The 144,179-nt window shown below is 37.8% G+C and overlaps 6 protein-coding genes across 7 annotated transcripts; 3 read left to right on the top strand and 3 right to left on the bottom strand.

Annotated features, from left to right (window-relative positions):
- Positions 1 to 54: 54 nt before the first annotated feature.
- On the top strand, positions 55 to 15,530 carry tshz3a (teashirt zinc finger homeobox 3a). Its single transcript, XM_007250524.4, has 2 exons — positions 55 to 505; positions 11,606 to 15,530. Exons 1-2 carry the CDS (start codon positions 466 to 468, stop codon positions 14,749 to 14,751), a joined length of 3,186 nt encoding a protein of 1,061 aa, XP_007250586.3. The 5' UTR covers positions 55 to 465; the 3' UTR covers positions 14,752 to 15,530.
- A 21,406-nt stretch (positions 15,531 to 36,936) lies between these two features.
- Positions 36,937 to 45,765, bottom strand: uri1 (URI1 prefoldin like chaperone). Its single transcript, XM_007250523.4, has 11 exons — positions 45,357 to 45,765; positions 43,136 to 43,170; positions 42,548 to 42,626; positions 42,250 to 42,385; positions 41,432 to 41,523; positions 41,256 to 41,316; positions 40,927 to 41,134; positions 39,704 to 39,962; positions 39,271 to 39,422; positions 38,271 to 38,511; positions 36,937 to 37,758 (listed from the first exon to the last, which is right to left on the bottom strand). Exons 1-11 carry the CDS (start codon positions 45,426 to 45,428, stop codon positions 37,576 to 37,578), a joined length of 1,518 nt encoding a protein of 505 aa, XP_007250585.3. The 5' UTR covers positions 45,429 to 45,765; the 3' UTR covers positions 36,937 to 37,575.
- Positions 45,766 to 46,417: 652 nt separating this feature from the next.
- pdf (peptide deformylase, mitochondrial) lies at positions 46,418 to 47,637 on the top strand. Its single transcript, XM_007250520.4, has 3 exons — positions 46,418 to 46,530; positions 46,721 to 47,346; positions 47,439 to 47,637. The coding sequence occupies exons 2-3, from the start codon at positions 46,752 to 46,754 to the stop codon at positions 47,594 to 47,596; spliced, it is 753 nt and encodes a 250-aa protein (XP_007250582.1). The 5' UTR covers positions 46,418 to 46,530; positions 46,721 to 46,751; the 3' UTR covers positions 47,597 to 47,637.
- A 479-nt stretch (positions 47,638 to 48,116) lies between these two features.
- Positions 48,117 to 52,561, bottom strand: spata2l (spermatogenesis associated 2-like). Its single transcript, XM_007250519.4, has 3 exons — positions 52,427 to 52,561; positions 50,785 to 51,124; positions 48,117 to 50,221 (listed from the first exon to the last, which is right to left on the bottom strand). The coding sequence occupies exons 2-3, from the start codon at positions 51,121 to 51,123 to the stop codon at positions 48,737 to 48,739; spliced, it is 1,824 nt and encodes a 607-aa protein (XP_007250581.3). The 5' UTR covers position 51,124; positions 52,427 to 52,561; the 3' UTR covers positions 48,117 to 48,736.
- Positions 52,562 to 54,717: 2,156 nt separating this feature from the next.
- si:dkey-238o13.4 (SDR family oxidoreductase) lies at positions 54,718 to 60,042 on the top strand. The gene is made up of 6 exons (XM_007250518.3): positions 54,718 to 54,884; positions 55,716 to 55,823; positions 55,915 to 56,054; positions 57,268 to 57,364; positions 58,003 to 58,127; positions 58,241 to 60,042. The coding sequence occupies exons 1-6, from the start codon at positions 54,800 to 54,802 to the stop codon at positions 58,415 to 58,417; spliced, it is 732 nt and encodes a 243-aa protein (XP_007250580.1). The 5' UTR covers positions 54,718 to 54,799; the 3' UTR covers positions 58,418 to 60,042.
- Positions 60,043 to 64,479: 4,437 nt separating this feature from the next.
- vps9d1 (VPS9 domain containing 1) lies at positions 64,480 to 91,497 on the bottom strand. 2 transcript variants are annotated; one of them, XM_007250516.4, is made up of 16 exons: positions 91,309 to 91,497; positions 90,474 to 90,546; positions 89,800 to 89,982; positions 89,281 to 89,452; positions 86,862 to 86,973; positions 80,878 to 80,940; positions 79,996 to 80,048; positions 79,509 to 79,596; positions 79,319 to 79,404; positions 78,669 to 79,174; positions 76,876 to 77,005; positions 76,117 to 76,322; positions 75,624 to 75,708; positions 70,303 to 70,407; positions 68,454 to 68,570; positions 64,480 to 66,691 (listed from the first exon to the last, which is right to left on the bottom strand). In XM_007250516.4, exons 1-15 carry the CDS (start codon positions 91,405 to 91,407, stop codon positions 68,459 to 68,461), a joined length of 2,073 nt encoding a protein of 690 aa, XP_007250578.3. In that variant the 5' UTR covers positions 91,408 to 91,497; the 3' UTR covers positions 64,480 to 66,691; positions 68,454 to 68,458. The 2 variants fall into 2 exon arrangements, with proteins under 2 accessions (XP_007250578.3, XP_049339481.1); XM_049483524.1 differs by lacking the exon at positions 70,303 to 70,407.
- Between the last annotated feature and the right edge of the window lie 52,682 nt (positions 91,498 to 144,179).

Raw genomic sequence — 144,179 nt, 5'->3', positions numbered from 1 at the left:
CAACCCTAGTCATGTTATAATGGTTTAATTACCCCAGCCTTCAGCTGTTTGTTCACCTCCCTTGTTTTGTTCCCTGGTTCTGAGAGCGGTCTGGTCTGAGGGGAGCTGCTGTGGGAGCGGTGGGAGCAGTGGGAGGTGCTGGGAGTGTCCCACTCTTACCCGTTCAGGCAAATCTCGGCTGCAGACTTATGAGTGACGTGTTGAACCTGAGGCGTGACTGACTGCCCTGCTGTTCGCTTTAGCGGCGGGGCGGACTGACTGACTGACTGAGTCTCTGAACAAAGGACAGCCCGCGCCGAGCGTCGAGTACCTGCTCTGCTGAAGGCGGCAGTCAGTGCAGCGCCTGCCCGGGGAGGAGAGCGGAAGCTGAGCGGAAGATACGTGGCTGGTTCAGGGGGCGAACCTGTCTCTTCTGATTGTGTAAGGGGGTCCGGAGCCTCGCCGCCTCCGCGAGCGGGTTTTAGAATGACCAGGAGGAAGCAGCACGCGCCTAAACGCGCGGCAGGTAAGACATCACCTCAGAGTTTCAGCGTAGCCTAAGGGATGGAGGGGGGGGGAGTATTTCAATTTTTGTGAAAAGTAGCTTATGTGTTTGTTAACTAAACATGTTTAGTTCACCCATAAAGGGCTAAATAAATTCATAAATAAATGTAGGTTACTTTAGGTTTTAGCAGGTGTAAACTGTAGTTATGCAGATTCAGGTTTGTTTACAACACTGTTTATAAAAACAGTTTTGGACCTAAAGTATTTATGTAGTATATTTGTGGGAACATTTGAACTGTTTATAGGCTACTTTGTTAAAAAAAAAAAAAAACATGTACAGTACCTTTTTTCAGGCAGTGTAATCAGAGGTAAAGTTTAATTTAGCAGATTGTACTTTTTTAAATATAAATTGTATAATATATAAAAACGGGAAAAAACGGTGCAAAACTGTCACTGGCATGGTTACCCTTAATATGGACCGTTTATGTCTTAAGTACCGTTAATGAGTGGCAGTTTGTATGTGTAATATATTCCTTTGCAGCTGTTTTCCCCACTTTTTAGGGACAAAGATGCACCTTGAATAATCATGTTGTATCTTCGAGGGTACATCTGCCCTGTTTGCATTTTGGTGAACAAAAATGGTGAACAGAAACATGTACAGTACCTTTAAGCAGGTGTACACTGTAGTCTCTAGATCCAGGCAGATCCAGGTGTGTTTACAACACTGTTAACATCTTTATAATTGTCCTATAATGTTGTGGTATGGTACCACATAGGGCTGCAAACTAATAGTTACGTTAGTAGCTGAATAATCTGTCGATTATTTTTTAGAATAGTCGATTAGTCAACAATTATTCTAGTCATGCCTTACTTACATTTCTGCTTTCTCTCAGCAACCATTAGTTATGGTACATATTTGTGCTACATAGGCAGGTGTAAACAGGGATGTAAAAGGCTTGTTTTACATCCCTGTTTCCAGCCTTATTATTGTCCTATAACATAATGGTACCGTAGGAGTTAAAAAAATCTCTGACTTCATAGCTCTCTATCAGACTAAAAAAAGAGAAAAAAACAGTCAGGACCCTCTGTTTTGATCATATTCTTCATAACCTGGGCTGTCGAGACTAATTCAGACGTAATAACCTCGTTAAAGTCAAATTCAGGCGTTGTACTGCTCAGACAGGGAAACCTGATTTGTCTAGACTAGACATGGATGTAAAGTTTATAAAGAGGTTTGTTATTCCAGAAAAAGTAGTAGAAGCAGAGAACTGTTGGTTTAAAGGAAATTGCTTTTACAGTAGGTTTGTGTGTGTGTCGGTGTGTATGTGTGTGTGCGTGAATGAGTAAGTGAGTGTGTGTAGTGAAGAGGGGGGGTTAATGGAGGGGTATGGCTTGCTCCGTTAGACTGGCCTGTCAGAACAGCTTTGTCTCATGTTGGATTTAATTGTTATCCCCGTGACAGCCTCATCCATCAAAGGCTTTAATGGTCAATCAGAGCGAGGCCATGTGAGTGCTCTCATTCTTTTCCCATACGCTCGCCGGGGCTTTTATTTCATCAGAATGCTTCAGAGGGATCTACACATTTTCATGGATGTGAAACAGTACTGGGACAGAAATAACTTTTTGAGTATTGAATTATTTAGCCCCATGTTTGATTTAAACTGAGATGAGAAATACGCAGTGAAGCTTATGTGTAGTTTTGGGACACTTGCACTTTTGGATATGTCATTACATTTGACTTTATGATAAGTATATGAGGCGTAGTTGTTTATATCTATATCTTCACTGTCACTCAAAACCTCTTATCTTTAAAATCGACCCAACTAATATGTAACAGTCATAAGACTTTCAATGAAACATTTTTGCTGGTTCATTTATCATTACATTTAGACATTGTGAATAGAGCAATTGTTAAATTTACATTATGTCAAAATATAAAATCCTGGAAACAAATGAGGTACGAGATTTTTGTATTTATATATTTATAAAGATATTCTTTCTTGGACATGCACAACCTTCTCTCTCTCTGGCATCACAAGGCTTGTAAAATGAAAAGTAATTTTGCCAGCTTCATTAGTACACCCCTAATTAGCTGTAAACTTGATGGATTCCTGACAGCTGTAATGATTGGAGATGACAAGCTGTGGGCCCTGTCACCAAGTCAAATTAGGTTTCTGCTGCTTTGATGTAATCAAGTTGATATTAGCTGCAACTGCTGGCCTTTACTATTGCTTTAACCTAATTTAGAACTTCAGGTGAAAAATGAGCTTTGGTACCAACTTTGAATGGTACACTTTCAATCCGTTTCACTGCCAATCATTTTAAACATATTTTTTTAAGAATTGTAGGCACCATGTCTATTAATCTGTTCTAAACAAATGTGCTTTGTTCCTTCCTGGTGCTTTGGGTGGTGCCGATTGAGTCAGGCTTGATTAACATGAGTTCATCAGACACAACCACAAGGCTCTTACAGGCCACTCTAACCAAAACACTTCTCAGAAAGTCTAATCCAACTCCCACGTCAGCTTTGGGCTGGATTCCAGGCCTTGCTCTCTGCCTCTGTGGGGGAGATCAGAGGCTGTCAGCTCTGAGGTGTGGAGGAGGTCATCCGGACAGGCAGACATCAGTCATGCGTGAGTGACGCAGAGACTGCTTTTCATGATGGAGGTGATGAAAGGGAGCGAAGCTATCGAGGCCCAGCATTTTTGTAATCACCAACCGTGTCAGCATTACCAGACATGCCTATAATAGTGGTTGTCGGCTCCCACACTGCTGGAGTACCGTTCATTAACACCACAGCATGGATAATCCATCTTAAAGGCAAGATTTATAACTTACAGATAGGGCTGGACTATTTGAATATTAATATTTATCACAATAGAAAATATTTCTTTAACAGAAGTATATTGTTTAATACATTTTATATATTTACATTTATTTCTGTATTAATTAGAACGCGACTGAGACCCGCATTAAGCAACCAACTACATTCTGGTGTTCTGTACTGATGATCTAAGTAACTTATAGACATAATACACATATCACATCAAACAGCAGATGTTCGCTTACTCTGTCTAACCAATATAGTGAAAAAAATAATTATAATCCTTAGGCAAAACTTGCAGAAAATTTCTAATAAATATACTCTTTTTACAGCATCTGCCACCGTTACAGGATGGGATGCTGAATTTAATTCTTAGCCATAACCTAATGGATGTTCTCCCCATACTCCTACAGTGTTGAGTGATGCAGTGGATCTACGCTTCCCCAGAATCTGTAATGAACTTCCTTAATGATCTGGCTTCCCACAGTGATTGACATATGCCTTTTGAGCTCCATCACACAGGTCTAACCCCTGCCATGAGGACTCTGGCACTCTGACTGTGAGTGAACAGCAGGCAGTGAAAAGGTGAATAGACTCTACGTACTCTCACACAGTCTCCAGATGCTCAGTTATGAAACTGAAAGACGTCCAGAACAATGAACGTACATCATGATGAATGGACCTAACAAAAGGGCCCTATGTTACCTGGAGTAGAAAGTCCTCAAATTAATATGCATTTGATTTAAGATGGGTCTTTTCTAGGGATGGACGATGATTAGCTGTGCTAAAATATCTGTGCTTTGTTCAGTTTACTGCATTCATTTTCCCATAGTCCAGGTGTATATAAATGCAATGGATCAAAGTAGGATCAAAGTAACCTAAAGAACCATCTTGAACCAACTTAAATACCTCGTAAAATATGTTTATTTTGTTTTTGCATTGACAGGGTTTATGGTTTTGTAGATTCTTTTGGAAAACGAATTTACAAACATGTACAATACAACTAAGTCTAAAAAGAATGGAGACTAATTAGAGCCATTCCACAATTAAGAGTAAAATAATTTTTATATGACCAGAAAGGGTTCCACTATCACCACAAGTTAAAGTGGATTCAAATATCATCTATCAGGTTACACTTTGTTTTTTTTCCCTATAGTTACCGTTTCAAAGATGTACAGTTTTTTTTAACAACAGAGGGATACATGTAAAAACACAGTTATAGTGATTTAAATAGTAGCCTACATTTTAGTCATTGACCTTATATTGAAAGAACTAATTTTGTAATAGATTCCCTGTAACTGTCTGATCGCTGTGTTTATTGGGGCAAATCAATACTCATTGTCTGAATGCTCATATGAAGCCCTCTGAATGTCGCACAGTTGCGCAAAAGTTCCACCATTGTGGCAGCAGACTGAGATTGACATCTCTTCTCTGTAATGACAATAGAGACATCAATCTTCTTTTTACGGAGAAGAGGAATGCAACTCCTTTCTCCAGAGAGGTGCTTTTTTCGTGTGCGCTCCATTTTGGGAAAGTGAGTCAGTATATCCCTCAGGGGTCCAGAAACTAAACCCTGGTGGAGAAGATCAGCACCACGCCAAACCGTCAATTACCCTTTCAGCAGAGTCGTTAATCATGCCTCCACCCTGTACTTCTGACACTCTGACACTTGTCATCTATCACACATGCTTTCCCAGACTCTCACAGGGCGGAGAGGAAGAAGTACTGTGCCGAAGAGACACAACAGGACATTTTGGAATGAGAGAGAGAGGAAGAGAGAGAGAGAGAGAGAGAGAGAGAGTGCAGGTTATTAAAGATGAAGAGAGAGAGAGATGACACTGAGTAGGGTCTATAGGGAGAGCTGAGCGTTGAAGAAAGTCAGAGCAGTTGTGAAAAATGAGAAGAGCGCTTCAAGATAGTTGTGCCACTAAGGGATTTAAGGCCCTGTTGGACGAGAGATCTTGATTAATTGAGAGTTGAGAGACTGAGAGAGCAAGTGTGTGCTAATTTAAGGTAATGCCACCACATGTCTATTACCACTGCGATAGCAGAACTGTGTATCTTTTAACCCTTTCGCAGTTTACTTCTATCTATCTGTAATGGTCTGTCTGAGTTTTTTTTTTTAGCATCGCTGGAGTTCTGCAGTATTCTGTAACTTTTACATCGGTTAAGGTGGAATTGAAAGCATTTTAGGGATGTGCTGTATTTTGTGGGAAGAAAAGTCTTATGTTATGGTCTAAAGGACCAAAAGCAAAGCAAAGGATTCCTAGTTTGTGTTTGAGTAATTTTAATGTTTTAAAAGTAAATGTGAAGTTTATGTATTTTATTATTAAACACAATTTATTATACACCATATTACAGTACCAGAGCTCAGGTCTGTTTGCTACTTAAAAAAAACTAAAAGTTTCTCAGATCCAGTTAAACTGCTAAATTGTTGAAAGAGTCTGCACATGTGAGTGATGATTAGAAAAGTAATGTTTTAAATGACATTTGTATTTGGACTAGACTACAAAAAAAATAAACTGGGGTGCTGGTTGAGTAACGCTACAAATACAGAGCATTTTTAACGGCACTATCGATAGCTAGGCAGGCTAAAAGCTCATTTGAATACAGAGAACATTTAATTCTAACATTTGACAGGTTTTGTATAGAGTGTGTGTACCAACAGCACAACGCCACATGATCAATACAGTATATTAGAACTACAACTAGCTAGTTGTCTGACAGTTCGACTATAACTCAGCTACTCCATTAATGCAAACAAATGGTTTGTTCTAGTCAAGGCTGTCAATCACTGTAGTGTTCTTAATATATAACATAATATTTTAAAACCGGGACAAATAACTGTTGGAATTAGACACTGGACAGGGAAAGATGGTTTAGAGGAGAAAATTAAATGGAAAATAGGCTGTTTTATCACTGAAACATATAGTGATGGGTGGAACTACACATCATATTGCAACCAGATTGTAACAGGATCTCATTCTAAGTAATCTTGGGGCATTTCTGTTGTTCCATTCATCAATGGAAATGGTAGAGTTTTACCAAAAGTGGAGAAAAATAAAATGAAAAGACAATATGATGCACACATCCTTCCATCTCAGAATGTGTGGTCTGCGGATTTTTTAATATCCTTGTGTAGATGACTGTGTCTGTGTGTGCAGTGGCTCTTGAGATTACTTCCGAGTGCCTGTGTGCGTATGTGTGCACACATGAACATTTGTTCATGCCTGCGCATTCCTGCCCGAGCTCAGAGTGACATGCATCACTCAAGCTTGGCTGGCCTCAGTATGAACCCTCGCATGCTCTCCCACAGCTCTGTGATGGATGCTCCTCTAAAGAAAGAGATTAATGAGAGGTAGGAGGCTTGCAGGCCCATTCATCACAGTGAATATTATTTAGACGGGCCATGTAAGCCTGTAACCTGAGAGTCAGAGACGCAGAGACAGAGCCTTAGATGTGTGCTGTGTGATGGATGGCCTTGCTTTCTCTCCGTTAGTTACTAGACACCAGCTGTCTAGCGGGTGGTCATTGCAGGGTTGTTTCAGGACCCCCACGTTTTACCCTAAACTAACTCATACCGCTGATGGTACAGCAGCACTCAGCCTGGGTGTCAATGTGTGAAATCAATTCAGAGCTGCTAAGAGCTCATTAAGGGAGTGTAACTCGGGGCCAGAGCTCTGCTTGAGGGATGGAGAGAGAGGCTGCTCTGTTTTTATGTTAATTTTTCCACTCCCCACCTCTCACCTTTTCCCTCTGGAGGGGAATTATGATTGAAATCCATCTTGCAGAACTCTTTGTTGCTAGGCCATCATCTCAGCAGCTGCTGGCTTTGACTCCTACAGAATCGCTGCCAGTCACTCTTGGCAGCTGAGGCACATCAGACATACCATCAAGGGGAAAACAAAAATCAAAGGCATGCAGAGTGATAATTAGAGAGATGTGTCCCCTGAAAGGGCATCTTGGGTCAGGATTCAATTTCAGTAAAGAGAGAGAACACTTTGTCTTCTTACATTTTACTGTGAATGGTCAGGATGAAGTGTCCTTCACAGAGCTGGAAAGATAGGATGGGATGAGAGACTTTATATTCACAACAGGGCTGGACGTAGGGGTGGGCGATACAGTCTTAAAGTAATATTACAATATTTCACAGATTTTTTTTGCGATAACTATAATTCAAGCATTCAGTAAAAATTAATTAATGTTTAATATTTTGTTTAATATATTCTAAACAACATCTCCTTAACACAAGTCTTATTTATTATAAAATACATCACAAAATAATAAAAAAAAAATAAAAATGCATGCATATAAACTGCAAACATAAACAATTATATCAAAAATACCTTATCACTGTTATCATGATATTGATTTTTAAAAATCATGATATTATTGTGTCACAATATGTTGTGTATGATACGATATGGCATGTCAGCAGCTGCCCAATATGGCCATTATTTTAGTCACAATATATTACTTAGTTTTGGTCAATATAATCTACTCCTGATTATTAAGGCAAATATTTCCTGTAAAGAGTGATTATAGTGGATGTCTGTATCTATAAACTTAATGGTTACCAAAAATAATTTAAACTGATATGTCTGAAAAATCATATAACCTTTTTATCGCAAAATGCATTTAAACTGTATTACTGTCTAGCACTTATTCCCTATCAATATAGTTTAATTACAATTTACCTTCTGCAAACACTTGGCACATTGTTTTTATTCACACTAAGTAGGATCATGCATAATAATCATACACTATAATACAATTTTTACTTTTTAAATTGTATTAATTAATTAATTAATTAATAGTAAATTTATATTGAAAATAGTCTGTTTTCATTTAGTATTTACTGTGATACTTAAAGGGTATTTTGTATAATTGTTTTTTTTGCAGTTTATATGCATGTACTAAATATTCTGCACTTTAATATTGTGGTAGATTCTTTTGTTACATTATTTTTTCATACAAAAATGAGCCTTGAATAGTAACTGTTATGTACAAAATAGACAAAAGCTTACAGATGTTTTGTTTTTTCTAAACTTGTTATACTGTAAATCTTCATAGCTGTTATATAAATTATAGTCTTGCAATTAATTCTGTTTCGTTTGGTGATTTGTTGTATCATCAAGAACATAAAACCCTTAAATAATGTGATATTATTTAATATAACTGTAAACTAATTTTATGTTATACACTACCACTATGGTCATGATGATTATGATAAATAGCATTAACAGGAAAGAAAAAAATGTTTATTTTTTCTCCCCAAGGCAGGTACACTGTGTGCTGTCATCCAGCGATAACACAAAAGAATTATCAGCATCATACTGACTTAATATTTTACTTGGAAAAATGCCTCTAATAGCGTTGCCTCAGGCACACACAATTTTCCAAGTCATTCCCAATCTATATCACTCATTTTGAGCATTTATTGCACCACGTCAGCCGGGGACATTCTTTTGCCTTTAGAAAGGACAAACCTGGCTAAAGTGGATTCTGATATGACTAAAACTAACTTATCAGGTGTTCTTTAGTTGTTTTTGGGTCTAGAGTAGTCCTATATGGTATTAGGAATGTTTCCATTATAGCTTACTGTGCTCTGTATACGTTGTGAGGTGTTATCTTGTGAGCAAGGTTGAACAACAGTCAGCATGCTCATTGCAAAGTGATGTGAATTGTTGAAATTGAGCGAAGCCTGATAGTGGGTGCAAGATGGATGGGATGCCCAGTTGTGCAGGCATTTTTCCCATGATGCACATCTATATCTGGCCTTACCACCCACAGTAGACAGAACCTTGTTTGATAATGATCATGGCCGGCAGCATCAGGCCAGAATTGTTGATGCACACAGACAAGCGACTGTATCTGAAACCACATACACCTTCAATGCAGAAGGCCCCACACTTATATAAAGTCATGGCACACGATGCTTCCTATACATGTCGGTGTATTATAGTCCCATATTCAGTATTTCATGTAGTAAGGAAGGGAAATATGCTGGTCAGTGAGATGGAGCACGACGCAGGATTAATGGCTTCTATTAAATGTGTACCCTTTGCTTTGTTTATCATGCTAATCTATCTTTCTGTATTTTTTCCCAAAGGATAGACCTTGTAATTGGCCACATAGCAATTAGCCATAACCAAATTCTCCTGTGTACATTTAAGTATGATGCTTTCAGGAGCAGTGTGTGGGGGCTAATGACTTGGCACATGGAGCCAGACATAATAGTTAGATAAATCAAAAGCTGTGGATGCCTGTAAATCCCCCCTCTGGCTTTTCTTCAGAGCTTGACGCACACATCACATTTTATTAACTAAATAAATTACCTTGGTTGTCAATCAAGCCTGAGAGAATAATTGGTTATGGTAGTTGCCTCTTGAGATGGATTATAATTCATTTGAGGTTGCGTTTTGTTGCTAAGCTTGTTTAAGTATTTTAACAGACTCTTGCTTTGGCTGCATGGTTCAGCAGGTTTTCTAATTTTCTGTTTTCTTTGAATGAAACGTTCCCATGCATGGAAGATCACTGTTTAATCATCAGACATTTTTCTCAGTCTTTCTCAGTGTGTACTATCTAGGATTGACACTTTCTCAGTATTGTTTTGCACTTGTGTAATGGAAGAAAAAAATCAGTCCAGTCAGACCTAAAACGTAGAAAATTTTGGTAAAGTTAGCAGGATGAAGTGTATTTGCCCAAGAACCCAAGCAATTTGCTGCTCCGAGCCCTCTGTATGTCACCATAATTGTCTCTGGGATATGAGCGGGCAGGAAAATGATCATGTCATTGTATTTACACCTGGTTCACCCTCTTTACAAGCTGCTTTGGAATCCATGCCAAAGCAGGCAGTTCAAATGACATTTTTTGATCAAGGCTGTCAGGAATGATCAGAGGAGATTGGCAGGTAATGGATACCTAGTGACAATCCAAATCTACAGGGGGAATAAGGCTGGCCTGCACCTGCCAGTTATCCTTTAAAGCCCCCAGCCCTGCAGGCATCCTGGCTGACATCTAGTGAGCTGCTAAATGAGAGAAGCGTAGCCTCATAAGATTGTGTATTATCATTTGAAATGAGAGCTATTTGTGCTTTAACACTCGCTGTCCTGTTAGATCTCGTGTGTACAATCAGAGCAAGAAAAAGAGAGAGAGAGAGAGAGAGAGAGAGGGATTGTGTGGGTGCTTTGATGCATTTGAATTGCTTTTTCGGTTCTGCATTAGGACCCAAATATCTGACACATCCAACACTTTCTATTGGATGATAAAATGACACGCGCAACTTCACCACAGCTGTACACATAAACAAGACTGAATCGAGGGGAACAGAGAAGGGCAAGTTTGGTGTGGCTTTCAAAGGAGCGTTTGTCCCACTTACAGAGTCAGAGTGACAGTGTCGAACTAGTAGGGGACAGGCTGTCAAGAAGGGGGATCGTCAGTCCTAGGGGACGGTTGGTGGATGGGTGCTGCTGAGCTGAGGGCAGCTGGCAGCAAGAGGGGCCACTGTGTCCCCTTGAATCTGTCACATGGAGGTGCTCAGCCAGACACCTTTCTCCCCACACGTCACCTGTCCAAGGTGAATAGTCGTCAGCAGGGATTCGAAGTGACAGGCGGCTTATGCATTGCCATCCTGTGTCTTCCTTCGTAACCTCTCAATGTATCTGTCCACCTTTTTCTTTCAATTCAAATCTCTTCAGTTGTGCACAGGTGTGTTGGGACGTGGACAGGTGGAGATGTAGACTGTGTGGTAGCACCTGCCTGATTTTCACAAAAAATCATGCATTTAAGCACACCTTTTAATCATCTGAAGATGGAGCAGATTATGTTGGCCACACGTTATCCATGCAATAAATTGTCTCCATCATTCTGTTTGATCTTTTATGAACTGAATAAAAAATATCTATTTATAAAACAAAAACACACTGGCTAGTTATGGGTCGATTCACGTCACCTTGCCATGAATATGATGGCCACCCCCTGATGCAACACAACAGTTTACACCCTGCTTATGAATTTTGGTGTGCAGCACATTTTGAATGATCTTGAAAATTTTATAAATCTGTATAAATATAGTGAATAGCAGCTATTGCAATAGCAGCTAATGGGGATCCAAATAAACAATAAACAATAGTGTATTATGAAAATGTCTTTAAATATCATTATATAGTATTTTTATCATATCATCCACCTCTAACTTCAGCTTTTTAAAATGTTATTTAGCCACTTAAGTATTGATGAAAACATATTGTTTAAGACAAACAGTTGACTTGATGTTTTTCTTTTCTCTTTCTTCAGCCTACGATTCAGAGGACCCTAAGGACACTACCATCCGAAATGAAGTCACAGAAGGAGAACATTCAGAATCCAGAGAGAAACCACAGGACAACAACGATTACTACAAGAAAGAGCTTCCCCTCAAAATCCCAAAGGATGAGCTGTGCACCTCTACTGCTAAGCTTTCAGAGAATGACAACAAACCACACATTCCAGAGTCAACTGAACCCATTTCAAACATTGGAAGCACGTCAAGCAAAACTCGAAATGAAGCTATCAAGGACAATCACAGTGGGGGATCTGAGAAGTTGGCGTACAGTTCAGATAGTCTGGAACAGATAAAGGCCATCTATAAAAGTTTTCTCTCTAACTCTTATTGGTCTTCGGTGAGTCTGAATCCTTCTCAGTCATGTGCAGAGAGAACATCTGAGATCAGTAGTAGTAGTAGCAGCTGTAGTAGCAGCAGCAGCACCAATAGCAGCCCTGGGGGTGGGTGCTTTGACTGGCACCAGTCTGCAGTTGCAAAGACTTTGCAACAAGTTTCTGAAAAACAATTTCATCCATCAATGGAGCCGAGTCTTTTTAGCACTGTTCAGCTCTACCGTCAAAGTACTAGGCTTTATGGGTCCATATTTACTGGTGCAAGTAAGTTCCATTGCAAAAGCTGTAGTGCATCTTATGACACACTGGTTGATCTGACAGTTCACATGAACGACACAGGACACTACAGAGATGACAACCATGAGAAGTCTGGAAAAGGTGCCAAGACCTGGTCCAAACCACGGAAGCGTTCTTTACTGGAAATGGAGGGAAAGGAGGATGCCCAGAAGGTCTTACGCTGTATGTACTGTGGGCACTCGTTTGAATCCTTGCAAGACCTCAGTGTGCACATGATCAAGACCAAACACTACCAGAAAGTGCCTCTGAAAGAACCTGGAACAGCCATCAGTGGTAAAATTATCTCCTCTTTTAAAAAACGTGTACCAGTGGAATTAAACCTAAGTAAGCTGAATGCGGCAGAGAAGAAAATATCATCTAAAGGGGTTCAGGGAAATGATAATATTCCTAAGGCTTCTGATAACCATAAGAAGGACAGTCTCACAGACCAAAATGAGATGAGCAGTTCTAGTTTCCACTTGAAATCTCAAATTTTAAAATGTATGGAGTGTGGAAATTCCTATGAATCTTTACAGCAATTAACAGCCCACATGATGTTGACGGGTCATTTCTTCAGAACTGGCAACTCCCTACGGAAGACAGATGAATGTCTTTTAGAACAAATACACCACATGCCTGCTAAAGTTAAAACGATTGAAGAAAAGACAGAAACAGAGACAACACAAGATGCATCTTCTTCATCATCATCTTCAACAACTGGAATCATAAACTCCCATAAAGCATCTAGCCCTTCCCCCATTCAGACCAACATTTCAGATGACATTCAAGGGAAGATCTTAAAAGAAAGCGTATGCAAAGAGCCAGCAATCGAATCAAATGATGCAGACGACAGATATAATATATCTTCAAAATTAGATTATCTTACTGAGGATGATCTGAAAGAGAGTCCGAAAGTTAACCTTGATATCCTTAAGTCTCTGGAGAACACTGTTACATCTGCTATTAACAAAGCACAGAAAGGTACACCAACTTGGGGAGGCTACCAAAGCATCCATGCAGCTTATCAGTTACAGAATACTGTGAGGCCTTGTCTGTATAATTCTGGGAGGATCTCTTCCATAAACCAACTGGGGCATGGTATGGAAATTCAACCATCAGACAGAAGCAGGCTGATGATGTCTCCAAATGCTTTGCAGGAAACTCCTTCACCCACAGTGAACCTGTATGCTATGGAAGAGTTGGTGAAGAAAGTTACAGATAGGGTTGTTGCTGTTGAAGAACAGAAGAAAAACACAGATGAAGTTTCTCTACAGAGGCAGTTTGTAACCTCCCCTTCTATAAGTGTTAACAGTATGAAACAGTCAACGTATAGTTCGCCAACTCAAATTCATAGACATGAAACTCAAGGTAACACAGAGACCAAAGTTGTTGACTCTGAGAATCACAGAGATGAGAAGAGCAGCTCAATAAAATGCTTGGAAGCATTTGCACACACCCCCACCAGTTCCCTATCCTTGTGTGATGATAATGATGATGATGGTTCTGTTATAACAAGCCATCCAGAGGCAAAACAACCTTTCCTTAGTCCTCTAAATGCCCTTCAATCAGTCATGAATCTTCATCTAGGAAAAGCTGCCAAACCTGTGAAGCCAGTACAAGATCCTATAAGCATGCTCCTGAAGATGAGCAACACCATGGCAGAAAGAGCAGCAGTGGCTGCACCTTCAATTCCAACCTCAAAACACGAAACACTAAACCCAGAGTTTCATCAAATCGACAAAGACCAACCAATTGATTTATCCAAAGGCAGAGGAAGGCAGTGTTTAGCAACTGCAACTCTCCCAGGAAAATCACTAAACTCTTCTTTGCCTGCTGTTACTCGGACAGATTTAACCGATATAATGTGCACTCCAGTCAGCCCAGTGCACGAGAATGCCCTGTCAGACATCTCAGACATGTTACGGAATTTGTCAGAGACTCATCCCTTGAAGCCCCAGGCTCCTTCCCTTAAAGTCGAGCGGTCAGAGATTGAAGGTGCACACACCCCAGATGAAGGAGATGATGCATCCATGGTGCACAAGCGCAAGGGCAGGCAGTCACATTGGAATCCCCAGCACTTGCTGATTCTGCAGGCCCAGTTCACATCCTGCCTCAGGCAGACAGCTGATGGGAAGTACGTCATATCAGACTTGAGCCCCCAAGAAAGGACTGTCATCTCGCGTGTTACAGGTCTGTCCATGACAACCATCAGCCATTGGCTAGCTAATGTCAAATATCAGCTGAGACGGACAGGTAGGACCAAGTTTCTGAAAAACGTTGACTCTGGCCAGCCAGTTTTTTTCTGCAGCGAATGTGCCATACAAATCCAAACTCGTTCAACATACCTCTGTCACCTTGAGTCACATCTCGGCTTCAGGATGCGAGACTTGGCAAGGTTTTCCTGTGAAAACCTCAACAACAAGAAGATTCCAAGGCATTCAAAGGACTTATCCCAAAAAAATACTCTCTCCTCACCTGCCAGAGCTCCAGAGCAGTTATACCCAATATGAAGAGTGTCGCGGCAAAGTAATTTAAATAGATTGTGGGTTGTAACAGACAATGGCATGTTTAATAATGTAAAAAATGTAGGACCACAATGGAGGATTCAGAAAATGGAAGGAAACACTCTGTATAATATTCCTTAATTTAACAAAATCTTTACTGTTTTTTTCATTGGCCCATATGGCGATTTTGGGGTTCAAGCATGTTAAAGTATGTACATTTGTAATGGCAGTTGCTGTAGAATTATGTACAGAGCTCATTTTGTTTATTTTTAAATCATTTATGTTTATTTATTTGAGAATTGTGTCAGTTGTTGAATCTATGCATTTATCTGGGTCTGAAACAGTAAGACATAAAGCAGTGTCTCCTGGGGAGCCACCTTCCTGCAGGTTTCAACTCCAACTTAAGACACTTAACACACCTACTTAAGCCAATCAAGGTCTCCTGAAGGCAGTATATAGCAGAATCACGTGTGATGAATCAGTGAGAAGTTAGATCTCCATGAGCAGGTTTAGAGATCACTGGACAAAAATGTTTACATCCAACAACTACTATCTGGTATTGGTGGCCATTGTAAGCGTTTTACAAAACATTTCACACACTACTCTATATCTGTACCTTCATTTCAGTTTCTAACTATAATTTCAGTAATATTTGAAAGAAATACTTTTTTTAAACCTGAATTTTGCTGAATGTATATCCACTAAAAGAACATAGCATGACATTTATTTCTATAATGTAAAGTGTAAAAATTATTCAATTTTAATAAACTTTGATTGCAAAAAGATATGGCTATTGTTTCTGCCGTTTCTGTAATAATATACAGGTTTGTGTAGGATAAACATTTAGGTAAGGATTATCTTAGTGTAAAACAATTATCAGAAATATACATGTTTTATTTGCATTTTTTAAGAAGCTTTTACTAAAATATTCTGTATTTCTATGCAGTTTTTAAAACAAATGATTAGTGATGTTTTCTTTATGATTGAGCCCTTCCAACAAATAACCCCATTTCAGTCATTAAGTATTTTATTTACTATTATTTAATGTTATTTTTTTATTCCAAATAAATAACTAAGAAATGAGAAGTATATGGTTTAAATATGTTATGGTACAGATTTGTTGTATGGGCACAATATAAACAATTTTAATGGTTTATTATCTTGATTGACATTAAATCCCAGTTATTATTATTCTTATTATTCTTATTATTACTACTACTATTATTATTATTATACTTTATTAAGTAATATTTTAGGTTGAGCATCAGTACATTGTTATGGGTAACATATACAGTTTAAAGCATTTCTGAATATAATTATTATTTTTTTTGGTATTGAAAAGTTAATCCATTGGTTCTAGTAATGCTCCAGTTATGATGAAATAAGTGTGTGGGAAGGAGGGAAAAGTGCTCTCTGTCAGAGTCCCATCAGCCTGTGTCACTGCTCTAATGAATATCATCTAAATTGCTTTGTATATTTGAGGAGTTTGGATGTCAATCCAATTTGAGAGCGTGCGCTGACGACAGCGGCTCCAGCTAATGAGAAGAGAGTCTTTGACAGCGTGATAAGCCTCACTCTGATCAGACAAGTTTGAACAAGATTCCTGACAGAAATGCCTATCAAAAAGTTAAAGCTGAAAGGAATGATTGAATTAGGGAAAGAATTGTGCATGTATGACACCTGCTCTTGTCATTTCTTTCCAAGATAAAGTGCAGCATACATCTAAAAAACAAGAAAGAAAGGAAGTGAGAGAGGGGTTTGTGTTATATGCATGCTTGCATGTTACAGGGAGATATATAGAAAAATAGACAATATTGTGCAATTCTATTTTAGGTATTTATAGGTGCACTATATGGATACAAATATTGGGAAGTATCTTCTTATTCATCGTTTCTTCCAAAATCAAATGTATTAAAAAATCCTAAAAGTAGATTTCCTCAAGTTTATTGTGAAAAATGAAACAATATTACATATTAAGTCATTTAACCATTTGCTTCCAGTATCTGGTGTGACTCCTTATGCAGCAATAACGACAACTAAACATTTTGCATAATTTGTAATTAGTCCTGCATATGGCCGTATCCTTCCACAACAGTTCTATTAAATTAAGATCATAACATTGAATTGGCCATTTCAAAACATTAATATTCTTCTTCTTTAGCCATTCTTTGGTACAACAACTGTGTGACCAATGTTTCATCTATTTTTTGGGGATTTGATGAAAAATCATGTTTCTCATAATCACTGCATCAATTTACATTTTCTATAGACATAATCAAATAAATGAATCATACTCCACTTGTTTCTATTGCAGTCCAGCTTCTTAGAAGCAATGCTCACCCTCTCCTTAGTCAGTTCACATTGTGGCTGGAGTTGATATGACATGACAGTGTGTGACAGCTCTGGAGGAGTCATAGGACAGAGAGGAGGTGGCTGCACTGCCCACTGCCTGACTGCCCACTGAGTCCAGATTGAGTCCACTGTGACTGAGTTACTCTCAAACTCTGCAAAGGTTTGCTCAAGCTCAAGAAAAATGTCAAATCTTGAGCAATTTATAAATCTTTGTGTTAAATCCCAAACTTAATGGAATTAAGTCTGTTGTCATTGACCGCTTTTTTATTGGCTGTCTTAACTTGGTTACCTTCTAGTCCTGATATTGTAGGCTGTAAGAGAAAGCATCTCTTTCTGAGCTGCTGACTCTTTGTTGGTTGTGTGCTATACTGTTTGCTGCATATGATTTTCTTTCTGCAGCTAGTTTTCTACAATGAAATAAATCTATATTTTAGGTTAAATCAGAAAAGAAGACCAAAATGAAGACTTGTGCAAAGGAATTAACATAACAAACATCAATTAAAAATAAATTAGCTTACAATTCAAGTATATTTAGGCAAACTAAATATAAGATACATAACTTTTTTAAGGCAAACAATTACCTCAAATTATTTAAATTTATTCAATTATCCAGACATACAAAGCAGGGCAAGTAACCACAACTCAACACTACACTGAAAGCAAACAAGGTTCTAATACGTATTGAAAGGGGGTTCTCTGACTAATACAAGAGAAGATGTGTGAAGAGTTTTTAAGCATCTACAAACCAAAAACATCTACCAAAGAACCCCTTTTATAAAACCATTTACACAAGGGTTTCCACCAGTGCAAAGAACCATCTAAATCAAGGCTTTGCAATAAGGGCCACCAGAGTTTGCTGATTTACCTGCTCAAACAGATCTATTATTCCCGGAAATGAACAGGTGAGATCTATCTATCTACAAGAACAGAGGACAACTGTTGATATATGTATTAGTTTTTTTATGTATTAAATGATTATGTACTGTAGACTAAAACGATAAAATCTGCCTTTCAGTTTGGTCACTATCACATAAAGCTAACCAGCTTAGCTAAGGCTACCTATGGAAGGGTACAACAGTCTCACAACCAGTAAAAACTATTGATGTTTGTATAAAATTTTGACAGTCTTGACAACCATACTACACATTTCTGGCCTTACTTTTTTAAACAAAACAGGTGCACCATTTACTTACAATGCAATAACGTAAAAGCTTGAAAACAGTGCTGAATTGGCAGCAAATGCTGCATATTTGTGTTTGTTCTCATTGGTAAGTCACCAATCAATGCAACCTCGGTTGTCAGGAAGTAACAAAAACAAGATAAATGCGTTCTTAAGAGCATATAAGTCTGTTTAAAAGTGGACTCTTTGTATACAGCCAAGAATTGTTGATAATTTACAGGTTGCAGATGTCAAGGTTCAAAAGGCAAGAGAGACTGACTCAAATCTAAATTACAAGGCAGTGTTGTTGCGTAGGTCTCAAAAGGAAAAACATCATCCTGACTTTGTCAAAGTATGCACTGCTCGATGCTAGATATGAGAATGTTATTAGCTTTTTCCATTTTAGCCCTATAATATAGAAGTCTAGATTACAAAGCATTTAAATTAGACATTGCTGGCTGCCCTTCAGCCTCAGAATCCTGCCTGAATAGTCACAATTTCTAACAATTCAGACACAGACACTGTTGGACTATGTATCAAGTTCAAATGTATATATATTTATATATATGTTGATGAAGGTTCCTTAAAACAATAAGGGAGCATTTCAACATTTTAACCATAGTGTTTCTGCAGCTCCAGTTAAAGCTAGAGAATGTTGATAGCTAACAGATCAACAAAGAAAAAAGCTAATGGAGTTTTATCACAATACCAAGCAGAGACATCAGGGACTACTTTGACGCAGCCAAGTTCCAATTCCCTGTCATTTCCCTGGACAGCTGTCAGGAACATTCTAGTCTGATATCTGACAGATGTGCTAAAGACACTCGTTTCAGGGCACAACTCCATGTATCACTAATTTAATGCTGGATGACATGACCAATTATAGTGAGCTACATGCTGAAATGGCATGTCAAAAGCTGTGTATCAATCCATTAGATCCTGCCGTCCAAGACTTTAGGCTTAAGTAACATGCAGACTGAAAACGCTGAGTGTGTGTAGAGCTTGCGTGGATTGGGTCATTTGGGTTGATTGGGACAGTGGAACCTCTGTAGGCTTTAGCAATTTTAAAGAAAATGTCACTTAATGTCAATACTGCAATGTTCAGGGAAAAAAAGAAATCTGTCATGTTGGTGCCTTTTTATTGGTCCGTTTTTTCTTGTAATTTTTACATAACATAAAAAATAACTAAACACACTGAATTATGAAAAATGTATAGAATTTTTATTCTATATTATTATTATTTTTTTCTTTTGAATATATATAATCATATAAACATCAATTAAATCTTATGCCACTGAAATTCTGCTAGTCTCATATATGTTAAGAATACTGAAAACAGTTTCTTTAGCCAGAACATGAAAATCCATTTCCATGGCAAAAAAAACGTGATGTTAATGTGAACTTTCACACATGCAATCTTCACGCCATTTTGAACATTTTGTTGTTGCACATTTACCACATTCTCAAGAGCAAAAGTAGTAGTACTGAATGAACATCAGATTCCCCTTTTGCTAAAAAGTAACAAACAGAAAAGGAGAGATACAAGGGTTTTGTGTAGCAGCAAGAATATAAAGGTCAAGGGTCCTATATAACTTTTTGTGTTTATATTTTCCACAAAGAAAACTAAAGCTTAATACAATATATCTAGATGCTTAATATTGTTCCATATTTTTATTTGTATTATTAATAAAAAGTATAATTCTAAAATAATAAATACATTTTGCATTAATCCACATAGAGATTCTACTTCTCCTGCATCAGATACCCATTCTAATGTATAAGCTTATGTAAGATTAAATATTACATGACTATCATGATTCATAGTAATATCAAGAATTTTTCAATCAAGTTTTGTTTTCTTCCATTAAAGACTTTTACATTTAGAAAGCACATTTCTAAAAGCTAGATTTTTATGTGGTCCCACGGACAAGGGTGAAAATAGTATCAAAATAATATGAACCTTAAAAATATAACATCAGTACCATGTTTTACCTCAGACTCACACAAATTCCATATACAACAGTACTGAGTGAATATACTAGGCTAACTTGGAGAACCATCCTGATATATACTGATTTCTTTCTTTTTTTTATCCCGATTCTTCCCAATTTAGCTATGCCGATTATCCCAATCATTTAGCTGCTGCACTCCCCCTATCACTAGCAATGCCCAACACTAGGAGGGTAAAGACTAGCACATGCCTCCTCCAATACATGTAAGCTGCGGATGTAGCATTGCCAAGTTCCCTGCATGCTCGGAGTTAAGCTTATCGACTCTGTTTCGAAACATTAGCTAACAGACTTTACAGTATTGATACTCACTAAACATCACCAGTTACTACACTGCTAAACATCATAAAGAATGCAAGGATCAGAGATAACACATACATAAGAGATAACAATTACATGAATTTTGCTAAATGTGGTGTTAACACTTCACTTGCTAACATTTGCTTACCTTTTACTAAGATAGAATTGTTGTCAGTTTCAATTAGCTGCTCTGTTGTCTGCAATTTTTTTTACCGTTCTAGACGTTTCTGTTTTGCATTGCATTGTGGGATAAGTGTCCACACACTCAAAAAAATCAGTAAACTAAGTAAATATCATGATTTTTTGGTAAACTTGGCTATTATATACAACACTGGAAATGATATTTTTTTTACAGTTCACACAGTCTATCAGATTATTAACTTATTAATAATCTTGCTGAAGGTGATATAACTATTGTTGTTTAAGTGATTCACATAGCATCTCACTTATGCTAGTTAGCCATAGCTAAACATATCAGTACTAGGTTGGGAGCTTTCCGAGCCCTAGCTGCCACTAAGTTGGCTGAGATGTCAAGGCTTTTGACATTGTTAAGCAAAAGGATGATCTGACAAGACACCTACTCATGTTCTATCAGAGATCGTGCAGAACGCCATCAGTCTCAAAACTGTCCTTTAGACATCACCGCCTGTCTCTCCGACCGTATGCATAGGTGGCTTTTAAAGCGTGTCCCAGAAATGCATGAGCCTAGCGCTCCTTGCGACCTCCTGGGCCGCTCCCTGCACGCAGAGATGGCAGCGGACACAATTCAGCATGACACTCCTGGTTGGAGCTGCCAAACTGCCACTTCCTGTCCTATTTATTCACACGATGTAGGAGTTGAAATCCAGCGTTTTGAAGATCACGGAACAGACATCTGTCGGCCTGTCCAAACGCACTCTTTGACTTGTCATTACTGTGGTGGAGCGCTGCTCACTCAACATCAGTGCCAGCATTTATCTGCATTAGACATGCCAACAGAGAGAGTGGACACAAGCAACTCTCATTCAGTAGGTAGACTGCAGCAAACAAAACCATCAAGCCTGTGTAAGTAATAATATGCCTAAACAATAAACTGAATATTTTATTCACTAGGTAACTTTATTATAACATTGCCAATGTAGTGCAAATCAATTTATCTACATGTTGTCAGTTTTCACTTTTTAACACAGTTTAAATATGCATTTTTATTTTCATATTTATGTATTAAAATAACTAATAAACTTGATAACGAGGACCGAAAACTATAGAAAGCTATTAGAAATGGCAAGTCTATCTGTATATGTTAACAGCGTTTTATTTTACTCTTAATACACAAATTTAACAAAAGATAAGTACTTATTAAATATGTACATTGTGCAAAATAAAAATGTATATGTATGCATATGTATAGCTTTACTACAGAAAGCCTTTATATTTTTATCAATACTTTTTTTCTTGTGATCATATGTGTGTCTGAGAGAGATTAGGTTGTTAGCAAAGAGTCGTTAGATAAATATGTGTTGGTGAACTGTGGCATTGTGGCTGAAGTGTTTTACACTCCTGACGTTATAATACCCCTCCTCTGTAAATCAGACTTTAAATGACTTTAAATCAGAAACTGGTTTACAGTTCAGAGGAATAACTTTTTTATTTTTAGTCGCAAACATGTCTGGAATTAAAGCTTTCTTTTGAATATATAGGATTTTGGAAACATTGGTTTTCTGAGTGTAATGTTTCAGCAGCTTCTGGGGTTCAGAGATGTGTAAGTTTAACTGATTTATGATCAGCTGTCCCAAAAACTGCAACTAGCTATGTACACACAATGAACAGTAAAACTATTATTCAGTATTGATATGTTGAATAATGTTGGTTATTTGTTAGACAGACAGTACAGCTAAGTTGTAGATAGTCATGGAAACTGTTTCAAACTGTGCTTGTGCTTGTGAAAACAGTGTGGGACAATTGCTGTTAATGAGATAAAGCCCAGTTTTGGACTACATTGCGAGAGATTTGAAAAGGAGAACTAAAAGACAAACAAAGATGTATTCATAATAAACACAGATAAACATCAATAAAATAAAAAATAATTAAGCATTTCTATCTAAAAAACGGTAATGAGAAATGTTTGGTGGACTGGTTCAGTTCCATCAGCACATAGTTCCATTTACTTACTTTTATTTAATTAAGTTTTGTTTAGACATCCTGGATATTGGATGTTAACTGCAAATACTGTATAGATTAGAAAAGGGTTGAGATAGCATACTTACATTCATCAAATCATAATGTAGTGTTTATTTGTATGTCTAACTGTAGCGTTTTTTTTTTTTTTTAACAAAAAATAACTTTAAATTCTGTATATTATATAATCAAACATCATTACTGAACTGATTTAGACTGCAAACAATATTCCACATTGGTTTTCTTTCATATTTTATTTATAATGTATCCTAAAAGTAAAACATCTAAATTTAATTTAAGTTTGGGACAATAAGAATTTATATGAATAACTGTATTGTTTAGTCCTGTAATTTTATTGTTTAGTTCATTATACATCCTATTGTTATCCCAGCTAAAACCTGACCAACCTTCAACACTGAAATGTGGTTTAAAACAAAACATCTGTATGAAGTAAGAGTTTGGGATGATTCAATAAATAAGTTAATTAATAAATAAAAAAATCATAAAACAAAGAGAAACATTTGTCATGCAGTCCTTTTTAACTGTATTGTTAACATCTATTATTTATTGTTTAATTTTATTAATATGTTAATATGTTATTATGTTATGTTATCTATATTATGTTATGTATAAGCAGTACGGATGGAAAATTGAGAAAAAAGTCAAATAAAAATGTAACTACATTACTTTCATATTTTCTTACTGTAAATACACACAGAGTCTCATCTCACTGGTCTCAGACCATTCTTTGCACACCTTCAACATGTCAGGTCAAGGCTGAAGAATGACTGTGAGACATGATAACGTGTTGGCAAGGGGCCTCAGAATACACTCACGTCAAAGAGGTGTGGAATCTTGTCAAAGCTGTGAGCATCAGGGTCCTGGCAGGGTGACTTGTTCCTTTAGATAAAATGGCCCAGTAATGTCAGCAGCTGTGAGGCAGAAGTGTCATCTTTGTGTGGTCTACCTGTAGTGGTTTAAAAACATGGATAACTTTATTAGTGGGTCAATAAAAAACAATGACAGACAATGTATACTGTATATATACACATACATTTGTCTTGTCTATCAATTTTTTCTTCGTAAGACTTAAGGTTTTAAAAGTGGATATATAAATGTAAATAATACTTAATGTAATATTGTCAAAATTGAATTATATTTACATCAGTGGTGTTGCTTAAAAAGTAATTGTATATGCTGGTACTTCCCTGTACTGGAAGGAGCTAAAAAAATATTGTGTATTGTGGTGTGCCTGGCAAATAGACTAGACTCAGCAGTATCGAGTGCTACTAGGCTCTGTGAAATGAGTTAATCACTTCATTCATTTGCGTTTTTCAGATTAACTGCATGTGTTACAGCCTTAACATTCACATCACTACATATATCACAATATATACACAGTCCCAGTTAGTTACCACTAACTGAACAAATAATGGGGCCCAAAAACTGTGAATCACATTTCAGAGTACTGTCATTTGCTGCCACAATGAATAGTGAACAGCTGGAAATCTATAATGAAGCTATTATAAAGACCTGTCTGCCACCAGTTCTGTTACCTTCCATACCTAAGAAATGGTAATTTGAATTTACATGACTCAAATGTGTGATTTAGATACATACATAATTTATGCCATCAACACAATTGCTGTCTTTCACTTTGCTGCTCTTGGCAACAACTGTGTTGATGTGCCACATTTTATTCATGCGCATCCTCACGACACTTTTGAATCATGTAACATTCAAAGCATCATTTTTACAGAGCACATCTTTGTGACGCATTAACTATAAAAGCTAGTACAGATAAATAATAACATGTTTTATTCACAGCACATTATACCAACCAGATTGTTCTGATGTATTTATCAGCTCTACTCCCGAGGAACTTCTTGAAAAGCAATCTAATGAAAGGTCTGATAATGAGTTGGTGAGAGCATGGAAATTTATGCTGTGTACGGATCCCCTTAGGACTAAAAGCAAGATACACTGTTCTCGTGAATATAAATGTATCTCACATGCCTCTAAGTTTGTTCTTTTTTGTAATTCAAAGGAAATCATTCAAATAATAGTTTGTATCTGAACATAAATGCATAGGCTTTTTAAAACACAAATATACCAGCTTTTGAAGGCTCTTCCTTATTTTTTGTAGACACAGTGTAATTCAGTTACATTTAATCTTACGCACACAATGTATGATTTGGCATGCACACTAAGAAAAGTAAGTACAGATTTGTACCTAAAAGAGTACAAACCTTGTCGCTGGGGCTGTACCTTATATTGAGGTACAAAAAAGTACCTTTCACTGAAAGTCCTTTTTGTACCCATATTTTTGTGCCAGTAAAGATTATAAAGATTATAAACATTATCATCACCTAAATATGTGTCAAAGAACTTGATGATCCAAAATTGTCTGGCTTTTAAATAAAAAATGTGAAATTAAAATATATATTGTTTATTAGTGCAGTGATACAGAATGCTGAATGTACCTTTTGGCTGGTTAAATGGTAGAAATCTGTACTTATTGCTGTTTGGAATGACTTTGTACTTCAGAGGGAACAAATCTGACCCTGTAAAGACCAATATTGTACCATTGAGAATTGAGAATGTGAGCCAAATCTGACATGAGCCAAATTGAGATAAATAGCTGACTGGATCAGAACATGTACAAAACGTCAGGCCTTGTGTACATGGTATGTAATGGTTAGTACCTTCCAAAAGCTGTCAAAGAACGAACAAATTGTGAACCAGTGATATAAAGCGGTCAGTGATCTGATCCATGGAGGCCACACCTCACAATTTACAGGACTTCATGGATACTGCTAATGTCCTGGCGCCAGATAGTACAGACAACTGTTTTGTAGAGTTTATGACTCTGTAGATCAGATTTTTCTAGGTATAACAATACAGAGACCAAAACAACTTTAGGTAAATGGGTTTAATTTTATACCTGATCTGTGGAAATATAATTTGCTGTGTTTAAGAGTCAGAACAAGAAACTGACACAAACATTTCTCTGATTGTACAGGCCTATATTTTTGCTTTTTTATTTCTAAATTTTATTTCCATATTTATTTCACATATTAATTAATACTTAACAATGTTCAGTTTTAAACACAGTCGAGTTCCTCTGCATCTATTTCCATATGAGTCCTCAAACGTCAGGAAACTTCTTTGCAATATTCCGTGTGTAGCTATAAAAACTCAATAAGCATATATATCCCCCAATTTACCATCTATCAGTGCCTCCTCTTCTTCATTTTCTTTTTTTTTTTTTACAAGATTTATGAAAATATTCTGGTGTGCTAGGAATGCTGTCAACTCCTTGTCAAGCACTTCACACATTCTCTCTGCTTTTGCATCTTTGTGCTCTAATGTAAAAACTGAGCATCACTGAGCATCTGTTAGTGAGATGCTTTTTAACGTCATATGTGTTACTGATGTCTTAACCTTTTCATATAGATGACAAAACTGACTTATAAAATGCATACATTTACATGATTAGTGTAAAGAAGTAAAGAAATTAGTGTTTGCATAATATAAATAATCAGAGAATCCATACATAGATACACACATTTTGGAAGAACCACAATATTGTTATTTATATAATATAATTCATCCAAAAAGGACCCATAAATTGATATTTACATAATGTAAATAATCTTTTGAAATTTAAATTTAACTTTTGTAAACGCTCAACAAAGAACCCATAAATTGGTATTCATCTAAAATAACATTAATTAGTATTTACATGATGATGATTTGAAAAGAACATGTTAACAGGTATTCATATAAAGTAAAGGTTCTAGGCAAAATATGTAACCTAGTATTAAACCAATGTAAAGATTCTAAAAAAAACTATTACATGTATTTTTACCTGTGTAAAGGTTTGTTAAACCCTTAACAGCTTCTTTAGACTCACAATACTCACTAAATTGTAGTGTATTTTAAATATATTTTAAATATATAATCTGAACATAATCTATCAATATTAGGTCAGTACAACTTCTAAATACAACAGTAATAAATGCATGTACACCACAGGCTGAAAGTTTAGAAACTAGCTCTTGGAAATTAGGAAGTACCCTCTAGAAAGGCAAAAAAAAGAAACAATTGTCCTATTGTCTGCCCTTCTTGTGGGAAAAAAATGATCAAGTTCCCACTAGGATGCCCTTTTTTGCAATAAATTATGATGACGACTGCCCATCGATGATGCCCTGCTGTTCTTAATCTAGAAAACAGTGCCATTATGAAAAAATGTATTTTCTCACCCCTACCTTTCAAAAAGTCCACCACTGATAAAAAACAATGCAAAAAGAAAATCCTGAAACATTTTCAATTAAGTACAAATTTAATTGACATTAAAATTAGTAATATTATTATCAGTAAAACAAATTGGAACAAAACAATTAAGGGTTTACACTATCTTTAAATCATTCGGATTGGTCATTCAGGAGCTTTTTGGTTTAAGATATTTATTTCAATCTTTTTTTCGGTGGTGGGACAGTCACCCCCACATCCCCTTCCCCAGCCACCCTCCGTCACATCAGTCACAACCAATGTTACCACGATAGCAGGATATTGACAGGTGTGACAGGACTTTGATTAGAGCGTCAGCCTCAGGGCTGGGGCTCGTCATCTGTCAGGTGTGAGCTAAGCTCTGCGGGGCTGATGGCACACGCAAACATGGAGGAGAGGTGGGGTGGAGGGGAGGAGAAAGGAATCATTAAATCATTAAACTTCTCTCTGCATCCCTCTGTACTTAAACCACACAAGCCTCTAAACACAGAACGATTCAGTGCTAACAGTCACTGCTCAACTCACATATCCCTGCATCAACTAATTCATCTCTGCTTTACAGTTTACTGTCTGAAAATACCAACTGTCCTGCATAATCATATGCACACTATATATACGGACAATTAATAACTGGTATTCAAATTTTGTAAATGTTCCAGGAAGAACCTATGAATGTAATATGTATTTACAAAACATACAAGTTCTAGGATGAACGCTGGTATTTCTATAAAGTGTACATCCCAAGCAGAACATGTAAAGTGATACTCACAGGACGAACTACAAAAATATATAAACTGATATTCACTTAATTTAATGCTTTAAGTTGGTATTCACATGAAATAAAACACTCTGCTAGCAAAGCCTGCTGTTTTTTTTAAGAAGCTGCCAATCTAATGATTTCGATTTGGACATCATTACCTGAACAGTTTGAGGTCTCCCTCAAGAGGTGTTGTTATGGCCCTAACAGTCCATTAACCTAAACATCTTTAAACATCTGAGGACAGAAAAATCCAACACAACATTAGAAGTCTAGTTCAACTAGGCTAACTAATACTTATTAAGAAGTAAGTATAAGGGTTTCATATTCTGCAAATCACCCACCCTCTGCAGAAGAAGGGACTTGGCACACATACAGTACTTTTCATACTGTGCAGCAGACAGGACATTACAGACGCATGGGTCATCCTGCGAAAATTTGTATGTTAGCTACCTGGGCTGTTAACTGGTACCAGAAAGGCTTACAATAGTTAAAACAAAAAAGTCTTAAATAGTGCTCAGTATTTTACTGGTTTTAAGACCAGGCCCAGATAGGACAGCATCTGGTCAGGACCTGGAAAGCGGCCTGCCTTTTAGTGACCTCTGCTTTACTGTACATCACTGAGGTTCATAAGATAACTGAGATCATCCTAGTGAAATACTGGTGACTTTTACTGGGCAACTGGTTTGGATGTTCTTGAAGGGATACATCCTTTCTGTTTTGGATAACAACAAAAAAAAACAATGGAAGAGGCCAAAATTGTCATCGGCTGCTGAAGTTGGATGAATGAGGCAAAGTTTCAGGTAGTATAATAAAAAAAGGTATTCACCAGATCTAAAGAACATTGAGAAACCTGTTGAAGAATATGTGAAGACAATCCAGTTAGGCATTTGGACAGCAGTGCAGAATATGTGATAAAAAAAAAAAACAACAAAAATATAGACCATAGACCATAGACTATAGACCAGCCGAGAACCTGCTCATTTCAACTCACAGTAAAAAAAAAAAAAAAAAAAAAAAAAAAAAAAAAAATATATATATATATATATATATATATATATATATATATATATATATATAAAGCTCTGGAAAAAATAAAAAAGTAATAGACCACTTAAAAATGGAGGGTTCTACATATTTCCATATATATTATTTTTCATTCTTTTCTCCTACTACTTCTTTATAATAGTATACTATTATTATTTCTATCAAGACGACATAAAAAACAAATAACAGAGGCTCTGGTCACAGTCCTGTTGAAATGAGACAAGAGTAGCAGAGAATTGGGAGAGTGGAATGAAAAAAAGACGTTACCCAGCCTGCAAAACTGTGGAGGGGCTTTGACAGACACATCTCACACAGGCTGACAGCTCTGTCAATAGCCCCAGGATGGCAGGCCTGATTGACAGCAAGCAGGTGGTGGCTGAATGGAGTTGTCAGGCCAACTGTCAATCAGCAGCATTGCCGTGGAAACAGGAGAGGCAGTGCAGCTGTCCAAGGTGATCTGTTGTTTTTCCAAGTCAAAAACATGCGTAGCGGTGCACTGTCAAACAGCCGCAGTCGAGGGGTTGAGGGGGAGGGACAGAACCGGAGCCCATGGAAAAGCCTTGTACTGTGCAGCTGGCAACATTTAGATTTTAGAGAAAACTGAGACAATACAAAACACTAAACACTTACACACAGAGGCAAACAGTACATCTACACAAAACTAGATTGGGCCTTTCTCTGCACAATGTTGGAAATGTTCCTTTGAGATTTTGGTCTGAGCACTTATTAGCAGCACTGTCATGCTGTGAATGTCTTGTTCTGCCAAATCCCAAAGGTGTTCCACTAAATTCAATTCTAGTCACTGGTAAAAAGCACTAAAGAAGATTAAACTCATCGTCATGTTCATAAAATCAGTTTGAGATGGCCATTGCTTGTTGACATGGGACGTTCTACAGTATATGCATTCTTTTGTGTTCTTGCTTGATGTCATCTTCTGCTGCCCAAGCTGTATTCCAATTCTCAAGAACTTAATCAACAATGTGTTGATTGCAAGAATCAGAGATGCATCAGTTAGTGACTTGCTAAGTACAAAAAACAGAAATATTCCATTCTTCAAGTTCTCAGTAGTGTAGTATCAAAGTCCTTAAAGGCAAGTCAGTTCACTCGGCAGTCATTTTCGCAACACAATCAGGTAGTAGTCTAAAACCAGGTCTGTAAACTTTTTATGAGAAGTTTAAAGGTGCTTTGTGCTGCTTCCTCTTGAGAAAGTTAATGTCTGAAACACTTTGCTGTCTAAAATGAAAATGGTGGCACAAACAACAATAGCAGTTGTGTGTGATACATACCCCGTAAAATTGTGCCAGATTAACCTTTTGGAATATTTTGAGTGTAGGTAAATTGATTTGAATTTGAGTTATACTGACTGCAGTGATCCAAGTCATTTGAAATATGGTGACCTTTAGGGGTGCCTTATGTTTGGGCAGCGCAATTGAAATCTTAAAGGTGGAAAACACAGGTGCGCCACTGACTGATTTGAACCATGACAATGCGTCAGATGTTCAATACTATCTTTGCGATGCAGGTGTGCTGCACATGCTTACACAGCAGGAGACGCAGCAGTGCACAAACCAAACCAAACTAAACAGAATAAATAAAATAAAATAACTTCTGCTGTTCCCGTAAACTACCTGCTTCACATTGTGCACGTGCAGGTCAGTTTCCTTTGCTGAGAAGTGCTGTGCTGTTAAAATGTCAATGTGCAGAATGTTATGCCCAAAACACTCTCATGATTAATTAAGAGAATTAGTACATGCCTTTTGCACGTTTCAAGCTATGCAAAGCATATTTTTTGCTTCCTTGCGATACCAATGACACATTGACACCCCTAAATCAAGCTGTGTGGTTGAAGGCTTTCATATAGATCGCTAAAATAGGGCCCTTAGTGTATAATGTGGGGTAGCTGCCTGACCTCAGTGTTGATGATTGTAAGAGCAAGTAAGCCATTTCTCTGCTGTAGAGACCACTACAGTGGTCACTGTATCCAGTTTTTACGCCTGGATTATATTCTTGATGGGAACAGTTAATGTAATTTATAGGTCCCTTAGTGCACCACTTGAAACTGCACTAAAGGTTCAGATTTAGAGACCACTGTTTGAGTAATGTCCACTTAAATAGAGTAATTACAGAGTACTCAGTTGAACTCAGTTCAGTATGTTATTTTACCTCAGATGATTTAAAGCTATTTAAACATACGTTGACTTCCTTAGATTTAGCCTAAGTTCCACTTAAGCAGACTTATAATTCATTTGAAAGCAATCAGAAAATTATATGAGTTGAATTAAATGAATTGTGTTCATCTATTGTGTTAACTCGATTTAGAAAAACTTAATTCAATTATGCGTTACCAATATAAGTTTTTTAGGTTGGTTCTACAATACTCTTTTTTATCGTATGATCTTGTGATGGACATTTCTTGCACTCAGTCATTAAAAAAACTCAGAATGGAAGAGTGAGATACCCAGCCTGTATATAGGCTGCTACGACTTTAAAAGTCATGTAGTGTACCCAAGGATTAAGTAAACTGTATGCTGATATTCTTCATTAGACGTGTTAACCACCTTACTAATGAGTGCATAATTGCCTTTGATGGTTGTTACTTCTAGACGAGTGCCAGATGTTTCAATTATGTGAAAAAATAGCCTTTGTAAAGTGTCATGGCCTGCTACAGACGATAGTATTACCTGAGGAAGGACGTTAGGCACATAAGTCATTTGTTGAGAGAGCGAGAGACAGCACTCCTAAAATGTCTCACACACAGCATGTCATCAGTGCACTGGTCTAAGGAGGCAGTGGACATAAAGCTCACAGGCATGGAGAGGATCATTAGTGTAATCTTCATCGCTTTGACAGCCTCAGACACACATGACCTTCAATACTGCAGGGGAGAATAGAGTCTAAGTGACTCTTGTTGTTGCTGTAAGTCTGACTGGACATTGGCCACCTTTGGTTTGTGGTCTTATGAGGTTGAAATACAAGGAGCTTACCGTTTGCTAAAGATCACTCCACTGACCTGCAAAATATGCATGTGGGGCTTACTGCTTTGAATGTGAATCATTTATACAGGTGTGAGTTTTACTAAGTCGTTCCATAAGGTAAGGTGATCAATATACATACTGTCCCATGACTTTTGGCATGTCAGTGCAGTGTCCTAAGAAAAGTTTACCTAATATCCAGTTGGGTGTAGTCAGTCTTCTGACACATTCTCGGTGCCTGAAGTTTGCTTACTTTTTACTTTAAGAAACAAATCTAATGCTGATAATAAGAAACAACATTTAGCATAGGGCAACTGTAGGACCACTCGAAAGGTTTTGAACCCTTTACTGTTTTTGGGTTTTCTATTGGGTTAAGACCTGGATTTTCTTCTGTGGTCGTTGTCATGTAGCAATACCCACTTAAAGTGAACAGTTACAGTTTAGTTTATATTCTGTTAGTGTACATACTAGTGTTGTAGTAATCAAGTCTGGTCTTGGACTGGACCATATATGAGAGGTTCTGACTTATCTTGATCTTATTTAGACTCATTCTTGTCTCTGTCTCAGGGTGAGTTGGACTTGGATATTGTTGCTGAGATCAGCCCAGTGGTTCTGTCTGAAGTAAAGTAGAAACTGGACTTTTGTTCTTTGATATTTAATGTTATATGTTAAAAAGGATATATGAATAATGATGAATGCAAAATTAGTTACAATTTATTTATGTTTTTCTTTATCTAGTCTTGGTCTCACAGTCTTGACTCAGAATCAACCACTAAAAGTCCTAGTCTTGTCTTGTCCTCAACATATCCTGGTTTTGATTGTGACTCTGACTTAGCTCTAGCGATCTTGACTTCAACACAAGTATATTCAGTTATGGTGAATTTGCATTTAAAATCCAATTCAATTCATTGATCTATCAATAATAAAAAAGGCAATATAGTAACTAGGCAAAATAACCTATTCATTAACACTGACATTAGATCTCTTGGATGTGATCCTGGGATGTCTTTGTGACTGTCCACTATTAGTATTTGCTGAATCTTTTGCAGTGAATTTAGACAAAAGTCCACTCACTGGGAGAGTAATAGCGGTGCTAAATTCCACAGTTGAGTGGTGGGTGCCAAATGATTCATACATATTTTGAAACTTCAACCTGCTGAGTTGTTCCTTAGGAATCTCCATTGGTTAAGGCATGGCATACTTCTATAATTCTGTGTAGGGAAGACAAGTTTCGCTCGTTGTTCAGTCCTGCTGAACTGAACTTTCAGTCCAGCAGCTGACTCAGGTCCTGTCAAAGTCTAAATGCCAATGAAGTGAAGTGCTGATGGATAACTGCAATCAAACAAGCCACCAATACAGGAGAAAACACAGGGATTGATGAAGACAGCACAGCTCCTCAAAGTGCTCAATACTCGTCCAGCTTCTGATGTTACAACTCATAAGGTTGCATTATCTGCAATGTTCTACAGCCATCTACTTCAATTAGTCACTGTTTGCATATCAGACATGGCCAATCATTGTTATGTTAAGTAAACTTAAAAAATAATGCGTTGTTTTAAACCTGTCATTCACTGTTGTATTTCAACCAAACCTGATTCGGCTCTGGAAAAATCAATGATGCAAAAAAGAATTATTTTTTTTTAAGGAGACACTTGAAAAGCTTTAGTCTGAGGTGTGCTTACTGTGTTAAAACAATGCCAGCAAGTACTTTACTGCACAGGAGTGTCTTAAGAAAGACAAAAAAAAAAAAAGACATGCAGTTTATTTACAATATGAAAATGTTAACGTGAACTCTAGCTCCCTCTAGTGACCATAGCTCATCAGTACAAAACACTAAGCAAATGGCTCAGGTTTCCACCATACGCTCATCAGCTGTGGCACTAAAACAGTTGGGCAATATTACGTAGGTGCCAGTTGTTTCACCACAACAAATCTTAACATTTAGGGTATTAACTCCTCTGCAAGACCTCTGAAGGCATCCCATGTATGTCACCAGTTGCTGTCACTAGAGATTTCTGAATCAGGGGGCTAAGCTTTACCTAGGGTATCTTGGAATAAGTCACCCATAAGAAAGAAAGAAAAAAAACAGAATGGTTCACATCTGACCTAATGGTCCTAATCTGGCCCAGACCAGTGACAACATCGGTAACAAATCTGGCAAACAAATTTGGTCTGGCTTACATTTGCGTAACAGGCCCAAACAGCCACAGATATGTTTCACAGAGACTGTAAAAATATACACAGTCTATGGTTTTACACATCTGATTTGAATTCGGGGCAGAATTTGCAGGAATAAAAAAAAAATTTCATTACAATTTGGCCCAGATTTGGTTTAGATCTCATTTTCCTCATTTATCATAGTCATTTTCATATCTGGTACATATATTGCACAGACTATTTTACAGTTAGACCAACACTGGCCCAGCTCCACACCAACTTTTCTGCAAAGCATCTTCAAACCCACAGCTGAAATGGTCCAAAATCTTTAGCCTTGTAATTTGTAAACATGCTCTAAAAGCTACATTTAACATGTATTGGTTTCGTTACCTTCCTAACACAACCAATCACTATACAGTTCACTTACATAGTCTGACTAGACATATGAACAAAAAACAGACAAGATTTGACATACAGTATATGGACTTTATCATTAAAAGCCCACAGCACAACTTTAAAATATTACATTCGTGTGCATTTGATAAATAAGATTATTAGAAACGTGTGTGTGTGTGTGTGTGTTAAACTCGTTTTAGTGTAGTAAGCAATTTGCATCAGTGAGAAAATCATTGCTAATTAATTATTTGTTCAAACTTTTCTTAACGTTTCACTAATTTATTACCTTTGAAAGACAAACATATAAAGCACAGTAATTTTACATAACATTGAAACATAACATTGCAATTTTGTTTTAGTTTGTGTTTAGTTTGATGAACCATTTTCATATTATACAGCTCTAAACAAATTAAGGGACCACTTCTGTTTCTCTAATTTTGCTATTTATTTTAATCAGTGTTCATGCATTTTAGCATGTTCCACCAGTTTGATGGCTTGTGGACATACATCTTTTTCTTGATTATATTCCAGATGTTTTAAATTTGGTAAAATAAAATTAACTCGACATGTTAAAGTGGTCTCTTATTTTTTCCAGGGCTGTATGTTAATTACACTAATTAAGGCAAGCAGAATAAGTTTCATTCTGTAAAAATATTTTTAACTATTTTTCCTAGATCTTCAAACTTTAAAACCAGTCAATTGGACCTGTAACATAACAGGAGGGTAAAAAAAATAATTGAATAAACTGTTTTAAACAGTATATTACACACAGTACTCCTCTAAATAAGTGTTTGTGTTCGTCTGTGTTTTTCTCTTGCCTGCTGTTTTGGCTACAGCTAGCTAGTAATTAGCTAAGCTAACAAGTTAGCACTAACACTATTCAGGTGTTAGCTCAGAAATTTAGCTAGTTAGCTTAGCTAACCACTAAAATCTGTCTGTGTAAAATTGTGCAGCTACACGTGTTGCTTCTTCAACAAATATATCATGTTAAATAAACATAGTTTATAAACACAGCTTACCTGGACAAAAGCTGCTCATTTTCAACACTTTTTGGGTGAACTCTCCCTGTTTCTCCCTCAGTTTGATCTTTCAGCTAAACTAGTGCTAAAGTTATTCATGCACTGTGACCGGAACTATATGCATCATTTATGTGTGGAATTAGAAACCATTACTAAATTAAACATAAATACACTAACAACTAATGTTGTGCATATTTATTAGCAATAAAATTTGTCCCACACCAAAACTAGGTCTTCTAGCTTTATTGGATTATTTACACATTTGTGCTCTATTTTTTTGGGCGAAGGGCAACTGCGTGATTTGGCTGCAGTGTTAAGACTGCTTCAGGCCCGAATATGAAGACCAGCTTTCTATGATCCCTGTATAATCTTATTTTGACTGAAATGTATAAAATAAATGTGTTTGCTTCTGTACTGTAGCTGTATGTGAAATGTGTTGAGTTAAAATGTAGGTTTTTATTAAAACATGTTTAAGTAAGGCTATAGATTTTGAACCATATCCGCTGTGGGTTTAAGGAATTGATGTGAAGCTGGGCTAGTGTTGATGTACCAAATTTGGAACAGATTATGTATATGTGTATATGTGTATGTATATATATATATATATATATATATATATATATATATATATATATATATATATATATATATATATATATAAAATGAGATCCAATCCAAATCTGGGCCAAATGTAATGAAATTCATTGATCTGTGTCAATTCTGGCCCAAATTCAAATCAGATGTGCCAACACATATCTGGCAGTTTGGGCCAATCTTGCAAAAATTAGCTGGGACAAATGTGTGTGTAAGGTTTGTTATAGATGTTCTCACTGGTCTTGGCCAGATTAGGACCATAGTAAATTTGCCATTAGGGTCAAATAGAAGTGGATATGTTGCTGGCCCAAATATGCAGAGCAGATTTGATGTGCAGAAACACAGACAGATCCATAACAGACATAAGACAATCTGTATTGGATCCAGGCCAATTGAGAAATTAGAGTTGACTGTACTGTGGGTTTGTCTGAGGAAATCATCTGCTATCAGGGCATGATATAAATACTAATATATACTAATCTAAAACTTAAATTGATTTTACTAGTGGAAAATCACTCATTTTAATTCAGTTTACAGTCTGAGCCTATTTCTACTGGTGTCACAGTGATGTCCCCAGAATGCTTATATACACTAAATCAAAACATTATACAAATATAATAGACTGAATATTTTATAAACATTTATATGCATCGTTTAGAAAAAGTTCTACTAACCAATAATTGTTAGCTGGTATAGCATTGCTATAATGTTCTCTTTAGTTTTGCTAAATGTAAAATGTATATAAATGTTATCACTTTTTTTTAGAAATGCCAATGTCACAGTCAATGGCTGTTCCTCTGAACTTAAAATAAACACATACATACATAAAAAAAAAAAAACTGACCAATTTTGGTTCAGATTTCACACTGTGTTTGGGAAGATGCAAGAAGAGAATCGGGGCTTCTGTATTTTGTATCAGGGAATATATGGCCTATATCACCAGCTATATCACAACTTTAGAGGACTCCATGCAATCATATTTTCTTGGCAAAATTATTTATTTTCTTTCCAGTTAACAACATTTGAAGGCGGTCACAAAAAGCTGGTCTACATTCAAAAACTGGAGACAGAGCAAAACATGTGGAAAATGAACTAAATAGAAAGAATAAAGAAGGTAAAGCAGAGTGAGAGCTGATGAAATAAACAAAACATCTCAAGGGTGAGGCAGGTCTTCACAGCATCTAGTGAATCAATTAGACCACATAACTTATTTAAAGAAATTGGTAGCATTAGAAATCTAATTTCTATGTTCACTTAAGTGGTCTGCAGGAACACACAAGGCAGATGAGGAATGAGAAGGATGTATGAATAGGTGGACAAGTTGCCACAAACAAAGTGCTAGGACAATATAGCAGAGAAGAGACACTGCGCAAGGTTGTGCTGGGCAACACCTCCCACTGCCATTACCCTTAAAAGACCAAAAAAAGCAAGATATGTTAAGATGCATAGCACACAGAGCAAATTCAGTAGAAACACACTGAACAGACTCAAGAAAGACAGTAAAGCACAGCAGCACAGATAAAGAATGTAGCCTGCAAGTGTTAGCCATACAAAAAACGAGCTTCTTCTATATAAAAAAATGAAAGGAAAGAAACCATTAGACTTTGGGGAACGATGGTCACTTCTGCTGCAGTCGAGCAGCTTTGAATTTCGACACCCTTTTAATGGGCTCCTGGGGCACTTCTGAGCTCACTTCTTCCTGCTTCCTTTCAGGGATGGTGGGCAGGGCTGGAGGGGCGATGGTCAGGTGAGGAATAGATGAGGGCAGTGGATCTTTCTCGACCACTGTGCCTGAAAAAGCCTGAAAAAGCAAGGTATAAAGGTGAGCAGTTATTTTTCCATTAATGAATGGATTCACCCATACAGATGCATGCATACATAGCCTGTTTAATCTCTGTTTTGCTAAAAGAATAGACCCCTCTGGAGCAGATAAACCAGACAAACACTCCCAAACCTAGATGGTGTGCATGGCATTCTGTGTGCTGCTTCTGATGCCCTTAAACAGTTAGTTATACTGCATACCTTTAACATGGTAATTTCACAATAGAAAATAATCACATAACTATTTGTCTATAATAGATACCATAAACTTCAGTGTCCATTATCTGGATGGCCTTCTATGTAGTCTTTTGCATCGATCCACACCTTGCCTATGGTTTGAATAGATGCAGAATGGGAATAACGTCCCACTATACCTTGTAAAATTAACTTGTGGCTACAGTGCCGCAATCAATTGCAAGGTACAACAAAAACAAGCCTGCAACAACAACTTAAGAGATAATGCATTTCAACACACTGACTGGTAATATGTACCTCAAAGCGTCCATTAGGGTAAAGGCTTATGCTAGGGCTGTCCTCTTCGGTAATCCCATCACTGGCATCACTGTGGGTGGCATCGTCGTGGCTTTGTGCACGGCCGAAAAAGGTGCGCCGCTCTTCAAAATCTGCTGTGCTGCTTTCACTAGTGTCACTGCACACACTGTTCTCTCGACTGCGTGACTTTAGAATGGACTTCCTCGGGACAAGCTCGCCATTCAGCACATCCACAAATACCCTGGAAACACACAATTCAAAACATTCACAATGACATACATTGTTCACATTGTTAGCATGCCTTCACCCTGTTCTTCAATGGCCAGAGCCCCAGAAGACCACTGCAGCGCAGGTATTATTAGAGTGGTGGGTCATTCTTAGCAAACAGAATCGTTTATGCATGTTGTTCTGGTACAAGTGAATCAGACAGACAAGTGCAGAAGTTAAAATCAACCATATGTATCCAAAATATCCAGCCAATAAAATCCTGTGGCTGACATCCGGTGAAGGATTACAGGAAGACCAACGGAAACTGTGCAGCAACAGAGGATTTTCTGTCTCTGACTTTAAATCTACATCAGCTAAGAAGAACTATCTAAGAGTGAACAGTGAGTGGGGACAGTGTTTAAAAACAGCAGCATTGCTGTCTGATGCACTCATGCAAGAACCACACACACTAACACACCATCAAAACAGTATTACTGCAATGTTGCAATATTACTGCAAAATGACCCTCCACAAAATAATATCTTCTCTCGAGGTATTGCCCAGTAAAGAACTGGACGAAAGAAGAAATAAATATGCAAAGAAGCTGATAAAATAGATGAAAATGTAGAAACACACACACAAAAAAAAATGTGTGTAGAAAAAAGAAAATTATGTAGGTTTTAGATAGTGTATATAGCCATGGCTAGACAGACAAATAATAGTTCCTGTGCACAATATGTAATATTCAAATAAATGTGCAATGTGAAATACACAAGTGTTCAAAGGCTGCTACCTGTAGATATCAGAAGGACTTGTGATCTTATGATGCTCTTGAATCGAGTGGCTGTTGGTTTTGCCATTTTTCTTTTTACGCTTTCCTTGTTGTTTCTGCTCTTTTCTATCACTGAACTTCAGAGTGGTGTTCTTTCCAGTGTTTATTCGCACCTAAAAAACAAATACCAAACACTGAACATGGTTCTTTTCACAATTTAATTACTTTAATAGTTTAAATGTAAAAAATAAATAAATACAAAAAATACACAATTATAGCTGAACACTTAATATTAACATTACATTAGACATACCATTTAAGCAAAATACTGTTTGGTATAAAATAATCTGTCTTCTTGACTTTTCAGTTCTTTGGCAGCACAAATGTTACAGCCACATTCCTAATTTTAACTATTTAGCAAAACATATTACACCAATTTGTGTGACTGACTTACTTTTTTGGGCTCAACTGTGTGACAGAAGTAGATAGTTGGCAGGCTGCTGCCTTCCTCCTCCTCATCATCATCTTCCTTTGCCTCTTCATCATGCTGTGGCTTGGCGATGCCGTTGACCTGGACTATATGCGAAACAGAAGCCTGGTTCTCACACTGGCTCTGACCATTGACTTGAGCTTCTCTGCCAGCCTCTGCTTCTTTTTCTTCCTCTGATGAAGATGAACTAGTGTCCTCTCCATTAGTGTCTGTGCTGTCCATTCTAACAGAAATACAATAATGGAATTTATTAATTTTACATTATTATATTGTTTCTTTTACTGTGGTAATTGTAATAAATTGCATTCTAAAACTTCCTGGATCAAAAAAACAAAAAAAGCTGAAAACTGTTTTGAATATGGAAGCGATTTTGGACAGAGTTGCTTGTCCGTTTGCACTGACAAGTCTAGCCAGACACAACCAGTCACAATAATACCCGGCACTGTGGTGTCTACTGTAAGTCTTCATGCCTTCTCTGACATATTCTCAGTACACGTGACACTTTGGATTAAGGAAAAGCTGCAAAACTTCATAAAATCAGGCACCGCTTAAACTCTAATATTCACCATAAGAACACTCAGTGTTTAACCTCACTCAAGATAATACACCACGTAAACTTCTACAGGTGTTAGTGTTCCCAAGCTGTTCCTGGACATTTTTACAGGAACTCCCAAGCTACTACTATTTATTAGAATTAAATAACATTTACACTTAATCAAACTATGTGTTAAAGATGTTACTTATATTGTAACAGCTTGCAGAACATTTCAATTTAGCATTTTAATCACAAAATAGGCCAAAAAATGATGGTGCGTCTGCAGAGCAAGCAGCACGAAAATTATTTAGGGCCTTAATCTGGGTCAAAAAAGAGGCCAGGTCAGACTTACCATTAAATATCCATTTAAAATATTTTTTAATAAAATGCTACTATGGTTATCAGTACAGGATCAGTAAGAGCAAAAAAACTGTATATCAAATATCTGAAAGAGAAGGAATTCTGGGAAACCAGAATGTACAATTCAATTCTCCGGTCTCTTAGTTTTAGAAAACAAATAATATTTTCTGTACTTTTGTCTGCAAATGCTTTGGCTGCTAATGCTTTTCCCTCAATGTGGCTAAAATAATCAAAATTTTATTAAAAGACATCATCTTTACCTACAGTTCAGAGATCAATGTATTCCTCTCACCTGTCTCGCTCATCCTGCTCATCCTCCATGCGCTCCAGCTCATCAAGCCGAGCCCACAGTTCCTCCTCAGACAACACTCTTTTACTGCTCTCTCCATCTTCTCCTTCTGCTTCTTCTTCTTCCTCTTCCTCTTCCCTCTCCTCTTCTAACTGCACCACATACTCTTCTTTAGGCTTGGACTTGGGCTTGTGGGCCACACGATGCTTACCTGTCAAACATCACATGTTAAATGCCTTTATAATAACAGTTTCGTGCAGGTTTATGCAATCACTACTGTATGATGCATTATTACACCCTACTTTCTGCACCACCTTATCATTACTAGTTACCTTTGGTTCCAGCTTCCTCTTCTTCCACCTTCTCTTTAATGTCCACAAAATCCCCATTATCCTGTTGTAAAGCAGAAGTTCATAAAGAGAAATTAGAAGATAAGGTTAGCTCATTTGTCTAAGATTTTGTGTGGCTGAATCAGGATGTACTGTGGGGAGAAAAGTGATACACTTACATTAGTCATTTTTTCCAGATCTTCTGTGAAGCCTGCTCTGCTTTGAAAGTTTTTCATGACTTTGTGCAAATCATCAAGTTTATTTTTTACATCTGGAATAAGACACAGGGGTCAATCTTTATAGTTTTTGCATGGAAAGTTTATAAATCACATTTTAAAAACTACTACTACAACAGTTCCCGGTCCCACGTATTTCTATTAGGAATGTGCTTAATGGGAAAACTAACCAAGCTGAGTAGTGTTGGTACAATGCAATGGAAAAGGATCTAGAGAGAAATTATTTATCCATTACGTTTCAAAAAGATCCTCGTCTGTTAGAGACGCACTAAAATTTCATTTTTGTTTGAAACAGAACAAAATGACACATTTAGCTAAAGGCCAAATATCAAACATTAAATGAGCCCCTATTTTACTATTGTCTTTTTGTCACATATTCAGCTAGCTAGCTATTTACCTCAGTTGTGCTATTTAAGTCACATGTGACTAGAATTTTCATACAGATGTTTGGCAAACCAACAAATGCTAAGTTAACTACCTCAGCTAACATTACAACCTTACTATTATTAGAGGAAACATTTCAATAAGATCTTTATTAAGACTTTCCATTCTTTCCATTTTTGGTTGGGAAATATTCTGTGCACTCCTAATGTCTGTAATAGATCTGTAGTAGTAGTATGTAGAAGGTTTTAAAGGTCTAATGAACCTTCAATTAATGGAATGTTTAACATACATTATAGTCGGTTATTTAAGTATCAGAAATGTTTATTATTAATAGTGTACAACAAATGCAAGGCTAACTGAATTCAAATATAACTCACGTTTCTTTCTGTGTTCTACAAGCGTCTCAGCCTGCTTAGCAGAGCACTTTGCAAACCAGTTATCTCCAAGGAGAACTGTGAGCTCATTGGTGTGAACCAGCTTTCCAGGCATGAAAGCCAAAGGGCCAAAAGGTACCTACATTTTTCATGGAGGAAGAGAGAAAAACAAATGAAAGAAAGAAATTACATTCTATATGAATTCTACAGGAGGACACAGACACTCATTTCTAGCACAAGAACGCAAATAATTAAAACAACAATGAAAAGAAATGCATCTCTGATAACACGTGTTCCTTACCATTATATCATAAGATAGCTTATCGGGTAAAGTGACAAGGCGCTCTTGCAAGCTTTCATAGTCTTTCTCCACTTTTTTCCTGGTAGACAAGGGAATAAATAGTCATGAGGTTTGCAATAAAGTCTGGAAGAGAAGAAATATAGACATTCCGACTGTCCCCCACACACCATTTTCTCAAAAATTTCACCATTGGCAATTCCAACTTGTTAGATAAGTATCTCACATTACTCATAATGCAAACAGCACTGGGTGAAAGTTAGAACGTGCTTTAGACAGTTAAATGCGGTTGCAGAAGAACACAAAAAGAAGACCTATCTGCAAGTTAACAGACATCCTTACTGACTAGCTTCAAGCCGAATGTTGAGGGTGGGCCATCCCATCCTCCCAGAGAGAGCACAATTTCCATTTGGAACCATTCAACTCACATACTAAAATTATAATGCCAAAACACTAAACATCTGTACAATGGATCTTATTTGTATACAGTAAACTTTATATATATATTTTTAAATAGCAGTAATTACCTTAACAAGTTGCAAAACAAGAAAATAGACTAACATTTTATGAATCTTCAGTAGGACCACTCACCAATGTGTTATCTGTCCTTTGCAGTCTTTCACCACCTGTTCATAGGAGTCATTTTAGAACATTGCAGAATAATGGACACAATGAAACATATAAAACAAACAATTTCCAACAATAAATCCTTTCCTAAACTAAATATATGGTTCCCTCAAATTAGTAAATTGTTTTCTAAATGCAACTAAAGCATCCACTCTAAACAAAAACAACATTGTGCTAAATCAAGAGAAAGGTCTGTTTATGCCTGCTTCTTTCTGGCAAAACACAGTATATAGAGTATTGTGCAAAAGTTTTAATTAGTGGGAATTACAGTATGAAAAGGCTTCTAATCTGGGCAGTAAGTATTTATTAGCTCAGTAAAAGGCTAGTATTACAATAAATACAAACAACAGGTTTATAGTGTTCATTCAGACATTTTCAGTAAATTTCCTTGTGTAAGTCTAGCCTTATTTATAGTCATAATCAAATCAACACCTGGTTTGGCAAATCAGAGCTTAATGATGTTATTTTAAGTGGACTGCTGATGGAAATTAACACATGCACATGCTGACTGAGGGCATCCACTAGAAATCTGGAACTAAACATTGTTCTTCAGACTAGCTCACAGGATATAATCTAGGATATTCTTGCTACTTTTGATTGCATTTATGATTTTTAAGATAAAATGAACTTGAGTACTCTTTATGAGCCTAAAACAAAACTGTGTGTGTATTACAAACCTTGATCATTTAGGGGCTCTGCGCTAAATACACCTGTAAAGAATACTTACCACTGAAACATACTGGGTCATTTTATTATGAGGATCAAGTATTAATTACAGATTTAGCTAAAATCTATTCAAAAACATACTTTTTAAAATGTTTCTTCTTTGAGGAGAGACAATATTTCAGTGTGTTCTTTTCACTTCAGAATTCATACATTCAAATGAATGTCCATACATCTCAAATAAGCAAATGTGTTTAACATCCTTATATGCCTTTTATTAACTGGCTCTTGAATCTAAATATTTTTTTTTTCATGGCAAAAATAGTTTTGTAAAGTTTTGTAAGTAGAAAGCATCACTACTAGGTAGTTAGCTAGATGGCCATTTTATGTGCCTGCTAAATTGACTTTACTAAGAATAGTTTTAACCCTTGCTAAATGCAAAATTATTTTAGACACATTACTGTTAAATTATTGAGAGTAATGACATATTATTTAGTAGGGGTAGAACAGTTAATGATAACTAACCTTAGCAAATTTAGGCAGCAAATTTAATAGCTTACCTAGATAGGTCTGCCATGTAGCAGGGTTGTAAAAAAATCAGGATTTTATTGAGAATTAGCTCTAAATTCCATTCAATTCTTGAATTGAGGTTGCAAACAGAAAGCAGAATTGCAATTCAGATTTGAATTAGATGAAATAGAACTGGATCGCACAGATTTTAATTATACACAATTAAGGTGTATTTAACATTGAATCTTTACAGTATATGTTACATATGATTACAACATTAATTTAATACAGATATTATTGAATGGATTACAAATTAACATTAAATACATAGTCTATAAAACCAATCATTGCAACTGTAGCTAATAACTTACAAATTAGGATATTTAGGAAATCTGAGGAACTGTTGACTATTAGATGAAACAACATTAGCCATCCTGTAAAGTACACAGTTTCATTTGATTAGTTTGAAATTAATATATTTTATATTAATTATGTAACATTAATGGAATGGATGCTTAAATGTTAGTGTCTGAAAATCCATCTGAAAGAAAATTTTGCTTTATGTTAAAAGTATCACACTCTCATTCATATGTAATGAGAATGAATTGTTCCACTTCTTGCAACTCAAACTCAAATTCAATTTAACATCCTGTAAGGTGGACTCAGTTTATTTTCATTTTCTGAACTAATTTAGATTATAAAACTCTGGATTTTGCACAGCCCTTATATTAATTTAACTGAACCCCAGCTGCCATGCAACACGTGACTGACCCTTTCTAGAAAGCACTAAGGTTACAACACACGGCAGCGAGTCAACTACGGTGTTTTACTTCATTAAACTTCACTATTAGCTAAAAACAGACAAACAGCTGCGGCTGAAGCTAATGAAAGCAAAGTTAGATGTGTGGAATTAACACACAGTAATGTGAACAGTGTAAACAGGATGTTTGCCGAGCTGCAAACAAACACAAACCGAAAGCGTCCACAGACAAGCCAAACCCCCTTTCTTTACCTTTCTGTGCTCCTCTTTCAGCCTCTCTACACCCTGCGGAAGATCATAATTTGCGTTCATATTTCCAGCCATTGCGTCCCGTGGGCCTCCTGTATCTCACACAAGCACAGATTGATTGGGTATATCCACCACCACCACCACCACCTCCTCCACCACACTCAGGGGTTTGAAGTCCTATAGAAATGTTTATGAATGCCAGTGAACGTATTCCTCAGCCCTGGTGTCCTTTTAGTCATCAATGAGGCGATAGAAACGGTCCAAATCGAGATTGAGACCATTTCACACTCGCATCGCACAAAATCTTCCTCTTCCAAAATTATTCCTCTGCTTATGTGCGTGCAATCCCCTCAGCAATGTCCGTCCGTCTGCGCCATGTTCGTCCCCCAACAAAAACACAGCGAAGACACGTGACCCGCCGCGCACCCGATTTGTAGAGGCAAGGCTCGGTCTGCGCATGTCTAAAGAGAACAGCGATCTACAAGTCAAACACATGCCCAGTTTAACACGATGTTTTATTTGAAAATCAAGGATTTCTTTTCTTTTTTCTTTTATTTAAAAAACAATACACTCTTCACACAACTGTAACATTCCCACTATGACTGGAGTGAGCTATTACATGAATACATATGTATACACAAAATACATCTGTGTATAAATTAAGAAATGTTTATGTTAAATAATAATAACGTTAAATAATCCATATGTCTATAGTTTAATAAAATATTTTTATATATATTTCTAAGTAAATAGAACATAAAAAACTATGATTTGGGCAAGGATTGTGAATTAAAGTTTGAACTTAAATAAGCAAACAAGCGTTTAAAGTCCGTATATGTCCTTAAAAACTGTCTCTTGAATAAATGTATAAATCTAATTTATTTTTTACGCCTTCTGTTTTGGAACAAAGCATGTGAAGACAGAAACTCTAAGTCACCACAATAACCTTTCATAATAATGTACTTAAGAACATAATTTAAAAAGCCAAAAATACCCCCATAAAATCAAATCTACATAAAAATAATGATATACTTATGCAAGTGCTATGCAAAATATAATGTGTGTGCTGTTTATTACAGAGATGTTCACAAGTATGTGAACTTTTATTTTGAAAAATCATGTTCCGGATCCCATGAACATGCTAGACCTTGTGAGGGGCGAGTAGGGAATCGTGAAGGTAAGTAGTAGGTTTTGATCGGTTTAAGTACTGCTGAAATTTCAGTGGTCAGACACTGTGTATGAAACAGCACAGCCACGGTTTTGTGCTCTGGTGCGATGCAGGGTTATAGAGGTAGATGTTGCACACCAGCATTGTTCTGTAGTTATTTGTTAATGATAAAAGCTTGCTTGCATTTTTTTATTCACAGGTGAAACAGAGCTGCACTCCTGACCACTGAGATGCTGGTCATAAACAGACATTTGAGGACATTGCTGCCCTGTGTCTTGAGATTTCAGGCAGCAACCAATGATGTTATGATCTTCCCCAGGACTTCCTCCCCATGTCCACTAACATGCCCTGCACTTGTACGCAGACACACCACGAACGAAAAAGCGCGCTCATACCTTCAGTACCTCAAAAGAAAAGTCATAGCCCCACCAAAACCTCCATACAGCCACGTGTGTCAGGTGGGCGACCCTGTGCTGCGCTCCAAGGCTGCAGCAGTGGAGCCCAGCGCTATTGGAGGAGCAGAGGTGCAGCAAGTGATTAAAACCTTGGTGAAGGTCATGCGCAGGCTGGAGTGTGTGGGACTTAGTGCACCCCAGATTGGTGTACCTCTCCAGATCATAGCTCTGGAGTATCCAGAGAAGATGCTGGAGGACAGCCTACCTGCTTCCATCAAGGCCCGTGGCCTGGTCCCAGTTCCCTTAAAGATATTTATTAATCCACAGCTGCGCATCTTAGATGGAGAGATGGTCACCTTCCAGGAAGGCTGTGAAAGCATATCAGGGTTCTCTGCCTCTGTTCCACGATATATTTCTGTGCAGGTCACAGGTAACAACCTTATAATCTTATAGTCTTATAATGTATAGCTTGTGAAGAGTGTATCTATCGTGATAACCATCTATAAACATTTCTTTCCAAAGGACTAAATGAAAAAGCAGAGTCGGTAACCTGGCAAGCAACTGGATGGCCTGCAAGGATACTGCAGCATGAGATGGATCACCTCGGTGGAGTTCTTTACGTTGACCGCATGGACAGTAAAACTTTCATTAATGTGAACTGGGAACAATACAATGAATAGCAGATCTGCTGATTAAAAGTTGGGAGTACACTTGTCTGGAAGCTGCTTTAAGTGACTTATTTCTGATAAAAATGGTCTATATTCATTTAATCACATAAAATATAAATTACATAATACAGTTGCTTTGTGTAATATTTTGGCTAATTTATACAACATTTAACAGAACTTTTAAGAACTATTAATGGTTACATGTGTAAAAAGCCAATGGTTAATGGTATAAATACGATATTGGCTATTTTGAGGACATCCAGTTATATGTTTTGTATACTGTATTTTTTTGTTAAACCTTTATAGCAATGTAAGGCTGTCCGGTAAATGAACTAGTTTCCTGCAAGTGTTAAAAAAACATGTGATAGTGGTTCAACTAGTTTTAAACTGGTCTTAAAACACTCAGCAGTAAATGATGAAAGTAAGATGTGTTAGTATTTGCAATCTACCTGCCTAGAACTTGGTGAAGAAAAAAAGCAAATACTTCTGAACTGTAAATTCTAATGGGTTATCACACACGACAAACATAATATTCCATATCACCTATTTTATTTATTTTAATATTTTTAGTAGCAGCAACAGTTGTGCATTAACCAAAGAGCAGACACCTCATTTTGCAAAAAAGGGTGAAAACAAAATATTATAAAAAGAAAAAAAAAAAGCAATCTGGACAACATTTATATAGGCACTTATATATATGGGCTTATTAAAGAAAAGAAAATCTGTTGACTGTGTGTCAGTAGTCTGATGTCACAACATTCACAACTCGTATAACACAATAGACATCAATGGTAATTTTGTGCTCTTGTTATTCAGTTTTCTATTTGTAGTGATGTTTTTTTTAATAATTATTTGGCAGTAGCAATAGAGTACAAATAATAGGTGTTTTAAATATGACAAAGTGCATTTAATCAGATCATTGGTGTCATGCAAAACCCTTGTACTTACAAAACAGCAACATTACAGGAGACAAAAAATCCTTAACCTTCAATTGAAGTTAATATAAAAAGCATTATATTGGTCCCTTAATCGTGTAATTTTGGCACAAAATGAAAACAACTGCCAGATTAAAAAATGAAACATGGCAAAAAATAGAGATCCAATGTTTTGACGTGACAGCAAAGAAAGTAAACTATAACTGTAACAACATATTTAAACAGCGGAGTGTTCAAATGGCATACCACACTTGCATTCCAAGGGATTCTTAAACCAACATTTTTTGCAATACTGGGCACAGCAGTACTTGCACAGTGTGTGAATTTTATGATATGAACATACAGCGCAAAATGCTTTTAGCCTCTCCATTTCATGTTTTCCCGAGCACTGCATATCACAGGAAATGGAGTGGAAGACTCTGCAAGTAACGCAAACAAAGATGGGCGGTTCTGAGGTACAGCACTCGTGGAAAGTTATGGGCCTAGAAGGTGTGCGCACTTCTTCTTTGCTCACTACCTCCAAATATCCCATCGAATGACCAGATTCTCTGCACCTCTCTACTTCCTTGCACAGGCAGTCATGCACTTTCTCACAGGTATGGCACACTATGTGAGGTTGATCTTCTGCCCTGAGGCATGTGTGCCTCCGTGGTGGGGCAGCCCCATCCCTCTCTTCCTGAGGTGGCTGTACTTTTCCTGTTTTTTGAAGGGTATGTTCCATAAGTTGACAGTACCTCAGACCATCACACTGAAAATCATGGATATTTTGGCAGTTGTGGCACACAAGGAAGACATCAGAGGTGGAACTCTGCATACAGCTATGCATCTTCAGGTTACCTTTGGGGGCTTTTTCCCAGTTTTGTGTGGGTTGTGGTTGCACATCCATTCCGTGTTGCTGTACCTTCCTTAAATCATGCCCTTGTTCACTGCATCTGTTCAACCACTGACATTCCAAGTTATGAATTTGCTTACATTGGACACAATAATAGGCATAATTGTCATACGACTCAAAGCACCTGCATATCTGTGGATCCACTTTTGAAACCTTGACCTGTGCACCACCTGTTAGTGTGGGAACTTGCTTTTCATTGTCATTCTCAGTTTTCAGTGGCTTTGGACTCAACTCTGTCTTCTGCGGAGGACTAATCTGGCAAGTCATCTTTGAGACACAGACAGGCTGTGTCTTACTAGTGTTTTCATCAATCTCTTTCTTTGACTGAGTAGTAGCCCTGAGTGACAGTGGTGTCCCTTTGGGTGGAGTGTAATGACTGTTGGGTGGTGCAGTCATGTGATTAGTCTTCGGCCATTCTCCAGGATCCTGATGGTCATCTGTGTATAAATCGAGCTCTGCGGAGGTATCATGCTCCGAGCTCTGTGGAGCAAGCTGCAGCTTTCTCTTTGCACTCTCCAGTGCAACTTGCAGGCTGTGGCCAAGCTTTCTTTCCCGAATGAGTTGTAGTTCCCATTTCACACCACTACCCAAAGGAACCACAGTGCCGAGCAGCTGACACTCCATGCGAGCAGTGAAGAAAGCACAAGCCAGCTGAAGAAGAGAGTCTGCGTGAACTGGTTTAGAACTTAGCCTCAGCTCCTCCTCTTCAGTGGTGTCTGCAGGCTGGTATCCTAATAATCTGAAGAGTTCTTCAGCTTGCTGTAATGTCAGAGCAGGTTTGACATAGTGGGTGAACATACCTGAAAACATCTGAAGAGAAGGAAATAAGTTACTTTGTGTAATGCAGTTAAATTATGTGCAGACTTAAATATAACAGATACGAAATATTTAAAATAACACTTTGACTTAGTAGTAAAAATAGAGGTTTAATGCCAAGACAGCTCATAGGTTATTTTCCTGGCAGGATTAGTTATTGTTGTGAAACTTGAAAAGATTACCAACTTAAAGCCCTTCTCCGTTTACCCCCAGCATTCGGAAATATAGCCAATGCTCCCAAAAGGCTTACAATGCTATCTTTAGGGGAATTGCAAAGAAATCATTGTTTTTACACCATTATCAAGCTCAAAGTAGCTCTACACTTCAATGGTGGAATTCCAAGAGCCCTGACGTTTAAAACTGAAAACTCTGAAAGTGAAGTGTGGAGCTACTTTGAGCTTGTTAATGATGCACTGTCACTTCTTGTTATTAAACACCTGACACAAACATGATAAGAATCTGATTTAAGAACAACAACTAAAATGTAGTCAGAAGACTTGCTTTTCTATCACATTTTCACTTTCACATCCTCAGATAAAGCCAAAAAATACACATACCTTCACCACCCTATACTCCTTACGCCATGGACACATATAGAGGTTCAGGGCTGCAAGTTCAAGCACTTCAAATGCCTTAGCAAGCCTTTCCAGTCCTGTCTGCCGTGATGTGTTGGGCAACGCTTGGAGGGAGGCTTCCATCACTGACAGTGGGTCTAACCCAAGTGAGGAGTGGATGTCATGGGCAGGCCCTTTGGCAAGAAGACCCTCCACTTCTTTATACAATGCTTCATCTCTGCACACCAGGTTCCAGTTGCCTTGTTGAATTCTTTGTTGAAGGCTGGCCTCATACAGCTCTAGAAGACCACCTTTATTTCTAGCCCTAACTGCAGCACTCATCCTGAAAACACATAGGATACATGATTTTAATTGATAGCTCTTTATATAAAGCAGGGTAAAATACAGGGGAATGGTTGTTAGCTCTGATGAAAATGAATCTAAAATTACTGACTCTGTCAAAGCTGTTGCCAGACTCTTAACCAGAACAAAGAACAGAGAGCTTATTACTCCAGCTACTCTAGCTACACTGCACTGGCTCCCTGAATGTTTTAGAATTTATTCTAATTTTTATTTGTATGTCAGGCTTTACATCGTTTAGAACCATCTTACATTGCTGAGTCTTTATGCCTCCAAACTGTGGAACATTTACCAAATAAGTATTAGAGAAGCAAATTCAGTGTACAATTTAAATGAAACTTAAAACATTCCTTTATAGTCAAGCTTATAGTTAACTGAACACTGTACTGTACATCATTTTGTTAATTTAATTAAATTTTATTGCATTTTTACTCATTTTACTGTTATTAACTAATTCTCCAGATTACTTCCATTTATGACTCCTTTATTTTCTTTATTTTATGAGTTTACCTTCTCTAATCCTTGAATTGAGTGATCTGCTTTTGACCTTGTATCTTTAAATTTTTTGTTTTGTTTTGTACACTCCAGAGTAAACATAAAGGTTGACTGATTTATTAATTTAATTTTTTTTATGATTTGTGTTAAATTGCTGGATTTTGTATGTGCATTCTCTGTTTTACTTTCATTTACTTTAATTTTAACTCTGCACTGTAAAGCACGTTAAATGTAATAATATATAAATATATGACTACACAAATAAAGTGCATTACTATTATTATTAGTAGTAGTAGTAGCAGTAGTAGTAGTAGTAGTAGTGTTGTTAAAGCTGTAAACGCAGAAATTCAGCGTTAGTTTACAGTAAAAACACTGAAGTGAAAAGTCTCTGGGTTTGTCCAGTAGAGATTAAGGTTGGGTTCTCTGACAGACTGAAGTGAAAACGAAAGTCCTTGGTTATACTAAACAGGACGAACACAAGTTTAATAACCTGTTAGCCAACTAAAATACACCTTTTATAGCCAACTCACAACACAACAGCCCATAAATCCGTCCAATAAACCACTATTTAAGTTAGTTTACAGTCAGCTATTCAGCTAGGTTAGCTGTGCTGCTATTTGACTGGCTAATCCAGGCTGTTAGCTAAAAGTACAGGTTAGCTAAGATTAGCTTAACTCTCTGATCGATCTGAAGATTTAAGGAGTAAGAACAGAGATTAAATCGTGTCCCTCAGAGTCAGAGGGTACACAGCGCCTCTATAAGATAGAAATAAAGTGTGAAATGAACTCGCCTGGTCAGCAGACTCCCAGTAAACTGAACTGAAATCAGGAAAAAACTTTTTGGACGCAGCTTCCGCAGCGGACGTCAAACAAGCGGGACGGAGCGTAAAGAGCCGGGGGTGAAACAGCGCCCCCCTCCGACCACACACAGCCTGTGCAGCTCAAACCCGCCCTGAGGGAAACAGAGGCTCTACATTAAAACACACACGAGTATAAAATCATAACATAAAGTTTTATAATAACGTTAAAGGCGGCGTAGAGTTCTGTGCACGCTCCTTGTACTGAACAAAAATGGTCTAAACCTCCATTAAACCAACATTTTCTGTAGGCAAATTGTACACTATATATACAGTACCAGACAAAAGTTAAGACGCTCCTTGTACTGAACAAAAATGGTCTAAACCTCCATTAAACCAACGTTTTCTGTAGGCAAATTGTACACTATATATACAGTACCAGACAAAAGTTAAGACACACCTTAAATTCAGTGTTGTTTCATAATTTAAAAATTATTTTACATTAATACTAACACATTTTAGATCAAAGTAGGCAATTCTTGCTTGGATGACAGCTTGCACATCTTGGCTGGATTTTCTTAGTTAGCTTTATAAGGTAAAGTCACCTGTAATGGCTTGTTAAGAGTTAATTTATTGAATTTCTTGACTCTTAATGTGTTTGAGAGCCTCAATTAAGTTGTGAATAGGTAGAGTTGGTATACAGTGAATGGCCATATTTGAGTAATGTTCTAATCCATATTATGGCAAAAACTACTCAACTAAATAAAGAAAAAAATCAAGATAAGTCAATCTGTAAAGTTTCAAGAACTTTGAAAGTATCCTCAAGTGCAGTCGCAAAGACAGTCAAAAATGTTATGACAAAACTGGATTTAATCAGGATCATCCCAGGAAAGAAAGACCAAGAGTTAACTCTGTTGCACAATATAAGAAGAAGAAAGAAGAAAGAAGTGTAATTAATTGTGATTCATCGCATAATATTGTTGTGATTAATCTGATTTATCAGGAAATTGAAACACATGCAAATAGGGACTATGGCCAGGTTCAAATAAAGTAAAAAGTGAAAAATGCATTACCACTGTGTCTCACTCACTTTTGTTTGCCTCACTGTACACTATATGGGAAAACACACCACTTAATGAATTTCAGTGTTCCATTCAGTTTAACTCTATGTTAATGCCTATGGTTTTAGAAAGGGGTGTCATAAAGATATCCATTCAGTGTTCATGCAGTGTCCAGGTAGAGTATCTGTAGTACTTTACAAGTGTATCTCAAAAAATAATATAAAAATAATATGATTGCATTAATTCAGTTTAAAATGTGAAACTTATATATTATATAAATGTATTACACACATTGTAATCTATTTTAAGCATTTATTTCTTTGATTGTTGATGATTATGGCTTACAGCCAATGAAAACCCAAAAATCAGTTTCTCAGAAAATTTGAATATTATATAAGATCAGTTGGTACTTTTGACAGTGTGGGCAGTGTGCCAAGTCCTGCTAGAAAATTAAACAAAAAACATGAAGTGCTGTAAGATTTTGTGGGAAAACACTGCACTGACTTTGGACTTGATATAACACAGTGAATCAACACCAGCAGATGACATGTCTCTCCAAAACATCACTGATTGTGGAAACTTCACTCTAGACCTCAAGCAGCTTGAACTGTGTGCCTTCCTACTTCCTAGACACTGATTTATGGGTTGTCATTAGCTGTAAGCCATAATCATTAACAATATAATAAATAAATGCTTATGATAGATCACTCTGAGTAGTGCATCTATATAATATATGAGTTTCACAATTACTGAAATAATGTAACTTTTCAATAATATTATATATATATTTTGGGATGCACTAGAATATAGCCTACTTGCTTTCATCCTCTTACATCCATGGAGTGTACACAGTGACATTCCATAAGAGGGCGCCAAAAACACAGAATAGAGGTATTTGAGCTTCTCATGCTCCAAAAAGTATTTATTTATTTATTTATTTATTTATTTATTTATTTATTTATTAGTGATTTTATGCATGGAATAAATGTAAATGGGTAACAGGTCCAAAATTAGAACACAGCTTTTGTTCAGCATTGCATCATAAATGTTTTCTCGTGTTCTTTATGTAGAGATTCCTTATCTCCCTGTGTTTGGGTCAAATTTGAAAGGGGAGTAAAATGTTAATGACAAGCATTTCCAGCCCTCTGTAAAAGGCGTGGCTACAGTGACAGTGACAGATGGGCGGACCTGTGCTCCCTGAGACCAGTTTAAAGGTCCCCCATCAGCTCAGAATGAACACTTCATCTCATTTCATTCAAAAACTCACTGAAGTGTTGTGCTGTGATAGAGCAGTGGGCGTGCTGTGATGGCTAACGGGGACAGGGTGGTTCTTGCTCTTGGAGGGTCTGGAACAGTGGGCTCAGGCCTGGTGAAGGCTTTACTGGACAGAGGTAAGCAGGCAAGGATTATTTCAGAGTGTATATTATGCAATTATAATTCTATTGATGCTTAGAGCAGATTGTTAAAAGTAAAATACTGTTATATACTTGATATGCTCTATTATAGATAAAATTACATGGCATACTATTTTATGTCCTTTTATACATTGTAGTTCAAACCTGCACTTTATCTAAATATAATTGTGTAATGGTTATTAATGATATTACTGATATAAGACAAGTTATTTTTACTTTACATATCTTTAAACATAATATTCTATGATTACTGTTATTATACTGTGATTAGTGTTAATACTATGTCTGCCACGATAATTGCATTATCAATTAATCATGCAGTATATGAACATGACCTTCATCATTTTTTCTTACCCCAATGGCTTTTATGTTTTTTTACACAGCGAATTTGCCAGTGTTAAATCAATACTGTTAGTGTTAAATGAACCCTGTACATGTTGATTTAACACATACAAATATCAAATATGCTGTGTAGCAAGTACAGTCCATTAACATAAATAAGATAATATGTAATCTTTGTTTAAATACAATGAATTTAATCTAGTTTAAGTGTAAAAAACAATATTTCTATTCCAGTGTCTGAAAAGTTTTAACAATATATAAAGGTAATTTGTCTTTAAAAGGGTGTAACTGCATTATTATTATATTATATCATCATCATATCAGTAACATTTTAGTAACATTTTATCAGTTTATTGTGATTATTTCTGGGATTTTATATCGTAAAACTATAATATTGATCATGACAGGTCTATTTAACACTGCTAACACAAACATGTGATGTTAACCTAAGTATTTCTGCTGCAGGGTTTAAAGTTGCTGTGATCTCCAGAGACAGCAGCAAGCTAGAGAAGCTCAAAGCATTTGTTTCACCCGCCACCAAAAGCAACCTGACCACACTGGTGGGGAATGTTGGTACGTCCATTTCATTACCTTTCGTTTCTTACTGTGCTTGTTGTAATTTAAATCTGTTTAAGTTGCATTGTATATGTGTGTTTGTCCGCAGGCTCAGAGGAGGGAGCAGAGGAGGTGAAGCAGGCCCTGCTGCGCTCTGTGGGCAAGATTACAGATGTGGTGTCCTCACTGGGCTTCAGCTGGTGGCAGGGAGGACCACCTCACACTCAGTCTGTCAAAGAGCTCCACTGGGTGAGCTGCTGCATGAGCACTCAGCACTCCAGATAGATACACAAGTATATTTTCATTGTCACATACAGGTCTGGAAAAAAATAAGAGACCACTTAAAAATTACGAGTTTCTTTGATTTTACCTAATTGAAAACCTCTGGAATATAATCAAGATGAATACTAATGATCACAAGCCATCAAACCAAGCTGAACTGCTTGAATTTTTCCAGCAGGAGTGGAATAAAGTTATCCAAAAGCAGTGTGTAAGACTGGTGGAGTAGAACATGCCAAGATGCATGAAAACCGTGATTAAAAACCAGGGTTATTCCACCAAATATTGATTTCTAAACTCTTAAAACTTAATGAATATGAACATGTTTTCTTTGCATTATTTGTGGTCTGAAAGTTCTGCATCTTTTTGGTTGAATTTGACCATTTCTCATTTTCTGCAAATAAATGCTCTAAATGATAATATTGTTATTCAGAATTTGGGAGAAATTAGCCATTTTTCACTTATTGACACATTGATTTTGTTTTTACATTGGTTAAGTTTTTTGTGATAAACAGACCTATAGAAATGCTCCATAATGACTTGGAAAAAAATATTTTACATTCATTTCCACTGAGGATTAAGAAGTATTGTTGGAGATACACGTTTTTCCGTGACAGTAAACTCACACAATAGGCCAATATGCAAATCTTGGGCACATCTGTTAAAAAAAAAGCATGTCAGTTTTTTGTTTTTTTTTACAGCCAACAGCAATTAGACAGAATTTTGACTGTTCATTTATCCTAATGTAACATATTGGGACAAATCAACCATTTTACAACAAGTTAAAACAAATGATGGCACTTTCAAGTATATGTTTACACATTTTTAAATAGACATTGTGCCCTGCACAAGGTGTGCAGACCTTAATTATACATTCTAGAAAATTATTATACACATCTTAATATACTTTGTCATAATCTGTCTTCATGTTAATAGACAATTCCTTTAATTCCCAACCATCTGTGTAAAGACAGCAATTACATGTGCATATGTGAGCAGGTATTTTTGCTTTGCGCAGGGAGAGCTAAAGAGCACTGGCAACTGGCCAAACCTGGGTATTGAACCCACAACCCTGTTATCAAGAACCGGGTGCTCTAACTACAGAGCCACGACTGCAGCGTGTGTATTATTACACTGTGTATATTTCGCTCTATTGACACTTTTCCTGCTCACTGTTCTCCAGGTTATTGAGACCTTGCTGTTCAGCACTTTTGTGTCCTGGAAAGCTTTCTTCCCTCTGGTGAGAGACGACCCCAACAGCACCTACACATTCATTACAGGTGGGTCACATCAGATATATGTCAGTGGATAGAAGTGGAGTACCTCTTCTCTCTGTTGTGCTCATCTCCTTTAATTTAGTGGAGGCTTTCTATTTTTCTATTATTGAGCATTGTTGTGAGGATTTGATTGTATTCATCCCAAAAGTATTAGAGACTTTTGCTGTATCACAGCTGTATGCTGGGAGAGTCTTATAGCCCTAAAAAAATATGCCTGGTATTAGACATGGGTCCATCATGGGTGGGGTTACTGACTTAGGGTACACAGAGAATGGAAAAACCCTATTATAGAGCCTTAAAAGGCCTTTAGGGCAAAATAATATACAAAGTAAGTAGGCAGGATCTAAATGTTTTATATCACTTTGCCTTAATTTGTGAATAACATAATTAAATACTGCAACAAAGAGAAAATAGAAAGTATGTTGTAAAATTGTCCTACTGGGGGAGGAGGTTGTGTTAATGCAGATCTAATCAGACTTTATTCAACAATTTTAGCCTAAGAGACACATTTTGGGCATCCCTGTTTTAGAACATTGTTTTACAAAAAAGCTTTTAACTTTAATTCAAAATTTCAAAAAGATTTATTGGACTACATACATTTATTGACTTAATAAAACTGAAGCAAGCTGTCTGTCCTGCAGGTGGTGCTGGGGAGAAGCTGCTGATGCCAGGCACAGGCTTCTTGACTGTAGGTGCAGCCAGCACGCTTGCATTCTGCCAGGTTCTGAGAGAAGAGTACCCAGAGGTGCCCTGCAAACTAAACCAGGTCTGTTTTACAGTGTCTCAGAGCTTTAATAACTGAGCCTCCAATCTCAATACGCGTTTCTATCCATGTCTCACCGAAAGAGCCCATCTGAAACTTCATCTGTGTCCCCACAGGTGAAGATCAACACAGGCGTGGCCTCTCCAGAGCGTATGGCACCAGGGTTCCTAAATCACGTGGATTTAGGGGAGGCTGTGGCAACCCTGCTGGAGAGGAGAAACACGTCTCACAAAGTGTTCACCATCAACTCCCCGGCTGACCTAAAAACTGTCACCCTGGAGGGCAACCTGTAGGCCAACTTCACCACCAGTACAATGCCATAAAGCCCCCTTCAGACTCTTGGATCTATAGCACAGATTTATAATCTGCATCCACTTTAGCTTCTGTGTGTATGTGTTGTTTTGTGAAGAGAACACACTTTTTGAGCTGCATTTCTGATTATTATTTTGATGCGTTTCCACTGGTTTTAGATTAGATTAATATATATGAAATTATTTTAAACATGAAGATGTCAAAAAGGGTATTTGAATCGATGCCATAGAAGAACCACTTATAGTTCTCTAAAGAAATATTCGATAGATGGTGACTTTTGGATTGTTTTCACACCTATAGTTTGTTTGCTCTTGTCCAAATTTTACCAGCAAATTTTGAGTGTTTCCCTTTGGTTTAAATTAGTTTCTGACAAGCATAAATCCAAATTCACTAAAAATGCATCAGCAAACTATGTAAGAAGTTAAACGTTTTTTTCTGATGATTGGCCAGACCTGTGTGGGATAGGGGTAAAAAGTTCAAAAGTAAAAAGTTAATACAGGAAAAAGATCCTGTGTTCTGGGCTAGTGTAAATCTTTGTGAAGTACACTAGCTGTAGCATGCCAGGTTAAACTTTACTTTACTTTACTGAAAACAGCAGTTTTACACAGTTTAATCTGGTATGGTGTCCAGATAATACCAACAGACACAAACAAGTGCCAAATGTCATCACTGCCTTTGGGCCACGCTATTTTGCACTGAATTATATACTAGTTCAGATAGCTTCTTCCTGTATTTACTTTCTTGACAAAATATCAATATTACAATGTGTCAAATTGTTTTCATTTGCGATGCATTATCAATATATGGTGTAAAATATTCAAATTCTAATCTCCATAAGATTCACCCCATTTTAGGATTCTTGGGTTTTCCTTGAAAGCAAACCAAACCAATGGATTAAAGCTCAAAATATGCAAACATGTTGACTGATTAGAACCAGAGCAAACCATATGTAGGCATGAACAGTTAAAGGTCTTAAATGTTCTTAGAATCAGAGGAACCCTTCAGGAGCCTTTATTTCTTGGAGTGTAACATGTAGGATGAATGCGGGGGCATGTAGGGTGTGCCTGAGTGCAGGTGCACTGGGTCTGGGAAAGAAAAAGAGCAGCCTCAAGAACAGATTTAAGGGTGAGAGATTATGAGATACAGAATGAAACAAAGAGAGTGTGGGTGAGAAAGTGGAAGAGAGGCATGCATGGGAACAGGGGAATGAAAGAAAAAAAATTCTTGGACCATACTCCAGCATTCAGCCATGCCTGTGGGTTGTTGGGAGAGAGGTAGGAAGGGAGGAGGGCTCCAGGCGGCTGCTTTGAGTCCCCCTAGCGTGACTCCCTGCCCTGTTCACAAACATCCCTCGTTTCTCTTCGCTCCCACTCCTGCTTATCTGGCTCCAATTATCCCAGGCCACACTGCCCAAAAATAAACAGCTCTGAGAGAGAGAGAGAGAGAGAGAGAGGCTGGGAGGTCCAGCTATGGCCTGGCATAGGTGATGAGGATAAGGTCACTGAGGGTATCGCTTTCTGTTTGTTTATTGTCGTTGTCTCATTTGCATTTCTGCTTTAGCAACATGAATGTATATTTGTCATGCCAATAAAGACATTTGAATTCATAGGCGTGACTGGTTATTGGTGAAAGAGGTCAGAGAGAGGGAGGGATGCATAGATGGAGGGAGGAGGAGGGTAGGGGCCTGTCAGGAATGCTTATAGTTTTGGGACTACACGTGGCCCAATTGTTCAAAATTTTAATGAACCGTTAGAATGAGTTCCACTTCCAGTTTCATAAGAGAGCAAAGCCAAAATTGTTTAAAGCATATTTGTAAGTTTAGGTTTTTGCCTAAGGAAAAAAAGATCATTAGGAAAAAGAAAAAGAAAAAAAAGATTGGATCTATTACAGAAGCAGCAGAGCACTTACTGGCCGTGTACAAAACTGAGACTGATTAACTGTTTGATTACTTGCTGTGTCATAGGTCAACATCTCAGAAAGCTGTGCTTTTATATTATAATTCCTGTAAACTAAATCCTGATGCCTTTGGCACATGCTTGATGCATAAAGACAGCCTTGCTGGCATGATCTGCTGTCACGCTACACTTGCTATTCAAATAAAAAGCTTGTGTATGCTAACATTTGGAAATCTAGCTAGATAAAAAACTAACTGCATAACAGTTTATATTCAGTAAATGCTACCCAATCAATATATCGATCTACTTCCTTAACAAGTTTACCTTTTCAGGCACATTCTCTACTCCACATATATAAATTACTGTTATATAGTGTGATATTTAAGTTACACACTACTAACATATGCACAAGACCATCCTGGATCATCTGATCATCTGAACCAGTCAGGGCCCAAAATATAGCCTAACTGAATCTCTCAAGCCATCACTGCAGCCTCACAAGGACACAATTGTAAATCAGTTGGGCCCAGAACTACAGCCTATCTGGAGATTACATCAGTAATCTAAATGGGCCCCACAGTGTTAACCCAACCGTGGCCAACAGCTGTAGCCTAACTGAGGCTCACAACTGTAAACCAGCTGGGGTCCACAATTACAAACCAACTTACAGCAGGCCTACATGCTAACCGGATCCCAAGACTATAACCAAATTGGGTTCCACAGCTTTAAACTAACAATGTACTACCTGATAAAAAGCCACACACAAGCCCATGGCCACATTAAACCCATGCAGACCAATTAAAACTGCACATGTAAGATGGGTATTTCCTTTCAATAAGAAAATTAAAAACAAATGAAGGTACAGCATCTCAACGTGCCCTCCAACATGCCCCTATCAGGGTGAATTTTTCTGCTCAGATGCGTGACAACTTGTAATCTTTCGATGTCTAACTTTGGATAACGTCAACAGTTTCTGTCTCCATGCTCTAATTTGTCTCCATAAATTGCTTGTTTGTCCGCAGTATTGGAAACAGACCACCATAACAGATCCCACAGATATGCACAGGCTTACTTACCACATGCATTCTGCAGGCCTGTGGGTGTGTTTAGATATGAGGAGGCTGAGTCACCTGAGTCTGATGAACTGGAAACTATGGTTACTGTGTGCCACAGGAGACAGAGGGTGCGACCTCTACTGTACTCCTCTCCTCTGGATCCCATTAAAACCTGGACGTCTTCCTTCACCTCAAGACATAAGAATTTAAATATTGAAGCAGATTTGAAAACAAAGCGTCAGTCTTGGCAGAGCAACACTCCTCTTTTCGTGAGACACTGAAGAGGCCATGCCAAAAGAGCATCGCTGCTTGTCAACTCTAGAAAACATGCACTAAACATGCATAATGAGCTCATTAGGAGGCCAAAACCATACAGACTGCAAAACTGAGAAATATCTTCATTTACCAGATGCAACTGACAGATATATCGAACCTGATCTATCTAATGATGGGATTAGTCTGTATTATGCGCAAAGGAATACTAATAAGTGTGTGGTGTTATTGGAAACTAATAATGGCCTTTGGCTCACTTAATTTCACACTCAACATATCAGTTCATCAGCCAGCCCTGAGGTCACAGAGACAGTGAGCATAGTCACGCTATATGCCTTATGAACATCAAGACATTAAATTACAAAGTGTTCCATGGAAGAGTGATATTTAATATTTATTCTCTCATTAAAACACATTTTATCTGCAATAAAGATTAAATTACCCACAGTTCTGCTTTAAACCAAGTATGGTCTTTGTCTATTTGGAGCAGAAATGTATTTGTGATTTAACCTCTGATCCTGAACCTTCCCTTTCATCAGGCCTGTTTCCACACCCCAGGTTGCCAGGTATGGAAGACAGTAGGCAGCAAACAGTATACTGACGCCATGACATCCTTCTAAAAGCTCAAAGATCAGAAAAACAGAAAGTGAGCCTAAATACACAGACTAAAAGACGGACCTGTTAATTTTGTCCTGGACAGGTAAGCACTGATCTTTAGATAAGGTTATCTTTCGCTTTAGCAAGGTTATGTGTCATAACCGATAGGTAAAATGCTACATGATGTTACTTTAATAAAATTTTAACATGTTTTTATATCAGTGATACTTATATCAGTAATCAGCATTTTTAAAGGAATGTCTCAACAAATTATTAAATGACACTAGTTAAGACATTATTAAACATTACTACATTTTATTTTCTAAGAATGTTATAAATACTGTTAATTAATAATGAATTGAGACATTAAACATTTTGCAAAGATTAATGTACCCTTATTTTAATGCATTACCTAATTCATTTTTGCATACACATCAGAATACAAAAAAGTTATTTTGCCCTGAACCAATTCTTTAATACTTGAGAATGCATAGAGCTTGCTTAAAGAGCTGAGCATACATACATTACTAAAGGGAAGGTGATGCATGAAAGGCATTTTCAAGGTTTTAACAACGCTGATGGGAAGCAGGCAGGAGCTTTGTTTGATTGGCTGCTCACTCCGGGATGGTGTACAGACTGTCCTGTGCTGATAGCCCCTCCACACAGACATGCTCTAGAGCGCTCATGTAGGGAACAAGACTAGTGGACTGGAAGGGATTTAAAAGGACGCTCCTAGACAAAGAATTGGGCTACTGGAGTTATTCAAGTTCTCAACGGGCGAGAGAGGGGCTATTCTGGGACAGAGGTTATCGGCCCAACCTCCTCCTGATTCACAGTGGCATGTTTCCTCCTCTGGCCCGGAAACTTTTGGAACAATCCAGCCATCTGCCCGTCAAGCCTGCTGGCCACCCTCAGTGCATAAATCTCGCCACTCTCTGAAACAGTAAGCTCTAAAAAAGATATACTAAATAAATAATATGGTGATATATGGATCATTCGCAAAAGTTTGGACATCCATCCAACCAAAGTTTCAGAACTTCATAGGACCTAGTTGTTGAGATTGGTTAGACAACACTATCAATTTCTGTAGGACCTGTAAAAAGCATGTTACTGTAGCTCTTCAAGGCATCATCATTGAAGTTTACTGGAGGGTGAACTCTACAGTAACAACATTTCTCTGGCAATTTAAAATAGTCATTTTAGAGGAGGTTTTGTCAGCGGTTTAAACAAAAAGTCTTTGTTAATGGTACATTTTCCATTATTCCTAACTCTAATTTCTTAAATTTCAATTTTTTTTTGCCATCATGCAGACAATCTTCACATCCTCCAAATTTCATGAAACTACAGCAAAAAAAACCCTCAAAGCTACAGCATGTGTAACTGAAAAGTACAGAGAAACACAGTCAGTCTTTTAGCCTAACAGGCACATGCTAGTGGTTGGTTACCTCAGCTTACTAACTTTGAGTGAGCTTTTTCAGTTTATGGCCCTTTGCCCACTCGTGTCACAGGTTCCCTGGGTCCAGACCAGCAAGACTGTGGGGCCAGAACAGCACATACTTTTCTGGATGAGAACCTGTGCTTTTGCACCGTTCGTGAATGGTGGAAAAGCACCCTCAGGACTCTGGCAGCTGATGGCAAGCTGCATGCCTGCAATCATAGTGGCAGCACTTAGCCTGATGAATTTATTGCAGCATAAGTTCTTTAGAATACATCTCAATATTATTATTATTATTTTTTTTAACATTAATCTTTATAATTAATGGACCAGCTTAAAAGTTGATTAGCAAAAGCGATGTTTTCAAGCTGACCAAGCTAGATAACCAGCATGTCTAAGCAAAACTACACTGGTTGACCAGCATGAAAAAAATGAGCAAATGCAATATACAACTGCTCAACAGTGGGTTACCATCAGACTTACCAGTATAGGATATGTTTCTGTCTGGATGACCAGACTATCAACTAACTTAATCATTAAAGACCAACTGTGCAAGAGCTGGATTTTTCAACAGGGCTGAATTAGTTGCTACTTTTTATTGAAAGGTGGAAGTGTTCAGGATCCACAGCAACTCACCCACAAAGTGTCCGGCCATGTAAAGCTACAGTCCAAAGGCTGAGAGGAATTGTACAATCAATCAGTCCAACACTCCACATTAACGATAATTGATTTAGTATGGAATGTCATAGAAAATAAACTCCTGTTAACAAACAACAGTTCAAGTTAAATGTTATTTAATATCTTTATTATTAGAAAATCCAACACACGCTCTCACTCATCCTCACATTAAAAAGGTCATCAGTAGCAATAAAGCAAACATTCATGCAACATTCCAGACAGCAGCCTCTGTAGTGGTCTAGACGAAATACAACGTCACATTAGTGGATACATAAATAGATACATATTTATATATTTATATACACATACATAGTTCTACAGTATTTTTCTCAATCACTTATTATTGATAGCATTGCCGATGGTACACTAATATTAACATTTCTTTAACATTGAGATTTTTTTCTCCAGCCCATATATTTTTCTATTTAATCTATTTCCTTTCATAAATTAAGAGTAAAACTATATAAACATATTTAAACATCAAATTGCACTGTTATTGTGAGTAAAACCATATAAACATATTTAAACATTAATCTGCACTTAAAAAAAAAAAAAAAAAAAAAAAAACATCTTGAACATATCAGGAAAAAGTGTTATGGTGTCGCCCTTGGGCCAATTAATATTCTCAACCTCTCTGGAGCCTGAATAGCTTTTAACGCTCTTTTTTGTGACTGGCAATGCTGCTTTGCTAAATTTTACATTTTTGAAATAGTAAACAATATTATTAGAAGGTTTGCTTTCATCAAGAATTATGTTTGTAAAAAAGATTGTTGAGTGTGAAGAGCCTTTTACGTTAAGTCAAGCACACACCTCCATTATGAACATGGTTCTTTATGGAAATTCTCTTTATGAATGTTGTTCTACGACACCATTGCCTAAACGTACATTTGGAGCACCTTCAAATATTTTTTTAAAAATGCATAATACAGGTAACGTTCTAAACTGCTTGTTGAACTCATAGATTTCAGTTTAGGATGAAGCATAGGCTGGCACCAATAAGCCTGTCAGGATAATTCAATTATCAACCTTTTGTACAGTAATTTTAAGAAGCGTGCCAATAAAGAAAATAAGAGTCAGTACGTTGATTTAAACTTAGAAGGTTTAATTTTTTTCCCCCAATTGCACATTCTGAATATTCTCAACTATGAACAGTTCATTACTATCTATAATGGTGCAGCTGCCTTACTGTATTATTTTCTAATCATTATATATTACTGGCATAAAATTGTCTTGTACTGTACAATACTGTTTATCACAATTATTTCTGGAACAAGAGATCATCCACACAAAAATAGTTATCATGACAGGCCTAGGCACAAACACACACTTCTCTTGTTCCAACCATCAAGTCTTTCTTCAACCTATGCTTAAGAATGCATTATTGGCTTTAATGAGTCATCAAATCAAATTGTGAGAATGAAAGAAAAAATTGAAGGAGCTCCTTTAGGATCAGATTACTCAATCTTGTAAAAAAGTTTAACAGGGGTTTCCTGAAGTTAGTCCTGGAAACCACACACTCTAGGCATATCTCGTAATTAAGCGTTAACAATGCTCATTAAGTTCTGGCTCAGGTACAAGGAAGTAGGGCAAAGTGAAAACACAAAACAAAGTGCAAAATATGACTTTGGGAAAAAATGTAGTAGAAACAATTATGTAACAATAAAGTCCCAGTCTGTTCTTTGTTCTCTCCATCGCAATACCCATAGTAGATGGTGTTACAGTCTTTAAAGTATATAAGTACATAAAATTGCTGAAAATGATTTTTTAAAATTAAACCTTACTCTCTCTTTGCTCATAATTTATTGACACACTACTCTGCTGCAAATATATTATCCTTCCTGAGAACACATCTAAATGAACCTAGTTTATTTTAAAATGGCATGTATGCAGTGCTTTTGCCCTCCATTCACTCACAGTAAAACATTCAGGACAATGGCATTATAAAGAAATAAAAAAAAAGAGGGGGAACCGAATAAAAATTAGGCACGCCATTTGATTTCACTCCATGTCTCCATTAAATGCGACAACCGCCCTGACCAATTCCCTCATAACATCGATTTCATTCCACTCCACTAACCCGAGCAGTCTTTTTTGCAGTGGTTTGGGACCGAGCTCTCCAACGCAGCAGGACCCGGAGCTCACCAGGCTATGACGGTTTTGGGCCCAGTCAGCTCCAGGGTCACTCTGTGCAACCTCCTCCACAGTCCCAGCTCAACACAAGATGGATGGGCATGCTTTTACAGAACTCTGAAGTAGGTAGTTCCTTGGGCTGAAAGACCAGTAGAGGAGAATGTAGTCTGAAGAACATGCATCTCCATACCACTGTTAAAAAAAAAAACAAAAAAAAAAAAAAAAAAACAGACCAGTCATACAGACAGCTTAAACAGACAATACTTAATCTCACTTAAACTTCACAGAAAGCATTACAAAAAATAAACCTCTATATAAATCCTCATATTTTGCTGTTTTTCATATTGTTTGCCATACTCTGGCAGTTGTAATTTACCTTTTACTAAGATTACATGAAAATTGGACCAAACAAAAACATATTTTTGTAGAAAGTAACTTTAAAAAAGGAGACTGAAGTAAGTTTTCCAACTAAGCTTACACAAGACATGACTAGTTTAATTAAATTAATACATTAATATGAAAATAATTAAATAAGACCTAATAAATAAATAAACAAAAAGTAAAGTCTCATCTATAATTTGTACTAAACTCCATTTATTAACAAACAAAAATAAGCCAAGAACAACTAAGAAGAAAAATGGAGACCACATCTACTTGAAATACATTTATATATATATATATATAAAAAAAAAATATATATATATATATATATATATAAAATAAACAGACTTAAATAGACTTTCACCACTCAAAATTGTGTGCAGGTCTATATTTTGGTTCTTCACCCTTACACCCTCACAAACCCTAAAATAAAACCTTGTGGGACACCAAAAAGACCCCATTTATACCTGGATTATATCTTGATTAAGGACAAGCCTCATAAAAAAAAGACATGTAATCGCACCCAAGACTCATAAGTCACTCCAGAAGGTGGTGTAAAACATCCAATTATGTAATTTTGTATAAATGTGGCTTAAGTGATAAAATAATATTAAGCTATTACCCAATAATAAAATAAATAAAAAAAAAGAAAATGGAGAATAAAACAAACAAACAAAACCCCTAAACTGGCGGCCAATCAAGAACCAGGCCTACAGTCCTACAGTCCTTTCCACAGCAACAGGAAAAGTGGACCATTCAATGTGAGCAGCTCTGTGAGCGAGATGGATAGAGACACTCTGGCTAAACAGTTAGTGTAGGAGAAATGTGGACCAGAGGAGTGTGTCTCACCAGTGGGTATGAAAGTATAAATGACAGCTCTACAGATAGCACTCACTGCAAAGTTAAATGTTTGGATAAAATGGGATAATTGTGTCACAGAGAGTTTTGATAAGGCGGGATGATGGTGTCGGGTAGAATTAGGAGTTCTATACTTTGTTACGATCCCAAGGGAGCCACCATATGACTCCATCCTCTCTGTCTGACCAAAGAGCCCTTTTGTGCTTCTTTTGTCTGAAATGAAATGTCTTTTGAAAGTTGTAAAACTACATGATTAAACTGACAAACAGATGACGTGCTAATGAGAGTACAACAATAAAATGTTAATTCACAGGCATTTACACTTACTAAAACTCTTAATATTTAACATTTCAAGGGACTCCTTGTTTAACTAAAATGAGAATTGCTTTTCTGTTTTAAACACCTAAAACAATTCCTTCAGTAACATATTGTGAAGGTCAAAAGAACTCTGCTCAACAATGGCATTTGGGTGTTTTTTTTGATGATGAGCTGTTAGATAGTCAGCCAGCTAACACTGTAGGCCGCAGAATATCCTCCTGCAGTTACATACTTGGCTTAAAGTTTTCAAATGATCATTACAAGAAAAAAGCATAAATTAGAGAATGACAGAATGAATATAAAAGCGGAAAAATTACACAAAATACGCAAAACTAACAAAATACAGTTTGACCATTGTAAAGAAGCATTGGTGATGTAGCAAGGGCACTGATCTTACCCCCCTCAGGTGAGTTTGGCAGCCTGCTGCAAACCTCCACCCAAGTGAAGTGACTCCACATACGTCAGTGCGCTCTGCATTGAGGTTAGGCAGTACCCCTCCTCTCCAATTAGATACCTGCGAACACAAATACACTCTTTAAAGCTGAATCTCTTAATCATACTAAAAAAGCAGAACATATATAGCTTTAGGTACTGTTAAATGAGTTAAGCATATACCTGAGGACTGTGTAAAAATGTAAAAGTGCATGTAACAATAAAAGAACTCATGAACTACAGACTGCTAAGACTCTAGCGTACGCTTACACTTCAGGGAGTGAGCGGGGGTTACGAGTGAGAGGCAGAAGGGGTGGTAATCAAACAAGCAATTTACCTGGACATGAATGTGTCAATATTACACTCATTCAAAAGAACATGTGTGAACTGTAAAAATCATTACAGCTTAAGTAATTAGGAGACACCACATGGGTAGCTCTCCTGTAGCATGCAGCACGCTCCGAGAAGTTCCAGCTGCTTTATCCTCAGCCCTTTTCCAAACCACAGAGTTACATAAACATCTAGAGGGATTTTATTTGTATTTTTATAGAGGGGAAAAATCCAGACCAGAATATCCCGACATTCCTCCATCACTGCCAATCTAACCAGCCTGTAAAAAAGGGTGGTTTTAACACAGATAAACAGAACTCTAGGCTGTGGTTTCAGTAGACACGCAACAGCACCGTGGCACCCGACATGAGGGGTGAGGTGAAAGATGCATGTACAAGAGCAGCAGAAAAAAAAAATAATAATAACAAAAGGTTAAGACCTATTTCAGTCAGTGACCAAGTATTCATTTCATTCTACCGTCACTTTTGTCACTAAATACAAGATCTAGTTTTTACCGATAATAGTTTTATTTTAGAGCTTGGTAAGCAAACTACTGATGGTAGACTAGATCTATTCCTTTCCTAAAGAATAGCTCTATCTAGCTGATCTGGCAGCAAAGAGTTTAAGATCAAGCAATATCAGGTAAAGTGAACGGTAAAGGAAGGTTTAGAGAACATTCTGCTGGTTGCAGCACAAGAATAACATGCAAGTGAAGGGAATCTGGAGGTCTTGTTTGCTTATACTAAGCAAAAACTAGTTACATAAAAAGGACACCAATAAACGCCATTAAATGAAAATAAATTTAAACTGACAAAGAACCTATGTAGTCTTGACCATTAAAAAAAAATCACATTAAACAAAAAACAACAAAAAAAGTGCAGATTAAATTTTAGAACTGTAAATTTCGGACGAATCACAAACATCCCATCTTGAACAACACAGTCTAAAGCAATTTAAGTAGTATTTTCACTACATATACTTAATTAAATAGTAGAGAAGAGAGTAAAAGTATGCTTCTTTAAAGCACATTCTTTAAGGAAATCATAATTATTTTGCTAGTCCTGCAGTCATTAATTGACTTAGGCTTGTGATTGGTCCATAGCTACTGGTGGACCACAACCAATGAAAGAAATTTAACCCATTACCTCAGGCCCATGTAGATGGGATGCAGTCACACTACATGCGTTGGCACCATGCCACTATAGCACATTATATAGTACTTTCATGTTAGTATAAGTATTAAATTAAATTAAAATCATTGCTGGATGCATGTACATTCCATCATTTCATGCTGTAAAACATTGTTCTCTTTTACAAATGTAAATGCCACTAGAGCCACTTGGAGTTCATAATGTACTACATAATACAGTTATATTCATTAATAATTAGCCTCCCTATTGGTAAATATACTCTTGTTAAACTCGCAAGAGCAGCAGAACACAGGCTAAGGAAAGGTTTGTGGGTGCTACATATCAGAGACCCACCCCTCATGGATGAACTCTTCCAGCGCAGCACACTCAGAGACCAGCTGAGGCTGCTCACTACGGAGGGCCACGTAGGAGAGGATGGGCAACAGGTCATCAGCTCCACTGTGAGAAACAGGAAAAAAAAGAGCAATCAGATAAGTCTTTCCACAGATTTTTTTTTTCCCTCACGTCCAGAAAGGACAACACAGTTCATTTGCATTATTGAGGGTGCATTCATGCATCAGCCTTAATACCGTTTCCTCCGAGACACCAATCTTGGCAAAAAGCACAGACATTCACACGCTACTCACTCGGAGTGAGGGCTGCTTGCGTGAGAAAGCAGTTGGGTGTCCCCTTTCTTGCAGGCCCAAAGGACATTGGATATCTTTCACCGAGGTGAGGGAGCGGCGGACACCGCAACTCACTTCACAGAGTGGAGCCACGGCAAATGCCTAATAGTTCTGGACCTATTAAACTATTACCTTACAGCACTACTACAAGACAAGCAAGCTGCAAACATTCATCTACCTGTTTGGTCTTGCCAGAAGCTTTATTTAAAGAGACAGGTCGTGAACAGAATATGTACAGTAGGCAAAATAAAAAAGCATTTATTCTACAGCTGAAAAGTAGAAACACTTTCACTGTATTTCGAAAGGAAGCCAGTATTTTTAAATTTACACTCCTTATAAAAGGTGTGTGATTTGAGCCAGAGTTAGCTAAAACATGGAATGTGGCTCTATAACTATATACTTGTTAGTATTATAGATGTGTGTAAAATTGGATTTACTTAGTAACCCACAATGCATTTTGAGAACAAGGCCTGGGTGATGAAATATGGTGGTAATAAAGGGTGGTCAACAATATGGAAAAAAAAAGAGTCACTGGACTCTATTGCACACTGTGTAATAGAGGTAATTACTACCTCACTGGTCTTTTTTGCACACTTTTTGCACACTGCATAATTTGCACACTGTCTTGTTATTTATTATTCTTTGTCTGTATTGTGTTGTATTGTCTGTCTGCACTTTTGTACTGTTGCACTATTGTTCTGTCTACACTGTGTTTATGTGCACCATGGTCCCTGGAGGAACGTTGTTTCGTTTCACTGTGTACTCTGTATATAGCTGAAATGACAATAAAAACCACTTTGACTTTGACATGATTCTCTTCAGTTTGCAGTTGTAGTCAGACTGATGTAGCATTTAATTGATTTAAAATGGCGGTTCACCTAGTTGCTACGTCTATAAGCCTACTAGATGTTTTGTATTTGATCGTTACATGCATACTGAAATAATGCTGGATGAGATGGCACGAAAGTGACATAAATGTAGGATTATTCCTGAAGACCTCTGGGGCCACAGTAATACTGTACACAATGGAAGAAATTTTGAAGATGGTATGAAGAAAATGGGTAGGGCACAACCAACCCCAATTTAGACATTAATATTTTAGACATTAAATATTTTACAGATGTGAAACAAGGTCTAAAAGCAGAGTAAAACAAATCTGCAGGTAAAAAGGCAAGATATCAATAATGTCATATAAAGGCCAGGGGACGTGGTTTGGAAAAGAGAGAGAAAGAAGGAAAAAACTAAACCCAAGAGATAATTGTCAGCTCAGATAAAGAGCAATGAGGTCAAGTGACCCCCCCACTTGTCTTTGAAGACCAACAAAAAGAACAGAAAAAATAATGGAAAGCGGAAATAACCGTTGTTCCAAGGGAAACAGTAACAGTGGGTAAATGTGTGTAAGGGCGAGACAAAAAACAATAGAACAGTACAGGCAAAAGAAAGGATTAGAATTGCTGAATTGTAAATGTGCAGGCATGCATGAGCAAATTCATACTCCCCTCACAATCAAACACAAACTAAACTTAAAACAATGAACTGCATATCAACCTATGGATCAAATACCTAGGAAAAGGCCAACAGCCCGCCCTGATATCTAATACCACATCACAATTAAAGATTTTTATAAGCCAAGTTTCAAGGACCAAGCTTGAAAAGCCTCTGATTCAGTGTTTTCATTCAGTCCAAACCATGCTCATTATGGGCCACAGCCGCACACAGCTCCAGGGAATAACAAATATATGACCCAGAATTTTCTTCATCTACTGCTAAATGAAAGACTGATTCCCAGAAATTAAAAAAAGAACTGAACTTCTGAAGATCTGAACTTTTTTAAAGCTTTGATTCGTTGCACAAGAGCTGCCAGCGGCCACTATGCTCTGGAGCACTCCGAAATACACCACTGCCACTTCAGCTGCAACTATGGAGCTCCACAATGCCACGGATGTGCGTCACCAGCATCACACTGTACCACAAGCAGTGATCCGAGCAGACACGGGCACACAGACATGAACCTAATGCCCTGTAAGTAACAAAAAAAATGTCTAAAAATTTTTTTATCAGTGTGGTTTTAGATAGAAACCTGAATATTTCTGTGATGATTCTCCTCATTACATTACAATTAATTTATAGCATTTACCTGACGCTCTTATCCAGAGCGACTAACAAGGTTATTACTGTTACAGAGGTGGGCCAATGTAGTGTTAGGAGTCTTGCCCAAGGGCTCATACTGGTGTAGTGGTGTTATCCACAGCACCACATCAACCACACCTCCTCAGTTTGCAGCTGTCATCAGAATGATGCTGCAACATTTAAATTATTGGTTTAAAGTGACTGTTTAACAAGTTGGTAAACCTGTAAGCAAAACTAAAATGTTTTATTGGACTGTTGCATGCATATTGAAATAATGCTGGATGAGATGGAAGAGGAGTGACATATGTAGGACTAAGATAGAGGACTGGAACAGATAAGTGCAGTCCGAGGACTCCCAGTGTTTAGGGCAGTGATAACACTAGTTTACAAACTTCCTTCACCAAAGTGGTTTTCAATTAACAGGAAGCTCGCGTGAGCTCACACTTTTACTCTCCTCATTACAGTGGTTAGAGAGGTCCTTGAGGAAAACACAAAAATCCCACTGCGGCAGCCGAGCAGACTTTACAATCTAGATGTGATAAAACAGACCGATATATCTCCACCAACATCGAGCAGAGAGCTAAGTTCAGACAGACACCCAAACAAAAACAAACAAAGGGCAATTACATACCGTACAGAGCATTTATAGCAGCAAAAGCCTGCTTGGCACGCTTGTTAACCGTGTTACTCCAGGTAACAAACCCAGCACACGGAAAAATTTTACAGTTAATTTGTAGTATTGAGTTATTTTTTACATTAATATCATTGCAAACAGGGACCAATTTTGTTTGGCAAGCCAAATTTCCAAAGACACACACTTTCAGTGTTTTTGGTTGAATAAGTAAAACGACACAATAATTTATATGGAGCAAAATAATTTATATGACAAATTTATTTTAAGTCATATTGTAGTGTTACCTCTTATGTCAGGCTTTTTTTTAAGCCATAGTAGTGGTAGACTCTCACTGCTCCCCCCTTCTCCCCCAGTGATGTTGTGCATCAAAGATCTGCTATATACAAGCAAATTCCTTATAGGCAAATCTGTTTACTTGACCATCTTTGCAACACTGCTGGTCATCTCTGGCCATATGAGACCAGCATTATTTCAAAAACATTTTAAATCACTGATACAATTTGACTTCATTTTCATGAACAGTTCATAGAAAAAAAAAATTCTATTTCCATTTTCTAATTTGGTATGGCTACCGTATTTGCGAAGAACTCTACAGGTTGAAAAATAGTTACTACCATTCATGGAACATAAAGCCATGCAAACTTGTAACTGAATCTCACATGTAAGAAACATGTACCACAATCTTATATCTGACATTAATACCACATATACTGTCTTTGCTACGGACTACAACCACAGCACAAACACTGAACTGAGAATGTATTACACTATTTTTGTAAGAAGATTTGACTTTTTCCATGCCATAATTGTTCTTACATGCCACTTTAGATGTAGGGGCTGTATAAAAGTTACTGGAAGGAATTATGTCATTATTATTTTTATCATTGTACTGGCTGTAATAGCATTTCACTTCAGTAACACTTCTGTAAACACGCATTAAAACATTTTACATATCAGTAACTAGGACAAAGAGTCATAGCACAACAAAAACAACAACAGGCGCAACCACAACCACATCAGCAACACTTTCTTCCAGTAAATTTTAGACAGGCCCAAACACTGAAGCAGACAACCACAGTGACATCATGTGTTAGAGCTAGGCCTTTGTCAATTAAAAGATACAGCAATGGCCCACCAGCCAACCACTTAACCCGGTGACTGGGATTATATATTTTATTTACCGTATTTTACCTATTTTCATATATATGGCGCACCAGATCATAAGGCGCATTTTAAGTGACAATAGTAAGGAACAAATGTGTTGCACAGTAATCTACACAGATTTATCTCCTGAAAACTGTTTATATCCATTTATTTACAGAAAGCTTAGATTTCCAATATTTTCAATACTACAGTTAGCAGCAGCGCTAGCCATGGTTAACAACAGCGCTAAGCTTAGTAAATGCAAAAGCGCTACACTAAGGAACCCTGAGTGTTCCGGTAAGCCAGAGCGCTATCAGCTTGCAGTTCGTCCCACATAGCTTGTTTTAACACAGTAAACATGCAGACTACAGTCCAATATACTCCCCTCTGAATGGCGAAAAGAGGTAGCACTGCAGTTAGCGGCTAATGCTAATTCTGGTCCAGCCTCAGTGCTGGAGAAAAACTTCACTGAAACTCCCTTATAACACAGTCCTTCAGTGGAGTGGCTTTATTGCTCCTTACAACCTGACTGATAGAATACACACATAGGATGCACCGGTTTATAAGCTGCACTGTCGATTTTTTAAAAATTAAAGGATTTTAAGCATGCCTTACAGTGCGAAATATAGTGTGGAATATTTTTATATTTTTAGACCATTTTATGCCACTTGGTAAACAGAATCTCTCACACACGAAATTCACAGCAATATCATACATAATCTGATTCTCTCTTCTCTCCTATCAGTTAACAGGCTAATTCTAAGACCACTCTTGCAGCACTGTCTCACTTTCGCCTGGCGCCATATCAAGACCCTAGCGTATTCCAGACAGGGCGACCCACTTAGTGGGCTGGCCAGCTTTAAGCGTCCCGCTGGGGTCTGAGGGCCAAGGCGGGCTTCCCGCTGAGCGTTGGCCTTCATGAGGTCTGATGAGGTCTGACAGAGGGCTAGGGGGACAAGCAGGAGGTCACCCTTAATCTCAAACTTCCACACCAAGTAACTTAAATCCATGTGCTTTTTTAACTGCAACCCAAAGACAAAGATGAGCGTTTTTTATTGTGCCAGTGTGCCAAGAAGACTTACATGGCTGCAGTTTTGGGTGACTGATCGTTCCCTTGAAGGAGCCGGTAGTGCTCTGCACAGGCACAGATGAGCCTTAATGTTCTCACTACAAAAAAAAACAAGGGTTTTACACAATTATTCACTAAATCAGCCCTGCACTATAACCAAACCATCCAGCAAACCTAGAAGATGATCCAAATGGGCTAAATACAGTGTTTCTCAGTCCTGGACTTGGAGGGAGGAAACTAGAATCCCCAGAGGAAACCCACACAGTGATGGGGAGACCATGGACCACCCAGATTGAGACTTGAACCTGGGACCCCAGTGCTACAAGGTACAGATGCAATCATGCTGTTTTTGCCTTCACTTCTCCAAACACCTTTATCCATTTAGCTTATTAGCATGTCCTTTTAGAATTGTAGTGGGCATGTTAAAACATTGAATCCTCTAAAATGACCAAGACTGAGAAACGCTTTCTTAGGGCAAATGTATTACTTGTTCTACCAGATCTTACCAATGCATTCCAGTTTTCTTTGTGGACAGTAGTCTCTACATAGCAATTTTAGTTCCTGCACTGCTGACTCGTAGGGGTAGGAACCATGAAGGAGAGCAGAGTCTTTAGGGTACAGTTTGGCTGCAACACCAACATCACCAGGTGATGCATTATGGTAAAGCTGAACGCTGTGCTCAAAAGCCAGCTCTCTCTCTCTGTGCACTCTCCTAAACAGAAGAGAAAGATGGGAAGGGGTTACATATACTTTCAATCAAAAAAGTGCATGTAAGGCTAAATAGAAGCCTAGTGATAAATGTATTAAAATGCCTGCTTATTTGTAGTTCATTCTAAAATAAAATGTTAAAATTATTTTATCTACCAATACAGATATGCAGTGTCTGTGTATGTACTTCTAGGATAAGGGTGACATCTGCTGTCTACACTCGGGAAGACACTTCAGCTTTAGACTCAGATAAACTGTTAACAACTGTGTAATTGTTTTTTTTTAAGTAATATTTCATTTTATATGCCAAATTTATGTCCTTTATTCAGTTCCATTACGGTGTTCAGTTAATTGACTATTATACATAACATCTGGCAGTTTGCTGTGAATCATGGATGCTGTTTTTCAGTCTTTTGGAGTACACCTAACTTGCACTGCTTATTCATTTTATTGCTATGTGCACCTTGACAATAATTATGACCTGAACGCAGTAAAAAAAATCCAGTCTATATACAGAAAGTGTTGAGGTTTAGTATCCCTTACAAAATATGTAATACCTAAATAGTGCCAGAAGAGGGCTCCAGATTGGCGTAAAGAAGACCTCCTCTATGCAGGCCACACAATGGTCTTTAGAACTTGCAGTGTTGAGACATTCAAAGGACAACAGGCACAGAGATAACAGACGATCTAAAACATAATGAAAAGGAGGGAATTAATTAGTATATTCAATATATTTTGAAATAGTCGTTAGATGTTTAGAATAGTTAGATGTTTTTTACATTAATTCAGAAACAGATGCAGAAGAAATTAAAATTAAAGAGAAATGCAAAGACTGAGTGTGAGGAGCAGTAGGGGTGTAAAATATGAGGTTTCTATATGAACATCACTTTATTAAAACTGTAGAGGACATCCAAGAACAAACCAGCAATCACAATGTAGAGTTAAAACTACATAAGACTACTACTGAATGTTAATACAGTAAGCAATTCACTGACACTACCTGGCAGAAATCTTTTGCTGGTGCATGGTGTCAAACCTTAGAAAAACTAAGTATAATATCATATTATGTATGCAAATTTGAGTGTGCACTTGGCCAAATGGCAAATGGTTTCAAAGTTGGAAAGGATTTTTTTTTAATTGAAATGCAGTTGCCATCTCATTATGCAAGAACACAAACTGACAGTGGAGCAGTGTGCCACATCTACTGACAGAGCCAACTTTTTTCTGCTAGTTGTTAGTTAGTTAGCACGTTATATGGTGACCTTTAAATTGCTTTTCAGTATACAGAAAGCGTACAGATGATTTTTTCCCTGAATTTGTCCTTATTTTGTCAATATTCTCAACTGTAGAAAATTGAGGCTGAAAATGCATTGCATTCCATTGTCTTTCCCTTCTTTCTGGGCATCGATTACTATTATTTTCAGATCCTAAGACGGTTGCTTAAACGTGCCAATGAGCCTCATTTATCAAGCATCTAAGATCAACTTTTATCAGCTTTCTAATCGATTTCAGTAAACACTAACTGACCCTGGATCAGCATTTTTGCTTCGAGAAGTTGGGCCAATATTTTGTGAGTCAGTGAATTTATAAAGCTTGCAAAATTGATTCAACAGAGAACTTCTAAAGCAGCATGCATGTCTAAGAACTTGGTGTATCCCTAATTAGGTTAGGTATATGAGTATTTTTGATTAAATTGAAAACTAGTGATGGGACGATCCACTTTTTTCAGCTTTACACTTGCCGATATAAAACTGCCGATACCGATTCAATTACAGATAAAAGGGCTCTTTTAGTTTATTATTTGTACTATTATTAAGGTTACATAATGAGGCTGAAACAGACCACACAGCTCTTTGAAGAGTATACACAAATGCATTTAATGTAAATGTGTTCCAAAGTCATTTTTGAACACATTTTATATAAAAACACAATAGTTTTCTTCCAAATTAAATATAATTTTTTTTATTAAATAAAAAAAGGTTAAATATTTAATATGTTAAATATTAAATACAGGGCTCTAGACTAATTCTTTGCACTGGTTGCGCAAGAGACTTTTATTTTGACACGTAGCAAAGCTCGTAGCTGCTAACCGGCGACGCTAAGGGTATTTCCGAGCTGAATTAATCACAGTTTTTTAATAACAGATTGATTTCTTAGTGCTGGTTAGAGTGGGTAGGATCTGTGGTTTGATATTCGATGTGAATTATGGCTGTTGTTAACTTGAGATAGTTATTATTATCTTCACAATGCCAGAATGCAGCTGCCGGCCCAATGCTAGTTAAGCTTAGAGACTGCAGATGTTAATGTAGATGGCTAACAGCTAACTCTGGTCTTAAGAGTGCTTACTCACCTATAGAATTATGAATATCTTTGACTATTGCTTTAAGGTGTTCCTTGAGAGCTCGTTCCTCGAGGTCCTGAATGTGACAGTCCAAGTCCCCATAGGTTGAGTCACAGGTCACGTCTGAGAGTGTTTCATCAGCACCGAGTCCTGGAGTCCAGTCCAGCTGAGTCAGAAACTGCTCCAGATCCTCAAAAGAGTTTTCTCGATCAGGAGGGGCAGGAGTTGGGGGCTCCTCTGATTCCAACTCGGGTTCTGTGTCAGTGGCATTGAGGTCGTGAAGCAGTGAGAGTGAGATGGATGCATCAGACACACTGTGGACCAGGCCAGATTTTTGCCGTCCCTTAGGGCTGTCTGAGAAAAGCAGGCTCTGGGCACTGCGGGAGGGTTTTAAGGACATAGAGTGACCAGGCACTGGGCTGAGGGGTGCATACTGGCTGACTATGGGATACAGCCTGTTGTACACTTGATACTGGAGCTTTTTCAGCAACTTCATAACTGGATGATCAGGACAGCTGGAGAACAGGGACAAAATATTGAAACTAATCTGCAGCAGAACTATTTGTAGAAACTTTAATTTTAAGAGTGTACTGAATTATTAACTGACTCTTTTGTCTTACTAATCAAATATTATAAAGAATACTGCCGTTTTCTCATACCTCAGGAGATAGGTGACAAGGCCTGAAACCAACGTTGGATCGTTTGGGTTCTTTTTCAGGTTAGTTTTCCAAATTTTAGGCCAATCCTTAAGAATAAAATATAAAAAAGCTTTCAGTACTGTAACGTATTACCATTATCAGGCTAATCTTGATACAAAATTATATTAGAATCATAATCACACAAACTCACGTGATCTTGGTCATATTCCAGTATATTAGCATAGAGAACCCTTTGCTCTTGTTCCTCAGGGGTTATAGTTCCAGTAGATGAAAACCTCCTGTAACAAAACATGAAGATCTGCAATTAGCCATGTTTGTTTTTCAATCTCATTCCAGGAAAGACAAACAATTACAACGGTCCTGTTATGTATTTAAAATAAGAATCATACTGATGACATATGAATGCAGAGGACTACACGATCACTAATATACAATTCAATTGCAAAATATAGAGCAACAGTAAGATAGGTGATATATTGCACTTGTTTAAATGAAATAAAAATAAACTGTCATAATATTAGAAATACACTATAATGTATAAAATCTGAATAAAAGAAAAAATAACTTTTAATTAAATTAAAACAGTGGACAACACTGCTATCTAGCTGCAGGTGCCACCAATCTTTATTCACTTCTAAAATTCCTGAAATTACTACATAATTACATAATTTCCTCACCTGTTTGCTTGTTCTTGCAGTCGGAGTCTCCTCTCTTCCATCTTTCTTTGGAGCTTCAAGCATTTAGGAACACATCTAACAGTTGACAGACTTGTTTTAACATAAAATGAGACAAAAGAACTTTCTTATGTCCTTTGTTCAATATATCAGTCAGAGTTAATAAAATCTTTTAAATTACATGGGTTCTAAAACTGGCTACCACAAAGCAATTTTGTGATAAAAAATTGACACAAATAAAAACAAAGAAATTACTTAGGTCATCATGGCAAGCAATTTGACACTTTTCCAACAAAGTTTTAACTATTTAAGTAACGTCTCATATTTTATATTTTACATATAAAATGTATGATCTGGGCAAAAAAAAGTTTCATCCTCCCTTATAAAGGGAAACTGCCAAATATAATTTTCTTACAAAGCACCTAAGCTCACATTCAGTTGATGGCTAAAAAGAGCAGGATTATGCACTTCTCTGGTTATATAAGGCAATGTTGAAAACTCAAGTCAACATATCTGAGCTGTTGCACAGAAGGTCAAGCAGATGTTTGTATGTGCTTTTGAATAAGGGACTGTTAAGAGCTTTGAAAATGGACTGAAGAATCATAGACTTTCCACTATATGATTTTGAATGCATATGTATATTTATGGACTTTATTTGGATATGAACATGCAATGAGAATATTTGTCTCATTGAGAATGAGAATAACAGCCAATTCTATTTCACCTCTGCAAAAGTTACACTGTGTGACTGAGACACCGAAAAAATATATGCCAACATATTTGACTCCAAAATTTGTAGTTTGAATTAAAGTTTGTTTATGCACTCATGCATTAGGAAAGGATAAAACACACATGCTTAAAATAAAGAAACAACAGAAAGGATACAGCATCTTGTCTGGCTCTGGCAATGATTAGGTTCTCCATCATCTGTCTCTGCAGAGAGAGGGTCTGAATGGTGTGGAAAAAAAAGATAAATTAGACATACAGAGCTTAAGCAACATACATCAAACATTATCTAAAAATGTGCCCATGAATATTAGGGCATATCAAAACTGAGGCAAACACCTTTTTTAATGTGTTCCAACACCCACATAGTAAATTTAAAGTACTGGTTTAATCACTTACGTTTCAACAGCTTTAGCTAAAAATAATATACTTAATTAAAGAAGGCTAATACTCAGCGACTCTTTGAACCTTTAAAACAGCTTGGGCTTTTTTTTGTAATTTAGATGGATCTTTGGTTTTTGCTTTTTATAATTTATTTTTTGTAGCACTGTTCGATGTTGAGCATATAAATAAAGCAATATAAATAAGTAAAAAAAATATATTATTTTGAATGATTTTCCAATAGTAATCTTTTGACACTTAATCTAAATCTAAATATTTATGCATTAACCAGCTAATTTACCCATTGTTTACTTTCACCACAGTCTCCTCTTAATCAGTGCAGGCAGAAGATCAATACCGCTACTATTTAGAGCAGGAGGGGACAAAGTAGCTCGTGTGAGAAAAGCCTTATAATGTGTAAAATCACACTTTACAGTGTGACAAGACAGAGAAAAAAAAAACAGAAAAAAAAACAAATTAAAAACCTACTGTTCATGTGAGAAACTTTTATCAAGAAAAAAAGTCCGTTTATGAGTCTGTCAGACATTACTGATATGATTTATTCATTAACCTAAATTCAACTTAAGTAATATCAACCTAGTCCATTCATTCATGTTTTTTTCTGGTCTTACAGCAAGTCTTCCTGACCAAAATAAAGGTTGGTTAACCAGTATGATGCAATTTATTGATCAGCATGTCAATCAAGAACACCACATTTGCTATCCACTGGCTGGGTGCAACTGGAGTCAGTGTCTACTAAAGTCTGATTTACACATTATTACATCAAACCAAACGGGTGCCATCACACAGATTAGTAGCTATATACGTAGGAGCTAGCAGATAACTACTAAATATATCTCTACCTAGCCATGAACAGGAGTAAGCAGTAACTAAATCAATGGAAAACAATTCATGGCTTATTATGGGATAAACACTTTCTCCATCAGGTGAGGAGAGACAGGCTAATGATAACACAAGACAGCGCAAACATTCTCTCACTCACACACACAAACACACACTCACACTATCATGACCTAACAGGTCCACCACCTTAACCTTTTCAGACCTGAATTATCTCAAGTGACGGAAAACAAAACAATTAATGAAAAACGCTGATTTCTGTCTGTAATGCACAGAAAAGGAGACTAATATTTACTATAAAATATTTTTTTTTATTGCATTGGAAGCCCTAGTGTAATATTTTATATTTTGTGCTGACCTTTTTATTTCATAAACCATCCCTAAACATTAAGAAAAAAAGATTAAAACGTGTTCTAAATCACACTAAATTAGTAAAAAAAAAAAAGAAATAGTTGTTACTTTCCCTCAAAGGCTCTATCTAGTACTTCAGTTTTTCCAGTGTTTTTGCAGTGAATGGCACCAAGCTACTTTCATTACTTTATAAACTTGGTCATTGACTGGTTCATGGTCTATTCTGATGTTCTGATGGAAAACAGCTCCCAAAAGGTGTTATGCGCAACAATCATTTAAAAATAATTATATAAAGAAAATATAGAATAATTATTATTATTATTATTAGTAGTAGTATTATCATTATTATATATATATATATATATATATATATATATATATATATATATATATATATATATATATATATATATATATATATATATGTATATATATATATACATATATATATATATTTATATACACACACACACACATATATATATATACATATATGTCCGTTGTAATGAATGCAGGGTCTGAAAGGGTTAAACTAGAATACCCAGCTTTAGGTGTATCTTGGTTATGTTGTTTCTGCTGGTAGTAGGGGTGGGCGGATTGATTTAAAATATCGATAGTATCGATACTAACGTTGGTATTGGGTATTAGTGATACTTGTATGATGAAATTGATACTTAAGTTTCAGCCTCCCGATTGCAAATGCAGATTACAACCCAAAAGTTTTCTATAAACATTTCTTAGATACTTAATAAAAAAAAAGCATTTGCCTGAAAACTTTGTCCTGTGTTTTATTATCATCATAAACATGATAAACATAATTAAAGGAATCAAATTAAAGGATAATTAAAGGAAAATTTACAAAATAATTAAATAATCATGAAAGTGATTTAGGTTTTCATTCAAATTTGTATATTGATGATGCATTCACTTAATAGATTATGATAAATTGCTCTCCCATACAGAAAAGTAGATGGTAGTAGTAAAATGTATCAGTATTGGTATCGGTATTGACAATACTGGCCCTGTATTTAGTTGGTATTGGATCAATACCAAATTTTGAAGTATCGTACAGCCCTAGCTGGTAGAACAGATAGGCTAATTCATAGGTTCGCGGTTTGCCGCCAAATGGGGCTTTTTTTGAACGTTCAGGGGTGGCAGGTGGTGTTTTATGGGCTACGTTTAAAAATTACCGCGGCCGCCAAAAAAAACACAAAAAAAATGTGTGTTGCCTTGAAGGTTACTCAACACGGTGGGCAAACGTGTACAAATCGACACTAAAATCAATCTTCCTTGTAACCAGAAATCACAAGACGACACCAAAAATGTTAAAATAGGAGAGGAGAGAGTTAAGGAGGGGCAACAACAGAAAAGAGTAAGTAAAAATATATATTTTTTAATAATTATGTTACTATTAAATGTCCTTGAATGGGATATAAAACTGTTAAAAAAAAAACAAAAAAAAACAAAACACTAATGTTACAATAATATTAATGACTGTAAGGTAACTACAATAGCAATACCGATAATAAACAAAAGATAAAATATAAACAAAATATTAAGTCGTGTAAGTTACTCATAGTTGTTAAGCTTCTGAAGGGCGGGTTTTAGGTGGAGTTTGAGCTGAATTTTGTTTTTGTTGGACCTGGCAACCCTCTTTATCTAAGCCATCAAACGGAAACATTCGCTGAGCAGGAGAAGAGCTAGTTTATGTTTTTGTATGTAACGCTACGGCCAACTGTCTAAACACCTCAATGTAACTTGGTTAACCTATATTTCACACAGGTTAACTAACTTACTAACTAACTACAGAGTGAAAACACCACAGCCAAGCCAACTCAACGTCAATTTAAAGCGCAATAAATCAACAAAAATGTCTGAAATGACCACATTTTCCGCGTAACACACACACAAACAAACACATTAAACAATGTTAAAATAAATAATACCTTCAGAAACGTTTTAAGTTTTTTCCAATATGCTCGCAGGTCCAGCGGAGCGTCGCTGCGTCTCCGGAGAACTCGTGGAAACTAGTCGGTGATTTTAGAGATAAAACGATTTTATCCAAGCTGAGCTTAATTAGCCAGATTTATCCATTCCCACAAAGACAAATTAAGCGACATAGCTTACCATTCTGAACCCAGTTCCGTAGCGTTACTTAAAAACTATCGTGTAGAAATTAAAATCTTGCCTACAGAGATCTAAATGACTTCCCCCTCGCCTCAATCTCCCACTGCGCTCCTCCTTAGCTCTAAGTATATCAACTGCTAATCGATGGGAAGGAAACGGCGTCACCTGAGAAGGTTTCGGCAGCCCCCTACTCTACAGAGCCACTGTCCCAATACTCACTCAGCTCCCTACAAAGGAATTGTTTTTGAAGGCCCTATCTGTGCTGCCTAGATGCCATACTTTCATCAACGAGCAAGAGCAAAGCTGTCAGACAGTTTGGGCCTACAACAGGTGAGAACTTCATTCTATAAACTCCCATAATACAAATAAAAATATTGTTATTTAGAGCATTTATTTGCAGAAAATGAGAAATGGCTGAAATAACAAGAAAGATGCAAACCTTTAGACTTCAAATAACGCAAAGAAAACAAGTTCCTATTCATAAAGTTTTAAGAGTTCAGAAATCAATATTTGGTGGAATAATCCTGTTTTTTATCACATTTTTCATGCATCTTGACATGTTCTCCTTCACCAGTCTTAAACACTGCTTTTGGATAACTTTATGCCACTCCTGGTGCAAAAATTTAAGCAGCTCAGCTTGGTTTGATGGCTTGTAATGTGATCATCCACCTTCCTCTTGATTATATTACAGAGGTTTTCAATTTGGGAAAATCAAAGAAACTCATCATTTGTAAGTGGTCTCTTATTCTTTCCCAGAGCTGTACATCTGCTATGTTCTATAGGGTGTCGGAATGGTATCTGTTTATCCCTCTTATCCAACCATAATCAAATTCACTCTGTCCAGATGAAGAATTCATCTAGATAGTTTTTTTTTTTAAATGACAAGCAGAAATGAAATAGGAGTAATGAGTCTATGAGAAGAATTAGTTACTTGGCCACACATACACATATAACCAACTGAATATAGAATCACACATACACAGCAAGAACATTTCCAATTTTAATCTAATGAAGGCATGCTGTTTTTACGGGTATTCATCTTGGTATAGTTGCTTACTGGAAGTTCACTACACAGAAGTAACAGTCCGAAAATTCATTCAATGCATGTCTTGTCAATTATCCACCAAAACAAATCCTAACTGCAAAACTGTTACAAAACAGTCATGGCTCAATAATTACTTTGGGAGAATATGTAAGAGAGGTTAAAAATATTAAAAGCTAATACTAGGAGAACCAAAGAAAATCAACTGCAGCTATCCACATGTTGATGCAAAGGGAGAAGAGCAATGTATGGAAGTTGTTAAAATGCTACAAGCTAATACTACACTAATTTACAAAAGAAAAAAGAACCAACTGGAGGAAGCTGGAGGACTATATTATGGAGGGCTGCAGATATTAAGATAAATGCTAACCTCTCTGATAGGATATTTTTAGCTTGCTAAATGCACACTGTGTTTACTGGACACCAAAAGGACCCAAAGAGGACAGCAACATTTTCACTCAGAAGCAATTAAAAATATAAACCATTATCAAAACAAAAAATGAATATTGATCCTTCTGAGCTTGCTAATTACCAGCCAATATCAAATATCTCCTTTAGTAACATAATCTTAAAGAAATTAGTTTCACAGAAGCTGTGTACCAATCTGCAAAACAATGGTGTCTGTGTAGTGTTTTAGAACCAAACAGTACTGACACAGCACTAACTAGAGCCACAATGTTTGTCACAACTTTGTCACTTAACAGTGGCTGTATCACTATTTTTGAGCTACATGAACTAAGAGCATCCTTCAATAGCAGAGCATAGCATAGACTGCAGGATCCTCCTGAAGAGGCTACTGCTGTTATTGTACTGTATTGTCCCTTATCCCCATCTATACCTAATGCTAGTCATGGCCTAAAGGAGTACTGAGCTGTGGAGCAGTGGAACTATATTCATTGGAATAATGTTAATATATAATATTTTAAAAACGTTTGAATACCCTTGAATTTAGAAGAAACAACAAAAGAGACAATGTCCCACTACTTTTGTCCACACAATGTATATTTGCCAAATAATATTATGTACACTGTCTCAATACTCAATACTTGATACTGTTACTTCTCTGTCCATCAGACTCTCAATCACTGTGGTACTTCATTTGTATGAGCGCAAGCAAGGATTGTGAACTTACCAAAGACTTCTGGAAGATGGGAGAACTAAAATCTGCTGAGCACGCTTAATTTAAAGGCATGAAATTAAAGGTGAGGGCACATTAGTGTCAAGTGCGTTCACAACAAAAATGAAATGGCACACTTTTGGAAATATTTCAAGTGTCAGCACATTTGGAGACCTCTGGGTGAGATCAAAAGGCACTGAGAAGTGAAGGAAAACTGAAGATTTAAATAGTTTTAAAGCATTTTATTTAAAAAGATGTACTTACTAGTGAAGTTTTTTGTATGGCCTGACTGGGTGCCAGCCTTGCCAGACGTGCCTCATAATTTGCCTTCAGTTTCTGGTTCAGACGTGAAGCCTCCTCAATAGGTGTTAACTCCCTGTAAGACATTAAAATAAATACTGTATTACACATTAAAACAGGCTCTTGTTCTATCTAATTGTGATGTTGTTTAATTAAATATCTATTGTATTCTAACAGGACATCAATAGTAGGGATACACCTTATGTCTGGCACCTGAAAATATAAGTGATAATGGCACGACTGAGATAAATGGTATGACTGAAGCTGTACTGTTAAGGGAGTTAGCTAGGTAGTTAAATGTGTGATTAGAACAGCACTGTAGAAATCAATTGATGATTGGAATAGCATTGCTGAGGTAAATGCATTGCGCTTTGGGATATTAAAATATTCAGTGTCCAATAAGCATTTTTAAATGGTAATTTTGTAAACATATAGCTATGTAGCTATTTGTACATCATTATTGTAAGTCGCTTTGGACAAAAGCATCTGCCAAATGTAATGTAATGTAATGTATTTATTTCAATGGAGAAAAAAGTGGCAAATTTCCCCCTTCTCAAATCCAGGCACACAGCACTGCCATTGTAAAGCAACCCTTCAAGAATGCCAAGCACGCTGGTTGAGGAGCCTGCCATGATTTTCTTTTAAAGGAAATAAGGTCAACTGCACTCTCTGGAACTCCTGACCACTCATGAACCTGAACATCTACAGTATACCGCAATTGTACACTTTTAGAAAGTGTAGTGCTATTCTGGGAAAAACAGGATGCCAACATTGAATGACATTTGCAGACATATTGAAGCACATAATGCTCTGAAAACTTTGTTCCCATGTATTTTGTACATATCAGCCCTCACAAACCTGATAGCCATGACCAATCAATTTCTTGGGTCAATGGTCAGAGGAAATATCTGCAGCAAAGCTTAGTTCCATGTTACACACCACAAAATAAAAGAAAAAAAACAAAAAGGCAACATGCGCATGTCAATAATAGAACGTGTCTTAACTACATGCTCTTAGATATATGAGTCTTCCCTTTTTTTTTTTTATAAATGTTTTATGCAAATATGTTAACAGACAGCACACTGATCCATAAATGGACCTTATTCTTCACATGGTTACACTCTTACAAGAATCCAGACACTCTAAGAAAGATTAAATAAGGGTCAAATAAACAAACTAAAATACCCTTAAAACAAGCTAGCTAAAAAGAATAGGACATCTTGGCCTGATTTTCTGCAGAGAGCTGACTTATGAGATTTTAAATGTCAGTTTCTGTTGTTTAACATTCTGGGGTAGGCTAGAGAGATGTAAGGCTATGTAGAATTGAGCTGTGAAGTAGTACTTTGTTGGGATGAGGTGGGGTGTTGATCATCCAACATCCTGTTCTCAATAATCCTCAAATCCTCACAACCCTGTTCCAAATTATAGTAGAAAGCCTTCTCCTGCCAATAGAGACAATAAATCTAACAAAAGAATGCTTGACTTTTTTTTGCAACACCCTTGTCCAAATCATGTACAATATATCAAAATGGTTCTTTATGAAACGTTTTGTTGTGATTAGACAATGCTAGTATTATATTAGTGTAAAAACTGTGATCTTGTGAATGAACAACAATCTTGAGTACACTGCCAAAGTAACAGTAATTAATAAACTGTGTGAATGCCATCAAATGTCATGTGGCACAACCTGTAAACATGGTGGAAAATTCTCAAGTCTTGTTTGGTTTGCTGAAAAGTAGCATTAGCCTGAGGCCACCAAGTTTTAGATAAAAAAAAAAACATCTTAAAGATTCAAAGCCAAACAATCATTTGTGTACTTTAAAGTATAATTATTTTAAGAGTTAATGTATATAAATGACAAGACATTCATTCATCTAGCTCTATCCTCATGATAGAGCTCTAGTACTAATTAACCAGCCGGGTCAGGTGTGTTAAGAGTTGGGAAATCACAACAATGTGCAGACTATGGGGTTCTGAGATATGACCTTGGATTGAACCACTGCTGTAGAAGGTTCTAGACTCTATCTTAAAGTTAGGAAGTTGCTCTTTGACTGACCTTTATCTAAAGTTGCATAATGAGGGCACCCTTTCTTTAGTGCCTGAGAATGAACACACTACACTTAAAGGAAGGAGATCAATAATTCTGGCAAGATCCTTGTAGGTTTGTTTACAGAATTTCCAAAACAAAACATCGCTCTGAGAGGATTCTTAGAACTACTTTGTATGTGTGTACGGATTCAATAAAATACATCACTATCTTTAAGGATGTTATGTTGCTTATGTTGAAGTTAAACAGTTATGGATTGGTCAACAGTTCCATGTAGAGGACTCTGTACCACAAACACTGTTTTGTGGAACAGTTATGAAACTAGGAGTGACTCACCTTTTGCTGTCTTGTGACTCCACAATTTGTAGCTTCTGGAAGACCTCAGGGGGCAGGAAGGGGCATCCTGTCCCTTCACCTTCTGAGAGGACTCTGCGATGTCTAGACAGTTGGAGGAAGGAGCCTGACTTACTTTGGGCCTCTGACTCCATCGCTGATTCATTTGACAGCACTACAAAAAGGATCAGAAAATGCACTTCATTTCTGTTACATAAATGCTCCACAGTATCTACTGTGTGTAAAGTAGGGATACAACAAATACTATTTGGCAACATTACAACAGCAAAAGGGGCAAAACAGCACTTTTAGTGTTCAGTCAAATAAGTAAAAACAATTGTCTTGTAATAAAATGTAGGCTGTTTAATTCATGCAATTAGGAAACAAGTGGCAAAATTAATGAAAACTTGAGAAACCTGTTTAGTATTTAATATTGGGTAGTCGGACAAATATTACATTTTATTCTGTTTCAGTTTTTGCGCATATTTTATATTTTTATTTTTACTGGAAATAAAGGCTCACCTAATTGTGCAGGATTTGGTACAAAAAGAGGAACATTAGAGTAGGTCTGTGTGAGTGAGGACGCAGGAGGGTCAGGATCTGGTGCATCATTTCTTTTTCCTATGCAGGACTTGATCCTTTCTAAACACTGCTCAGCTAGCTTCACCATCTTCTCCACTTCCACTGCTTCCATCTCTCCTTCAGCTGCACAGGAAAGAATGACAGATTTTAGGAATTAGAAAAGACATAGAAAAAACAACATTTTAAATGTACCAACAATTAAGAGTGTCTTTGCCATATTTAGTAGTAGGTAGTGGTGATATAAAGGACTAGTTTCCCAGGCAAGGATGAAGCCTAGTCAGAAACGATATTTTCCTTACAATGGAAAAGCTTCTTTTAATATGTTGTGCAGTCCAAGATCAGGCTTAATTCCTGTCTGTAAAACTTCCCACATAAAGCAGTAAACATATTTACATAACTGTCTGAGACATAAACACATGCAAAGTTTTGTAGCAATCAGGGGTGCTTCATTATTATTTTTGTCCATGAGTGTGAAAACTATTTAACTTAATTTAAACAAATCAAATGAGCAACAACCCAATGGTTGTTTGTTATATATATATATATATATATATATATATATATATATATATATATATATATATATATATATATATATTTTTTTTTTTTTTTACCATTAAAGGCTGCATCCTGAAGTAGGGCATGTGAGATGTAGTTGACACTTCTCAAATACTCACAATATGCATCCTAAAAGAAAAAGATGAAGAAAAAAAAGACACATATTATAGACACAATATAGGCCTGGAATTTTAGGGTTTTCGCACTAAATATGTCATGAAATGTGATCTGATCTTTATTCAAATCAAAAGTACACAAATATAATATACCCAAAACAATAACACAAAAACATAAGCTAATTAGTGTCAAGTGTTAATATACCTACAGTCTTGTTAGACTTGAGATGTGGTCTAGAGCTACTTTGACTGATAAAAACTCTCAAATGCTCCACACAAGAAGTATACATGTATGTGAGCCATGCCTTGGGACTGTGGCTACTCTGCCAAGATGTGGGTGCCCAGTCAAAATGACCCCAACATAGTCTATATTGATATAAATGATACTGTGCCTTCTTATATATAATATGAAAATATATCGATAATTCTCAAAAACTCGATATATCAAAACCCTATTGAAGATCCCAGTCAGACAGTGTCACTGTCATACATCAACGATTAAATGAGTCTTATGATGTTATAGGTATAATCAAATTAACGTCCAGTCTATAGGCTAAACTAAGTTACCATAAAAACCAATGGATAAAACAGCAGCAGTGTAGTAAAGGCTAAAGTCCAGCTTTAGGAGCTGTAGTTAAGTTAGTTAGATTAATTAGTTAACGCTAGTCAGGTTATCTATTCGCTGTGGCCTCGCAGTGTTTATCTCTCTCTCAGAGAGGAGTGGCACCACTGACTGTATAACTAACGGGTCAGTGAGCAGGACTGACCGCTTTACCTTATGTCTGTTACCCGTATCCAGCTGAATGGCCACTTTAACGAGTCGCATGGCGTTCTGGAGGGGTCTCAGGCTGCTGTCATTAGCAGGAGCGGCCATTCTGCCCACTGTAGTAATTTAAACCTGCCTGAATGAAACAACATTGACTCAGCGACCAGAAAACAAACATGGAAGCGAGCAACAACAACCGGAACAAACGCGGAAAAGTCACATTTCAAAATAAAGGTCCTTCGGTCTCGCTAGATTTAACATTGGAAAAAAATCAAATAACAATGACGAATATTAATATATTTAAATATAGTGTTTTATGACCAAGAAGAGTGTAAAGTTTCAAAGTAAAAATTAAATTCCAAATTTAGAGGGGATGCATATTGTTATAATTTTGCTAAACTGTACTGAGTAAAAATTTATATATTTTATATGAATACAGCTCTAGGAGAAAAAAAAGAGACCACTAATTTTTATTTTTTATTTCACCGAATTGAAATCCTCTGGAATATAATCAAGAGGAGAATGGATGATCACAAGCCATCAAATCAAGCTGAACTGCTTAAATTGTGCACCAGGAGTGGCATAAAGTTATCCAAAAGCAGTGTGTAAGTCTGGTGGAGGAGAACATGTCAAGTGCAGGAAAACTGTGATTAAAAACCAGGGTCATTCCACCGAATATTGATTTCTGAACTCTTGAAACTTTACAAATATGAATTTGTTTTATGTACATTATTTGACGTCTGAAAGCTCTGCATCAGCAATTTCTCATTTTCTGCAAATAAATCCTCTAAATGACAATATTTTTATTTGGAATTTGGATGAAATGTTGTCCATAGAATAAAATAACAATGTTCAATTTACTCAAATATATACGTATAAATAGCAAAATCAGAGAAACCGATATACACATACAGTACCAGTCAAAAGTCCCTCTTCTCATTTAATGTGTTTTAATGTGTCTTTAATTTTAATCTGCAATATAGAAAATAAGTAAAACAAAGAAAAACACTGAATGACAAAGGTGTGTCCAAACTTTTGACTGGTTCTGTATGTCCCTGTATCAAAAGGGGTGTTTCCTCATATGTTACCAATAAGGTGATATTAGCGCATACATACATCATATTAATATATGTAGATTTAAGTTTATAGCATGCACACACACAATGTATATTTGTAACCCTAATGGGCCAGACCTCTACGTCAAAATTGTTCAAATTTTGTATTGGTTTCATGTTGTTTGCATTAATCATATGTACATATGTTTTTACTTTATGCGACAATCTTAGATATGTACATAAATTACATTTCCAGAAGTGAACATGCCAATGTGGTGCCTGTGTAGACAGCCAAGCTGGGAATGAGAAGGTTTTGTTTACTGTTTATATTTAGGTCCCACATATGTCAGTGATGTTGGGCCCTATTAGAGTCAGTGATGAATTAGGAGGGGTAAACATGGGCCCCATCTGGGTTGTACACATGGAGTCTAGATGGGACCCATGTTAAATTAAGGTGGGCTATAAGGATAGTCCTGGCTTGGGAAGCCCAACTGGGTCCCAGTAAAACCCCATGTATGAGCCCACTTACTGTAGAGCCCATGCTATACCCATGTAAGCCCCGCACAAGAAGGTTGGCTGGGTATGTTTTACCCCGAGGGAAATGTCAAATTCTAATACTGTTCAGAAGGAAGATAAAGGCTACCAGGAACTGTGAATGATTAAAAACGTAGACTAATATGACCAATTGAGTAATGTGTAACAAATGTAAAATCCACATGACCCCATCTAGATTGTACACTGTACATGGGGCCTAGATAGAACTGATGTAATATCCAGAACCCATGCCCACCTGGCTGTCCCACATTCCACCCATGTGAGCCCCACATGAGCATTTTGGTCTATGGTTGGGATGCAGCAGATTGCAACCTTTCTTCCCCCAAAAGACCTCCTAATGGGGTCAAACTACTTTTATACCAAATACAGGTTGTCCAGAGAGTTTGGCTCTAGAGGTTTTTTTTGTCATGGCAACAATTTTTAGGAACCTGAATATTACATATCAGTAAACATCCCATTAAATAGATATCTACATCAAAGCCAAGCGTAATGAAGAAGATGAAGAGTGGTTGCAGACAGTAGTGGCACTCACGAAACCATGTCTTATGCTTGGTATTTCCTCCTAGAATGAACACAACCTTAACTGCAGTATATCTTTTTTAGAAAGAAACAAAAAAGAAGCAAGTAATACCCTCTTTATAGCCTATTTTGCTGTTAGTTTTTCATATTCATGTATTGTATTTAATGATTTAATCTAGCAGTCTACTAAACCCACAGAGTCCAGTAATTATAATAAACGTGCTGTTGAAAGCCCTTCAGCAAAAAGTCCTGAAAATTATCACTGGGTTTTTAATTGTGATTCTTATGATAGCAGGCCTATTTTTTAATGCATAATTAAAACAAAAAGAAGCAGCGGGGGTCTGCTGGTCTTCAGTCTGTTACTATTGTATTCTGCACTAACGCTCTGGCTGTTTCTTTCACTTTGTGGGGCCTAATGCACATAGTTCAGAATATAGAAGTTAGGCTTATTTATTGATGTATTTTTTAGGCCTCCGCTTATGATGCAACAGTTTGTCATTATTATTCGTTAGGCTTGCATCATGAATTTGCATCAGCAGCTGTGCCATTTCTAATAATGATGTAAAGGTTTCAGCCTAAAGTGAAACATTCTGATATCAATGTCAAGATTCTGCTAATTGTGCTTAGCATTCATTTGTTTTGTAGCATAAAAACAGGCATTACTGTTAAACCTGCCCTCAAATTGTATGTACGTAATAACAAATCAAGTGCTGGGTTTATTATACAGCAGTTTCATCATGTTGTTTCTGACTGATAATTTGTTTTCTAATTGTAAAAATGATGCAATATTGATGTCACTACTGGCAAAGCATGTATGGGGTAATATCAGGGTAATTACAATTTGTTCTTTTTTGTTTTTCAGCTTTTCGCTTCAGAAACACTAAAAATAAATCCATCAGCACAATGATTTAGTACATTTCCCAAACCTTTATTAAAGTGTATAAATCAGCTGAGCATGATTTTAATGACAGTAATGTCAGACCATACGGTTTAGAGATTTATGTATGCAGAACTGCACCTTGTAAAAGGCATGGCAGACTTTGATACTGCAGGCCAAATTTCACAGCTGAAGAAGCTCTCATGTACATGAGCATGATTAACATGTTGAACATGGGTGTTATCCCAAATGCCAGTTTGATTACAATCAGTGGCATATGAAAAGGTCAGGATTGCAAAGACACTGCAAGTGTACATCTGCCATCCTTTATACAGAGCTCCCCGAAATCTGATACAGGACTATAAATAGATTTTAAATATGACATATATTAGAACAGATTCATTCTCTAAAAACTGTAAATTGATTACAGTTACAGATGTAACCGATCTGGGGGTGGGTTTCCCAAAAACGATCAATCTTAGCGAAAAACGAATGACGAATCGTAACGAATGAGGTGAGTGTTTCCCAAAGAGCTTTGCAAAGTGAAAATGAACAAACAAGTTTAAAGAACATCTTTGTTGACTCCTCCCCTGAAACTGTGCGCTCAATCGAACCACAAAAATAGATTCAGCACTGCCAATATGCAATACTTATTCACTATTACACCCTAAAACTTAGAAATGTGTTGTAATCAACAACATTATACATATTCTGAAATTTAAATTTGGGGTGCAATTTTGTTCAGTACCTTTGGTCTTTATTACAAATAATTTGACAGCCCAATGATATGTTAATGCGGTCCTGCAGCCAATGTCCCTACCAGTTTTGAAGGTATTATTCATATTTTTATTAAAGATGTATCAGTTTTCTGAATACCATTGCAATCAGACACTTCCTTCTGGGTGCAGCTATTTTTTGAAGATGAATGTATGATCCACATAAAGTATTATGCATATGCATACAATATATTCTCATACACAGCTCTGGAAAAAAATGAGACCACTTAAAAATGATGAGTTTCTTTGATTTTACCAAATTAAAAATCAAGAAGAAGATGGATGATCACAAGCCATCAAACCAAGCTGAACTGCTTGAATTTTTGCACAAGGAGTGGCATAAAGTTATCCAAAGGCAATGTGTAAGACTAGTGGAGGAGAGCATCCCAATATGCATAAAAACTGTGATTAAAAACAGGGTTATTCCACCAAATATTGATTTCTGAACTATTTTAAAACTTTATAAATATGAACTTGTTTTCTTTGCATTATTTGAGGTCTGAAAGCTCTGTATCTTTTTTTGTTATTTTAGCCATTTCTCTTTTTTTGCAAATAAATGCTCTAAACAACAATATTTTTATTTGGAGTTTAGGCGAAATGTTGTCCGTAGTTTAAAGAATAAAACAACAATGTTTATTTTACTCAAATATGTACCTATAAATAGCAAAATCAGAGAAACTGATTGAGAAACTGAAGTTGTCTCTTATTTTTTTCCAGAGCTGTATATGTATAACATACTTGGTTTTATCTTCAGCATCACTGAAAGAACCATGTAAAGTACTTTTTTAAGAGTGTAGTGAGCAAATTTCCTCACTGCATATTAAAATGAGATGATGAAATTATGCAGACTTGCTGACAGGGCTAGAGGGAGACTGGGGACAGGTTTTGATTTACGTGGAGTGGCGACCTCAGAAATATGAGTGAATTAGACAGAGGGAGGGAGCTCCCGTTAATCTTTCATCAGAAAGGAACTATGCTGAGATTTAACATCCCCTTACACCACGAGCCAATTCAGCCAATTATTTTACCGGAGCTGGCGCTATATCTACTGATCTCAGCAGCGTTTTATATATCAGACAATATAGAGAAAGACGAATTTGGGTACTGTTGGATGTGCTCTTGAACAAGAGTTTGACATTTTAGGATACTGAATTGGCAGCAGAATTTAGGACATATTAGTTAAATGACCCATTTTCTACATTTTATTATATTATTTCCTCCCATTCAGGTCGGTGTATAACTTTTAAATGGTTTTATGTCCCAAAAGGACCATCATTCATTTTACACAACCATTTTCCAAACTCTCTTTATCTCTTACATTTAATCAGGCTACTTTTTGTTACTGTGCCTTTGATTCAACCACTTAACATACATCCTGGTGCACTGTTCCAACAAAGACAATGCTTATCCATATACTGCTGTTTTGTAGCTTAATAAATATGAATGAGAATTGCCCAAATCAGCCAAAACTTTCACTTAAAAAAAAAAAAAAACATTCTTTGGCTTTGTGCTGCAGCCAGTGGCACATGATGTTATTAATTCGCAGAGGGACGAATGTATTCAGTTTACTTCCAGCTAATTCTGGAAGCAAACATCACACCATTTGTAAGAAATAAAAAAATGTTAAAGATAAGAATAGGGTGAATTACCGCAAGAAGTTGAAAGTTGAAATACTCTTGTACAACTACAAGAGGTGCATAGCAAAGCTGTGATACTTGTCAAAAAAGATGTTACCATTAAATGTACCAAAACCTTTGCTTCGGGTCTTTTTCTTGTTTCTAAAACTGTAAAAATAAAAGAAAAATCTTGCTTAAAATATGACAATAGGAGAACTGTTTTATCATTCCACCTTTTGGATTTTTTTTTATTAAAAAAGTTATTTTGACCAATAGTGTACAAACATTTATATTGCACTGTATAATTATGTACAAAATGTTTCTATATATGGGCATGGTGCTCTGATGCATGTTTGGTCATCCAAAAACAGAATATACTGTATTTCTCCAATAACTCTGTCCTTAAATCCTTAATATAAACTGAATCATTGTGTACTTATGCACTTTTTATGGCATATTATTGTGTCTTAATTTTACAAAGACAACTAATTAATTTCCGTGTCAACGTTTTAGCCTTTTTTCTATGTGCTATATGTGACCCAAACAGTCGGGGTGGATTACAGTTTGGGAGATTGGGGGTTATTTTTCTATGTTTCTATGTTCATTATACTAATGCCTAAGTTTATTGTACTACAAATAATAAAATAAATATTTTTTTTCCTGTATTTCTATTGTTTGAAACAAATCAGAATATAACCCACAGCATAACAGGAAGATTAATAGGCTCTTACCACTAGATGGCCCTCATAGAAAAGAAATGTCAGAGAGATGTGTCCACATTTCAGACCACGCTTTGAAATGCTTTAAAATGACTCCACTGGTGCTATGGAGTTTGGGGTTGGAAAACCTATTAATCATTATGTACATGTTGCTTTGTATGTGTATGTGTATGTGTATGTGTGTATGTGCGTGTGTGTGTGTGTGGAACAAAATCAGAGTGAGTATTGTAGAAGCTTATATTTTGCTTTAAAAAGCAAATGTGATTGAATGAGTGGTCTGAAAAAAGCACATTTATTCAGATAATAGTCTTTACGAATTCAACATTTAGGCTACTTCAGTCCTCTCTGGATTTTAACAAAAAAGTAAGGAAACAAAAAGAAGGAAACAGAAGGAAATGGTCTTCTCTCTAAGGCTCTCTAAACTCTGATCAGGGTTGTGGTGGTTGAAAGGAAACAGGAGAGATAAAAGCATACAGCTAGATGTGGGGGAGTAGATGGAGGCTTCAGATGGTTTTGTTTTGATAGGATGACAGTGTTTGTGTGTTCTTTAAAACCGTGCCGGTGTAATGTCATCCCCCTCAAAACGATTTACAACACCCTGCTTCCCCGCTCCTGCATTTAATATCATCTTCAGAGATATTCGCTTCAGTCAGTTTGGCTGTGCAGTGTTCTGGGCCTGCCTCGGCTCTCACTGAATGACGGTATCACAGATCACCTCCACTAAAATCTGATTAGCATCTTAAAAAGCAACTAATTATTTTCCGAGCACAGTTGTCTCCAGCCTGCCTCTCACTTTGAAACAAAGAGACCTTATAGAAAACAAAGTGAAGAGGAAGGTCATGCTGACTTTGAGGGTAACGTTTGCGGTGCCAATTTCTCTTTGTTCGGTCTGAAAGGCAGAATAAATGTTTCATAATTAGCTAGGCTCTGGCCGCTCCAACTTCTTTTCGTGCGTTGGATGGATAGACAGAATGAGAGCAAACTCAAGTTAGAGGCCCATTTTAATACAATGCATTGAAAGCCACTTAATTTCCCCTCATTTTTCATCTGGACGCCAATCATCTGCATCGGCAACGGCTGCAAAGGTGGGCTTGCGAGTCTTTAGATCGTTCCAATAGTGTAATCGGTAGGGAGGGCCTATTCAGATTTGCACATTTGTACCCATTTTTATCTCGTCCTGCTTCTTTCCCTTCTCTCTTATTAGGTATTAATGGGTTTTCAATGCAGTTCAATAACCTCACCCCTTCTCTGACTTGTCAGGCTCTACTGCCCATAACCAGAAGAATTAATTACAATTGATTAAACTCGTCTCCACAGGAGCCCATCCTTCATCTAAAAATAATTCACCATTTCCTTTTGTTCTCTAATCAGAGGAGGAAGTTTTTAACATCCCATTGTAAAGGAAATTGTCTGACAAATGAGGATATTTTTTCATGCTACGCTGGCCAAGGAAGTCAGTGGGTGGGAGGACTTCTCTTTAATGTCTCTCTTTAAAAATGTGGTCTAGGAACTTGAAAGCACTTTTGCCTGTGCTTTACATCATACCCACAGGGATTTTAACAGAGTTTGAAGACATACTTGGGTGTAACTGCACAGTAATCAGGTTAAATGTTTAAGGGAGTAATACTAATAATACCCAGTCGTGCTGTATAAAACAGATCTATAATACATAATATATAATTAACAGGGAGACCTTTATTCTATTTGACATTGTTGAATAATTACAGTTCAGTACATGGAACTGATACAGTATATCTTGGGCTGTTTACTGGGTTTACAATTCCAAAACCACACCTACTATCCTACTAGCAAAAGCCCTAGTCAAACCTTGTGAAATGGTAAAATGCAACAGTGGCTTCAGGAGAAAATTGTGTTGTTGATACTGGAGAGCAGAACATTACTTCTAGTTTCTGCTAGCTTAAGAAATACAGGTTCTTACATAAATCAGGCCCCATGAACACAACATTTTCTGTGCCAATGTTCACAGAAGGGGGAGCTCAAAATTAACACATTAGGAACAAAATCTGCTGAGGAAGCCATATTATGCTAAAAGCTAATCCTAGGCCTTCTTGGTTTTGCATCTCTTCTTTTCATAGTCAGGTCCCTCAATAAATGAACTGGTGTGTCTTAGCTGGATCAAACTGGAAGTAAACACATATGGAGAGAAAATGTGTTTTTACCGGTAAAACATTTGAAAGCCACTTGAGGAAACAAGTTCAGGCTAGGCTTTAAGTAACTGGCTACAATCTTTCCAGCTTGCTAATAGCACACCACACCAAGAGGAGACAAGGAAATTACAGCAACACTTTCTGTGTTGTTGCAGTGTCAAAACTATGCTATAACCTGTTTTCAGTGGTGTAAGCTAGCCAAAAAAGCAGAGCTATTATCTTTGCCTCTCAGAAACTCTGTATTGAGCCCCTGAATGAACATGGTGATTTTTTTTCTTTTTTTTTTAGTTAAAAGTGACATAGTGTACTTTTTACTTGGTACAAAAAAGTGGTGCTTATCAAATATTATATAGTGAGCATCAGGTACTATGTGGTAAGCACCAGCTACTATATAGAAAACAGCAGTTACTATGTGGTGATCACCAAATACTATTTAATGAGCACCAGATACTATGTGGTGGTGAGCATCAGAAACTATGTAACAAGCACCAGTTTCTATGTGATCACCAGATAATATGTAATGAGCACCAAATACTATGTGGGGATCACCAGATACTATGTAATGAGCACCAGATAGATACTATGGAATGAGCAGCATTTACTAAGTATTGAGTACCAGATACTATGTAGTGAGCCCCAGATACTATGTAATGAGCACCAGCTACTATGTGATGAGCATCAGAAACTATGTAATGAGCACCAGATACTATGTAATGAGCACCAAATACTATGTGGTGATCACCAGATACTATATAATGAGCCCCAGGTACTATGTGGTGATCACCAGATAGATACTATGTAATGAGCACCACATACTATGTATTGAGTACCAGATACTATGTAGTGAGCACCAGGTACTATGTAATGAGCACCAGCTACTATGTGATGAGCATCAGAAACTATGTGATGAGCATCAGATACTATGTGGTGAGCACCAGAAACTATGTAACAAGCACCAGATACTATGTGGTGATCACCAGATACTATGTAATGAGCACCAGATAAATATAATGGAATGAGCACCACATACTAAGTATTAAGTACCAGAGAGTATGTAGTGAGCACTAGGTACTATGTAATGAGCACCAGCTACTATGCAATGAGCACCAGATAAATACAATGGAATGAACACCACATACTAAGTATTAAGTACCAGAGACTATGTAGTGAGCACTAGGTACTATCTAATGAGCACCAGCTACTATGTGATGAGCATCAGAAACTATGTAATGAGCACCAGGTACTATGTGGTGATCACCAGATACTATGTACTGAACACCAGATACTAATAGGGAAAAACACTGTTTATTTGGCTACATTGTATCTGGTGCTCAACACATAGAATCTGAAGCTCACTATAAAGTATTTGGTGCGCATGTTTCAGACCCTTCATCCATTACAATGGACATCATGTATTTTCTTATTTTTTCTAATGTTTTGTTGCACTGGACACTAATTGAGACATGTTTTTAATCAGAATAGCCAAATTAAAAGTTTATAAGCCAATGAAACAATAGCTTAGCCCCGCCCTTTCTACGGGAAAAAACAGCACTAAAGCCAAAAATAAAAGCGCAAATTTTTTACTAATTGTATGTAATTTAGAACACTTTTCCACGTTTATTTTAGTGTTTAGGAATGTCTTGTGCACAAACAGGTCAATATCAAATCAAATACATTTTTTATTTATTTTATTTATTTATTTTATCCATTTATTTATTTATTTATTTTTAGCACTGGCACATAATTCAGGTCTAAAAGGGTTAACACACAAGGGAAGTGGAAACACCTGGGGCTAGGGGGCGGAGCTACAAATTGACACAGGTGGAAAAGTACTGGAACAGAACACAGGGGCACAGGTCACGTGGAACACACACAGGCATGAGGACAGACAGGACATGACAGCGCACCTGTAATCTGGTGAGCACAACTTTTTTACACCATGTCCCTTCAGGGGCTTTGTAAGAATCAGTGTTTTATTCTAAAAAAACAATTGTATTGTAAATATGCTTGTAGCACATGTCAAATACTCACACATTCTTACTGTTTATACATTAAAGGAGAGCTTATACTATTCAGTAAATACATTATCTGACACTTTTAATTATTATGATGGTATATAAACACCACCATCCACAGTAACCGTAATCTACTTATATGTTATGCACATTTATCTAATCAGAAGCTTTTCACTTCTGTTCATTTCAACCATCAAGCAAATGTCAGCCTTATATAGGAAAAATAACATCTGCTGTAACCTGTCATTTGCTTTTTCAGAGCAGGTCAGGAGTAGACCTTCTGACACATGAATGATGACTAATTGCTACTCTTTCATCAAAGGTAACAGCAAACGAAAATAGTTGATTCCCGCGCAGCATCTGCCAAGACTGATGATTGCTGGCTTTGTTCCACAGTGCCATCGCCTTGGATTTCAGTGGCAAGTTCTTAGCGATGACCTTTGGCTTGCACTGTGGGATGTTGTCTGTTTTTTTTCTTTTCTTTTCAGACGAGTAGAACTGTTCTATCTCCAGTTAAGTGGTTTCCAAGGGTGAAAATCCTTCGCATGACAATAGCAAACAGTTGCTCACTCCATTTTCTCTTAGTAATGCCTAAGCCATTACGGGTCTCCCAGGGCTTGTAAGCGGATGTATAGGGGTGAGATGTCACCTACTTTTTTCAGCTCTGTGGCATATTTTGATAATGGAGCACAAGTGGATCAGATTTGTCATCAAACAATGACAAACATGATTAAAACCACATGAAAAATGCTAACAGTGTGCAGCCTGTTTTAACTAGCACTTCTCTTGTTCTGTCTATTGAAACACACTGTACTCGTTGCTTGTAAGACTTTTGGCTTGCAGTTTTTAGACCTAATTTAAACTTTAGAAAAATGTTTTTCTGTATGTTTATATATGCCCATACATATTAGCTAAAAGAATCCTTTCCAGTTTTGAGGTGAAAAGGCCGTAGCAATCTGGATCATAATCATCATTATGCTTCATTTAGATGTCGGAATTAGACACTAAGAGATGGTGTTAATTATGATGGAACCTGTTCAAAAACCTTGGTACTGGTCCATTTACCTTTCACAGCTTTTGAAAATAAGTCTGATGAGTCATGACGAAGGGGGCAGAGACTGGTGTTCACATTTAGAAGAAAAGAAAATGTTCCAGAGAGAAACAAAGGAGTTATTGAAGTCATGTTCAGCCTATTCCAAAATCTACATTTTTTTGTGCATGTTTTGTACATGCTTAATTTTTTAGCATGCTGAAGCATAATGAGTATAGAAACATGGATGCCAACATGGTTACATTCCCTTCTGTTTATTAGAGTTGAAGCAAATCTTGTCTGATATGTTAAATTTAAATCTGTGCCGTAGATCAGGGGCTAAATCAGTACCCACCACATTCTCCCAGGCCAAGCATCTCATACCGCCTTCATTGAGTTTTCAACAGTAAAAGTGCAGTTCATAAGCAACCCCATTTTAAAAGATATAGGACGCTTTGTTAAATATAAATGAATGTAAATAAAAAACCAAAATGGAATGATTTGGAAATCTCATAAACCAATATTTTATTCACAATAGAGCTCAAAACACAAATCCAAAGGTGAATGCAAACAAAAGAAAAAAAAACTTTGACTATTTCATTAAAAAATTTAATAATTTAGAACTTGGGAGAAACACATCTCAAAAGTAGGAAAAAGAACAGCAAACGACTAAAAACTGTAGTGAAACAGTTTGTCCTGTCCTCAACTATGAATCAAAAATATCAAATTCAACCAGTACAAACAGAGATAAATGCAGACAAACAAAATACGTACAATGCAACACAACTTCAATTCATTTTCAATGAGTCTTTGTGTTGAGACCTACACTATATTGCCAAAAGTATCCGCTCACCCATTTAAATAATTCTACAAATAAAATTATTTATTTTTCAAGTATCAAGTTTCAAGTATCTTTTTCATGACCACATGAGTATAGAACCAAGCACCTACACATTCAGACTGTTCTACAAACATTATTAAAAGGATGGGCTCCAGGAGCTTAGTGCTGTGATAGGGTCCAGTCATGACTTTCTTAATACTAAATATTCCACGGTCAACTGTCTGTGATATTATAACAAAGTGGAAGTGACTGGTAACAACAGCAACACACTCTATCAGCTTAAAATGACAGGGTGGGTTTAACAGATGCTGAGGAGCATAGTGCACAGAGGTTGGCAACTTTCTGCAGAATCACTCTTTACAGATTTCCAAACTTCATGTGTCCTTCAGATCATCTCAAGAACAGCATGTAGAGAGTTTCATGGAATGGGTTTCCATAGCCAAGCAGCTCCATCCAAGCCTTACATCACCAATCACAAGGCAGGCGAGCAGATACTTTTGGCTATGTTGTGTATGTGAATCACATGTTCTGTTAATCCTCTCTTCCTCAGTATGCTGGGCTTCCATGATTCAGTTCACCTCCCTCCACTGGCCAATCTCACATCTCCTTTCAAATGGCTCAATGGTGCTTGGCCACAGAGGCCAAATGTTTGGTCACAGAGGCCAAATGTGGATGAGCATGAGAAGTGACCCATAGAGGGCAGCAGCACGCCACAGACACTAACCTATGCCCTGAGGCAGAATGATTTAAATAGTGTTTGCTCTTTAACCCAATCCTATCATCTCTCAGGGGGTGTTCTGGTGGGCAGTTATAATTAATGGATCACTATTTACATCCAGAATCCACCAACCCCCAAACACCCCCAATCCCCACTTCCCACCACCCCATCTCACCTGATGGGGAAAGCGTGGAGATTGACAGATCGGCTATTTCTGCTTAACGGCCTTTAATTAAAGCTCATTTGGGTTGCTGATGGCATTTTCAGCCCCCTCCGTCCACTCCAATTAGCCATCGTATTAGATCCCTAACATCTTGAATGAGGAAAGCCTGTAGGGAGGGGAGAGAAAAAAGCAGAGACAACAATACCCCCCGAGTGTCCTGGGATGCTTCAGAGGGCAGCAGAGGAGTTATGGATATTCTATAATGCACGATGGGCTCTCGCGGTTTATCGATCGGGTAAACACTCCGAGCTCAGAGTGCTATAGATCACACAGAAGATAAATCCTTACGTGCTCTCTCTCTCATCCTCTCGCACTCTCATCTCTCAGTCATTAAAGTCTAAACAGAGACGGCCCGTCATTCTGATACTCGCATTAGCAAAACTTGCTCACACTGTGTAGAATTTTACACAGGGTTCTTGAATAAACTGGTATCTGCCAGTCTTGGTGGTTTTGTCTTGATGGAGATGACCAACGAATGTGTGTGTTTAGGCACTGTGGTTAGCATCAAGGTCAACGGTTTGTTGTCACACATCACCTGTCTAGAAAGCCTTGTATCATGGTGTGAGGTGCAGTTTTGTATGATGCCTCAACGCAAGCACTTTGACAGTAAGTAGACCAAAGTTATGTTAATGAAGTCCTGCAACTAGTGACCCTACCTTTTCTGTTCCAAAAGGACAATGCACAATGCTCATCCACATTCTCCTGCAATCTCAAGAGCTTGCCTTGAAGACACAGATACACTGCCTTGGCCAGCTGCATCACCAAAACTGTGCCAGATTGGACGTGTCCTTTTTTCTTTACTCTACCTTTTTTAATATCTTCTTTTCTTGTTTGTTTACTCAAGTCCTTGTGTATATTAAGAAAATAATAATGAAAAGACCTTTGTTTAAAAAAAGGAATACAACTTCATGCAGAGACGCCTGGCTTGTTGCTTTCCACATTCTACACATGCGCTACTCACTAATGTATGTGAATGTGTGGCTCATTAAATGTAGCCAAGAGTTGCACATATGTGACTAGATTTTTAATCAGTTATTGTTCCAGGTAACCTTCCTCCCACTTCTGATTAGCATTCCAATGTGACGCTTCCTTCTAGACTATTTTTGAAACAATTTCTTTGATATATTTCTTTAAATGTACCTTTTTCCATTCATACTGCTTCTACATACCTCTTAAGGTTATTGTCACATCACAGTGTACAGAATTCTCAGCCCAGCCTTGATGTAGCTCTTTGTGTCCTCCCTTGTGTCTTCTACACACACTGTGCCTGCCTGGAGGTTGCTGCGTCATTCAGAGTGTGTGAACTGTTTTAATCGTTCTCGATGTTCAAACACTTGATCAAGTAGGTGAGTGGTTCTCGGCCCTGGCAGCCGGTCTCAAAGTCCACACTTGGAGTTTGTACAAGCACTCATTACGGCACTAAGCACTCTTGCTCAGTATTTGCGAAACGTGTTAGAACATCACCAATGTGTGAATTCTGGGAAATAAGTAGCACAAGGCTACATTGATATGTAATTTGGGAAAGAGCCTGTTCAATGTGTGTTTAGAGTTGTATTGCACACTGTGGTTCAGTAATGAGATGTGAATACATACTGGAAAGCCCTTTTGAGGATTTTCCCAAAGTCTGCTGCTTCTGGTTTTCCCAAAGTCATCTTTAGCTTGACAAGTTTTTGAGTTATCTTGTTACAGTGGTACCTGCCTGACAGCAAGTGAACAGTCAGTTCTACCAGAAGACTTACCAGCCAATTATGCATGAGAAAAACTTCTAATATAAAACAAAATATTAGGAATTTGATAGATATCAAAATTTAACGTTTATAAATTGGCGTGGGATGGGATGTCAGACCATCAAAGAAAAGTAAATACATTTCACTATACAAAGAGCAACATTTCTCACATGTTTCTTGTGCTACATATGTTGAAAAGCCAGATAACGAATGTTAACCCCATCCATAGAAGGATTGTACACTGCATGTGATGCCTTAATTGAAAACCTGTGAGCTTAAGGTGGGCTGTAATGATGGGCCCATTTGGGAGCCCAACTGGGTCAAAGTAACAACACATAAACAAATCCACTTAACCCATGTTCTACCCATATGAGCCTTCTATAAACCTGTTGGCAAGGGTGAGGTCAAATAACACAAAATTCCACAAGAATAATGTGACCAACAAGTTCCTGTTACAGACTGACCATGCAACAACCATTCCACCTCAGATGAGCTATATTCTACCAAATTATCTCTGAAAATAAGCAAAAGGTTTCTATGAGAGACATGAAGATCATTAGTGATTTTAGGCATTGAGTCTTGTCTTCTAACCTGCTGTGTGAGAGATTTGTGCTGGACAGCTTCTACTTTGAAGCTTCTCTACTCGTCCAGAATTTCCCCAGTTTGTAGAATGAAGATTTTACTGTGGTTCTTTGAAACCTTGAAGTCTTGGGTGTAAATTTGTCAGTTTTCCAACAGGCTTGAAGAACACAGGCACCCACTCAGAGAGCTGTTTATTGTTTCGAGTGTGAGATCTCAAGCATTGCATTTGTATTCTGTGCTTTCTGTCACTCAAACACAAGGCAGTGTGATGCCAACTTCATTATGATGATAAGGGCCAAGTTAGTCACTTTTATATTGAGTAGGTCTGGCTCAAATCAGATCTGATTATTTACCGAAGCATTCCAACAGCTGACCCTAATTTACATTGTAAAAAGGTTAATTTCCCTCAAGGAGGCAATTACTTTGATACACCTGATGACTGAATGCTTGATTGCCTTCTCAAACAAACAAATGACAAAGACGTGAAACTTTTCTTTTATGAATTCCCCAAGAAAATCAAAAAAGAACAGGAGAAAGTACAGATTGTGACTATCCAAAAATCAAAAGAACCAAAGAAAGTACATATCATCCCTGTCAAAACAAACTAACAAAAAACAGTACAGTTTCGAATAGTAACTTTACAGGAGAAGAATATTTACAAATGTTTGTAATTGTAAATGCAAAGAGATGTTAACCATTTTGTGTCTTTTTGTTGGTAAAAGCCACCTGCTGTGTTCAAATTAACTCTTTTGTTTGCTTCTATTGTTATGTTTGATGTTGTTTGTTCAATGCCTGTATCCTGAGGATTTCTATTCAAGCATTACATATAAAGGTTTCATGCTTGATAAAAAGCATTACAGAAAATCCTAATTGTATAAGTAAATCTGCAACTGTGAAATACAATGAATAAAAATCATAAAATTGCTTTAACTGTGTGAGAATATTCAAGCTGCATGTGATGGATTATTGCAGGACACCATTAGGAACCTCTACAACTGTACGCTGAAACGCCTGACATATTGCGTTACACATGTTTTACACAGCCATTAATGTTGCCTATATCAGACTAAATTCGTAATTATTGCAACCTTTATTACCTTTTTGTTGGCGATGACTATGACTTGCATTATAATGCGTTTTGAGTTGTTTAAATTGACATAGGCACATATCACATGTCAGTGTTTTACTGGAAAAATAATGAGTGTTGCACTCACTGGTTTCAGATTGGCAGTTATTCCTATTCCTCCATCAAGACATTTTTTTTTACATAACCTAAATGAGGTAATAACAGTTCATTTACATGCGGTTTAGCTTGAAAGAGTGTTCCGATCAAACCTTTCAGAACTCTGTCTCTGATAATGGCTCTATTTTTTTCTCTTTCAGATGAGAAGTATTTGCATTAATGTATGAATAATTCATTGATTACACTCTGTCCCTGATAAAACCTGTTCCTGCTCTGACAGTTCCTGTGCGCGGACCGGCTTTCTTGAACAGCAGAGAGGAACGTTAGCGACTGCTTTGTTCTGAGCCTTGCGTTTCTTCACTTCGCTCCAGGTGGACCTGCAAAGAAATTTTTTAAAAATAGATTTCTGAATTTCAAAGAGCCTCTAAAGTGAGCACTTCCTCCCAGGGCGTTTTTCGACTGCTAATTTGGGGCTGCCATTCAAGACCACTTTGTAACTGTAAATACCACTTTAAGCACATGCTCCAGTGCTTCCAGGAAAGAGCAGCCAAAGCCTGCCCTTTGCTCCCAGCAACCTAGAGGCCTGGCACTCTGAGAACATGGGACCTCGAAGTCTACCCGGCATGGACCCATAGGGTACCATTTATTCATTAGGCTAAAGACGTTAAGGCAAAGGCAAAGATGATCTTTTGATCGTATAAATGGTGGAAGGAAGGAAAGAAGAAAGGAAAGGAAGATGGATGTTCCTTCTCTCTCAGTTGCCCGCAGTGCACTCGTCTCCTTTTCTTCTCCGCTTTTCCTCTCTCGGGAGCGAACATGTTCTCATAATCGTGCATATTAATCGCTCCTGTCTCGCTTTTTACAGAGGGGGCGACAGAGGTGCTAATTTTCTTGCTGTTTGCCAGCCCGCCCACCCTCCTCACCGCTCCACGGAGCCACGATGAGACTTCCAAGAGCAAGTGTCTCCCTCTGCCAGCTTCACTGAGAAACACTTTCATATAAATGCTAATCCGATTCAAGCTATTCAGTCACTCACCAGCACTTTCTGATGCTTTCTTGAGGGAAAATTGAAAAAGAAACAAACCCAAAGAAGACTAAAAAACGGAAAGTTTGTTGGCAAGGTGATCGACAGACACAGTTTCTGCTTTTCATAATTGAAATGTTAGTGTTTGTGATACAAAAAGGAAAAGCTCAGTGTACTCTACAGACAGGATGAGGACGTTTAGTATGATCAGAGAATTTCTACTCATTAACAAAAGTGCAAAAGTTAATATAGATAGATAGGGTTAATTAAATTTAATCTAAAATGCTTATTTGGATATATACTGCTAAAAAAATAAATAATTGTGAATCAGTTTCACCTGTCTTTGTGCAAAAGGGAATGGTGTTGCAGATTGTAGCTGTAGATACATATTCTCTCCTTAACCTTCCTGAATGATTCTTCTCTAGCTTTGTTTTTTGCTAGTATCCTTGTCACCACTGGTAGAATGAAGTGATAAAGTGGTATCTGCAGACCTTTCAGGTACACATGTAGTCCAACTCCTCCAGAATGGCACACCACTAAATGCTGTCGCAAGAAGGTTTGTTGTATCTCCCAGCATAGTCTTAAGAGCATGGAAGGACAGGGACGTAGAATGGCATCAGCCCAGCATCAGAACTGGTTTCTGCTCAGGATAATAAAGCATCACACCCATTTTGAAGCTGATATTGTTAGCTAAGGTAAGAATTCTACATAATGTTGCTTTAATTAAACTTGGTCCCCCCACAGTTGTATTTACCAGTTGTTTTTGATCATCTGAAGCATTAAGGCTGGAAATGCATGAAACTGTCCAGGGTTTTACGAATTTGTTTATTATCTGTAGATCATAAGACAGAAAATAGATGTGATATTTACTGAAAAGCATATACCTTGTTAGGAAATGTATGTGTGAAGAAAAAGAGGAATTAAAATGCCCGGAAATATTAGTTCTAATGACATACTGTCAAAACCCAGCACCGGCACGCGTCATGGGCCACTGCACTGCAGCAGGGCCCCGATCCATCTTCATCAAAGCGCCTGCGCTCCTGTTAGCACGCTGACACAAGCACTGATCTGATGCATTGATCACAGGGAGCCCCGGTACAGGAAGGACTTAACCGTGTGCTCGGCTCAGATGAGTGAGAGGAAAGAGACGAGGCAGAGTTAACAGATAAAAGAGGCCGGACTTCTGTGGGCGCTGGAGATCATGGAAGTGCGGGAAATGCAGCGCGGACAGGGAAGGAACGTGTTTCATGTGTGCAGAAGTGGGCGGCTAGATCAGCGCAGATGTCTTTTTTCTTTAAAGATTAAGTGCAGGCATTGCCTTATGATGCGGCTTGCTACCCTATATAAAGGCCGGGAGATGTGTCGTGGTGTGATAACGATATTACAGTGAGAAAGAGCTGGATGCTGCTTCTTTCTGTTGTCAAAGCTCAGGACCATTCAGCAGAACCATAATATAAGATATGATATACATTCTCATGCAGAGCCTAGCGGTGTATTAAGACCGTACAGTGATGGATGTTTCCATTTGACACGTATTCTTAAAATGTATTTCCAGCAGAATGGCCATTTATAGGGATAGAAACATGGCTAGAGAAGCTAAGCACTGTTGCAGGAATGTGACTTATGTACTTTTTATCAGTTAGTAAGATTACTGAGTAGCTCAGAGGCTCATTCCTGAATGAAGATGTACAGTAGGCCTGAGATTTATGTACACAATAGCCACATTCTAAAGCCTAAGCTGCAGATAAATCGTAGAAGAGTGTTTCAAACTAAAGAACCCTCTATATAGAGCCAAGAAATGCAGTTGATGTATGCAGCGATTTAAAACTGATGCATCCTTCATGACCTTCAGTTACCTATAAATCTTTGCAAAAACACAGAATCTTTGCAGAAACACACAAAATATTTGAGGAAACAGTACTAAGTAAAACCGGCTTTGAAACAGGATTTGTTTTAAATTTGTTAGTGTTTGTAATGATACTTTATTCATGTGAAAAAATTTAAACACAGTTTCATCGCCACCTGATGTTTGAGCAAGATGTCACCACAAAGCCTTGTTACTTTTTCATGAGCACCAAAACTAAAACACATTGCCATTAAACATCACTATAGAAAGGAAATCTGGATATAACTTAGAGTACTCAGTGTACAGCTTGTATAGCAGCATAGATTTACTGAAATTTCTGAAAAACTTAACACACAGCCATGAACATCTAAATAGCTGCTAACACAAGTGAGTACACCTCACAATGAGCATGTGAAAATAGTGCCTAATTGTGTCATTGTCCCTTCTTGGTGTCGTGTGACTCGCTAGATTTACAAGGCTCCAGGTGTGAATAGGAAGTAGGGCAGTTCAATTTGGTGCTTTGACTTGAATTCTCTCATACAGGCCACTGAATATTCAACATGGCACCTCATGGTACAGGGCTCTCAGAGGATGTGAAAAATAGAACTGTTGTACTCCACAAAGATGCGTAGCACTGTGTTGTCATAAACAGTCTTGATAAATTTGAATCAGATAATTTTTTTTATTTAGAAAAACAAAAGTTGTATTATGTTGTACCCCTCTTTCTGGTACTGCTTATGGTAAAACATGCCTAAAGCTTTTCTTGTTTATTTGTGAGTACGTTGAGGAAGATTTCTTTGTGTATAACCTCCATAAATGGGGACTTATTTCTTTTCATTCATTGCTTTATAATTCCATTATCCTTAAAACGGCTTATAAAAGTCTTATAAAAAAAAAAAAAGAAACTGTAGTAGTTTCATATTCTTTGCCACAGTGCACGCTCTAAATCCACCTGTTTCTTTAACAGGCAGTACAAAATTTACCTATCCTGAAGAAAGAAAATATATAAAAAAAACAGCATCCTGGCTTGACCCTTGAGCCTGAGAAATGGGGCTGGCAGTCAAGGCTGTTAATATGCGATATGCGGCTTGCCAACTTCATATAAAAATCCCCTCGCTGTTCGTTGCACTGACCCCAATAACTGTCTCGAATCAGTAGTCCCACTGTGGAATTGGACTTCCTCTCTATAATTGTCCTGCCTGTTTCCCAGGCCCTGGTCCCTCCATGCATGTAATCTTCTTATGTTGGCACTATCATAGTGATAAAACAGAGAAATCTGATCTAGGAGGGATTGGGGATGGAGGTGTAGGTGAATGTGTCTGTGTGTGTGTGTGTGAGTGGATTGGGCAGTTGAATTTGATTGCTGGCTTTGCGTGGTAGAGCCTTTTTAGACTGTTGGAATACAAAATCCTGGCATTCAGCAGTCTCTCAGGTACGATGTGTCAGCCACTCACATGAAGGTGTTGTGTGGCCTCCCTTAGCAGCTGTTTTACATTGAATATATCCTGCCCCATGTGCTTCATTGCATTTAAATCATACAGAGATTACATTTACATTAGAACTACATCAGATTTACATCAGATTCGCATTACATGAGAAACCCATGGGGCACATTTTTCTCTGTGTCGTTATTTTACAACTGTGGTGTGGCAGAAGATAGACACCGTCACATTATCATATTACTATTCTCCCATTCATGTTCTCTGTCTGTCTGTCTATCTCTCTGTATCTCAGTCCCTCTTTCAGTTCATCCTATAACCATGCACACACACACACACACACACACACACACACCGTGTAATAAATAGTAAGGCCTCTTAACTGAGAACTTTTTTTAATTTTGAGGTGATGCTCCCAGGGTGCCAGACATAGATGTGAGACATCAGGTTCCCCTGCAATGAGAAGGTTACACATGATGACTATTTTCAGTGTGTTTGTGTTAAGCTATTGTTAGCAAATAGTTGAATTGGAGTGTGTTACATAGCTGTGTATGACAATGACACCATTATTTGCTTTGGGTGAGACATGTTTCTTAAACTATTCATTAAAACATAGTTTAAACTAAAACAAAAACAGTTAAACTGTATATTTGTTGACTAAATTGACAAAAACACATAGTTTTAATAACACAAAGCTACTAAAAAGGAATGTGTCTACATGTATGTTCATAATCTAATAGTTATCTGATTACGTAAGTAGTAAACAGTATACACTGATTTCTTAGATCAGAATGAGATCTGGAAGAAGAAAGCTGTATTTTACCTTAGTAATCAGATTTCATATATACTTTTAACTGGAGTATTCTTGGATTTCTCTGTCTGTGCATGCGTGGAAACAGACCTTTTTATAAGTGTGCAGTGTTTAACACAGCCAGAGGCGGTCTTTGCATAGAGGCATTGCTAGGCAACTGCCTTGGGCCCCTCCCACTGCAGCCCACTGTAGGGCCCCCCTGACTAGCTGCAAACTTTCCATAGGCCTACAGCTGGTAATTGGGGCCCTTTGGACAGTAATTCACAGATAGTGCGTTCAGAAATGGTGATTCTTGTATGTTTAAATTGGAAACAAAGACAACACAATAAATTACAAAGAAATACAGTTCAGTCCACACCCCCCTCTCTTCCGCGTTAAAATGGAATATTCCATCCATGCCATGTGGCCATGCCGTGAACCGCTAATGCGCGGAATTAAGGTGAAATTAAGTGTACAAGTGGGTTGTGAGAAGCCATGAAGCACCACTTGCTACAAAAAGAAAAAAAGAATGAAGAGGCTAAACTAAAAACAGATGCTCTTCCAAAACTGATAAGCTTTTTTATCAATAAAATACTAAAAATATTTAAAATGAATAAAAAGTAATTAATATAAAATAAAAACTCATTTAAAACACAATCAAAAGCTATCTAATAGTGCACAGAATAATATCAGTTTCAGTTAGTTTCAGTTTCAAATAATTGAAACAGCTCCCCAAAACCTCTACCTGTACTTTATATTTGACAATATTTGATTAACTTTACAGGTCCTCACTCATCTTAATTTTAGTTGTTATATTATTTTTAGCCTCGCCCTGAATTTAGCTCTGTGCTGCGGGAGGGAGGTTTTGCCTGATTTCTCTTGATTAAAAAATCAATAAACATGTGAATTTAATACCTTTTAATACCATATATTTTAATTCACTTGATAGGACCTTATTTATTAAAACGTTTTTTTTTTTTTTATCGCAATGCTGCGCGCGCTTTCCTTTTGACTGACGCACGCTAAACTGTTTGATCCAGTTGGTATATTATATTATATTAATACCATTTTAACGTTTTTCGTTTCTATGTTTTGAAATTCGTTAGATTATATTTTTGTCAACATTTTGGGTTTATTTTCGTTTGTTATTTTTCTAATAATAATAGAATTTACATAATTTGTTTTCAAAGTAACATGCCCAACACTGGCTGACAATGAGCAAGTTTCCTGGCACAACCAGCATGAATGACATGAAATGTTTAAAAATAATACAGACATGTAGAAAAAGGAAGACGAAGACAAGCTGTAACCTAGATATAAATAATATTAGGACAATAATAACAGAATAATAATAAATAAATAATAGAATAATATGCCAATTAGGCATATTTGTAGCAGTAGGGTATGTTAATTTTCATCCCTGACTCTAATTCATTGAAGTTATATACCTGATTTGATCTTTTTCTGTACGATCCCTGCTAAAGTTTTAGGTGAAGGAGACCTAAAGAAGGTCAGTGCATGTTTCTGGAAAAAAAAAAAAAAGTGGGTGTTGCATCGCATGGTTACCATCCATCCTGATGTTGGATCATAAATGATCATGGACGATGATATCGTCCATCGGCACAACCCAGCACTGAACACAGCACCCGCAACATGGTGACAAAATATTTTTGGAACAATGCTGAAATATTAGTAATTTAAATAATCTTCATATTATATCTATCTGTCTGTCTACATGTCTGTCTGTCGGTATGTCTGTCTGTCTGTCTATCTATTATATACCAGTTAAACATAACATTAGCAGGGCAGTGGTGTGCACAGACATTTTGGGGGCAAGTGCTCAGGGGGGAAAAGGGCACTTTTTAGCACACGTGGAACACTTCATTATAAAAAAACATCAAGTGACGGTCAAGTGACAGAGGAGGAGAGAGGACGGGTGTGTGCGAGCTGATTTCAGGGCATTCTGTTTTCACTCGTTTTTAATCGCTCAGGTTTTCAAAAGATCATTTCAAACCAGCCTCAGTAAAATCTTAATAATAATAATATATATATTTTTTTTTAAACGAAGTTTCAAAAGGGCACTTTGGTTGATAAAGGGCAGAGTTGGTGGACACCTCATGTCTATGTCTGCAGGCCTCTGGCAGGCGGGTAAAGTGAAAAACATTGATTATCTTTATGTTTGGCAGCATCTGTCAGCAAGATGGCAGCAGTTGAGCAGTTCATTCTTGAAGTGCACTTTTCTGTGTAACATGTAAGCAAAGACAACTAATCCAAAGCATTTTCAAAACACCAGGCGGGTCTTGTGGGTCGATACCAAAAGTTCTGCAAGAAAGAACAACCGGTCATGGCCACTTAAGTTTCAGGGATGTGAGCTATGGAGGCTCCACCTTAAAACATACAGGACGTAAAGTATATTCTGTAACATTAGTCTTGTGGAGCCCATGCCTCAAAAAAGTCAAAAGCAGCACTCATTACTCAACATGATTTGCTGCCATTCTGCATTAGTCTTGATGGGCATGACCAACAAATCTGTGTGTGGAGGTACTGTGGTCAGCACCAAGGTGAGTGGTTTGTCATTCACATGTTGCATCACCTGTCAAGAAGGCCTGGTGTCATGGTGTAGGGTGGAGTTTTATACGATACCACATCACCTTTGGACTTAATGAACGGCACTTTTTCAGCTCAACATTGCGTGAATTAAGTCCTGCAACCAGTAGACCTACCTTTTCCAAGCGCACAATGCAGCACGCTATTCCAACAGGACAATGCTCATCCACATACTGCTGTCATCTTAAGAGCTTACCTTAAGAATGTCACAGCCAGACCCGTTGCAAGTCCTATTCCCAGTTGAAAATGTGTAGGTTCTTTTGAATGGAATACAAGAGGACATCATTAGAAAACTGTATAAATCTACGCCCAACGTCTGGTTTTGTTATACATGCCTCACACATTATTCTGCACGTGTAGCTTAATAAATATTCCACTTATCAGTCTAAATTTTGAATTATTTCACAAATTTTAATTAACATGAAAAACATCCAAGCTCTAATTACCTACAGCACTTTAATGACAGTTGTTCTGACATGTTTTACACCATGCACACTGGTGTTATTCTATTTAAATTCCACTCATGTTGTCAATCACAGTGAAAGTAATTATGTTAGACATATAGTTGCTATACAACTGTGATTTTCTCTAATTCCTATAATGACTGACATGTCTAAAGTGATCAATTAGCAAAATAATAATTAAAGCAAAAAAAAAAAAGATTAATATTAAGGATGTTGCCACAATATCTACATACTTTATCCCGTCATGTTGCTCTATTTGGAAAACGATACCAGGCATACCAACATGGTGCACGCATGATGGGTTGCTCCAGCTGAAAGAAAATCTCTGTCCTTTGAATGTACTAGTTGTGTCAATGGCTGTGGGGAGAAGTCAAGCACTAAATTACTCATTACGTTGTCCATGCATGACATGTTCAATTTGCATATCTAATCGTGATAAGTATGATGTGCCCTTGGATAAGAGGTCTTGGGTTCTTTTGCTCGGCCCTTGGGTCCCCGGGCTCCCTGTCAGAGCACAATACTGCATGCGACGCTCACCCACACAAGCCCTGCTGAAGAGCACGACTCGCTGTGCAGAGAAGAAATGTAACCTATAATGGATTTTTCAAAATCCTTTTGTGTCCAAATCAATTTAGCATATTTCGAAAGATAGCATTTTGTTCTGCAGGTACAAATTTACTCCAAAGAGAGAGTGAAAAGCGCGATGCAGCTTGTATCTTGTTTTACAAAGGCTTCAAAACTGCATAATGTTGAATGATCACCTAATTTACAAGTAATTCAGTAATATATTCTGTGATATTTCACAGAATAACAAAAACATAGTCACAGGCAAACTGCAGAGCGACTGAAAAACTAAATTACGGTCTTGTTGACAGCGAATTTTCAGCCTACACACTGGCACTCCAGATTTGTAAAAACTTGGAAAAGGATATTAATGACAAAGAGAAGCTGGTCTGTTGAGGACAGACAACGAGCTGCATGTAGGGAGCCTTAGTAACACTTTAAAGCCACAGGGAACAACTGAAGCCATGTTTATTGCTGCTGTGGGCACACAATACACTTGCACACAGTATGTCTTATGAATAGCATTCCAATAACCAGTAAATTATGGATGTGTTTTAATGTAAACTGGTCCTATAAGAAACTATATTTCCCACTATTTCACTCTGTTTAAGTCAGAGAAACATACCAGAAACCTCCTGTTTGGATGTGCAAACTACTAGTATTGCTAGCAATGCTACACAGCAGGGGCAATATACAAATTATCATGGGACATAAAATAATTAGGGAAATAGTTTGAATGAATTTTCCATGAAGTGCTGGAAAATAACTGTCAAATGAGTCGAGGTTAACTTCAAAGTCCTTATCTAATTGTTTTTTGGAAATAGTATACACTTTTCTGATTTATTAACTGGAACGCCCTCAACTCTCGAGTGATGCAATTCCCAGCTCTAACATCTGAGGTAAATTGAATGCAGCATCACTATAAATACATCAAAGAAACAACTTAAAATATTGAGTAAATGTGTTTTGGCACTATTTTAAAACAGTTTGCACTGTGTTCTCTGAGACTTGTTCTGTAGACATTTTTACGTAATTTAATGATGTGTATTTTATGACATTTTCCCAAGCATGAAGAAACTATTTACAGTAATTGTCATGTTTAAACAGGTAAGCAGCTACAAAACGTTGTATACACAAGTGTTCAATATACTAAGCTCTCGTCTTGTAATATACTTGGAAAGAGGATGGTGCTTGCTGCCTGTTGGTCTTTTATGTGAGTGAATGACTAGCAGGGTTCAATTCTGGGTAATGTGATAACAAGGAGAAAGCGTTTATAGAGACATCGGGCTCGGGGCTGATAATTCCTGTCTGTTACTTCACATGGTGTAATCATTCCGGCTTTTATGTGTGTGTGTCTCAGTTTGCCCAACACAATTTAAAGACTGCTGGCAGGTTTGTGATCCGAGACACCACTCAGGCTCCCATACCCATGCCGATTTCCCCAGTGGGGATTAATAAAATAAAGTTTGAGTATGAGTATGATTCACTTCTATATGCAGACGTGAAAAAAACAACAACAAAGAAATGGTATTAGCAGACCTTAATGTAGTTTTCCTGGACTGTCCAGGGTGCATCTGTGTAGTGGCAAAATGGAAAATTGCCCTCTATAATGGCTGTGCAACTCTATCTCATCATTTTTTCCATGTATTAAATAGTAATGGAAAGAGACGCAGGTAGCATGGTGGCGCCACAGGCATTGTGTGTGCTGGGCAGCTCAAGGGCTGTTGGTTGTGGTAGTTTTATTGGCTATGATAAATCCCTAAGTGTGAATGTGTGAGAGAAAAGGGTGTGTGGGGTCCCCTGAGATGGACTGGCACCCAATCCAGAAGGTGATCCTGCCTTGTACCAATGATTTCAGAGGGAAGACTAAGGATCCACTGGCCTTTAACCAGCAAGAAGCAAATAGTAGAATGGAAAGATGGATTGAACTCAAGTACAATAAATTATTAATATTCAGACTGAGATGGGCAATATTTATTGACCTACACATACATGTAGTGTAGTGTTTAACACATCTAGACATGCATGAATTTGTAATGGTTTCTAATGGCCTCTTGGTAGAATCCATCCCATGCAGCTTGAATATTAACATGCATTTCCTGTATGTTTTGGGGTAGGAGTGTTGATATTGTGTAAAATAGACTCCCAAACATTTTGAATCAGGGATAGGTCTGGCGATGCTGCTGGCCATTGCAGAATACATGTATCTTTAAGGCGAGCGCTTGAAATGCCAGCAGTATGTGGACAAGAATTGTCATGATGGAATAGCACATTGGAGTTGTTAATGTGCCTGTAATCAAGACTAAAACATCTGGCAATGTTAAAAATTGCACCCCACACTATGACACTAAGACTTCTAGACATGTGACATAAAAAAAAAAACACCTTTGGTCTTTATTACAGCAGTTAGAGGATAGTGTTATTAATCACAGGGTTACGGGTTACATTACATTATTTTTTGATGAGGTTTGCTTGTAATGCTAATATAGGAGTAAGTACCAGGAAAATGGTGTATTTTGTCTTTACCCGATGATTTTTCCTTCAAATTTAGCCGGCAATTTTTGCTACTATGTATTTAATACTGATATACTCTGTGTAAATGACCTCTGTTCTGATTGGCTGTCTTCTGCTGTACATCAGCCAATAAGCAATCCACACTAAACCAGACTGCTGGAGCCTAAAAATGTCAGGTGATGTCATGGGACATGGATAACTAGAATTTAACAGCATTAAGAATCTAAGAGACTATGTTGGGAAATGTGTGGAGAATTTGTAGAATTTGACCCCTCTGAACAGCAGTGAAGGATAGATGGAAATGTAATGTAATAATTTGGTCCATTTTAAGGACATAATTCCAAATGGTCATCATGTCCAGAGGACTTACCATATGCTCTTATAGGCTGTTTTAAAATGCATGAAAAGCCAGGTGTAAACATACTCAAGACACATTGAGATTGAATTCCGATCGTATCACTCAAACCACATTCAAAGGTGGTCAGACACATATCTTGGCCATCTTGACCATATCTTGCTCAGTGGTTAGAGAACTCAGTTATTGATCACAGGGTTGTGGGTTCAATACCAGACTCTGCTAAGCTGCCACTGCTGGGATTCTGAGCAAGGCCTAACAGACCCTCTTTGCTCCAGGGGTCTGACCTCGGCTTTCCAAGCAGAGATAGGCAAGAAAAGAACTTGGCTGTGGTCTATAAGAGTGTATGCATTATTGCAGTAAAATGTATTTCATTTACTTGGAATGGAAAGACTGTTACATTAGGCAAACATATGTAAAATGGTTGTAAAATGGATGTGTTGTGATCAGATCAGATCACATTTGTGCTGAACACAAATGTGGAAAATACTTCTTGAATATGAACATATTAATATTTTAGTTAACTATTATGCTGGCATAAGAAATGCTGGCATAAAAGTGAAAACGCTCTTTTTTATTGTGTCATTAATAAAACATTTATGATATTTTTTTCTGATCGCCAGGTTATGTTTACATTCCGCTTTAAACTCAGCGCTAAAAAAAAAACATTCCCGGTTAGGCCAGCTAGGTCATATTTTTTTAGAGTTTGATGGTTTAGCTGGTCTACCAGCATGACCAAGCTAGAGCACCTGTATGACCAATATGACCACACTGGTTAATCACCATGCTTGTTTACCAGAATGACCAGCTTGATCAAACTGGTCCATCAACGTTAACAAACTTGCCCAGTAGTGTGACCAGGTCCAAATTCAAATATAGATAGATAAGATAGATAGTAATACAGATGCTTTCCTAGATGTCCAGCATTTCAACCACCTTGACCATCTTGTCCTTGAACTAGATTTTCAGCTGGGGCTATATTTTAAAATGAGAATACTTGGTTCTCCGTATGGGGCTCTACAAGCCCCATAAACATACTGTGGCGTCTGTGTGTGTGTGTGGCTGCTGTGTGCCTGTCTCTGTGTGCCCGCCTCTGTGTGCCTGTGTGTGAGTGGATGTCAGGTGTGGGGCCTCCCTTTTAGGTGGGGTTATGCAGAGTGGTGGGCACCACTCTGAATCTACCATCCGGTAGATTCCTAGTTGGTTTAGTGACCTTAGGGCTGTTTATGCTGTGTTTCGCTCTCCTAGCCTTGTTAAAGGCTATAAGTGAGTGGCAAGCCTGTTAATAAAGAGCTGTTGAGTACTTGCAATGAGTCTCAAAAGTCCTCCTTCCTCTTCCACACCACAATACTGTACTAGAATATGTCACATTGTCTCTGCCGGCTATGCCGACTCCAGTCACTACAACTCCCATAATGCCTCTTTCTAGGAAGACTTTCACCTGCTCTCAAACACTTCATAAGGAAATATTTTCCTGCTCATCACCTGAGTACTGATTACTGGTCTCTTTGTCATTCTGTTTGTTTTCTCAACAAAAAATATTTTTTTACTTTTAGGTTTATGACTCTGATTCAGTTCTTGGCTTACATGTGTGTTTTTGGTTCCTTTTTATTATTAAAATTTGTTGGTGATATTAAAATTTATTTTTACTTTTAATCTATTGTGAGTGTTTGTTTGAACAGTAGTTTTGCAGTATTACAGAATACATCAGTTTTGCAAACATCAGCACATGAAGGTTAGCAGTATTGTTGTGCATGCCACTAATGCTGTAGCAGAGGACGTTTGTGGGTAACAACTAAAATGAATTATGCTGTTTTTTTATGCTGTACTTGGAAATGATCCAAAGGATTATACTAGCTATTTGACAAAGACTGAAAGCAATAAATTGGTGTTTTAGATTTCTGGCTGTCGTCCCAAAGGCTGGACTGACTGCACAGAAATTCATGTGTGTCTCACACACATTCATTAACAGTTAACTGTTACTTCACCTCATTTACTCAGGACAGATAATTATCGATGAATTATTATTTAGAATGGCAGCTTGGCAAGAGGTTAGAACAGTTCAGTCATAAAAAATGAACAAAGATAGACACACACTCACACACACACACACACACAAACACACACACACACACAGACTTGGGCAAACACGAAAGAGTATTAAAGACACCAAGCATGAAATGGAATCGGAAACATAAACATGCATCCCATCAAAAGCCGTTGCTATGAATATTGTAATACAGTATAGGCCTATTTGAGCCTATTTGGCATTATGCACGGGAACAAACTTGTATATCGTCGCTGTCCAATGAAAAACACTTATCTCCAAAACAGCAACTTTACAGGAGAGAGAAAAAACCTGGTAAACTCTTAATAAAAGTCAATGTAAAAAGAGTTTATTTCAAGTCATTTTGATAAGTTTCTGTTGGTCCGTTCATCAAGAAATTTTGGCACAGTGTAAGGGACAGTTTGTATGTTCAAATACTGTAGTAAACTAAAAATCGACAAAAATGGAGATAAGTGTTTTTCATAGGACAGCGACGATATACATCCTATAATCCTAACTTGCAGTCAAGCATACATGAAGCGTTTGCCATTTGGTCTGACTGGCTGACTGACTGAGTTAGTCAAGTCAAGTCAAGTCAAGTAGTTTTATTGTCAATACTGCATATGTACAGGACATACAGAGAATTGAAATTACGTTACTCTCCTTCCCAATTTTACAGCAAGTACAGATAATAGATATAATAAAGGAGAATGGGAGACACTATGTGTACAACACAGCAGGGACACAAATAGACATACATGAGACAAAAACAAGGTGCAGTGGTGTGGGGGAGGAATAGATATATAAATATAAGTAAATAAGTAAAAATAGATATATAATTATAATATAAAAGAGTGGGAGACACTATATGTTCAATACAGCAAAACACAATAAACATACGTAAGACAATAGTGCAATATTGATGGTGATTTAGATGGAATGACAGTAAAAATAGTAAATAACAGTAGTGCAAATACGGTATATGGTATATAGCTTAAGGCTGGTAAAGTGAATGGGTGCGTAATTCCTTAAAGTTCACAGTTTAATTAAGTGGAATTAAAGTGCGTATTGACAGTGCAAGTATATCAGTAGTGCAGGTGTTGTGTAGTGCAAGTCCGTTTGGAAGGGACCAGTACTTTATGCATTGTAGTGCAGAGTTTCAGTACTTTATTAGTGGGGGGGTCAGGATGCTGAGTGAGTGTGTGCTGGGGGCAGGATTGGGATGGGGGGTAGAGCAGGAAGAGAGTTCAGCATCCTCACAGCCTGATGGATGGGGCTGTCTCGCAGTCTGCTGGTCCGCGCCCCGAGACTCCGCAGTCTCCTCCCTGATGGCAGCAGGCTGAAGAAGCTGTGTAGTGGGTGAGAGGGATCTCCTGCCAGATGGAGGGCTTTCCGTGTGAGGCGGGAGCTGTACAAGTCCTGAAGGGAGGGGAGAGAGGTGCCAACAATCTTCTCAGCTGCTCTCACGATGCGCTGGAGGGTCCTGCGGCAGGATGCTGTGCAGGCCCCGTACCACACGGTGAAACAGCTGGTCAGTATGCTCTCGATGGCCCCTCTGTAGAAGGTGGTCATGATGGGGGTGGGGGCTCCAGCTCTTCTCAGCTTGCGGAGAAAGTAGAGTAGTGGTTTGCCTTTCTGGCCAGTGACGCTGAGTTGGTGCTCCAGGAGAGGTCCTCTGTGACGTGCACACCCAGGAACTTGGTGCTGCTCACCCTCTCCACAGCAGTTCCGTTGATGAACAGAGGGGTGTGCAGTGTGTGAGTTCTCCTGAAGTCCACAACAATCTCCTTGGTCTTCTCTGTGTTCAGAGAGAGATTATTGTGTTTGCACCAGGAGGCCAGGTGGCTCTCCTCGCTCCTGTAGTGTGACTCATCGTTGTTGCTGATGAGACCCACCACCGTTGTGTCATCCGCAAACTTGACGAAGAGGTTGGAGGTGTGTGCTGGTGTGCAATCGTGGGTCAGCAGAGTGAACAGAAGGGGGCTCAGCACATATCCTTGGGGAGCCCCTGTGTTCAGTGTGGTGATGCTGGATGTGCTGCTGCCAACCCGCACTGCCTGTGGTCTTCCAGTCAGGAAGTCTAACAGCCAGTTGCACAGTGAAGTGCTCAGCCCCAGACTGTCCAGTTTGTGTATGAGCTGTTGGGGGACGATTGTGTTGAATGCTGAGCTGAAGTCAACAAACAGCATTCTGACGTAGGTGTTCTTCTTGTCTAGGTGTGTGAGGGCTGAGTGGAGAACAGTGGAGATGGCATCATCAGTCGAGCGATTTGACCGATAAGCAAACTGGTAGGGGTCCAGGGAGGGGGGGAGCAAAGATGCATGATGCATGACTAGTCGTTCGAAGCACTTCATGAGGATGGGGGTGAGTGCAACTGGACGATAGTCATTGAAACAGCATGGCTTTGAAGCATGTGGGAACCACCGCCTGACTCAGAGAGGTGTTATAAATGTCAGTATAAACCTCTGCGAGTTCCCAGGCACAGTCTCTCAGCACACGGCCAGGAATGTTGTCAGGCCCAGGAGCTTTCCGAGCATTGATCCTGCTGAATGCTCTCCTCACACTGTCTGGGGACAGCGTCAGCACCTGGTCACCAGGAGGAAGGATGGATTTCTGGGCGGGTGTGTTGTTGAGTGGCTCGAACCTTGCGAAGAACCGATTCAGGTCGTTCAGCAGAGATGTGTCGCTGTCGCAGGTCTGTGGATGTGGTTTATAGCCTGTGATAGACTGGATACCCTGCCACAGGTTCTGTGTGTCTCTGCTGTCACTGAAGTGTTGGGAAATCTTCTTTGAGTACAGCCTCTTAGCTTTCCTGATCCAGCGGGACAGGTTGACCCTGGCTGACCTCAGGCCTGCCTGGTCACCTGTTCTGAAGGCTGCATTTCTAGCCTTCAGGAGCTTGTGGACCTCTCCTGTCAGCCATGGTTTCTGATTCGCTCGAACAGTGACGGTCTTGAGGTCGGTTACATCATCAGTGCACTTGGTGATGTAGGCAGAGACAGTTTCTGTGTACTCCTGAATGTCTGTGGAGTTGTTGTGGGTGGCAGCCTCTCTGAACATATTCCAGTCTGTTGTGCTGAAACAGTCCTGAAGTGCCTCTGAGGAACCCTCTGGCCATACTCGTACCTGCTTAAGAACTGGTTTGGAGACTTTAACCAGTGGTCTGTAAGCTGGCATTAGCATAATGGTGAGGTGATCAGAGGCTCCCAGGTGGGGGAGGGGGGAGGCTCGGTAGGCTCCTCTGTGTGTAGTAAAGACCTGGTCCAATATGTTGTTTCCCCTGGTTGGAAAGTCTATGTGTTTAAAAAGTCCAGAAAACACACTCTTTGGGTCTGCATGGTTGAAATCTCCAGCCAGAATGAGAAAAGCATCTGGGTGCGCTGTCTGCTGTTCACTGATGTACTGGTACAGTTCATTCAGTGCTTCACTCCTCACGCTGTTGTTGGAGGTCGGAGGGATGTAAACAGCAGCGATCAGCACGGCGGAGAAATCTCTCGGTAGATAGAACGGACGGCATTTGATAATCATCAGTTCCACTACCGGTGAGCAGTGTTTACAGACCACAACAACGTTCCGACACCAAGCATCGCTGATGTAAACACAGAGCCCGCCGCCGTGGCTCTTACCTCCGTCAGCTAGCGCGCGGTCCGCCCGATAGCATGTTAGCCGCTCCAGCTGAATGGCGTGGTCCGGGACGCTGTTGTTGAGCCAGGTTTCGGTGAAAACATAAACACAACAGTCTCTCACGGTCTTCTGAGTTGACTGAAGTAAGCGGATGTAATCCAGTTTATTGTCCAGAGAGCGTACATTGGCCAAAAGTACGGTGGGGATAGCTGGCTTGTGTGGGCTAGCCGCTAGCCTTGCTCAGATACCCCCACGCTTACCCCGTTTCTGCCTCCTCGCCTGCCACCTGTGGTGCTTCCATTGTGGGCGAGCTGCAGCGGTGGGGGTCGGTGGGGGTGCGGGTGTCCGGAGTACGCCGCAGACTCGCAGTTCTTCTCGGAGTCCGCGGTTTAACTCCAAAAGTGAGTTTCTGCCGACTCCAAGCAGAAACGCACGGCTGTAGGTGCGTTTCAGGACGTGAACGCACGACAGAGACGTACAAAAACACTGCGACTTACGAGACAAAAAACACGAAAACGCTGTTTCCTCGGGGGGGAGAGAAGCCGCAGCGTGTGCACGCGCCGCCATCTTGGATCAGACTTGTTAAAATCTGTGCCTGAGGAGGGTATCTATCTGCTACAGACAGCCACTGATTACAGAAGCAAGAGTAAAGACATTCAGTGATTCGGAGACAAGGGGTAAAGCAAAGTGATCTTTCATGTTGGTCCTTGTTTAAAATATTGTTGTAATTAGGTTGAGATTGTTTCACATTGACTGTGTCAAAATCAAGAAATGTCAAATAAACGTGTAAAATGTAATATATATGTAATATATTTATAAAGCGATTTTATGTGAGTTGGGGGATTTTAAGACCTCTAATGAATATTTTCCATTACATTTTATTCTTTTACTTCTAATGTCTTGTAACTTTCTTTTAACATTATTCTGTATTATGTCTGTAATCTTCCTGTAAAGCACTTTGGTGGCAAATTGCCTCTTTCTACGAAGGGTGCTATAGAAATAAATGCCTTGCACAGAGCATATGGAAGAGTACTTGAATCTGAAAAATGTAAATCTGATGGATGCATGATTGTATTTGTTCATTTACTCAGGTTGGAATATATAAGACATCTTTTTAAAGTGGTTGAACAGAGGTTTATGTTTCAACCACTTCAAAAAGTCTTTTAAACTTCAACTTTCAACCAGATCTATTCAAAGAAAATACGTCCTTAAATAAAAATATTTTCAACCACTTTAAAAAAAGAGGCCTTTTCATTTTGCTTTAAACCAAAAGAGAACAGAGTTTTAAAAAAACAATCTGACCTTATTTCAACATCTTTTAACCATATAGTGCTGGAGGGGAAGTCACTTTTCTTATTTAATCATTTATTATTCTCATTACACCAGTATAGATACAGTATTTCATTGTAGAATCCCATCAAGTTTTTTTTTGCAATACACTTAAAAATAAAATAACCTGACGTGAATGCAAGTTTTTTCTTTGCAAAAGTACAGAACATGGTGGATTCCAGCTGTTTCAGAAATTTCAATTATAATGCTGTTCCTCGTACCCGTCACTTATTTGTATTTCCACAAAGTACAGTGCATCTTTAAACACAACCAAAACAGGGTGACTTTTAAAACAAAGCATGTGTTTATCAACATCACAAGAAGCGCTGAGGAGCAGATTAAGTGATGCATTTATGCATTTTTTCACTGCTACTTTTATTTGTTCTGCCCAGTTTTCTGCTGTGAATTAAATGTGTATATATATATATTTTTTTTACAAAAGAAAAGCCTATTTCCTATTTCTGTCAAGGTAACACTTGTGTGCTTCATTAAAAAACATAATAGATGTCATATTTAATGTCTGAAACATGGGACATTAATCACAAATCATAATTTCTATCAAGGAAAGGTAAGAAGGTAAAAACGGTGTTTGTTTTGAGTACAGATGAATGCTTTATTATTACTGACCTTTTTGTGACTCATGCTTTGCCTTGTCCTTTTTTTAATCTTCACTGATTATATGTAATGATTACAGACTCAAAGCTTATATCTGACATGGTCTTGTTTTTGTTTGTTTTGCTTTTTGTGGCTTTGAATTGCCCTGCATTTCTATTTCTACCATTGTGATGATGATGACGATGATGATGCTGAGGACCCTGATTTATAAAAGTCTAATGACACAGAGGCCACACAGGCATGCCTCATCAGCAAAATTACTGGTACTTTACACAGCAGAAATACCTTGTCTCCAAGAAAAGAGTGTACTTTAATGGAGCCCTAAGTAAATCTAATTTCTACTCCTATATTGCAGCAGTGCAAGAGCACATATTTGTAATGGCTATGTCCAGTCAGGTCCATTATTACCACTCTACTGCAGGTAATGACATGTTTGGTCAGTATGCTGTGTAAAGGTCTCGTCTCAATTGCTTGTTGCTTGAGGTGGATTTAGGGCCTTGAAAAGGACTTTTCAGTAAAGTGCATTAGCATTTTCACAACTAAAAGTTTGCACTAGTCCAAACCAATGATGGTTGATGATTTTGTTAAGTTGTATAGATTTGATCCAGGGTGCATTTCCCATACAACAACAGAGCCTAGGTAACAACTAACTAACATCTAAAATGCGACTGTTTTCCAAAACCGTTGTACCTTGTTGGTTTCACAGTTGTATAAACTGCATTGGTTTAAACCACTGTAGTCTGGTCTAAGCTGTTTCCAGGACTTTCACTGCAGAAAACCTGCAAAAACTCACAAAGTTAGCTATATTTGTGTCCAGTTTCGTTTAGCACATATAACTTTTCATACTAGCCACATCACACAACATCATTTTTCCCATGCACGTGGCCCTGTGTGTCCCTACCGTGTGTCCGCCCCTATCTTCAGTGTGCTTACCTGTGTTAATTTGTAGCTCCGCCCCCTCGTTACTCCCAGGTGTTGTGTGTTTCCTGTCCCCTTCCATTAGTTTATATATAGTTGCTTTGTGTCAGCGTCCCTTGACAGTTCTTGTACATCTTATCGTCAGTCGGGTTATGTGTTTCTTTGTTTTTTCTGTCTCCATTGCTCCCACCTGACACTAAAACTACACTAAATACTTTGGATACTAAAACTAAAATGTTTTTATTTGTTTTTAGTCTAAAGACTAAAATATCAATCCTTGTTTATTAACAGGAATAAAATAAATCAGAAGGGAACCATTTACGTCTGTTTTGCTTCGTGACGTGCCTGCACTTGATGGGACTTGGATTTGATCAAGAAGTCGGATTCGTTACAACACCTGGAAAGGCAACTCCCTGATTTATTAACATTCTACAAGCCAATCAGTGCCAAGTATTGGCAGATACAGCCCACACAAGCGACTGGTCCAGACTTTTAGGTGAGAAAATTACCTTGTGTTGCAGTTTGAAGTGTTTGCTTCCAGGTCGCGCCGCTCGAGGCCTCTTGTTTTGCCAAGGCCGAGGACTTATCCACCGAATGCCAACATATAGCACAAATAAAGGCATCTAACACTTGCAGTGAGTCTGCCCTGCCTGTCTGAGACAAACATGAAGATTTATTTATTGAACAGTCTTTAGGGAACGTGTGTGCAGAACAGTGGTTGTTTACATAACTTGATGTTCCACATTTATCGGTGTTTCACTTTGGCTGTGTTGCAAACTTGCTAATCCCAAGCTGTCCACACTGCACTTAATGCTCTGTGAAATATTTTATGTTTTTGTGAACAGATACAGCTGGCTCTTTCTGGATCAGTGCCCGTGGCATTGGTGTGTGACTCCGCAGTTACCATGGCTTCACTGTATTTAACTTTCGGCTCAAGGCTTGAAATTCTCCAGCCTGGACACATTTATTATGGATGTTTTGGTTGGCACAAAATCCCACAGCATAATGCAAAGTTCTAGTCAGTACCTTTCTGTTACTGTAAAAACATCACATTCTTGCAGATCATTGTAATTTGCTTTTATTTAAATTCCTGCTAGAAAGGACTGATAGAAATGGTACATAATGCTTGGAATCTATTATGACTGTTAACATTTAGGTACATTTTTTGTGCTCTAAGGTAAACAGTTTTTTTGTACTTTGGCATAAGGAATTTATTCCACATTATTGTTGGACATTTCAGTTCAGCTAAATCTTTCAGTAATTGTATGTAAATCATCCATTTAGTTATATTTGGCCGGATGTGACACATCAGGGAGACCACAGTCTGTGATATTTCTTTGAACTGTACTTTTTTGGAGCAGAAAATACACTCATCACCAAATAAATAGTTGCACATATCGAATTAAGAGGGCAGCAGTATATAGATAAGCATTGTTGTTTTTTAAATAGTGTAATGCTCGTCCACATACTGCTGCTCTCTCAATCAAGAGCTTGCCTTTAAGACACAGATCCTACACACCTTGGACACCCCGTTCCAGCGTCTTCCTTAAGGGCGACGTTTCAGACAACTTAGGTTTAAAATCACCAGACTACAGAGAATCTTCACTCATGAACTGCTGAACACTACCCCACATTTGTGGATATAGTCTGTTACATACTTATGGCTGTTACGCCCAAGACAAAATCCATATCCGAGGCATCCTGTCTCACTCTGTTCACTATGTTCTTGTGTACTGCACTTTTATTTATCTTGTGACAGTGTCTCAAAACACTATTTAAGCCTATTTAGTTTACCCTGCACTATGACCTTTGCTGCTGCACTCCGCTCTATATTGTAATTATACAATTCTGCACATGTGCACTGTGAGCTACTGTTACCAAACACAAATTCCTTGTATGTGTGAACATACTTGGCCAATAAAGCCTGATTCTGATTCTGAAAGATACTATGCCATGGCCAGCAGCCTCACCAGACCTATCCCAGATTGAAAATGTGTGGGAGGTTTTGGACGCACTATCAACACTCTTACCACTCTTACCATAAAATCTGCAGAAAGTCCATAAACATTTGAGCTGCATGGGATGAATGATCGCAGGACACCATTAGGAACCTCTACAAATCTTAATAGTGTAAGCCAGGAGCCACCAACTCTGGTCCTGCAGGGCCACTTTCAATAAAGTTTGAGGATATCCTCAACAAAAACTTATATAGTTATATTAGATAGTTTAGAATCTGCGTCTGCACTCTTGATTTATATGTAGCACATCAGCAGGAGGGGAAATGAAATAAATAAAAAGAAATCTTGCATGTAGAAAATAGAACACAGAAACCACAACCCTCTCAACACATTTCATTAGACAGTTCTATCACTGGTATGTAAACATTTAATTACAGAGGCTCCCTAATAAACTAATCCACACTGAATAAAGCTACAGCAGTGCTCAGCTCTGCATCCACCATTCCCCAGTCTCATTTCAGTCTCTGCTCTGCAGTCAGCCTATCTACTCTGCCTCCGTTTGCACATTCACACAGAGGGATCGCCACATTGAGGGCTATCTTAAAGTAATTTGAAGGGAATGAGACGGTATACAAACATTAAAACCCTCTGACTGTGAGTGAGAATTGATGCAGATTTCAGAACTCCAGAAAAGTGCAGTTTCTGTGTTTAGCAGGGTGAAGGAAAGACTGTTCTACCAGAAAGGCTGGAGAGGCAATTGTGCAATAAAACCCTTAATCTTGATAGTTTTAGTCTGGTGTAAACCCAATTCGTGGCCCAGGTCTGTAACATCTGGATCCTTGCAGATCCTGCCATAAGTAAAAGACAAGGGGAGGAACCAAACCAAACTAGAGGTTGTGGGAAGGAAGGAGGGGGAAAAACAAAATTTCAGCATCTGAAAGCAGCAGAGAAAGTGTGTAAGTAGGTCATATATATATATATATATATATATATATAGGTCATATATAGATAGGAGGAAGATGGTTGAAATTTTGCTAGAGCTTTCATTACATAATTGCACCATATTTCCAAGTTATTAGGGATGCACCATATATTCAGCAACCAAAATTATTGGGTTAAATATGGTAAAAAAGACACTTTGGTATTAGGCCAAATTTATACCCAAAAAAGACATTTTCTTTCAAAGCAAGACACAAACAAAAGTAATGAATACCCACAAAAAAGTTTAATCCCAGGATTATTGTATACTATTTAAGCACATATACTTTTGGTCATTTTTTCTCTAAAATCCTTTTTAAAGGTAGCGTCATTAGTGGTGCCATACTGGTGGGTACCAAGCCAGACTCTCAGCATCCCACCACTTGGCCTCTGTGCTCAATCAGCTCTCATTTGGGAGCAGCATGCAAGACATTAACCTCGCCGTGTTGTTTTCTGCCTTGCTCATAATGGAGGGTAATGAAGCGAGCCTGCTAGATTGTGTGCGTTCCAGCCTGAGCGCAGAAACAGATAAATAGATACAGGAATAATTAAATCAGATTGGTAATTGCGTAATGGTGCTGTAAGTGTGTGGTCAGCATGACTGGCGCCTGGGGTTTGATCTTATGGAATACTGTAGAAGATATATGCCTGAGACAAAAGTGCCACAGTGATGGGAAGGTTACTAAGCTTTGAGCGAAGATGTGTCAGTGGAAATAAAGCCAAAATCACAGCTGGATCCCATCACAGGTCTTTTAGTTTTAAGTTTTAATTAAGAAAGTTTGAACTTCTGAGGACCCATTAGGTTTTTTAAACATCTGTCTGGATCCGTTGATTGATTGAGATATGAGTGACTTGCATTAGAGACTCCTGATAGAAAAGAGTTTAGTGGAAACCTTGTTACTCTCACAGCTGGAGTGTTCATAATAACCACTACACAGCGGTTAAGACTACACAGTCCACCGTCTGGTGGGGTTAGCTGAGCATAGTACTAAAACAAGCAAAAGGATACAGGTGATACTCATGGCTTATACACAAAAGAAACAAGGTCCTTCCAGGGCGCTCATAGCTGCCCCTATTATCGCTGGCTCAAATCCCAGTCGTGTACTTTGCCGTCAGCTGCCAGAGCCCTGAGAGAGCACAATTGGTGGGTAGACGGTGCTCTTTTCCCTCATTACTCCAAAGGGTGATGTTGGTCAGCGCAAGGCATCTGTGAGCTGATGTATCGGAACCGCTTTCCTTCAAGCCCGCTGTGATGCCACTCGGCAATGATGCATCAGCAGCAGTTCAAAAAGAGGCTGTGGCTGCATTTACATGTATCTGAGACGGCATGTGCTAGTCTTCAGCCTGCTTTGTGTTGTGGCAGCATTATTGATAGGGGATATACAGCTGAGTAGCAGCTGACTGGATGGGAAAATGGCCTAGCAAAATTGGGAAAAAAATGGGAGAAAATTAGAAATAAAATTATTAATAATAAAAATGTCGATTTAGGAAAACTGGAATACTCTTACCTTAACCGGCCTCTCCTACAGAGGAGATGGTGAGAAATCTAAACACAACTGATCAAAGAAGATGCTTGTAAAGTGTGGTAATTAAGGTGTTATCATGGCCTGAGCTTGTTGGTTGTCACTGTCCTCTTGTCCCTCAACGAATGGTCCTTTCAATAATAAATACAGCTAATAAATTCACATTTTCAGAACATCTGCTTGGACTTAACACCAGGCAGCTGACTACGTAAGTGTCAGCTGTCTACCTCTTAGCTCTGCCAGACAAAAACACATGTGGAACATCCCTGCGCTCTGGTCAAACAAAACTGTCCTCTTGTGTGGGCTGATGTATGTATGCGTTCTGAAGGCCTCTGACACCACTATTTCCCCACACCAGCGTGCCAGCGACAGTGGCATCTCCTAATTTGACAGGAGCGCGTAATGAGGTTTATAATTAGCCCTGAGGTTACGGAGGTCGAGTCTAGCAGCTCTTGTGCTGTCAGGTTAATAGATAGACCTGCAGGTGATGAGGACTGGAGGTGTAGCCTGGCATACACTGAGAAAGTAGCCTCAAAACCTCACCTAGGAACACTATAGAGATGTTTTATTCATGTAAAGTAGTTTTGCTGGACTGCCTGCAAACCATAAAAACAGTGAAAAAATATTTGGAAGCAATGCTGAAGTCAACGTGAATGTCACTGTGCAAAACTCCTGCTAACTGGTGTAGATACCACATCAACATTCTCCCCAGAAATGCATTCTTTCATAGTGTTTTTTTGTGCAGCTGAATACGCTACAAATACCATTTATCCTGAGTTTGAATTTGTTATATAACATTAAACTTAACTATTGGCCTGCTATAATATATGAGTGTATGAATATATCTCCACTTATCCCAATATATCTTTCCATCTCCAGTGCCTAATTACAACAGTTATTTTCCCCTCTGCTGAATTTTACTTCCCTCAGAAACAATATTCTACTATATTGTTAGAAGTGGAAGTGAAATGGAAGTGAAATGATTGAAAGCCTTGGCTAGAGCAGGACATGTGCAAGACTGGATAGTTAATCATACTATTATTGATGATTTGGTGTTTTTGTGCTGGTGGTCAGTAGTATTATTATACAGTAAGTATTCTCCACCAGTGTGTGTCTTGCAGCTGCTCTATTTAAAGAATTTAATTTGACTGCTTGAGTCTTTCTCTCTGCAAACAGAGCTGAGCTCCGGTGTATAAATTTAAAGTAAATATTTTCAGAATACAAAATTTAACCTGGACTTTTACTGAACTTACTGAATAAATTGGATATCCAGTAGAACAATCTGCTTTGCGTCCGATCATTGAGCTTGTGATACAAACTCAATGAAGGCAGTGTGAGAGGCTTGCTTCTGGTCTTTACTATTCAGACCTTGGTTTTCAAAGTAAAAAGACAAAATTGCCTTAATTTCTATAGAATGGAAAAGAATGGAAATACAGTGTCCACATATATTGGTTGGAATGTATTTAAAATATTAAGAAAAGATTTACCAGCTCAAGCTTAGTTTATCACTAGCATATGGAATGTTTTTGTTCAAGTTTACTGGTTTAACTGGTCTACTAGCATGACCAAACTAACTAAACTAGTAAACCTGTTTGAACCAGTGAACCAGTGTGAACAGAAAGACCCAACTGGTTACTTTTACCTACCTTTGCCTCGCCTTATAAGTCAATCAGCTTGGTCAAGTTGATAGTGCTAATAAACCAGCTAATCAGTTAAATCAACTGTAGGATTTTGCATGCATTTTGAATTCTTATTACTAAACTAACCTTTCTTGATCTGTGTTTTTTATTTCCAGTTTTCGATGGCAACACAAATCCAGGTTTTTAGTGTAGTCTCAGATTTGTGTACCCCATTTCACCTTTACCATTTAGGAGTATTGGCAGATGTCCTATGGTTCAGCCTGAGAGGCAACAATACTTAATTTGGCTTCATTTAACTTTCATTGCTTTTTCTGTAATTGAAGTGCCTTTAAGCCTTCCCACTGGGTGCCAGTGAACCCTCTCCCTGCCCCCTACAGATCTTTTCATGTCTGTTTCTCGCCCACGCTGAATACTCTCGATGCATGGCAGTCCATTTGTCTGCCTGCTATATGCTGGTTAAATAAAACTTCATTCATCTACAGTCGGGACATTGGGGTGTCATTTCTGTTTATTCTTTGTCATGCAAGTATCCTAAATGCCCTCAATCGATCAAATGGCATTTTCCCAACGCTGGCCAATATGTCCCTGCTGGGCTGTTATTCCCTGAGCTTGCACTGTGACTGTTGGGCTTTATGGGATATTTTTAAAGAGTACTGGCGTGTAAAAAGACTGTCTCACCAGAGGGTGAAAGAGAGTCCCAAGGAATTGAAATGAAGCTAAACTTCCTCTCCAAGTGTATTGAAATTTCCCCTCCAAGGGGTTCTATCAGAGCTTGAAATGGCTGCAATATTATATTCAATTTCCTCCTGGTTATTGGTTGTATAATATTCAGCAGCACTTTTTGGCCCCTGTTGTTTCCTGCCTGACTGTGAGGTCCATGTCAGTAGGAAATGAGGCTTTAAGTGACACTGCCTATAATGCTGTACTGCTCATGGTGCCATCATTTAAAATATCAGCTTCTATGAGGCGTTTTCCAAGCAAACGGGCAGAGACTGGGGGTATTGTTCTATAAAAATGGGTTGCAAAGCCTCACCACAGCTGGGATTAAGCAAAAGAAGGAGCCATTAGAAAGTTGCCTTGAACAGTGGCATTGGTTGCATTGCAGTCTGCCTCAGTACAGTCAACCTTTCACAATAACAGCTTCCCCTAAAATCTGGCGCCTGTGTGAAACGGACCAAACCGCAGAGATCAAAAGAGCCCAGTGCCACGAAGCTGCCATGGCCCAAACATAAAAGGCAAATCACTTTTATAGGGAGGGGTGTTATTAATTTACCACAGTTTGAAATATTTGCTATTTTCCCTTTTACTGTTCGTGCCATTAGAATCGACCCAGTTTTACTGGCCATTAACCTTGCAAGTGTGCCAACGTGGCATAGTTATATTGGCATTTTCTGACTGAGGCTTCCTCCAGGGGCCTTTCAGGTCACTGTTTACATTGTGTTGCCGTTAATGAGATTTCTAACCTCCTGAAAGCAGCGATTGATGATATAAAGATTACGGTGGCCGTGCAGATAATAGGGCAGAGATATGGAGCGTTAGCATCTATGAGGTCACTCCAGCTTTGTAAATGCATTCACGGCAGTCAGTTCAACCTGCTGGTCTCAGCTCAGAGTGAACAGAGAGCAGAAATATTAGCTCAATTGTCGGAGGAGATCATTTTCTATGCTTTTCTATGAGCACTGCCAGGTATGCTCTCTTTCTCTCTCTCAATTTCTCTCTTTCTCTCACTTTCTCTCTCTCCCTTTCTTTCTCTCTCACTCCCCCTGAAGCCCCCACTGGTTTTTGATTGAGTTTTCAGTGAGGTGCAGTGAAGTGCACACAACATTAAACCATTTCTTTGTCAAACTCAATTTTTTTTGGCCTGTTATCCCAGATTTTATATCTTATTAAACTTTTTGATTATGCTTAACTATGTTAATTACAATGTACATACATTAATACGTTCTATTACATTACTATACAACTTTATACAACAAAAATTCTGATAGTTTGAGCAGAAATCCACAATTAGATTTTATGTAAAATTATGATTATAGGATATTTCCAAACATTACTCAAATACTTGAATTAAATCAGTATATAATAATCTGTTGCCACGTGCAGCTTCTTCTCCATTAACTTTTGGCTCCATCTGTCCTTGCATACTGGGTGTTTCCCCCAATTTCTAAAACACACCATTAGTGTGTAGTCATTCTCCCCGGGCTACCTTAGGTGAACTTGTAGAACATGTATTATGATTCTTTATCTGGCCTTGGTGGTATAGGCTGTAAATCATTTTCTGAGCTGCTGGTTTTTGGTTTTGCATGTGAGCTACATTATTTTGTTCACTCTATAGTATTTTCTATCTCCATCCACTTGTAAATGTTTTATTCTAGTTAAATGAAATCAAAAAGAAGTCAAATTTATTCACCTAACAATAAATGGTACAAAGCAAATGGAATAACAAAATAACCCATCAATTTAATTACCTTATAATTTGAGCCTTTAATTTAAGAAAACAATTTCCTTAAATTATTTCAGTAAATTCAACTTATCAGGCTTACAGATAAGTTGAATTTATCATTTATTACACAATGCAGTCTCACCAGGAGCTCAGAGTTAAAGTAACCAAAAGACACGATGGCTGCTGTGAGGTGGGGGCTCAGTGGGTTAGCACCCCTCACTATGAGGCAGAGTGTTTGTATCTTGGGCAGGCAAAAAAGGATGATGATTTTGCACTGGAGGGCTGCTGGTTCTAATGCCCTTGTCCTTTCTCTGACCGCTGTCACTGAACAAGGCACTGACGGCCCACGTCACTCCAGTAGCGCAACAACATGGCAGGCTGTCTTTTATGTCAGCATGAGAACCATAAAAAACACAGAGCTCAGTGGCCTTGTCATGATTATAAGAAGTTGAAAAGTCGACAAGGACACAGGAGAAGTTGAGACTAAGCAAACTAAGAGAGCACACGGCAGCCGCCATATACAGTACTGTAGATGCAGGTCTATTTTTATCTCCATGGAAAGTGAAATAAAATTCAGTGAGTTTGATGCTGAATAGCAAGCCATGGGCAAAACACATTTCAAGCTATGCTTTTGTTTCAAATATGACTGCTTAATTCACAGCCGAAAGGGGTCCAAGCATCAGAGAGAATGAATGATGTCTGATAAGAAGAATAACTCGGGCGAGTTATGGTTTAAGCTTAGATCTGTAGCTGTGGATCATTCACGCTCAGCTGAGGGATAAGAAAGAGGAAGGCACAGACAGTGTGTGTGTGTGTGAGAGAGAGAGAGAGAGAGAGAGAGAGAGAGAGGGAGAGGGAGAGAGAGCAAGCGAGTGAGTGACAGAACAGAGATAAATACCACAAAATCAAAAACTCCAAACTCTCCAGTTCTTCATTCTCTAGTGTTTGGAGATGTGTGTTCTGGTCAGCAGTAATGGGAGGTTTTTGGAATAGGACAGGTCACTGGAGGCTTGTTGGTGAAATAGTCTGGCTTTTGGCTTTTTAGAAGGTGCAACTGGAGCCAAAGGCAGGAAAAGCTAAGCGTGGATTGCAGTGTTTGGAGAGATTGGAGATGGCACACTCATTCCAGCTCCTAGCACCGGGCCAATTGGAGAGGTCAGGGTTATCTACCTTACATACATTTTGAAATGGCATTTTCCAGCAGCAGAGTGCCAGCCTGCTTGCCCTTCTCGCCACTACCTCCATGTACCTTCCCTCGGCGGTCCATTTTCTCCTATCCAGCCCGGAGGAGGCGGAGGCGGAGGCAGAATATTGGCAGCTGTAAATGTCACGGAGGTCTTGTTGAGTGGACATAAGAGAGTGCAGGTTTGAATTGGCTTCCTGAGCTAAGCAATTTAGTCCATTTTTACAGCTGCCTGTGTCTATGCATGTGCATATCCCAGGATGTTTATTCCCTTTAGAAGGATCCAGGATGTAACTGCCGCTCATCTGCTGCAGAACAGCCACTCTGCCATTCAGGATTGTAAAACATCAGCACTCGTCGTGTTGCGTACCTGCGTTTGAACCTGAATGAATAATGCGCGCCATTTGGATGTAAAATAAAGATAATGGTGTACTTACAAACACCGCACTCAGATGCAGGCAGGGGAAGTGCATCAGGGTGAGGATAGTTATTAATGGACACTGGCCTCAAATGTTCCTCTCCCTATTTAAATACTATGGTGACCAGTGAGGAGACAAAAAGAACAGAAAGAGAAGAGAGCTTCACATGGTAAATCTATTTCTCCACGTGAAAGCAACGTTTGCATCTTAAATCAACATTATGCAGCATTTTCTTTTACCTTAAAATAATTTATACTGTAAAAAAAAGGTAACAATGCTGCTTTCTCAAATAATATCAGTGACATTTACTTAGTCCACAATATCCGAAGGATTTAACTTTTTCATTTTAATACATTTTCTTATTTAAGATGAAAGCAATATACTATATATACACAATCCTTTTCAAGCTCTTCACTGTGCATGTGCAGAGTTTTTGGTAAGTTATTCAACTTAAATGCTTATTGGCTAATTTAAACTTTGTAACTCATGCTCACTGATGTATATTTTATTTGATGTATCTGAGTAGATTTTACTTAAATAATGTTGCACCAAATTAAAGAAACACAATATACACTATCCTGAATAAACAATAGTTTATATATATATATATATATATATTTTTTTTTTTTGTGTAATCACTAAATAACCAAAGGAGGGTAGACTACACACTGATGGTGCAGTGATACTGGGGGCTCACCCAGTATACCAATAAATGATGCCAGGGATAATGCCAGGAATCTTTAAATGTCTGGATGCAACCTGAACAGAGTAACAATGTAAAACCACGAACGAATAACAGAGGAACAAGGAGGACTATTTATACACACAGAGGGGACAGGAAACAGGAAACAGATGGGACCTAACAAGGGGTGGAGCTACAAATGAACAGGTGAGCAACAGGGGTGTATACATGGGATAAACACAGAGCATGTGCAGAGGAGGTAAATAAACACACAAACAGACCAGAGAGATGCAAAAACGGACAAGAACGTGACATTAAGGCAAAACAATCATGATAATGCTGTTTTAAATCTTGCCACTGAATTAAAAATTGTTTGCTTGTAATATGATTAAATCTGTAAATATGTAGATTAATTCTGTAGTTATCTCTAGATGTTTACTGACTGCATGTTTCAATCTACAGTGGACTCAGAACCTTTGCACAGAACATTGTGTTTCATGTGTTTAAGGGCTATAGTTGCCATTTTTACCCATTAGTGTACACTTAATAACCTGTAATGATGAAGTGAAAATGTGCTTTCAGAGAGTTTTCTTTTTGGAAATTCAATTAAAAATCAAAAACTCAAGTAACTTATTCACAAAAAAATATTCAGACCCACACCAAACTGTATTCAAGTGCATCCTGTTTGCTTTAATTGTCCTTAAGAACTCAGTTGAAGTCCTCCTGTTGCTAACTGAATTGATTAAGTGTAGTTTGGAAGGGTACGCACCTGGGTCTGTAAGTGCCCACAATTTGCACCACATTGTCTGGATAAAAAAGCAAGCAATGAACTGACTCTGGCTCTTTGTAACCAGATTGTGGCAAGATATAAAGAAGGGCAAGAATATAGAACGATATTCAAGCATCTGAGTATACCAGGAACCTATTGGCCTTTAAAAATATTGAAATGGAGGAAACCTTGCACAAGCTCAAACTTTCCAAACTTCCTTGTGCCTTGGATAGGATGGTAAGAAAAAACTCTAAGAGTGTCACTCTAAGAGTTCAAGAAGTCCTATGTGGAGAACATATTGAAGAGAAAATGATCTCTCCACAAATCAGGCCTTGATAGCACCTGACTAATACTATGGCTATGATGAAACGTAGTGGTGGCAGCATCATGCTTAATAGTTGTTTAGATAAAAAATAGGTAAAATCCCCCTTTAATTAATATATTAAGCAAAAATGACAGTCACATCATACTGTTTTAAGAATTTAGAGGAAGACATTGTTTCTATGTTGCAGTCTTAAACTAACTGTTATTGTTTAAACACCAGGAGATTTAATAAGGTACTTTTTAAGCTCTAAATGCAGTTAAAGACAGCTAGGAATAATACAAGGCTCGCTTTTTCTGCTACAGGTTACTCATAACATTGTGCAAATATCAAATTGATTTCAGCATTTTCAGTTGTATTGCAATGCATTAGCAGAGTTGTACAATATTAGTTTGAAAAAGTTATCACAAATATGGCAGGGACATTCAGTTGTTATAAATACCACAGTTAGTTATGACCCTGCAATGTGATTGGCTGAGAGGCGTTCTGTGAGTGCTGTTATCAGCTGGTAATGCATTGTAACTGAAGCTCTCCATGTATTACTCCGTTAGATACAGGTAACCTAGCCATGATGCAGTGCTTACAAGCCAAACAGCGCAGCTACATCGCAATGATACACTCAAGGTTGGGGGGCACCAGGTGGTCCAGCAGTCTAATGCGCTGACACTATAAACAGGAGGTCGCAGGTTTGAATCCAGTTCATGTAGCTCTGCCATCAGCTGTCGCCACCCAGAAGGAGAAAATTGTCCTTTCTTCCATTTTTGTGGGTACATGGCACTCTCTGCCCATCACGCTTAAAGATGGCACTGTGTGACACGAGGCGTCTGTGAGCAGATGTATTGAATTACTAGCTGCTCAAGCAATGATTTGTGTCGAAGGAGGCATGCGATCGTCCACACCCTCCTAGGGTCACAGGCGCCACTGGTGATGGGGATGCACAAAGGGGTGAGATAATTGAATAGCCAAAATTGTGTGCGCTATACCAGGACAACAGGACAATGATCATACTGCTGCTGTCTGAAAATCTTGCCTTGAAATCAGTAATGTTATGCAATTGCCAACCATGTCACCAGACATGTGGGATGCCAATGGATGCTCTATCAACAATCCCCTTCCTTCTGAATAGCACCACGATCTGTGACAAACTGCTTTTGGTTGCTTTTATTATGATAGTGTGTGTCTGTGTATGGAGTGAGATAGAGAGAGAAAGAGAGAGAGAGAGAGAGAGAGAGAGAGAGAGAAGAAGTGAGTACGGCTGGTCTGTCACAGCTGATGAGTGTTGTTTGTAATTGTAATGAGTGTGAGGTGGTGTGTTGCTTTCTCTTCAGTAGGAGAGAGAAAACTGGAATAAGTTGTTTTATCTCATCTTTTTTGTCTGCCACTGGCTTTCTCCTGACAGAGAGGTGACATGTTTCCATGGAGCTCACATCCCTGCAGGTCCCTGCTGTGGACATGATCTTTCATAGGGTTGGGTACTCTCAGTAAAAACATGAGTTTAGGTGCTTAAACTTCAGCCAGTTCTGTTCTGATGTGGTCTTACATTTGCTTATATAGCATTTGGCTGATGCTTGTATCCAGAGTGAGTTGTAAAAAAAATATACACTACAGAAGTGGGTGCGAGTAGTTTTAAGATCTTTAAGATGTTGGGCATGCAACGTTATTGGTGTAGCTTGTTAATTTACCTGTCTAGGAAACCAGGAAATGTTTAGTATGGAAGGCAGAAGGCAGTGTTTTTGCCCACTATGCCACACCAATTAACATGTTCCATGTGATTATGCAGTAATTACAGACGGCCGCTCTCACTGCTACAGCAAACTGCTGCACAAGCTGAAGCATAATGTGGAATTTCTGCAGCCCTGCAACCTGCAGTTTTAGTCCTGAAGCAGGTACTGTATGTGGAATACATTTTACATCTACTGTAAATACATCTGCATAAATCTGATCTAAAACTTTAAAAATGTTTTCACTCAAATCCTAAAAATAGATTAAGTCTAAATAAGAATCAAAGCAAACAAAAAAAGTATAACTCTGTTATTTATTTTTTGTGTAAATTGAACTAATATTTAATATCAGTGACTGGTCAAAGTATATTAAACCACCAAAATATACCATTGATTCCAGTATCTGGGTTTCCTCCCCTTTCCTGGATTATGTCCTGGATTATTTCCTGGATTATTAAATCATTAATCTTTATTATTTTTTTTAAAAAGTCTTTGTTCGATTGACTTGTTTACTTAGAATCATACCCTGCTCCATGACCCACGTCCTCTCAAAATTTAGGTTTCCTTTAGAATTTGCTTATATTATTCAGAATTCATTGTTCCATTAATGATGATAAGCTGTCCTGGCCCAGATGCACTGCAGGGTTTCAAAGCTGGAATAACATTTGAATGTTGTAATGCAGATTTTCCTTGCTCCAAAAATAACACTTCTCATTTTAACCTCCAAAAAGGTCTGCAGCTTTAGCAAATTGCAGATGGCCAACAATGTTCTTTTTGGAGAGCAGCAGCTTTCTACTTGCAACCCTTCCATCTTCCATGCACACCATTGTATTTTATTATTCTTCTGATGGTGAAAATTAATATTGGTCAATTTAAAAAAGTTCAAACCTCCATACCTTCTAAGATACAAATAATTTCCAAATGGCAATCACCTCATACAAAAAAAAAAATCCTCCAACAGAACTTGGTAGCCCAATATGGGTCAAGTAGCACCTTTCACGGACCATTGAGAGCCAACTGGAAGCTTCTTTTATGAAATGAAAATGTTATCATCTCAGAAAGCATTTTAAAACCATTTAACAGTTGATTTTTTGCTGTGCTTCTTTGTCTTCTTATCTCCTAAATGGAAACTTTGCTGGATAAAGTAAAGACTTCCTTATCTTTATTTATTTTATTATTATTATTTTTTTTTTTACCATTTTCTTTGGCTCAATCATCATCATCATGAAAATGTTCTCACAAAAAGTAATGATCTGTTGGCTTTTTCAAATAATAAAACAATATTTAAAAAATGTTTCTGGCAAGCAACAGTAATAGTTGGGACTTAGTCGGTAACACAAGGACTCATTAAAACGATATGATGCTTTGACTAATTTTATATCTAATTGAATTGTGCACAGGCGTATTTTAATATTGCAGCAGTACAGATTTAATTAGTCTAGCCAAGCCCCAATATTACATACAAAACATGGACCTTATGTGTTCACTGAATTGATTAATAACTGCTAATTTGTTGCTAATTTGCAGTAAATAAGCTGTGGAAGAAACGAATGTGCTTAATGAGTCATGTGATGCAGGTTCTCATATCTGTCTCATATCAGGCAATATAATGGCAGATTGCCCACACAATACACACTCTCGTCTGGCAGATCCGAAGTTGCGATGGTCACAATAATACAGAGGCCTGTATTTTTATTGCTGATTCTTTTATAAAGATGAGTGAAAGGAAAACCGACAGCATGCCTGTTTATTGCTTCACCATGCCACGATAGAATAAGTCTGAAATCAGTTTGGGGGACTTAATCCCTACTGTTCTCTCTGCAGAGACTGATAAGTGTGAGGTAGATGCTGCGAGTGTGTGTGTGGAAAAAGGAAGCCGCTACGCCGCCACCTCTCCACCTCTGCACCTCTGCATTACTTTAGTCCTACATCCCTCACTCAACTGTCCATCTGGAAAAACACGACTGTTTACTGCTTTATCTCACACTGGTACTGAAGCAGAGAGAAAGAAGGACGTAGTGGCAGTGGATATGGGAAGAGAGAAATAAACACAATCAAGAGCAAGTTAAAGAGAAACACTTAACGACTAGACTGGACAACATTTTCAAAAGAACTGTTGACCTGGCTATTGTTTTTTGACTTGAACTATTGCAGCATTCTAGTCAATTATCACAAGAACAGTCATAATTTATGCTTTCAATTGTTTTTGCATACATGCTATATTACAGTTCATTAGTGTGGGAGGTTTTAAGAGCTGTTTGTGTTGTGCACTTGAAGTAGATTGTTCTGGCTTTATTGTACCTGTAAAAAGCATTGCAGGTACAGTTTTAGTGGTTTTAGTGTTCTCAATTTTGACCGTTAATCATTTTATCAACCACGTGCCAAAATATGGAACTCTGGTACAAACTAATCAGTTTATGGGCAAAATGTATACTGTAGACCAACAAAAACACCATCTGTTATGTTATACATATATTTTATATTATATATTACTGCCGTCTT

Source organism: Astyanax mexicanus, chromosome 9 (genome assembly GCF_023375975.1).
Source record: "Astyanax mexicanus isolate ESR-SI-001 chromosome 9, AstMex3_surface, whole genome shotgun sequence".
NCBI lineage: Eukaryota > Metazoa > Chordata > Actinopteri > Characiformes > Acestrorhamphidae > Astyanax > Astyanax mexicanus.
This window is presented reverse-complemented; position numbering and strand designations above follow the sequence as displayed.

Bases quoted from the DNA above. Each gene is read 5' to 3' on its own strand.
- tshz3a (XM_007250524.4), top strand. From the start codon at position 466: ATGACCAGGAGGAAGCAGCACGCGCCTAAACGCGCGGCAG. The intron at 506-11,605 runs GTAAGACATCAC...CTCTTTCTTCAG, and splicing joins CGCGCCTAAACGCGCGGCAG to CCTACGATTCAGAGGACCCT.
- uri1 (XM_007250523.4), bottom strand. From the start codon at position 45,428: ATGGCTGGAAATATGAACGCAAATTATGATCTTCCGCAGGGTGTAGAG. The intron at 39,423-39,703 runs GTAAGTCAGTCA...TTTGTTTTTTAG, and splicing joins ACACAGTTGAGCCCAAAAAA to GTGCGAATAAACACTGGAAA. The intron at 37,759-38,270 runs GTACATATTACC...TTGCTTTTTCAG, and splicing joins ACCCTAATGGACGCTTTGAG to GCTTTTTCAGGCACAGTGGT.
- pdf (XM_007250520.4), top strand. From the start codon at position 46,752: ATGCTGGTCATAAACAGACATTTGAGGACATTGCTGCCCTGTGTCTTG. The intron at 47,347-47,438 runs GTAACAACCTTA...TTCTTTCCAAAG, and splicing joins TATTTCTGTGCAGGTCACAG to GACTAAATGAAAAAGCAGAG.
- spata2l (XM_007250519.4), bottom strand. From the start codon at position 51,123: ATGAGTGCTGCAGTTAGGGCTAGAAATAAAGGTGGTCTTCTAGAGCTG. The intron at 50,222-50,784 runs GTATGTGTATTT...CCTTCTCTTCAG, and splicing joins AGGAGTATAGGGTGGTGAAG to ATGTTTTCAGGTATGTTCAC.
- si:dkey-238o13.4 (XM_007250518.3), top strand. From the start codon at position 54,800: ATGGCTAACGGGGACAGGGTGGTTCTTGCTCTTGGAGGGTCTGGAACA. The intron at 55,824-55,914 runs GTACGTCCATTT...GTTTGTCCGCAG, and splicing joins CACACTGGTGGGGAATGTTG to GCTCAGAGGAGGGAGCAGAG. The intron at 58,128-58,240 runs GTCTGTTTTACA...GTGTCCCCACAG, and splicing joins TGCCCTGCAAACTAAACCAG to GTGAAGATCAACACAGGCGT.
- vps9d1 (XM_007250516.4), bottom strand. From the start codon at position 91,407: ATGGCCGCTCCTGCTAATGACAGCAGCCTGAGACCCCTCCAGAACGCC. The intron at 89,453-89,799 runs GTGAGCCTTTAT...TCCTTTTTGTAG, and splicing joins ACCAAATCCTGCACAATTAG to TGCTGTCAAATGAATCAGCG. The intron at 79,597-79,995 runs GTGAGGAAATTA...GTTTTGTTACAG, and splicing joins CTGCAAGAACAAGCAAACAG to GAGGTTTTCATCTACTGGAA.